Raw genomic sequence first — 144179 nt, 5'->3', positions numbered from 1 at the left:
TTGGTGAGAGAGCTTTTCCTTGTTTCCATGAATGCGTAGCAAGAGGCTGTTGCTTCAGGACCCTTGCCTTCTGCCTTCCCGTTCTTCCAGTGGGTTTGGCAAGGAAGGCACCGTTCCCATTGCTCCGCTTATGGAAGTGATGCCTCTGTGTCTCTATGCCTCTTAGAGAGTTTCAGGCCATGCCGTTGGGAGAAACGGCTGATATGTGAGCCGCTGGACTAGGCAGACCACTGCCACAACAAGTACTTTGGAAAAGCAAAGCATGTGAAGGCCTCCAAGGAGAGAAGGGATGCAGAGGAAGGTGATGAAGGTGAGTGAGAAGGGAAATTGAAACCTGAGGCAGTGAAGGGGAAGAAGAGGAGGTAGTGGGGAGGAGACAGCATGGTGTATGTGTTAGTGACTGGAAATTCAGCCCTAAAAATGCCTCTATTCACTGTGGGACTAGGCAGCACGCCTCTGAAGCTTCAAAGACGAGCAGGAGCGTGAAGCCTTGTGTTGATGAGTGGAGGATGCAGCACAGTTTGTGCAGTGGCAGATGCAAGGGTTTTTTTCCCTAGTAAGTGGGAGTGTGACATCAAGTTCATACATGCACTATGTACATCAAGTTTGAAGCTAACAACCTCACAAGTTTTAAGTGTGATTTGATGCTTGTACCTTCATTACCAGGGAGCGCACAGGAGGTACCCACAGGGCACAGCTCAGTCATGCTGGTCTGCTGGCGCTGGAGGGGGTCACTGGCCTTCGTCCTACCCTGTGCAGGCGGGGAGGACTGCAGTTTCGAAGGGAGACGGCCAGAGATGCTTTCACAAACACCACAGCTGCGCAAGGCAGGTGCCAAAGCCGAATGCACTGTGCACGATGCTTTTGAATGTCTCATGTATCTGCCTTAGAGTCTTCCCTCTTCTGATTCTTATTGCTCTTGGTAAAAAGTACCTCTTGCAGGAAACCCCTGTATAGGATCCCCTACTTTCCTATTCCTTTTAGGTTTCTTCATGAGAGTATATTTTATAGTCTGAAGCACTGATTTTGAGCTTATTGATGCTGTCGTATCATTTTAAATACATCATCCAGGCACATAATATGCAATCTGAGGCTGTTATTCTCTATTCTCTGGAAGCGATCTTCCTTTTTAAAATGTTTTTCCTTTTTTTTTTTTCTTTTCTTTTTTTTTGGTACAGTCGGTACTGCAGTCTGAGTGCTTTTCCAATAGTAACTCATATTTAGTGACTTACTAAGGTTTATCTAAGTCGCAGATTCCCAGCGGATGTTCTAAGCTTGTTTCTTATTTAAAAACATCATCTGAATTCAAATCAGGAATTAACACAGTTTTGCAAATGACATTCACCCCTCTGCAGAAGGACCAGCGTTAATCCTATGCACTGCAGCAGCAGCATTTAAAGCCTTGTGTGAGGGCTATAGTGGAGCTTAAATGAGCCTTAGGCAAAGCACAGACCTCTGCACAGGGTTGAATTTAATAGTTAAGTAGGACTAACACTGTCTACTTTGGGCACCTGGCTTAAATGCAAGTTGGGAGCGGTGTTAGGACACAGGTTCCCTAAATAGCCAGGGGACAAGGTGTTCCACAAGGGCTTCCTGGGTTGCTTAGTACTGTAGTTAGTTGCTGCAAACAAAATCTTCGTATGATCCTGTTCATAAAGCATTGCCGCACTGCTGAAGTCACTGACTTTGCTGGGAGGAGGATCAGGTCCATGTTTGCTCCCCTTCACGGCTTTCGAGAAACCTACATCATGCTGGTGGGAACACGCAGGAGCTTTAGGCCGGGGCTTTCGACTCCCATTGAAGGTCTGTACCAGCTGCTGCAATTCCTGTGGAACTTTTCGGAAATCCCCATCCTTTTTTTTTTTTTTTTCCTTCCTTCTTCTCCTTGTTGTGTTTCAGCAGCAGCACTTGTTTGCGTTGCTGGAGTTCCTGACTCGCAGTGAACATCTCATTGCGCTAAGTGCAGCAAAAAGGACGGAGAACAGACCATCTCTCTGGTGTGTGTATAGTGTAGACAGTATACCCTACGTTTAGAAATTGTGAAATAGACTCCAGAGTAGAAAAGGAAGCTGCAATACTCACTTCTATAATGTCGCAGTGCTAGGAAAAATATAAATCCAAGCAGATGTGTTATTGGAAAAATTTGAATCATTGCAGACACTGCCATGAACTGTTAACTTTCTGAGACTTCAGCATAAGCATCTATAGCTTTAAGCCACCTCCACAAAGTGCTCCAAATCTTTGTTATAAATCTTGGATGAACTATATCCATAAATTGTCTTACTGTTAGTTTCTACCACCTACTTCTTAAAGTTGAGATTCACTGGGGGAAAGATGCACTTCTGTGCATTGTGAGAACTTAGAGTGAGGCTAACATGATTTCTTGTTCATTGTATAGCTTCTGCCCAACATGGGCAAATTTCTCCCTTTAATTCATAGACTAGGCAATGACTAGCTGTCTAGTATCTGAGGTTAAAGTAATTTAATAAATAAAATCATGTAATCACTGGTTAGTTAATGCTAACCAGCAAGTATTTTGCTAAATGAGCTCTAAAATGAATCTCCTAACGCAAGTCATGGAGCTACACTGATGAAATTAAGTGCAAAGTTTAGCCGTGCGGTTTTAAAGATAGGCTCGCTGGAATTACATCCAAGTGTTTGATCTAGGCCAGGAGCTGATGGCAGTCCTGCTGTTGAAATTATCAAGACAAAGTGTGTACAAAGGTTGAGGGGAGGAAGGCGCTCCAAGGGTTTCTTAACTCGTGTGTGTTATTTCTTGTGCTTCACAGTGTTTTTCCGCGGCACGTATATGTTCCCCTTTAATTGTAGGACTTGTTAGAACACCTTGACAGAAAAGGAGCCAAACAGTCTCATTTTTCTTAGCTATTTTCATTTCATCAGAATCATTACTTATCAAAGAACACTGCTAACATTTGAAATAAACATTTTTAAAAATTAATAAGAGACACTCTTTGCTGTGTGGGAAAATGTTAAATTATTCTTGCAGGAGAAAGAAGGTAGGAGCAAATGTCTTTACTTTGAGTGTTTCTTAATATCTCTCAATGTTTACTTTGGTAGTGGAAAAAAGAAATAGCTAAAATTGCTACAGTCAAATGCCTGTAATATTGCCTTAACAAAAGCTCAACTGAACTGACAAAATGCAAGCTGGTTCCCAATAGTAGCAATAGGAGAGGTTCACAAGGGCACCCCTGGGTCTGGGTTGAATGTGGCCAAAGGCACATTTTAAGGCTAGTGAGAGCCTTCTGAAATGGCCCTGAAATTCCAGTATCACTGAACCTCTTGGGTAGTGAAGTATCTGAAAGTTGTTGACCATCATGGGAAGCTGACTAAACACTAATTGCCAAGGTTACAAGGATGAAAACAGGAGAAAGTGTTGGAGAGGAATTGGGACCTCCTGAGACCGAGCCATGAAAAATTGCAGAAGGAAAGGCTGGCTGGGGGCTGCTGAGCAGGCAATATTTGGGGAGCAGCGAGATCCACAGGCTGGTGCAAGGAAGCAAAGAAGTGACTTGCTAGATGGCTACCACTCATCCTAATAGCAGTCATCTTGGGACAGTTGCTGCTAGAAAATAGATGTTGATTTCAAATGACCTAACACAAAGCAAGCTCTCTAAAAACCATCCAGAGAGATTTGTAAACCTCTGTGTACTAAGTTTTTTCCAAGTGAAGCAGTCAGGTAAGTGTCATTCTTGATATTTATAGCTCAGGATGGAAAAATATGAGTTCTGAGAAAAATGATTTGGCTGGAGAAAAGCCATCTTTGGTCCCTGGCTCATTAGTCAGTGAGTGGTTTGATGCGGGTCTGATTGATGTAAGAAATTTGGAGACTAGCTAGAGAAACTTTCCCATTCTTGTTATTGCACATGCTGAAATTTTGGCAGGGAAAGATACGATGGAGATTTTTTCCGAAATGGATCGTTAGGACAGTTAGTACATATTTGTCAATTATCTGCCCTAATTTTATCTACTTTGAAAGCCCGGAATGAAATCAATACCTAATGGCTCTGCCCGTATTCCAGATTTCTTAGAAACGGACCTTTGAAAAGAAGAGCTATTCAGTTTGTATATCCCTGAGTGTGTTCCAGTATGTATCATGCTACCAGCTATTCATGCAGGATTTCTGAATTTATTAACTTCACTTAGATTCAGAAAGTAAATCCAGAAGGGACCATTAAATCATTTTGTCTGTTCTCCCGTATTTCTTGGGCCACTCAGTTTCCATCCGTTTGCCTCTGCACAGGGCAGGCTATGTTTGACTAAGCCTTCTTATGCAGAAAGACATCCCGTCTTCATATGACATCCTCAAGAAATGAAGCATTCACTGCTTTATTTGATAGTCTGCTCTAGAGTTTACTGATTCTTAGTAGAAAAATACTTTCCTTATGGGCTTTTCCTTGCCTTCAGCTTCCAGCCATTGATTCTTTTTATTCCTTATTAGAGATAACAAAGCCCTTTTTCACGCTGTGTTTTCCTTTCTGAAAGGAGTTTTACACCATAATTAAGTTACTGCTCAGTCTTCCTTTAGATAAGCTGAACAGACTGAGCTCTCAGTGTCTCATTATTTGACATTTTTCTCTCACCATCAAATAATTTTTATGGCTGTCTTCTGTATCCTTTCCAGTTTTTCAACGTCCTTTTCCAAAGGATGGCCCCAAAAGCTGTCTGTGCTCTTCCAGGATCCATCTCATCGGTACTACACACAAGGGTGAAATGGTCTCCTGGTTTTTACGTGCTGTGCTTCCTGAGCCCAGGGAGCTCAGGAAATTGGTCCCGCTCCTAAGCACCAGGCGCCTCAGGGCTGCTCGGCTCCATGCCAGCCACTAGTGCCGTGAGAGCCCATTCCCCCACGCGTGCAAAACTGGAGTGCTCTTCTGCCCTCTGACTGCCCAAATCCCTGTGCCCCAACCCTGTGCGGTAACGGAGGAAAACATATTTCAAGGGCTCTTCCTGGGAAAGGCTCTGAGCAGGAGCCTCCTCCGTTACCAAATGGGCTCTCGCAGCACGGAGGCATTGCTCAGGTAGAGGTCAGCAGGTCCCTACCACTTCACACCAGCAGAAGGTGGGCCAACGTTCATCCGGTTGAGCAAACAGGTTTGGTTCTCTCTTTTCACCACTCTTCAATGGTTTAATAAAGAAAGTTTCACAGTGCAGAGCTGTTCCTGGAGAAAGATTGGTTGGTAACTTAATAAAAGCAGGTATTTTCAACACTTTCTCTTATTTGCTGGTTTGGCAGCCAAGCTAAAGTTCAATTAAGTCTCTCTAACCTTGCTGCAGGGAAAGTTTGAGGACCATTTGTTATTTTAAATCTCTTTACTTTTCAATTGTCAGATTCAATTAGAGGGGAGATTATAGTTTCATTGGAAAAGGGCAATGGTTATAGAAAAGCCCAGTGAAACAAGCTGTTCCAGAATCTGATGAATGATTTCAAGCTTTCAGTGCAGAGTAATCTTCAGTGTTTTTGGAGGTAATTGCAAGTAGATATTAGCTTATCTTAATATGCTGGGAGTTGCGTGTGTGCATTTTCATGCTTCACAGCTAAGCAGGAACCCCAGAGGATTTAGCCCATCCGCTTACACCTAAGCACTGCTTAGAAACTTTCTTTTACCCAGTTTTCAGAAACTTTAGTTTCCACAGCCTGGGCCTTGCCCAAAGCCTGTTGAAAGCAAAAGAGGCATTTGCAGAGAACCCAGAGGCTTTCTGGAAGCTTTTGGGTAAAAAATTTTAGTCCCAGCATTCAACCAAGGCTGTGTGGGAAGCAAAAGGGGCTCAGTGATGGGAGAATTTACCTAGGAGTGGGGAGAGCTGCATTCGGTTCCCTGCTTTATCAAAAACTTCTTGATCTTGGGTACATCGCTTCCTAGTTATTTTTCCGTTTGTAAATACGGGAATTGTTGTGTGCTCATATGTCAAAGGAGGTCAGATATAAAGATTATGGGGTGTTTTAATTCCGTGGGTCCTATAAAAGTGCCTCAGATAGACATTGTCATGGGCTTTGTCAGTCTCTGGTGCAAAAATGAATAACAATTGTTATTTGAATTAGTATTAAGCCACTTCCTAATCAGGAAGGTATTTGAGGCTCCGGCATCCAACTGCTGCGCAGCCCTTGTGTTGTCCTTCTGCACGGAAATGAATGTTAGCCTGGCTTCGCCGGAGGAGTCGTGTTGGGCAGAACATCGTTCTCAAGATGTCAGGGTTTTCTGATATATTACTTTGTTATGTTTGTTCTGCCCTTTTTTTCCATCGGGCTTTGCAAGAATCTCAGACCAGATGCTCTTTTTCCACCTGCTATTTCATGCGCTTTCCCCACCAGATAATGGTAAAAAGTATTTTCCAGTAACGTTTCATGTGAATCTGGGAGGCTCTGAGTGACCGAGAAGCCAGCTGGAAAGATGAATGTGTCATCGCTGGAATAAAGCATAGATTTGGGCAGGGTATTTTGTGGGTTTTCTTCTCAGTGTTGCCACTTCTAGTGGACCAGCAGGTGGAACTGCCCACATGGCCTTATTTATCCCTGTACAGCCAGCTGTTGCAAGATGCAGGGGGTGTGTGTTGTATGGACTCCTATGATTTGAAAAAGCTTATAACAGTGTGCATCTATTTTGCTTAACAATATTCTCCAAATTGGTATTTGTTCTTCAAGTTCGGTATAATTTCCAGTTAGTCAATTTAGGCCAAAGTAATTTTATAAGGTACAGCTGCAAGTTTCTGTTTGTTCCTCTTAAAGAACAAAAAAAATTGGTCAGAGCAATTTCTGGGTAAAACATGACTTTTAAGGTTGTATCTCGGTATAGGACATCTAGTGAAGTCCACTGGCCTTCCAGGAATTAGGCTCTGATGCTGCACCGTGTGCTCCTCACAAGTGCGCGCTTATGCAGACGTGGCCAGCAAAGTGAATGAACAGACTCCTTTCGGTACCTGTCACTTGGTGAATAAAATGTAAAGAATCAGGCATTTTTAGTCACTTTGAATCCAGCCGAAGGGTCTTGTGAAACGTGATGGGTCCACTGTTAGGAGCACAGCACCTATGGGCGCGTAGCCTGCGGAGCGACTCCTTGCACGCCGCGCAGGACCAGAGTTGTGTTGCTGGCAGTGGCTGCTTCTGTAACTCATCGTGTGGTCAGCAGTTTTATTTAACGCAGGTGGAGGAAGCCAAGTTTTAAAGCAGGATAACAAGATCTGAGGCATCCTGCATTATGTACCATACTGGCACATAAGAGGTGTTTTTAAAGAGGGCAAGAGAAAAGCGAAACACTAGAAAACAGCGCTGGAGACCAAAGAGCTACTTGCAGTTTTTGTTGTTTAAAAAATGCCTGGTAGCAGAGAGAGTCCCTAGACTGTGAGCGAGGACCAGAGCAAAAAGGCGGAGTGCTGGAAGCAAGGCATGTTATTAATCTTTGACAAAGCAAGAGGAGCTCAGCGAACAGGCAGCACCACCTTTCCTGAAGCTGGTAGTGCTCTCCTACTGCTAACATGCTGGTGAAGGAATTCCTCTTTTGCAACCCATTTTTATGCAAAAAATTAGCAAAGTCAAGCTTTCAGCACCCAGCTCTAATAAAGGACAGGTTCTCGTCTGTATGTATTTCACTGTTTAGAATGGCAAGGCTAGGTCAGATTAAACATCCAATATCCCATCTCTGAGCTCTGGCCCATAAGAAGAAATCATAAAAGGGTAAATAAGGAGCGAGTCCTTCGCTTATGCACCCTTTCGGATTCCCCAAAACAGAAACCGTGAGAAACCAAGGCTGCTTGCACTCTTACAGACTGATGTCAAACCCAGCAATGGTACATACTGGTATAAAAAGGCAAGAAGGCATAAAAAAAAAAAACACATGATGAATGCGGGTTTCAGAAAGCTCAAAGGGAGCAACTGGTTAAAACTGTGGAGATATTACAAAAAGTGCCTGTAGGGGTGTGAGTGTGTGGAGTGGAGGCATGCACTGGAGGAATAGGCAGTATCTTCTCCAAATACTAGAAAAGCTGTGCTAATTTTTTTTTTGTACCGAGAGGCCTTGGAAAGGCAGTAGCCAAGGCATATTGAGACAAGAGCACTGCAAGCTGTGAAACAGCCGAAACAACTCTAAAACTTTTGATACTTAGGTCGGAGAAATTGAGAATAGCGGCACCGAGGGGCTCATTGTGCAGTTAGAAGAAAGGCAAGCCTTTTTGATAGTAATCATAAGATTTCAAAGCCAAAGCGGGCAGCAGCAGGCTGAAATGGTTTGCAGGCTACCACGCAGTGCAGCTCTGCCCGACGACTTCCCAGCCCAGCCCAGCAGAGGAAGCTGCATCAGGAGGATGAGCAGGGCTGCAACAGCTCTTCTGGCAGTCTCCTATAAACCATTAACGTGCTGCTACCTGAAATTCAGCTTAAATAAAAGTAATAAAAGACGAGGCTGTCTTACCTGCCCCAGCGGAGATGATGCAATGCCCGCATCAGATGGGGACCTGAGTGGCCTCCAGGGGAGGCTTTATGCAACGTGACCACGAAGATGTCGTCCTCCTTGGGGTAGCTGTTGAGCCCTTGAGATTTCCCACCAACTTGATGACTGCAGCTTCCTACAACTGCGAGGCTAATACACTGTCTTAATCGTGAGAAGCTCTGAATGAAGCCAAATCCATATGTTTGTGAGCAGCCTGTTCTGTGAAATTACAGCAAACGGGAATGCTTGGGAAAGCAACAAATCTGCCGATAGGCTATAGTTACTCTGCACTGATTCTATAAATCTTTTGTGTGCTGGGAGATCCTTTGGAAATGAATATTGAATACAGAAATAAAATGAGTATATATACAGTAAATGCTGTATTTAACTACCTGCAGCCATATAAATGGCTGGTAGCTATCAGCCCATGAGGACTATAATAATTATTGCTTGACTGACTTTGCTAGTAAAAAATCAATTTCAGTAAGATAGTCCTTTTCTTAATGTGAGCTGTTAAAAGTGTTATCCCCATTTTAAGTACGCCCCTCCTGAGCAAATTGACTTGCCGAAGAGGGAAGCCTTTGGAGATGATGTCTGTCACCTGACAGCGGTGTCCCCAGGGCTCTGGAGGCCAGATTTGCCTGCTGTACTTTTGTGCCTGCTGGCCGCAGGGAGCCAAAGCTGGCCAAACCTCCCAGTTTGGTTTCCCAGACTTGGGAACTAGTGCCAGTGTTGCCCAATCTACTGCAGCGTGTTAGGCAAAATGCAGCAGCTGCTCCTGTAACAGAGGGACCTTTGCCTTTCCAAAGCGCTGAAATAGCTTAGGCCCCTTAAGTCCAACCAGCTTGCAGCAAGAGGTGGAAACTTTTGAAAATGGTGCTGTTTCCCAACCCTCACCGCCTCGGCTAGCATGTGCAGAGCTCTGCTTAGCAGCAGCCCCGTTCCCTGTGATCCAGCAGGCTTTTTCCCAACAGAAGGGTTTGGGGTTGGTTTGTTCTCTGAAGCTCTGAAACCGAAACTTCTTGCAGAACTTGCATCCATTCCATCAATATTTCACAAGAAAAAGTTTCCTGGAGCTCCTCATCAAAACCAGAGCAAAAGCAAGCCCGGTGCCTCTGCCCACAGCCAAACTGCCAGGGAGGTTCGTGGGATGCAGGAGCGCTCGGGGCCAAGACCCCTTCTCTGACCGCGTTTTACAGGATAACGGTTTACTTCATGCTCTATCCAGAGAGCTGTAATGCTCCTTCGGCTCCAATGTACGTCCTTAATTTTGCTCGTGGCTCCTCAGCGTCGTGTTCCCAGCTGTGCACCTAGCCCGTCCTGTTCCCGTAACACCCACACCAGTTCCTGCACTGGTTTCCCAGCCAGGCGGCTGCCCCATCCCTGCGGTTAGGGCTGTGGGTGCCCCGCAGCACACTGAGTTGGCTGCGTATCTCGGGGAGGGTGGCTGTCCCCGGGGTCGTGGATGCTGAAGCTTCAGGAAGGCGTTCACTGTGGTTTTGGTTTAACAGTGTGCCACAGGAAAGAGCAATGCCAGGGAGAACGGTTGGAGAGCTAAAATACAGGCAATATTTGTGCAGAAGCTGCCTAGTATCTGGGTTTCTAAGGCAGCAAAGATAACTTTTACAGATATTTCTGGAGATATTTCTGTAGCAAAATAAAATCTGGCAACTGCAAAATGAAGGCGATGCTGCACCGCAGTGATCTATGGTATACCATTGATTAAACTCATCTCCCGGGTGAGTCACACATGGCCAGTGAATCCTGCCAGTGTCTTTTGCATATCGGTCAGGTGGGGACCCTGGGGGGGTGGGTCTGGAAGGCTTGTTGACAGAAGAAGGGCATAAAAAGATCAAGATCTAAATCTGGGTGATTGCAGTTTAATGCAGGAAATGGAAATGGAGTAACTATACATGGATATATTTTAGGGTTTTTGTTTATCCCTTCCTCTGTGCTTTATGTAGCCTTTTGCACCAGAGCAAAAATGGTTGTAAAATATATCTGCGTTCTGAGAAAAGTTATGCATTTATGGAACAGAGCTAGGACTATTCAAAGCATGATTCATATATACAATAAAATTTCCTTACACAACACTGCCAATAGGATATAGTCTTTGCTGTGAGAGTTAATGTAACTAACTTCATGCTAGGGGCCTACAAAAGGAGATTGAACATATAAGGGAGCCTTACTTGCAAGGTTGCTTGATATCTTTTTAATTGCACGTGTGCAGTGTTGAAAATTCATGTGATCTTAATAGAAATGCCCCTTTATGCACTATATATATATATTTTTTTGCATATCCCCACCTCTTATAGTCATCAGGCTGCAAGAGAGGCAAAATTTTTGTGCTTGCTGAGGTTGCATGATGCTGATGCATGTCCTGGCTCAGTGCTCGAGCCCAGATCCCACAGAGTGGCCATGCCATGTCTACGCTGTGTAGATCCTGGGGCAAGGACAGGGAAGGAGATGACTGGGGCTCCAAGAAAAAGTTATCTTCTTGTCTTTTCCAGTTCAAAGTTTCAGAACTAACGTAGGAGCTGTGTTGCAGCCGGCTGAGGGCATGTGTTGTGTCCTGTGGGCAGCAAGTCAGAAGGCGGGTGGAGAGGGGTAGGAGACAGTGTAGGACGGAGGACGGTGTATGGACATGGATCATACAGACCCGGGTGGCCATGGAGTGAGCCGGCTCCAGAGCGGTGTCTGAGCTTTCCTTTGAGGGAAATGATATATTTGCTTTGAAGGACAACCGGGAAGCAAAACTAACATGTAGTGTTCATCATGTGGAAATTGGGATCTACGAGTGAAGCAGGGTGCTAAGTTGTTTGTCAGTATATAGACCCATCCTGAATCTTAGCGTTGGAACTGATGTCGTCATGTTGTGGCTAAATTTGTTTAAGTTGGTAAACTGACTTTTTAAATAAGTGCGGGTTTTTTTTATCAACTTTCCCTTTTACACAGAACTGTGTTGTGTTGTTTCCTAGGGGCGATGTATAATTTGTTTGCTAATAGAGTGTCCTATTTATACAAATTAAACCTTTTTAACAGCATTCTTATTAATTGATTTTGACTGCACTGCATTAATTACAGAAGGGATAGTGTAGTTTTAATTGCAGAGAATTAGTCTCTAATTTAAGGAAAACAGACAACACTCAATGCTCAGCTTCCAGTAAGAGTTTGTTATCTCTGTGTTTAAACATTGTACTTAAACCATTAAAATAATCTTGTGGTGGCAGTAATTATACGAATAACTGGGTGGGAAGGAATCATAAAATAACATGGTGTAAAAATAGCACCAGGGAACGCAAACTTGTTTTTATAGATGAAATAAAGGCAAGAGAGGATGAGTTCCCAGGTGGGAGGTGGTGATGGGATGTCAATGCTTCCTCATCGTGGTGGCCGTGTCAGGGCGAGCGTGGCCGCTTGTCACACGTGCGGGCTTTAGGGGTAGGACTAGTCTCTGGTTTTATAACTTTAGGGCTTCCTTAGCCCATGCCATTGGCACGCAGACCAAAGAGTTTATGAAGTGCCCTGTCCATACCGGCGCAGCAGATGAAATCAGGCAGGGCTTTGAAGGAGCACCGCCGAGGTTTGCCAGGCACCGCCTCTGGGACGGGTCCCCCAGGACGCTGCTCTGGACCCCCACGGGAGCGACTCACCTCCTCTCGCTTTGGTTTTCTCCCCTCTGCGCTGGCCTGGAGCAGAGAGCCCAGAGCCTCCAAGCCGTCGTGGACTCCAGTGGTGGACGAAGGCGTGAGCCTCCTTGTCGGCGCTTGGCTTCCGGCAGGGGCAGGAGAAATGCCTGTATTTTGCAAATCCGCCTCACTCTGTGACTGTGCTGTTATACAGCCTGACAGGTTTGACGTGAAGCGACGTACCCCTGGGAGAGGAGAAGTGGTTTGTTTTGCAGGGCATGGGAGTAGAGGAAACCATATTTTTGCACGTTGCGGCAGTTGTTATAAACCTGTCTCGGTTACGGTTCATCTCTGGGTGTGAAAATTAAGTGCAAATTCACCTGAAAGGATGAAACTTTCCACTGTCATTAAGACAGGCAGTGCAATAGTTGATGGTGTGTTCTTGAAGCTTGCTAAAGACCACACAGAGTGTAGCTGACTTTGGGGACTGAAGAGCCAATACTGAAGACACGGTGCACAAAATGCACTGTTCTGCTAGTTCTAGTTTGGGGAAGAAAGCTCTTTAAGTCCTAGTCATATGCCATAATGTTTTGGCAGCTATAACTCCTGCATATGTGCTAAGCCCCTGAGTTTGTGCAGCACTTAGCACAATTTCTGATGTGTGAGGAGCTCATGAGGATGATGCTGGTAAGAAATCCTACCAGACCTCTTGGAGAAATAACAAGCCCTAACAATAAAACTGGTATTAAATCTTTGTGGAGTGGCTGCTGGAAGTGACTCTACTATGCGTGCGTGTGCGGACTGGAGTAAATGGTGCGTATCAAGAAATATATTTGCCAGAGATGGTCTTTATTATGCTACATTTTTAAAACTCTCTGGAGGTGCTAAATTAATACCCTTACAATGCTTTAAGGATTCAAAATGCTAGCAGGGTAATAGCATTTATTGTTTATTATTAACAATTGTTAATTTATTATTATTAATCTTTATTGCAGGCTTTTGGAATCTCAGCATCTTCAACAAATTAAAAAAAAATGTTGATGATGCTTTTGAGATTCTTCTTGACCTGCAGTAGCTGTTTGGCTACAAAGTCACTGTTTCATTTTTTTAGAGGTAGACTTCTTCTGCCTTAATATTTGGCTGGCTTTAAACCTGCTTAATTTCGAGCAGATTTATTGTTGAAATCCCCTCCAGGCTTACAGGTTTCTCAACAGCTTACATTGTGCAATAACACAGAGTGTTTATTTGTTACTCTGTGCAAACGGAGCCTGTGATTCCCTTATTTAGACCGTGTCTGTTTTGAAACCATCTTAATATACTGTATCATTGCACTTTAGAAAGTCAAATCTCTTTTTAGCCTGATTTCCTAAGGAGGCTTATGCGCTCATGCTCTGTTTATATCTTCATCTGTCCGTTTGAGAACTTTTGAACCCACTGGCCAGGAGCAGCCAAATTTTCCAGGGCGCTCGAGGTGGCGATGACGTGAGTCTGCAAGCTGTAGGCGCAAGATGAAGCGGTTGTTCCTGGCGGTGCTGACGGCGAAGGAGAACGCGCCTGTGCCCGCTCACAGGGCTGTCGGGCATAGAAAGTCCACAGGGAAGGTTTGCAAACGGACAGCCACTAAAACTGCCATGGGGATTGCTTCGTGGCAGAGCTGGGGCGCAGTGGGGCGCAGCACGCAGCTCCCGCTGGGCACCCCCTCCGGAGCGCAAGGCTCCAAATACAAGGCCGCGAGTAACAGGCAGGAATGTGGCAGCAGCAAACTGAAGTGCTTTGTTCGGGAGAGTACCAAGGTATAATAAAATAATAAAATAGAGTTGGCAAACTCTACCACGCTCTACACACACACACTGCAATTTTGGCAAAATTTGGAAGAAAAAGAGCAAAATTTATATTCTAAATTTTTGTGTGGAGTTTTTCAAAAGTTCTCAATTAAATCATGAATGTCACTATATTAAATATTTTTTTTTCAAAGCTCCACATCTTGAAACCAAGTGACTGATCATCTAAGATTTCTGATTTTTTACAAAAAATTTTCCAGCCCTTATAATACAAAAGGAAGGAAGTGTTGAACAAAGCAGAGCCTACAGGTTCAGAAACAGGAAAGCTGATTAAAGCTACATCTAGTGATATAGTTATGTGTTTGTGTATGCATATGCATATGTGTGTGCATGTACATGCATCCACATGTCTATACAGGTGTATATATCTATGTATCTCTATGTGTATATATACAGATAGATACCTAGATATATACGCACCTGCTGTGAAATACTGTGTTTTTCAAGCCATTCTAATTACTGCTGGGAAGAGGCAGATTTATTGTTTTAATTCCTGAGCTTGAGAATGCTGTGCTAGGAGAAAACCAAAAAAAATAAGCTGCTTGGATCTTGCTCTGGATTGCAGTGATGTTGTATCCCAGGGAAGAGGCAGGGCCATAGTCCTGCAGAGTCTCTCCTTGGTGCGCTGTCCTCCCATCTGCGGGGTGAAATTCTTTCAGGTCTGTATGTTTTTGTTTCCCACCCACTTTTCACCATCTATATTTATTTAATCTGTCTTCAGGCTGGAGATGCGTTTACTCCAAGCAGGAGCGTGTCTGAGGCCAGCACATTTGGGGCTGCTTTTACAGCTAGGATAGACTTTATTCAAAACCCTGGACCAATGAGCTCGTTCAGGCTCTGTGCCTTTTTCCGACTGACACAGAAATGATTCCCTCCAGTCCTGCGTGACCCAAGTAAAACAAAAACCCACTGAGATATATCTCACAAGGAAAGGGCTTGTGTCAACTGAAGTCTCTCAGCAACAACCTCAATAAACTAAATCCTTCTCTGAGAGGAAAAGATAATCATATGAAGAGGCCAAATATCCCCCTGCTGTGCATCTGTCAGGCAGCTACTTGCTAAAGTAGCAGTGAGCATGTAAAGCAGTTCTTCTGTGCTCTGCTGCGATAACCCTGATGAAAAGGGAGAGAGGAACAGATGGGTGGGGGGAATTAAATCTGCATGGAAAATGGTGCATATTTGGAAAAGCTGTGCCGGCAGTCTCTTTGTCGCTGCTGTTTCAAGTAGAGATGCAGTGAGCTTGGAGGGGGATCCTTTCCCTCTTGCCTGCTCAGGAACGGCAGGAGATGTTTTGGGGCTGAAAAGCAGCAAGACCAATGTGAGCGTGTGCGTGTTGCCAGGTGTATTACAAGGGGGCTGCATTTTTTACACAGGGTTTGTGTTCGGAAGTGCTGGCTCTTTGGGGTGGTGGACCCATGGCACACGTGTGGGATCAGGTCCGCCTGCCCAGGGTGGGAATGGGGGCTTCTGCTGTGCAAAGGGGCACATTAGCCAGGGGGTAACACTGGGTCGGCACGGTGTGCTGGGGAGTAAGGATGGAGTATGTGGGCTGTGCCTTTCTCCAGCCGAGCATGACCCTGGGCGCAGGGAAGTGGTAGTGTGGAGTTTCTCCTGGAGACCTTCGTAACGCACATCTGGTTTTTTGCTTGTTTTTGCTTCATAAGGGCTGTGAGACAGATGCCTCAGAGATGCATGGAGAAGGAACAAATAACTGCTTCTGGAGTGAATTGAAATAAAGCCCTTTCATGCTTTTGGCAAAGGCAAGATGATGATTTGATTGTTTTGCTTGTTTTGAGTGACTTCAGTGTTTCCTAAATCTGGTCCCAGGCACTTGGGATCAGCATGATCATTCAAGATCAGCACAAGCAAATCCAAGCCTAGACTGCTGCCAAAAGGGGTGATTCCTGCCTACTGCCAACTGCCCGTTTCCACCCTTCTCTTTGTGCTGAGGCCAGCATTTCTCACACACCTGCACACATGTGCCTACAGCTGGTGCACGACACCCACCTCGTTCGTCCTGCCACCCCTGCCCTGCTCCTCTGCTGCTTTTTTGCAAGCTCAGCCCTTGATCCCTAGACTCCTGCTGGGCTATTCGGCCCCGTCGCATCCGCCACCCCCATTCTCCAGGTTCCCGTGCTCCTTCTCACTCTTCCTGGTTCTTCCTTATCTTCTGGCAGCTCAGCGCCTCCATCCCCAGCTCTGGGTAACTTCATTGAAGACCTTGCTAACTTCCCTCTGCCTGTACCCAGCTGCACTCCCCCTCCCTCTTTTCCCTGTTTCTCGGTTGCCTGAGGGCTGCAAGACTTCCCTCTGCCTAGCCATAAGAGCAGAGGTGGAGGAAAGCGCGTCTGCAGCAGCTCTCCCAGTTGCTTAGAGAAGGTGGTGCTACACCACCATTGCAGTCATGCCCAGAAGCTGCCCTTGTTTTACCTTTCCACATGAATTAGGCATCAATGGGAGAATTTATTTTTCCCGTCATACAAGCTGTTATAAGCCTGTTGATTTCAGTGCAGTTATCCCTAATGTGCAGAGCCAAGAAGAAAAAAAGAATGAAACTGTGGATGTCTTCAGGTACCTGATACAGGTACTTGTCTGGTTAAACAGAAGGGTTTTCTCCTTGTATTGAAGAAGAAGAAAAAAGCAAGTCTTTCTGACTTCAGAAATCAGTCTTCAAAGAACTTTCATAGTTTTTCAAAAGAATACTTTTTTGTGTTTAATAATTCTTTTTCTTGTTTGGGTATATCAAGGATTTTTCTGTTTTCTGTGGCTAAAGGAATTAGCCGTTCAGGAAATTAAACTTCACTTGTCATTGCCAAGCTGGCTTCAGCGAGGCATCCTCTGTAATCATTACTCCAGACAGCCCCTCTTGAGAGTTAGCTTTGATTCAATCTCTGTGCTGTATCAAGGCCCTCCTGAATGGAGATTTCAGACATGCATAATTATTCAGGGGAGGAGGTTATGATGTGGGCTGCTGAGGACACTAAGTCCTTTTCTACTAGAAAACTGATTGGATTTGAGACAGGAGGGCAGAAATGAAAATGTTTATGCCACTAATCTCAGATACATACTTATTTTGTCTTAACTTTTAATCTTAAATTTATACCCATGAATAAGCTATGAATGGGAGTAAGCTATGTTTGTGTTTTAAATCAGTGTTTGACATGACAAGAATTGTCTAATATCAGTCTAAAAAGCCTTTAAAAGGAGCCAGACTGGAGGCTAGAGAGGGAGCAATTTGAGATTTACCAACAATGTTCCTACATTCTCTCTCAAAGCAGATGGAGGCACAAGCTGACTGAGTCCAAGATCATGAAATGGGCATCAGAAAGCTAGTGTACCCCAAATTTCTCCCTGTCCTTTCTCACAAACTACTGCTTATCATCTAGTATCCTGTTGACCGAGACCATTAATTCATTACACATCCATCAGAAGATAACTTCTGGTCATTACAAACTTTGGTCCAATTCAAAATAAGGCTTAGATGTGAAAGGATTTGTACTCGTTGCTGATCTACTGAGCTGTCTAAGCTCTCATAGGAAGAATTTTTACAAGATCTCATCACTGGCTTAATTCTCCAGCTTTCTGGCCTGCAGATTTCCTATTTGCTCTGAAACGTGTGTGCTCGAATGGGTTGCAGGAAATGAATTGCAGACTCTGGAATCTATTATCTTTGCTCTGCCTGTAGATTTCAGTGTATCATCCCCTCCCAAATGTGTTGTCTCCTCATAAAACACCTATGTATTTTCTCCATTGCACACAATAAGCTGACTGTTCTTAAATTTCTGCTGGTTGGGGCTGTGAGTTTGGATCAAGCTAATGAAATCAGTTGGATTTTTGTGACCTCAGTGCAGGCAAGTTGTACTGTGTTTTAGAAGAGAAGGGGGAAAGTTGCTTTCGGAAGCTGAATGTGAAGGCTGGGATAGACAAATATATCTGGGCGCAGAGGCACTTTGCTCCCAAGGGAATTATCCCTGCTGCGTGAAACCGGTTACAGAGCAATCACAGGAGCAGCTGAGCCATCAGATTCAACGGGCCAGGAGGCTTGGGTGAAGAAGGAGCAAAAGCGGGTGTGATGAGCTGTGGGGCAGCAGCTGGCTCAGCCAGTGCAGTTGTAACTGGTGGAGGGAAGACAAGCAGAGCTTTGGTGCATGAAATGCCTCCTCAGGGAGGCATCTGCGAGTTAACCTCCTCCTGTGCTGGGTGGTGCATCAGCACCATGTGCGACAGAGGCAGCAGGGCTGGAGCTCTAGTGAAAATGGAACAGTGCTTTTTTTGATGTGGCAAAATAAGCATATGTTAATCGGCAGGTTGACTTTGAATGTTATACCATTAAAGCACAGCAAAGAGAAACAAAATAAATAGGTCATGTTAGCTGAGCTACAGACTTACTAGAAGTTCAGGATTAACAATTAAGTTATTTGCCTTTTTCATCTTTTGAATCTCCTTAGAGTTTAATGCTCCTCTGCATGACAGTTAACACTCAAAGGCATCTTTTGCTTATTTAGTTACAGCTTAATCTCACCCATTTCTGACCGCTCTGGTGCGACTGTTTGAGTCTGTTCATTTATGTGTGCAGACATATAAATATTTGCACCATTAGCTGGATGGAGATGAAGGACTGCAGCGATCCGCAGTGAGATACGCAGTAGCTACAACAGAAGAGGCTGTCCTGAGCGTGCCGTGCCGCTCTGCGGGGCTGCTGGTTGTCAGTTGGAGCAGGAGTGTGACACTGATGGGGCCAAAATGCAAGTGAGTTGTGGCCATAGGATCTGCAAGAAATGCAGTCACTTTATGGCACTGTCACACAGTTACCAGTGTTCGTGGTAGGGCAATTTGAGAAGTCACCACCTCTTGGTTGAGGCATCCAGAGGGACGATTGGGTTGTTCCCTTCTGAGTTGCAGTGAGAGGTAAAACAGGCTCAGTCAGACCAGCAGTTCCTGCATGGTCTGTAGCTGGGCATCAGGGGGGATCTCTGGCAGTTTTCCTTGCCTTGCTTGTTCACCTCCAGAAGTCAGGAAAGTTATCAGTCAGGAAATCAGGATGTAGGTGGAAAATCTTCAATGCCTTCCTTAGCATAGTATCGGGTAGAAGAAAGGATGGTCCCCAGAAAACCCAAATGTGTGGCTGTCTTGCCTGAAAGCACAAACAGACATGTGCAGTGGGTGTTTGAACGCGGGAGAAGCTGGGGTGATTTGGGGCAAGTGGGGGAGCGTGGTGCTGGCGTGTCCCTGCGCCGCATCCAAGCTGCTCGCCCACCATGCTGCCTTTCCCCTTGCTGCTTCTCACCAGCTTTGGCTTCTCCATGTGGACATCACTGTCTCATGTGCAACCGCTGCCACTTGGGGTGGGGGTAATTTTTTAGTGTAAACGTTGTCAATTTGTAGTTTGACTCTTCCGGAAAGGGAGGGTTGCCTAAGGTGGGCAGATGCCTCATCTGGGGTCAGCAGAGCCCATCTGGGCAGTGGCAGTGTGGCCATCCAGGAGAAGATGCTGCGTGAGTTTGGAGACGAGGGCAGACACCAGACGATCGGCTCATGTGCCACTTTGTTCATCTTGTGTGAGCACTCTCTGCACCAACAGGCTCTGGGCTGCATTTTCCAGCTTGGATTTGGGATATGGACAGACCGGCTGGACACATGCACGCTCTTAGCCTGTGTAGACATGGAAGAAAACCACTGAAAGATGAGTTTTCCTTCCCAGTTGCCAGGATCTCGTGCAGTCAGCCAGCGCAGCTCAGCTGATGAATGGCAACCCACTGAGTTGTGATTAACTCAGGAGACCGTTTCTCCCTACCTTTGGGGCAATCCACGCAGACCAGCATATCATATAAGACACACAGTGTTTCTCTGAGGCTTTGAAACAAGCTGTAAAGGTGGAAGGATTAGGAAGGTCTGGGCCTTGAGCAGGCTTTGGACTCTGGCGAAGGAGCACCCAACAGATACAAACTTGTTTAGCTTAAATGCAGAGGGCTGAGGATGTACAAGTATGTGTATATCAGATCACACACCTCCTGCTGTGCCGCACCAGGCCAGGCAGCAACACTGCTGGTAAGATCCACTCTAAATGTTTTGATGACATAGCAACCACAGCATCACTTGTTTGACTAATTCTGGCGCTGCTTTCCTGCTTGTGAAATCAAAAATGTTCCCACTGCCCTGAACTCAAGTGCTTGCATTTCTTCCTTGCTTATGCTAACTATTAAAATACCTTGATCAGTAAGACTGTTCATCCTGACATCATCTTTATAGTTATAAAGAAAGGCAAAAATCTAGCATTGGTGATTAAACAGGTCTACTTGCCAAATATCTTATGGACTGAAATAGTGTATTTGGATTTTGTAGGTATGAGACATGTAGCTGCTTCTCTGTGTGAGTTTGTAACAATAATGGGTCATGTGTCGGTCATCATAATCTTCAAGATAGTACAGAAAAGAATGCCAATTAACATTTAGTAAGTGGAGCTAAAGGTTTTTGTTCCTAGGATGTAGCCCTGAGCCCTCTGAAATCAAACAGAATCTTTCCTGGCAGTGTAAATCACCTGCTTTTGCAAGAGGGACTAACATACCCTAGAAGAAATGGCATATAACGTCAGTAAAAAGACAGCAAGGAAAATTGTATCAAGTGCCTTGATTCCTCTTAATCCCCTCTGTTCATTTTAGCCTCTTTTGTCTTTTGGGATACCTGAGGTAAGAGTTGTGACTCCTTCCATGCACTTCTCCGATGACTCCAAAGTGGCACTGAAGGAGCTGCATGCCCTGAGGAGCCACCGGGCGTCTTCTGCCGCCTCCTCACTGCTTTCCGTGTTGGCAGACAGCCCCGTGCAGCCCAGAGCCCAGTGGGTCCGGAGCTGATCCCAGTCTCCGAGATCTTGCTGCGCGTGGCACCTGCCCACTGGCACCGCCAGGGCACCTCCGGAGCCCTCCTTGCCTCTGCTCGGTCTTTGCCTGCTGCTGTCTCGTTCGCAGCCACAGGGCTTCCTTCTCCAGGCTTTCGTAGGAGCGGGGAGGCATGGGTCGTTCGGCCGCGAGGACGTGTCTGCCCAGGAATTGCTTTCTGCCAGAACTCCCAATGACCTGAAAAATGGACATTGCTGCCCATTAAACGTGTTCTTTGAAAACATGACACCTCTGGGTCAAAATTCAGAAATTCAGAAGGAAAAGATTTATTTAAAAGGTTCAGTTTTGCAGAAATGGAAAGGGAGTTTACATGTCGCACTGCTCTCCTTTTCAAAAGCTCAACTCAAACTTTATTTCCTCCATGCTCTTGGAAAGTTACTTTTGGAATTGCAGAACTATAGTTTTTATAATTTTTCTTTTCTCAGCAAGGCTATTAGAATTTTCCACAGCAACATTGCCCATTTCCCCAAGAAGGTTTATAGGGATTCTGAGAAGGGGGGTTTTTTTCTTCAGAAAATCATTCTGGCGGAAGCGTTTTGACCAGCTTCTCTGTATTGACACGTCATTGCAATAATCATCAGGGACATGCTGTGTGACTCTTCTGAATATAATTTATCATGAAGATTGCTCAAAAGATACTCCAGCAAAGTCTTTATCGTCTTTTTTATGCCTTTTGTTATGTGCACGTCATATTGTGCCCTTGGCTTCCTAAATATTTTCTTCCTTGCTGATTGAATCTTATTTTCAGACTTTTCAATCTTAGTGAAACTAATAAAAAAATAAAGATTTCTGAATTTAGATGCTTTTCTGGCTTGGAAAGTCGTTGAAGCTGGATGTTCTGTTGATTTTCCTGCTGTTTAGCCTTTTGCTTAGATGAATGTGAGCCTTCCAATAATCTTGTTTTCCTAGCTGGCAGGTATGCCAGATTTTAATATTTTTAACACTCTGTTATTGGCTCTAGGGCCTTTTGGACTGGTTTTCTCTTTCTTTTCCTATTGTTTATTATTTTTGACCTATTAACTCCGGAGGGCGTTAAATTTAATTATACTAAGTTGAACTTGATAATGTAACCTTAATTAAACCACTCTGGGTCTCCATTCTTCAACTCTCTTGAAACTGCATTACAGTATTCTATTTCCAGTATAACCTAAATTAGGAGTATCTGCTGAACTACTCAAAAATGAGAGAGTTGATGTTTCATTGCCTTCCTAAAGTGAATGTTATTAAGGGCTGATCTTAATTTGTAATTTCTGTGAGCTTTTTCCATCTGCAGAGAAGAAGTCCCCAGTTAAAGTTTTCAGAAGGGCCTCCCATTTTGTCTACCCTCATGATAAGAGTGTAAAATGTAAGATCCAAGTTGCATTTTCAGTGCTTTCAAGCTGCTTCCCCTGCCATTGGTGCCCTGTTCAGAACTTTTTTGGGAAGCATTAAGTGGTGAATGCAGAAAGCTTCGGCATCCGGGCTGCTGGTCTTCCTTGAATATTCCCTGTGACTCTTATTTGAAAACTGAGGGAACGTTGTAAGGGATCTGCAAGGTTAGTCTTGCACCCAGATTTCTTTCCTGCCTGTTGCAGGCATCATCGGGTGCAAGTCTGGCAGGGCAGCACCCTGCATTAAGGTAAATGCCTGGGTGCTCGTTTGGGCTGGTGTGCCGCTCTGCCGCAAGCTGTGCCGTTTGACGTGCCTGAGATGTCGCGAGGAGATGCCGGAGCGCTGCAGTTACTTTTTATAGTGTACCTCTAATTCGAGCACTCGTTTGCTCTAATGCCTTCTGCTGTTAGACAAGCGCTTAGCTCCACGGACAGCCCTGCCCTGTCTTCTACAACCAGGCAGTGCTGTGCCATAATAATTTTGAAAGAAGAAAAAGCTGATAAATAAGATTTTTTTTGGGGGGGGGGGAATAGCCTTCCCAGCAAAGTGAGCTAAAATGACTGCTAACGTTTGATAAAACTGGTAGTGTTTGAAGCTAGACAAAATTAACAGTAAAACCCACATCTGTTCTCAGCTGGCAAACGGCCCGCTGTCGGTTAGCTGCGGTTTGGTGTTGGGCCAGTGTTGGCGGGTCGCGTCCTCAGTTGCAAAAGACAACCTTGTCTTCCTTGCTTAACATAGTGTGAAACTGTCACCCTGTACGGGGATTGGGTTATTTTTTCAATGCTGTGAGCATGCCTCACGCTTCTGGTAAGTGCCAAGTCTCAGAATAGTGCATTGCCAATGTAAACAAAAGAGACGGTGGATGTTACTGTTTAATTGATTCTGAATTTGAGGGTCTGCTTATATCTCCTTCCAATCCTCTCGCATCAAATATGTGAGACCTTTTCCCTGAGTGTGGTATAAATTGCGGATTATATAACACAGGCTGTCTAAACCAATGTTTTTAAATTGCAGTCTCTCTTATTTGGACCAGGAGCTTTAAAGCTGACTATTGATAAATGTACTCAGACATATTTAATTAAGTATAAAATATAATGCAATCCTGGGATTATTTTTAAAGGATTAAATAGTTATGATACTTGGAGAGATTTTCATCTGTTTTTTATTTAATTTATGTGACTTCCTATGTGGCATATTGTAGACCGTCCTTATTAGATACTTCACCTCTTTAGTATAATTTGACTACCTTAAGTGAGTGATCAGTCTTTATCGGTTGAATGTGCTGTGCCTTGATGAAAGAAAGTGTTAATATGCGTATAAAGCTGTAGGACTGTTTGGGGTAGGGGGCTGAGGTGTGAAGATGTTGCATACTGTACTCTCAGGGCTCTGACACTGTGCCGTGGGAAGAGTGCTGCTCAGGACTGTACCATCCTGGTCAGCTGCGGATTTGTGACGCTATTGTCCGTGGTTGTTGAGAGCTCGTGTTGTTCGTTACTGGAACAGCGTAAAGCGGTGCCTTCAATAGCCTAATCTCTGAACAGAGACAAAATGCTTGCATCCTTTTTCGGCTTTGGTTTGGCATCTGCACCCCTTGCATTTTCATCTCCGGTCGTTCACAGCCGAGGGCTGTGCGTAGCAGAAGTTTCGCTCTGTCGTTTCGAATCTGTGTTTTCAAAAGAAAATTGCAGCGATGAGTTCCAGTGCCTAAGCTAAACCACGACTCTGCCCCAAGGCCTGCTGACGGATATAACCACTGCCCTTCTGGGGCTGTGTCCAGGAGGAAAGAAGATCCAAAAAATGTAAGCACCCCGATCCCCAGCCCCTAGAGGCAGTGCCAGCTCCGGCGCTGCGTTCACCTGCGTTGCCTCTGCAAACCCACCCGTCCGTCCTGTTCGGCGCCTCTAGCTGGGGAGAGCCTGCGGAGACCGACCGAGCAGCTCCTGCCAAGCACGGCTGCTCCTCTGCCCTGGCGGCGCTGAAATTGCCAAGCCCAGCTAGCAAGATGCGTGATCCTCCTGCAGCCCCGCAAAACGGCAAAATACAAATTATCTGGCAAAATAGGTTGAGCAGCAGATAATTATGAATTACTAGGATGCTTTGAAATAGGCTTATCCAGAGGTACATATTCTACTAGCTTTTGCAGCTTTGCTGCCATAAATTGTCTTGCTAAAGCATCCAAACGAATAGAAGGATTAAGTAGAGCTCCTGTACCTGGACAGATATTACAGAGACTGTGATTTTTTTTTTTGTTTCCCCAGCTTCAATACCTGCACCAATAATTGCCAAATACTTGTGGTTACTTGTGGTTACTTTTTTGAACATGTGTGCTTTTTGAATTTCAAATAATAGGACAAAACTGTCCCCCAAGTTTCTTTTCTTTTTTCTTTTTTCTTTTTTTTTGGTGGGGTTACATTTAGTCATTGGCACTTTGGAAGGTCAGTATTTATCCAACTGCAAATTGAATGCTTCAAAATAGCAGTCAGGTAGTGATGACAAAGAACAGAGAAATATGACTGTACACTTTTACAGAAAAGGAGCAGAGAGGGCAGTTTTATAATGGGAAGCAAATGCAGTGTAAGTGTTAGTGTTTGGGAGGTGGCCCATGTTAGAGAAATTTGGTAGTATTGCATTCTTTACAGCTCTTACCGTATCCCAGTCCACCCCGCATACATTTAACCTGATTATAAAATCTGTTGTAATGCTCCCTTGTGAACTAGTACTTCATATCTCAGGTATCACATTGGATTTATATTAGCATTTGGAGAGTATGTTATAAAGTTCTGCATTGTCTGAGTTATAAATGAAGCACAAGTACATGGAAAATTTTCCCGAAGTAGCACATCACTTTTAAGAAAATGAGGAAGTGATGTAAAATGCATGACTGGTTGGTTTATCAGCTGAGTAAAAAAAAAGGTTTCTAGAGGACGTGAATTATGCGTTAAGTCATTTTTAATATTAATTTTATTGGAGCTTTTTAAAGTGACTCTACCAATGGCATTCTGAAAATATTTAAAACAGTCAGAACCTTGGGCAAAGAGCAACCCCCAAAAAGACAATTAACTTCCCAAGTAAACCTGCTCCAAATTAAGCCAGTCCTTGCCTTAGAGAAGAAAATCAAGCCTTGATCCTGTGAACTTTGATACTTGCTTTGCTTTAAGCATAGGAGTAGTCTCATTAACTGCTGTAAGACCCAACAGTATGAATAAAGCTATACATATGTGTAGGATAAGACTTAAATTCCACTCAACATCAGGCCTGGTCTATACCTCCAAATTTGTAATTTCCCAATGAAACAGTGGGAGAAGAGAAAAATCTTGAAGAATGCACTAAAAGTTAATTCATACAGGCTCTGGTAGCAGCAGAGACAATATTTGGACCCCATCCCCCTCATTTCTTATGGAAATTTGGAGGGGTGAGAAGAAGGGAGGGTTATATCTCAAAGCACTTGTAGCCAGGTGAGATATTCAAGACCTGAAAAATGTACAAGAGGGCAGTTCACACCAGAAAAGATTTGCTGTGTATGCTCTCTGCATGAACCACTGCCCAGTACAGAGGCTCCTACCTTCCCCTGGCATCTTCAACTAGGCCAGAAGATTTGTCCTCAGCCTAAATACTAAAAGCACCACACCTGGTTGTATGAACCACCGTAAAGAATAGTCTCTTCTGCAAGATTGTATCTGTGCAGTGGGGTGATTTCTCCAGTAATCAGACAATGTCAGCATGACACACAACCTGGAGGGACATATTTATACATTTCCAGTTTTGGGGGTGATCTTCTTTCATTCAGACAGAAATACCTTATTTATAACGTATTCCTACTTTCCTCTTGACTCCTGCTGAACTGTACTCCAAAATGGAAATAACTGCATCTATACGGGTACTTCATAAACAGCCCAATTGCATATGAAGTGAGCACTGAGCCTTGAGGTAAATTCTCTGTGCTGGTCTTTTCATCTGCTTTGCATTACACCATGTCACGAAGCCCAAAATCTTGTTTTGTCAGTACCCTTCGCCCTTCAGTACCCTCGGGATGTGGAAATGAAACTTGGAAAGCTAGACTTTGGTATTTTGTCCACAGTCTTTTTCTGCCCTGCTTTCTTACAAGATCCCTGGAGGAGCCAAGCCTTGATTCCCTGCTATCCTATCTCCAGTCTCGCACAATGATCAGGAGAAGAGTCTGCAACTGAAGAGCGTTGAAGCACAGGGTCCCTAGGCAGGCTGCAGAGGCACACTACAGAAAGTGTCCAGCCCAGGCGTCAAGCTCAGCACCTACTCCTGGAAAAAAGAGGCCCTCTTCTTTCAAAATGTTTTCAAGACTTTTAATAAAGTTGGATGTAGGTGCTTCTTCCCCACTGTCTTCAGTGTACCAACCTTACAGTGGGACCGCTGCACAAACACCCCTGCAGGGGGCTTGTGTGGCTCCCCTCTCAAGGAGGATAGCTTCATTCAGATAGGTGTAGCTATAAAATGAAGGATCTATTTTTTTCCCCCAACAAAGTTAAAGAATCAAATGTATTCTTTGGTATGAGATGAGTTAGACTCATACTTGAAAATCAGAAAACAAAGTCAGGCTCCCTGTGAGATGCGGACAAATCACTTCACCATCCGGTCAAATGGGGCTTATCACACTTTCTTTCTCATGCTTGTCTGCCTTGTCTATTTGGGCAGTAAGCTCTTCCGGATAGGGACTGTATCATATGTGCAGCAAATATGGCTGTCCCCGATACTGTTACCAAAGCAGTCTTTATAACAACTGGGATGAGTTTTCTTCTTTGGTATCAATTAAACTAAGTTCAGACGAAGCCCCTCGGAAGAGTTAAATCGGCATAATTCCTTGTCGGAGCTGAGGGTGTTGGTGTTAAGATGTCTTTTTGTAAACGTGTAAAAAAAAAATCCCCTGCAATGCAAGCGCGTAACCACAGTAAAAGGTATTCTGGGCCAGATTTTACAGTTACTTGAGCTTCAGTGATGTGCAAAGCCTCGTGTCAACTTGAGATCTTTTCTCTGTCTGCACAGGCTGTATTTTTACTAAGCATTCAGAGTTTTCACCCATGAGTAAAAATACCATTGCTCATTGAATTTATTGTTACTATTCACTGATTGAATCATCTGTGTAACTCTTCTGGTAGCTGCTCAGAGGCAGAGGTGTAAGCAGATGGTGTCTCATCTTGCAAGGTGCATAAGGGCTCTCAGTGCCCATCAGCTGTGGTTGGCACCAGAACTTGAGTGTTGAGCCTTCTGTTGGCCGGCTTTGTAGGGCCTATCCGGTCAGGTTTTGCTGGAGATACAGAGATATCTAACCTTTCTGTTGACTTTGGCAGATGTGAAGGATACTTCACAGTTCCCAAGTTTAGGGGGACCAACAAATCTAGGAAAGAACATAAGAATACTGGAGTTGTGCTGGTGGCAGGTGGCTAACGAGGGTCCCAGCCTTGGTCTTTGTGCACATTTCAGTATTTTATTTGAGAAGACACTGAGAGACACTAATACCAGAACATTTAGAGATGGTGGTGAGGAGACTCCTTTTGAAGCTCCTCTGTTAAAAATCCCTGCTCTGAATAAGACCTTGAAGAGATCTGAACGTATTTCTCACATCCCGCCTGAGCTGTATAACCACATAGCCTTTCAGCATAAAAGCAGTGTCATCACCCTTTCCATCTCCTCAGTGGTTTTATGAATAGTGCCTACATTTCTAAGGAAGAAGAATACTCAGCTGAATCTGTTTGCTGAATTCAGCCTAAATTCACAAGTAACTTCAGATCCTCTGAAACAGCATTTTTGACAAATAAGCCACGTCCATTTAAAAAAAAATCTCTATTTCAATTTTTAACCTACACTTGGCTGATCTTTTCTGTTGGTCTTTCTTGACTTTTTCTCCATAACTGTTTTTTTCTGACAATCTGTTTAAATAATTTACAATTATATTTATTTTTCTAGAGGCTGATCTCCACCTAATTTGATGTTTATTTCTTTTATATGTCATCAGGAAGATGAGTGCTTTCTCCATCCTCTGCATCTCAGCAGTTGCTCTCCTACGAGACATTTCTTCAGCCTGCAGTTTCTGTGAGCCTGCAAGTCCTGAATGCCGCGAGGTGGGAGACCTCTGGGTCGGGGTCAGGCCCTGAGGGCAGCCAGCACTCGGGGTTTGCTGCTCGAGCTCCCCGGGGCCTTTCTCATGTGCGGCTTTGCTTTCAGCAGCCTTCTCCTGTGTCTCAGTGCGTGTTTTTCCTCCCAGGCATCCCAGCACAGGTCCCGATCACTGGGTATCTGCTGCAGTAGTTGGCGTTTCTGTTTTGAAAGGGAAAACATTTAGAGGCAAGGAAAACATTTACTCACGGAAAGCTCACAGGATCCACAATCCCTGGTTGTGTTTATGTTAGCAATTTCAGTAACTTTGCCATAATAACAATAATTTAAACAGGTGCTGTTGAGTAAGGGACAATTACAGATTGCTGAATTTTACATTTGCCTAATATTCTCCCCAAGCTGAACAGCGCCTCGCTTTGCTGGTATTTATAGTATTATGACTGAGTGGCTCCTTCTGAAGTCAGTGGTGGTAAAACTACATTGAAGCGGTGCAGAATTAGGTCTAGCGCCCAGAGCAGCTCCCTTGCCGATGGGTAATGATGCCGTAGGTGGTGGTAGCAGCAGTTGTTCCCTTCCTACGCTGATCCCTACATAACCGCTCTCACTGACAGCCTGATTCACGCACTGGGATCTATGGAGCTGAACAAATGATTAAAGAAAAGCTATACACTTAGTACACTTACACAAATTTTCCCAAGCCAAGGGGAAAATCCCCTCTTTTCTACCTGCCCTCTTGTTTTTGCAGCTGTCATGCGTCTTCTTAGATAGTCTGAAAGCCTTGGACTAGGGGATATTTCAAGGTGCCTAAAGAGTCATTTGTACTCCTTTGGAAGTTAGGCCCATAAATTGTGTAGGTGTTACTGCAGATTCCCACAGGCTGCGATTTTGCCAATATGATTTTAGGGATTGTGCAGACAGAGTATCGAGGCCAAATCCAACAGAGCACGTGGAAGCAAGCTCCCATTCCTGCATACCATTTTTTCAGATAAAACAGACAACTTCAGGGCATTCATACGCAGAACAGTTCCCTAACATTTTGGTATTACGGTCATCTGGTTAAAACTGTTGTATGCCAAAGATCACCTCTGAGCTTAGCCTCAGTCAGTGACTTCTCTGCCTCTGTTAAACTTGTTTGAGAGGACTCAGTGTGATATAATATGAATTAGTGTCCCTGCCACAAAGGGAAGTTACATCTCAGAATGGAGCCTTTGGGGGTTTTTTTTGTTACCCCAACTTCCCCGGATGGAAAGGTCAGCTCTGCCTGCTCTTTGGCTGACAAAATAATGGGTTCTTCAGACACAGACACACAGATCGGGTTAATAATAAAAATCATTATTTTCTTCAGATGAAAATTTGAGGGGAAGAAATGTTTCTTAATTTCGTTTAAATTTACTGGGTGTTTGGTGTCAAAGCTTGTTATTTCAGAATGAAAACTCTAAGCACTTAGTTTCATCTCCATTAATCATTCTGGTAATCCAGAAGCTACATTAATGCTGCACAAGTTAATGAAGCGTCCAAATCAAAAGTTCAGCCTCATTGCAGCCAGAGTCCCTCCGCTTTCTCCAGTGTAACCGAGGTCAGAACCAGCCCATTTGTCGACAGTAGGTTTGCACAGATGTTGCTAAGTGTAAAATTTGACCCACAGAAACTTCACTGGTGATGACAAACGAGCCAAAGGAGACCTGGCTTGACTCTCAGATCTCAGCCTGAGTTTTCAGCACTCTGCGATTAAGCAGTGCAGATTGCCATGTTTAAACTGAGCACATTGAATCTGGAACATCTCCAACAGCAAAGAGTTGCTGTTTCCATGGAGTCAGCTGTGAAAGCAGATCTTTACTTTAAAGAAAGGAAAAGCATAAGACAAAGCACATGTACTCCGAAGAGAGGAAAGTTCTTCACCCTGGCAGAAGTGTGCTGATACTGATAAATCTGTGCAGAAAGTGAGTCCCCTTTAGCCAGTCTTTTGTAAATGAATTTCCTAGAAATCAATTGCAAGTTCATTTTTGCAGACAGCCAAGGCACATAGAGGGTTATCCACATGTGCCAGGTGGTTTCTGGTGCTCCAGGAGCCAGATACAGAGATGGAAGGTTATTGATCTCAGAAAGACTTCCTTCAAGGGAGGAGAGAGAGAAAGGCTGAAGGGGTTTTATGGATCTATGAAGGCCTGCTGTTGAGGCAAAGGAACTGCTGAGACTTGCTGTATGTGTCTAATAAACTTAACTGAGTGGTCGGGTTACTTGGAGAAATATCCAAGACAGAACCGGCAGAGGAGACCCAACGCAGCCGTTGCGTGGCGCAGAGTTGCTCATGTTACTGTCACTTTGACTTGTATAAAACATAGTCGATCAAATCCTCTACTGTGCCTTGCAAGAACCGCTGCATTGGCTTTCCCCTTTGATATTGAATCAAGTCAAAGCTACTTGATTTATCTCTCTCTTTTTCTTCTGGCCTGTCCTCCCTTACTCAATTTGCTCTGGTATCTGTCCCCTTGGACGCAACGAGGGCCTCGGCAATCAACCTGGCGCACGAAAACCTCTGGGCTCCTTCTTCCCTGCTGTGCCTCGAGGCATAGCCACTTGCATCAGGGCTTTTTCTTAAATGCATGGTTCATACTTAAACGTAATCAATGTCACGGCAAGTACACGTGAATTCATGCTTTTGCAAGTTACATAGCACTGTAGCATTGTGTTGTTTTTTCACTTGTGTGATGGATGTTTGCACCCTGGAAATTTTCTAGAGTTTTGTGTTAGGACAAAAAAGCTTGATGGCATTTAGCACTGAAGAAAACTACACATTTATGGCTCTGGTACTAATAATGCTCTTCCTCCTATTTTCTGATTCAGCAGGATGGATAGTCTTCATGTTCAGAATGCCTTGCCATGAAGATCACTTAACAAACCACTGAGTAGATAAAACATGGGCTAACAGGAAAGGCATTAGCAGGAAGCAGATGGGTAGCACAGTATGCGGTTTGCCTGGCATTTGTTATTTTGCTATAGGAAGCTAAGAAATGAGTTACAGTGGGACCAAACAAAGAGAAAAAAAACATTTAAACCCATAAATATTCAGAAGGGCAGAAGAAACAAATGTATTGACCTAGATGACCATTGGTGACTAAAAAGCTTACAGGCAATATATTCAAATCATAACTGCACCATTAAGAACACGAAAAGATGCAGACCAAATGGGGTTGTGTGACGAAGGAAGAAATGGAGAACTGCTGGCTTTCTGAGGAAAATACAAAATAATAGAAATAATTTCTTTCATGGTCCACTCACTCTTTACTGCTCTGTCTACAGAGACCCTTTACAAACAAGACTTCTTGTAAGTTAATATTTTAACTTGTGCTGAAAATGATTCATGTCTGGTTACCTTCCCCTGAACAGAGTGTTTCATTAGACTAATTCTGTAAATAATTCAGTTTGAATCATCTTAATGTGATGCATCTCAATGAATTGCAGACTGATTGCGATTTTTTTGTGTATGTTTCTCCAAGCTGAAAGCAAGCTGACCTGTATGTTTTCACTCATTGTTGCATCCATATGGAAACTTTTGCTCTGCTGGCCATTACTAATTTTTTTCTAATTCTAGATTTTTTTTTAATAAAAAGAAGAGATTAACTTGATTAACTTGAATGGAAGGTTTAATTGACCTCTTTTAAACAAATCTGCTTCCTGGAGAAGCTTGAATTAAAAACCCACTTTTATTCCTGCAGTTTAATTGATCATTTTACAGATGAGATACCACCAGTGTGCAATGATTGATTAAGCCTTAATTTTTTAGACTTTTGAAAGCTGAGTCTGTAGAGACAAAAATGAATCACACCTGTCCTGAAACCCTGCCATATTAATAAGTAATATTTAGTACTGATTTTAGGCATCAACTGTTTTCTTTTTCTTTTTCATTTGTTTTTGTTTTTATTCAGTATCCTTGTAATCATAATTTGTGTGTATTTCCTACCTGGCCCCTGCAGTGCTGGAATTTGTCTCTTTGCATCTGCATTGCTTTGTTCTGTGTTTATTCATTGCAATGCATGATTACATTAAGGAAAATGGTTTTTTTTCAATCTGTTTCCATGAAAATCTAATCTGTCGAGGACATTTCCTTGAACTCTTACTATTTTGCAGGAAATGTGGGGAGTCCGAGGGTGGAGGCAGGAGACTCGGCTATTGATAACCTGAGGTGACGGCGAGGATAGGGGCAGAGTAATAGTTGGAGATGAAGTTGGGTTTAGAGGTCAGTTTAGCGAAGGAGGGCAAAGCCAGCCCCTGCCTGTACTGGAATCGGGGGCGGATGCAGCACGGGAAGGGCGATGGGAGGTGAGGAGCAGAGCGGAGCCAGCAGTCAGAGCTGCCCTGAGGAGGTGGCAGTGGGGAGCCCAGGCTTCGGCCAGTGGCCGGGAGAGGAGAGGGCTGGGAGGATTCAGAGGGTTATTCTGTATAAGATATTTATCAATCCATGTATATGTATATAAAATATATACACGCACATATGTATATACATATATACATATAAAATATGTATAAAATATTTATCGGTATCAAAATATCTAGTAACGGAGAAGCAGTGCTGAAAGGGAAGAGGGGCAGCGTCTGGGGTGGGCTTTGGCTGGTAGAAGTAGTCCTTTTGGAGCCAGCTCCGGGTCAGCTTGGATTTGGGTGGGAAGATGACAAAATTGAGAGTCCAAGAAAAAACGTGTGATGTCGCAGAACCACAGGGAATCCTATCTCTGTTCCAAAAAGTGAGGATGGAGAAGGAAGGTGCTATCAAGTTCCCTTTACAAACTCTTCAGGTTTTAAGTATGTTTTTAACCAAGAGAAAAAAATATCCTTCTCCTCCCCTTGATGCTTAATTTCCTTGCTCTGATTATTGCCAAGTGCGGAGAGCATTTGCCTCTGTAAATGTAATGGATGCTAAGGGCACTGGAAAGCTGTCATCAGACAGGAGAAAAAAGCTTTTCTTATGTTTCCCGGAGCAGAATTTAGTAGAGCATTGCAACTTCTTGCGTTCTGATTATTGCTGTTTCATGTGGCATCTTACTCCCCTCTTTCTCTAAATTAGAAAACTATCTATTAATAAGCTGGCATATGAGTAGTGTCTTTGCATGTTAAATAGTGTGATTGATTCATCCCAGTGGGAGTGTACTCTTTCTAGGTTAGAAAGCTGAAAAAAATGCATATATTGGTAAATATGTTAGACTCTATTTACAAATATTGACTCTGAGCATTTCCAAGTCAGACATTTCTTGCTTTCCTTTTTCTTTCTCTTTTCTGATGAACTTAAACTTTGAATTTTGACTACTGGGTTCGCAGCAAACAGTGTGCCGTTCAGCTTTTGTTCAGGTTTGCAAAACGTTGATTGAGGGAAACAGTTTAAATTGCTGAGACTTTGGTTTCCATTTAGACATGGGAGATAGTGGCAGCAAAAGGGAGGGAAGCAGACGACTGGTGTGTCGGCTGAGTGGGGTTTTTACAACTGGATATTCTCAGAACAATTATCTATTCCCCAGATAATTTCATTTTAGGTGACGACTCCACATCTGCTAAAGCGTGGTGTGTTAGCAGATTTGAGATGGCTCTGGCTTCAGAATAGATCAAATGCAAGGAGGAAAGACATCAAGCATGTCAGTTGTGCAAATAGATGATCAATGTTCACTTGCATGTTATCATCACTGTAAAGCTGTAAAATAAAGGGCTAGGTGCAAGCCTTGGTTGTTATATAAACCAGTGTACCACTGTATCTTTTTTTTTTTTTCATTTAGCTGTTACTTTTAAAGATTTATCACCATGGTTCTCACTGCAAGGTTTCCTCTAGCCTGTATTATGAAGAAAGGAAATATGAAATAAGCTTTCTCAGATGAAGTCAACCCACTCTTCGCCTCCCCCCTCCAGCTTTGAATGTGCCGTCACCACTTGGGGTTATTTTTCCCATCCTGCTATCAGTAGAGGGAAAGAGTAGAGCAGAAAATGGCTATTTCTGGGGTCAGAGCCCTCTCTCCCACTGAGAGCCAGGCGCCAATCGCTGCAAGGAAGCAGCTCCCTCCACTAGGCTGGGTGAACGGCGCCTGGGGCGCTCACGCTCCCGGAGCTGGTGGCGGTTTGGATTTGGAGGCGAGTGGCCAGGGAGGCAGGAAACACACAGCTGTGGGTACCCAGCTCTGCTCTCACCATGTAAGCAAGAGCAAAATTTTGCCCTGCAGAGACTAACAGAGATGCTTAGGATCAAATTTGTGAGAAAGAGGTTTTCGCCAGTAAGTCAAACTCTGTGTAAGAAACAGTCACTTCCCCATAGTCAATATATATATTTTTTTCATTTTTCCCTAAATGCCTCGCTGCGTATTTGGCACTTAAAAAAAAAAGAATCAAAATACTGAATTGATGGATTTTTTAATGGCACCGTGGACAGTTTAGGTCCACTTGGCAGCCTCATTCTAGATGCAGCTTTTCTAACCTGAGCCTCCGCGAGGGGGAAGGAAACGCTCACATGGATTTTACACTTACTTATTCATATCACATCTCATATGTGGGAGAACTGAGCCTTTACCTTTTGGCATCCTAAGAATTGGTTACTTTCAAGGGCAGGCCACAAGTTATAACCATGTGGGGAGGAGATTATGCTGTTTCCATTTAAAATATTCAGCCTATATATAATAAGGAGAATGGTAGTTATAATAACACAGTTCATTACCTTCAGAATAGTAAAGGGATGTGACTGGAAAAAGTATTATACACTGCAGTGTGCTTTGCATAATCTTTTTAAAAGCTTTTCAGGACTTCTTCCTGCTTTTATTATGAAGAAGATGGAAATGATTTAGCAGAACACGGCTGTCAGTATTGCTGAACTCAAGGCAGTGTACTGTACACAATTACAAAAGCCAGGGTGGGTGCACATGGTGTGACTGAAGGCTGAGTGAAGCCCCACTGTGTTTAGATTTAGCAATTTAATGAGCACTGACAAGCTGAGAGCATGCCGAGCACGTAACCGGGCTGGACGGGGAGCTGGGCGCGCAGTGGGTGATCTGCGGAGGACGATGCTGAGGTAGGGTGTCTCCTTAGATGACCAGGGACTGGTCCTCTCCCACCACGTGGAAATGTCTGAACCTCCATGCATGAGGTGCCCAAGGGGGAAAGCGTGCCGGAAGGAGCAGTCGCTTTAATGCTGGAAGGGCTCTCGACAGAAAACGTTGACGTAAAGACGTTTGTGGGCATGCTTGTGCACGTGCAAAACAAGAAGGGTGCAGGCTGCCATGCACAGCCCTAGCGGGAAACGAGACGCTGAAGGAGTTTGGGGAGGTTATAGAGGGTCTGGTGGGGAGGGAGCCGCCAGCCCCGTGCGGAGGGCTGCCTCCTGCGCGGAGGTGTGTGTGGCCTTGCGTCGGGCATGGCGGGCGGTTGCGTTGGCCCATGTCTGTGCAGGGTCGTGGTGCTAGCGGCAGGCTCTGGAGGAACCCAATCCCATGTCGGTGAATGCAAAACCTCCTGGCAACTGCAGTAGATGTTAGACAGGCTCAGTAAGGAGTGACCTTACTGCCTGGAAACATTGACGCCTGCTTTCTGGGAATGCGTAAACAGCCTAGCTACAAGAGACTTGTGGGAATAAGCCTGCTTTAAAGCAGTATTGGAGCTTAAAACTACCCTCTCAGCTCTTCTTAATAGCCCTTTTCAGCAGTAGGGATGAGCTGCTGTCGCTGCGCAGTGTGCTGTGTCTCCTTATGCAGATTGTTCCAGCAAGAAGACAACTAATTTCTCCCCAATTCGATCCTGACTGCTGATGAGGCACTTGATTTTCATGAGCTTTTGTGTTTGTTGGTGTGTAAACACACGAACATATATAGCCTTCAGTCTTTTCAGTCTGCATCTGTATTACTCTGTTCTACAAAAACACGTCTTAAAATGATGATCATGGACCTTGTTCAGAGGCTGTCAGCCAGCGAAGCACGTGGCTATGTCCTTACGGCTGTGAACATGCTTGCACCTTTCGGAGGTGATCTGGTGCATGCTTTGTGAGTGCTGTGCTCAGGTGTATGATAAAATAGGAATGTCTGCTGTATTTTTTAAAAGGCCTGATGATGATGATGATGGTTTTGGCACTTCTGTTCTTGTGATGATGTCTGTGAATGTTTTCCATGCATTGGGTCTTTACCAGGCAAAAAATGCTGCTCCGAGAGTTATCTTAAAAAAAACTCATTTGCAGTGTTTCCCCATGCAGATATTTGCATGTTTTTGTGTGGTCATGGATTTAGATGAGCAGACCCAGTGCTCAGAGTTCCCCCTGATGAGGGTCTAGTAGCGATCAGTTGTATCTTCTAAGTTTATTCATTGCTTTACTGTTAATTTAGTAGCCTGGGGTTTGTTGCTGACTAGCACTTGTGAATTACCTCTTCGTGTCCTACTGTAGCTGGACTGTGTTGCAGGTTGGGAGCGATGTATCTCTTGGTATGAACTTTATGCATGCTCCTAGCCAGCATAAAGAATGGGTACGTTCTGCCAAATATTGCAAGGATTTTGTCCAGGGGAATAACTACCACAGCACTCCGATTGATCATACAGTTAATCCATATGGCCTCATTTTGAAATGTGAACTATTTCCTGAAATCAAGAGTGCTTTCCTTCTTTTCCTGGTGCTAAATGATATCTCCTTTGCACACCAAGTCTTGCATCTTAACAAGAAACACACACTAACCCGTGGACTTGCCAAACTTGCAGATGATCCGAAGTTTTTTTCGGCAGCGTTGATTTAGTTGGATGTGTCGCATTCATAAAATTCATGTGCCTTGGAACCTTGTCAAATTCACTTGAGTCCTCTCTGATGAGCAGGCTACCTTAAAAATGAAACCAGCTGTATTCCAGTCCAACAAAGAGTAAAGTTTCTGACTACAAATTGAAAACGCGAAAGAAAGCCATAAATATGTTAAAGGCAGACCTTTCTTTCATGGTGCAATGCTACCCTTGGTTTCTCTCTTCTATTTGTTTGGGGAGTTTTCCAGTTACTCTTAAATATGAATGGTGTTTCAAAGCATATCTTAAGGATCTTTTTTATTCCTGTGCTAACTTCAGGGACTTCTTTGTGTTGCAACCTTGCACTTACACTTGCCTGGCATCTCCGAGGATGCAAGTGGCAGACTCTTAAGTCTGCTGGAGAATGAATCTTTTCAGAAAGAAGCAAAAGGCCTTAGCGCATTGATTCTTCTTGAATTTTTCTCTCAGAAAGACAGATGAATTGTGTTAGAAAGGTATATTGTAACATTTTGCAAACCACACACCATGAGCGTTCATTGCAGCAGAAGAAACGGCTGCCCTTCAACAGAATTTTGTCGTCTGGTTTGCCAGCACTTCACAGAGACTGTGTTTATCATGTTAATGCATATTAATATCAGCCTCGGGGGTCCTCAGGTCACAGCGATGGAAGATGAATTTGGTACTCAGGTAAAGGAACCAGGTGTCATAGTTGTTGAAAAGGCAACCTCTTAGTAATTATTTGAATATTCCTTACAAAATTATACAGGCTACCAAATATTTGGACTAGGTCTAGGCAGTGCTTCCCCTTGTGGCACCAGGTTCTTGGGAAACCTCAACCGTCCAATGTGAATAGCTGTCCTGTCCTACAGCTGTGCTGGCCCAGAAGCAAAAAAACCTCTAATCAGAAATATACAGTGCATAAAACACTATCATCTTGACTTATAAGGTCTGCAACATGAGCGGTGTTTTGTTTTGTTTTGTTTTTCCCAATCCAAAGGAAGTTTTCAGCTTGTCTGTAATGCAGCTTCGGTTTAGGAGCAACCTAACTGTTGAAGAATCAGACATCTTGGGTTGACAGCGTGCATCAATCTAGGGATCACTCCGCTGCGCAGAACAGTATCCCACTGATATCTGCAGTAATGTTCCCTCACATTGCTCTCTTTCCTGTGCCTCCTTGCGATTCGGAGGAGGATAGACAGGACAGATCAGCTTCCAATGGAAAACTGTCCGTTCTCTATTGCCGTGGGATTTCCATACAGGGACCTACTCTGGAGCTCTCTTCACCCCAGGTGCAGTAGGATCCTCCTTCCTTGAGCACACACCACTGCACACTGCTGAGGGGCATCCCTGCACACTTTCCTGGGCTAGGTGCTCTCACATGGACACACGCGTGCATGCACACAGGAGAATTTAAGAGACGGAATTAGGGACCAGCTGCCTGTTTACCCACAACCTGCTTAAATCTCTTCCCCACATATCCCTTCACTGCAGATGGAAATGGAGCCCTGTTCAGGCACAGCAACCTCTCCCCACTCCCTTGCCATTTCTGCTGTCCATCAGAGCCCCTGCAGTCTTTGGTGACAGGAGGAATATTTGGATTTTATCACTGAATTATTTTACCTGTACGCATCCCAGATCATCATCATCTTTAAAGAAGAGCTCTTTGCCTATTTTAACCTTCAAAATGAAACCTGAGGCCTTTGTTAGACAGTGTTCAGATCTGTGTTTAAGGTGCAATATTTGCCACCTAGAGGAGCTAAAGAAAAGCTTTATGTCAATGGAAGTGGGAGATTCTTGGCTTATATCCTTCCAGTCATGAAGAACTGTGCAACTCCATCTCCTAAAGCACTGCTGGTTTTAGATAGAAGAATCTATTACCAGTTCTTGGGGAGAGTTTTGCTGAACACTTTTCAGTGGACATGGTAATTGAATCATTTGAATTTCCAGGAGAATGGTTATGACGAGTAGTTGGAATAAAGAGTTTTAAAACTCAATAAAAAGGATAAAATAGCTTTTCAGTAGTATGCATGGAGCATAGACGTTAACTTAGAGGAGTATATTGTAAAGATTTTATTGTCATTCATTTGCAGTGTCTTGAATAATTTGAGTATCATGGACACCTTAAAAATCATCTTTCTAAAACTTTTATATTGCCCCATGAAGCACACAGTCTCTCATCTTGTCTGATACCTATCATCTCAAGCACAGAGAATTTTCAGATCAGCTGAAACAAAGACTGTCGGGGAATTTATCCAATTATATGCCCCAAAATTTGTGGAAAATACTAAGTTGACATTTTTGTGTTTTAGCTTTTTTAAAATAGCTCTTCAGTTTCACGTTTCTTAGTATTTAAGAAAAGGAAATAGTGAAAATGAAGTAGAAGATTTGGTTTTCCATTTTGTTTCCCAGAAACAGAATATAGATGGGCCCAGCAGTGTTTAGTGAGTCGCGTGTGAGCATCTTCCCTCCAAAGGAAGGGATCCAAGCAGCTTTCTGTGTTCCCACCTCACCTCTCAGAAGTGGCTGTCCGGCACCTGCCCATTCGTTTGAAACCTAACTACAGTCAACAATAATTTTTATTTTAGTCATTTAAAAGGTGTAAAACAATTAAAAAACAATTAAAAAAATTAGAGTGGCGTTAATCTTTTCTTTCTTTTTTTTTGCATTAATCATCCAGAGATGAAAATGTGTTTTTTACATTTGTCTCTGTGTAAAATTTGATGTCGTATTATTGTGCTCGTTTGCTGTCTGGTGGCTGGTCTCAGAACTATCCCATAGCTTTGAAAGGCACAGAATAAATTATCTCAATTTCTCCCTAAAAACATTTATCTCACAGTTGAATTGAGAACAGGTGAGACCTATCACTTCAAAATTGGCGTTTGGAGATGTAAAAATACAAAATCTCATTTTAGTTCTAAAAAAAAAATGGTATTGAGGAATTATTCAACTGCAATCATTGACTGTTGGGGATGATCCAAGTGGAAGTGGACTGAGTGGGCACCTCTTTATAAACCTTCAGTGTTCTGCATAAAAAATTTATGGTAAACTTTATGAAGTAAGTAGATTAAACAGTAAGCTCTAGAAAACCCTTCAAGAGATCAATTCTGATTTTTAATATGGAAACCAAGTATTGCATGACATCAATTCGATAGATATGATAAGATGAACTGACTCTCAGATCATTTTTTAAGCACAATCCAGAGTGAAAAAAGGACAAGCGAATATTCAAGAAATAAAAATTTAAAACAGAATATATTCATTTGCAGTTCATTGTAGATCATGCAAATATTTTTACTTCTGTTACACATTAGAGTGGTACAGAGCGAAACCTGATAGTAAGATAGGAAATCCACAGTGATAATAACAGAAGTGATTTTAACCTTCTGTGCATTTGCTGTGTATAAGCTAATCTATAGTCATGTTTTTTTGCATTTTAAAAATATTTTTAAATATTGAATAATCCAATTTTATTCCACTTCTTGCTAAATAATTACAGGCCAGAATATGTGTTTCATCCTTAAGAATATTCTTCCTGTCAAAGATTTTCTATTAATAATGCCTTAGGAACTATTCATTTCTGTTGATCATTTATTGCAAATCAATCTTTATTACAAACATTATGTTCATGGAAAGTGTTTTGCAAAAAAGGATAGAAAAAGGAAGGGGATTCCTGAGAGCCAGCATGGCCCATACTGTTCTAAAAGTAAAACAAGAAATACAGTTTGCAGCAAGTTGTTTTCCTCCTGGAAAGGTGAAAGTATAGTTTGCATGGGTAGAACATACAGCACAGCAAAGCTTTGCAAAGGTGTCAGTGGTTGCAATCAAAACTCGCTTTTGAGAGGGGCTCTGCACGCTAGGTGCTGTGTTACTTTAAAATTCTGGTTGCTTGTGATGTTCTTCAGTTTTTCTTGAGAAGAGGCATATATTATTATAGGAAAAAAACCAGTGTGTCAAGCGTGAACATAGCAGTGAGACTTGTGGCAGGAGCTAGGCTCCATAGCCCCCTGGCTCATTAACAACTGTGTGTTTTGCATATCCTATTGCTCAGTGTGTCTGGAGCAATAACGTGTGCCTGTGGAAGCGATCCCTCGAGAGAGCGCTTGGTCTCGGCAGGCGCGGGAGACCCGGGGTGAAGCTGTGACGCTTTGGTCCCAGGTCGCCGACCCTCAGCTGATGCTTATGTCGTATGTCCACAGACACAACCAGCAGGATAAACTTTTTTTGAGACCTAGAGACCATTTCACATCTTTTTTTGAAGGAAAAACTATTTTTTAAAAATTATTACAATACCAAAATGGTAAACGAAGGGCATTTGTGAGGAACAATGTGGCCTTGTGATCAGTGGTAGGTGCCAGCCCTTGGACACTGGTACGTTTGTAATGCTGTCTCCGTGGCCACCAGCAAGCATTGGGGAAGAAACTGAGTTTCAGGGGGTTGAAACTAAAGCTTTACATGTAGAAGAGTAATTTGATGGCCCAGATGCCACATTCGCTGTGCTGTAGATGAGTGACAACCCAGCCATTTCCCCGAAACTTTGCCAGCTTACATCACTGAGGATGTGGCCCAAAATGTGGAGAAAGCATAACCTGGTGCATAATCAATGAGAGCAATTTTCCAAGTGCTTTTCGAACACTTCTCTAGTTCTTTGCTCTTGACTGATTTATGATTTCATATCCCTGCAGTTCTTACACTGCAGTCACTTCAGCCTATAGAAGTGTCGAGGTTTACTAACACTAATATTCAGAATTAAGTAATACGGTTTCAGGAGTCTGGCTTTGATATTTCCTGCAGGCATTCCAGATGCGTTATCTCTCTGCTCTCCAGATAAATCATCATTTTTGTTCTTGACAGTGTTTCCATTTCCTGAATTTTTTTCCTAATTCAAAACATAGGAATAAAGAGTAGCTGCTTCAGGGTCCTCAACTATATTCTTTGTAGTATAAAAATATTGTATATTTTATACTTACAAAATTTAATGCTAATATAATAATATAAATGTGATAATAATAATAACAAATTAAGGAAACTATTACAACTGCTTTTAAGTTTCAGAAGGAACTCGAGATTAGGGGTGTCTCACTTTATGGGTGCCTTATTTAATACCCCCTCTCTGTGAGTGTCCAGCATTTCCTAAAAAGTTAACACCATTAAGCTATCTCAAGCCGAGCATCCAAAGGACGAGTTGCTTCTGAAAATCTGGAACCTTTTCATTTGCTAGGAATAGAAATGGTTTGAATTACCTCCAGAGTTTTTTTTCCCCTTTTAATCTGTCCTGAGCTATTGCAGACTAATTCATTGCAGGAAAATCTCTGTACTTGCTGTATGTGTGCGCGTGTGTATAAGATAATAGAGAGTGACTGAATACAATACGTGCATTTAAGCTACTCAGCTGAAAATTACTGAGCATTAAAATCCACTGGGAATCACAAGACTTCTAAATTAGGAAAGCACATGTCAGTCAGTATGTGCAAATGAATCCTTGTACAAGAGTAGCTTTCAATAAGAAGAATGAGTATTGTTCCCTGGAGTACATAAATCCTAGTTTGGCCACTCCGTACCAGCTTTTACTATTTCTCTAGAAGCATGCGTTGCCTCTTGTTGTTATTTTTTTCCTGTATCTTGTTCCATTGTGCATTTCTATTAGATATTTCTCATGGGCCAGCTATCAAGAGACACCCTACTGTGCTGTGGTGTGACGAATGAAGGCATTTTCCACCATAAACAAGGTATTGTGTGGTTTAAAAGAAACAATGACAATGACAAGTCCTGGATGGCTTCTAATTGTTTAAATGTATTTTTATTATATTGCACGGTGTCATGGTAACTCAAATAAATTGGCCAGTTTGACCTAAGGTTGAACTGAATGCTGTAGGGTAAATGAGGGTTTTTAGGAAGGGTGTCATTTATTTGCTTATTGGGTGTGGTCTAGATAACAGTCATTCAGTACCTATTTTTCCATTATTAAAATATGTATTTTAAAACTGTTTAAATGACTTAGGAGCGTATGCCCAATTTCAAAAAAAATTAGGAACCTTGAAAATCCATGGGATTTAGACAACTAAATTGAATCCTATTGACCATTAAGATTTTTCTGTGCCTAAAGCTCATTTGGACAGGCTTTGAAAATAGTATTTCTATACTTTCTTTGAATAAAAATAGATAGCGTTAGGCTGGAAAACCTTTATGGACACAAATGATTAATTTTTCATCGGTGACATTATTTATGGGCATAAGAGCTTAGCAGCATGGTGCAGGATTCTAACAATTTGGGCCATATTGACTGGCTAAGTTCATTCATTATTTGTACATAGTTTTTGTTACTACTGTATAGTCACTATTTAAAATCATCGGCTTGATTCATTGTTAGGGTACCTCAGAACCTTTCTAAGGCTTTATTTTATTGTTCCCGAGCGGAAATACTTAGATAGTAATAAGGAAGTATCCAGGATTAGAAAGGAAACAATATAATTAGGTGGATGAGCTAACGACTGCCGTAGCCCTTTTGGAGGCAGCAGCCCCTGGCGTTGGCGGGTGGCTCCCATGTCCCCGCAGTGGGGATGGCCTCGGTGGGGATGGCCTCCGCAGAGCTCTCCACCTGCTCATCTGGCTGCGTGGCGTGAGCACCGCTGACTCTGCCGCATCATGGGCTGTGGAAGAAAGGCAGGATTTGGCTCCGTGTAAATCCCATTGTTCTCGCGGGGAGGAGGTACACGGCAAGGAGAAGGGACCATTTTCGTCTCCGCGTTTGGTTGTCTGCAGAACACAGGCCCTAGAGCACCCTGTAGTGATTATGGATAGAAATCTCAGTGTGACGAGTGAGTTACAGCTGACTGTGTAGAAATAAATGATGGATAACATCTGGGTTTTAGGGAAAACAGGATGTCCAGGAAGCATTTCTTAACCAACTGAAGTCACCTAGAGAGTATCTTATCTGTGAGGTCAAACCAGATTGCTTTTCTGTCCCAACTCTTATGTTTGGTCTGTGTTATTTTGATCCTCATTTTTTCGTCAGAGTTCCTCATCTGCCTTACACATGGTGGCAAGAGGAGCCAGCTGCTGACATGTCTTCTAGTCCTGTGCTGTTCTGTCCTCTTGCAAACATTTTCCCTCTTTATGGTCCTCCGTCTAAGGGCTGAAGAGCAGCCCCTTCGTCCCTGCTTTTGTTGCAGGCTCCTGCTTCTTCCACGTGCTCCCCTCCTGTCTGCCTGGTATCGGTCCCTTTGCGCGCCGTCTGCAATAGCGAAACGCGAGATGAGGGAGCGACCAAGAGCCCTGCTCGCTGAGCTGCTGGAGGGCTCCTGAGCTATGCGCGGGAATCGTCTGCTTGAAAAATCCTGCATCCTAGGTATGATTTTTTAACGGAAAAACATACCAGCATTTTTTTTTTAAGGGAAGCGGATGTGCTTCAGTCTTCAACCTTTATCAGAAGAGCCTTTCTAAGGTCCCTATGAGCACCCGTAACATCAATGGCAGTGCGGCATGCGGGTGATCACTGTGCAGGGTCTCAGCGACGTGTCAGGCCTGATCTGAAACCCAGTGAGGCTTTTAAAAGCCTTTCCATTAGCTTTATTGGCTTCTCATTCAAACCCCTCTGCTTTCCCAGGAATTGCCTGGGAAATAGAAATAGAAAATTCAAGATATATTCTTTTTAAAATTTGTCTCCAATCACAACACACATTTTTTTCTAGCAAAAATCATCATCTGATTCCAGCCAGCTAAAGATCCCCACCAAGAAGCTTAGAGCAATTTTTAAAGGAAACAAGAAATACGGAATTATTCTTGCTGCTATTCCTTAATTTAGCAAAATATTTAACAGTCGCCTCGCTTATATATGCATATATGTGTGTGTGTGTGTTTATATATTTATATACACAAATATGTGTGTGTATGCATACGTGTACCTTGCAGCAATGCAAAATACTTAGAATGAGCCAGAATGAGTTTCTTCTGCAGGTTTCCTCCCTGCCCTTATCATGGCCCACAGACTTGGCTTTCATTCCTTAAAAAAGAAAGAAAAAAAGAAAGAAAAGAGCAGAAAAGCAGGTAAGCAAGTGGGTGAGAGCTGCTGGCCAAAATGCGAAGTCTGAGATTTAACAGTAGCCAGCCCAGCTCTGCATGTGTTGTGCTAAAATACAGTAGTAAAATACATTTAATTTAGTATCAAGGTAAGATTTTTCTGTCTCCTGTGTCAAAAACGAACTTTTGCTTTCCGTGCTGGTTGGGGCGCTACATCGCTGGCAATGCCCAGGGGGTGGCAGGCAGGGCTTGCTCTCCTGCGGCTCCCTTGTCTCCACCGTCCCCACAGCCCTTGCAGGGCCACCTCTCCGTGGCCTGGCCCCAGCAGCGGGTGCAATATCACAGGCTTTGCCTATCCGGACAGACTCCTGAATTTCAAATTTCCTGGGTTTTATACTTGGTCTCCTTTCACCTACCTCCCCTTGCAGAGGGGAGCTTCACCAGTGTAAGCTAAAGGAGAACTCATGTAATTTTTACCTCTCACTTACAGAGTATTTCTTAGCAATTTATGCTACCATAAGTCAATAAGCAGACATTAGCTTTCTCCTCAAGATTGAATACTTGCCCTGCTTACATTTATCTAAAGTCCTGGCTATGCAAGCTGGCTTGACATGTTAATTTAATTTATGCTTCACAATTCATACCCTTTCATTTATGAGCAAATATTGGAAAAGGTTACAATTAATCAGCGAATGTGAATGGAAGCCGGCAAAGCTAATGATGTATTATTGCATTTTGTTTGCGCTGTAAGAGAATAACTGAAGTCCCTGTGCTACGGAAAACTGTTATTAGTAATTAACAAATTATTAAAGGAAAGCTACTAGCACTCTTCTGCCATTTTGAAAGCACGCACATTTCTTTATGTTTTTAATGATGCCCCAGTTCTTAAAAGTGAAATGCTCCTGGCTGTGACCAGGTTTTGGGGTGGAAATGGCTGAGAGGAGGTCTGCGGGCAAGGGGACGCTGTGGATGTCAACCGTGCTTTGATATGATTTGGCCGTGTCCCCCGAACCCGAGGAAACACAGAAATAGATATATCCAGCAACGCTCTACCACATGGCCGTTCTGGTCTTGGGAGAGATGAATATTCAGCGAGCACGAAGCCAATTTTCAAATGTTAATAGCTTGCCCGTTTCAGTGCTGAAAGGGGTTGGTGCTGATTACGCAGTAAAAGAACCACAGGGAATCACGGAATAAAAAATAAAAACTGCCGAACTTAATGCAGTGTACTCTTAATAATTGAAAATGAACTAATTGTTAGTCGTTAAAAAGAAAATGTGTTGCTGGGCTGAGACAGATGATGAAAAATGCCCCCCTCCTGAGTGAATATTTACAACCCAGCCACATGCTTGCAAACCAGAAAGGTTTGCATAAGAAATACTTGCAGGCTTCCCGGGGCGGCTCGACATTATTAACAGGTGCTGATATAGAAGCAGAAACGATTTTGTTGGCTTAATAGGACACAACATTTGACTGCTGCATCACTGTAATAGAAAAAAAAACACAGGGCTCTATAGTTGTAGTACACAATCGTTAAAAGCACTGGTTTTTGAGGTAAAAATACATGGCTCACTTTATTATTATAGTTATTAGCTTTATAAGGTTAATGTATGTTTTTATGTATGTCAAAATTCCACAGTTGTTTGCTCTGATATTAGTCTACTGGGTCATTTCAGATGCTAATTGCTATCGTTAATTCTCATCAGATGCACTTGGAATTCCTTGGTAGTTTTGAAGCTACAAGACAAAATAAACCTTTCTTCTTTCCCTAGTTTTTAATATAAATGAGCAGCTATTGGGAGAGCAAAAAAAGAAGGCTCCCACTTTTTCATTGGGAGCAGGATCTGGCATATGGTCACTCCATAAGTCAACCAGAATTAAACAAGCTTCTCCTTTCCCATTTGATGGATTTACTGTATTACTTTTATTTAAAATATACAGAAAGCCATTAACGTTAGGATTCAAGGCATCCTTTTTTCCTTTTATTCCAACTGCCTCATATTTTACATGCTGTAAATGCAAAATACATTCTCTTGGGCCGTGTACATAAAACTGGACTTCAGCTTTTCATTTTGTCAGCCGCTCTGAGTATCCTCTGATCTTGCATAAAGGGGAGAGTCAGCCTGCCAAAGCCACGGGATGCAGTCAGAGCATGTGAGACTGGATAAACAGAGCAATCTGTCATCTCTGAACGTGAGCCAATGGGAAAAACTCGGGGATAAGAGCTGCACATGGCTTTAACTTTTTGTAGGAAATATATCGCTGCAAATCTTTAACAGTGTCCTAAGCATAGCTTTATCGTTCTTTACAACAGCACGCTGTTGCGTAAAGGCCATGCAAAATGTTGGAGCTTGCACAGGCCATATCTCTGTGCGCATTGTGGATGTAGGTAATTTTCAGTGGCCTGAAGACTGGAGAGTTCTTGTGTTTCTGTTCTAGCAGTAGCACTTGTGCTTCTTGTGTTGCGTCTGTAATGCAAGACTTCTTGCTATATCCGAACTTGCAGCTGGAGTCTGGTAGATCTGCTGGCCTAGAGGAGGCGTGTTTGCTCCGACCTGAGCAGACTCGTCCAACTCCGAGGCTGCGTGTCGCATTTTGAACTCGGATGGCGGGCGACCCGGAATGGAGATGCGCTGAAAGCGGTGGGACCGAGGGCTGCTCTAAGGAAAGTGTGGGCCACCCTGCAGCAGGCAGGAAGATTTCCCCTGCTCTCAGCAGGGCTGGCAGGGGTCCAAGGACCCCGATTTCCTCCGTGGAGACCCGATCCCTTGCCAGAGGTCATGCAGGAAATTTGTGGGAGCCCATTGCACTTTGGTCTTCAGTGGATCCCCCGTTTGAAATATGTTTGTTCATAGAAAGGAGTGAAATGCAAAGGAACCATTTATTCTAAGTCTGGTGTAGCTCTACTAGCCAGCGTGTGCTGATTAGCATGTAATTCGGTTTATTAGGAACTGCAGTAAATTAAGTGAAAGATGCGGTGCTCGCTCTTGATGGTACGCTCTCAGCCTCACCTCTGCTCCGGCAGCAGCTGGAGGGAGCTTTACTGCTGCTATTCAGTCGGGACCGGTGGAGCTGGCAACGTTCCTTTCTCCAACAGAAACTTCAAAACTGCAAAGACTGTGACATTAGGGGACAGCTTTTAGAAAACCTACAGCCTCATGAAAAAGCATTAACCCGTTGGGATGTGCTGTGGCTAAACCTCTAGCGCTTTCGCGCTGTGGTCGGAAAAGACCTGCGGGCTTGCCGTGCCTCCGTCTGCGCGCCGCCCCCCCCCCCCGAGCACGGTGCAGTGGAAGGGCAGGAGACCCCGACACCGCTCCTCGGGTCCTGGCATGGCCGTAGCCCACACAAGCACGGGCCCTGCCAAGCCTTGCGGTGGGGGCACTCTGGTGCCCTCCATGGGGACGAGGGGAGGCTGGGCAGGCAGGAAAACTTCCTTCCTCCTGCCCGCAGCCTCCAAAATGTTCCAGATGGCCACTGATATCCCGGGGAAAGCCGGGGTCGCGTTCATGTGCCTTTCTCCAAGCCGGTGTGCTGCTCCCCGCCGCTGCCGTCCCTCAGCCTCAGAGGGCATCTGCTGCCCCTGCCAGCCCCCAAGCCATGATAATAGAGGAAACTGGAGCCTCAGTAATGAAGTCGTTTGAGGGCTCCAAAATATGCAGTATTTGACATACATAGAATATGTGCTTTAAGGGTGCTCTCATAATGCCCCGTGCTATACAAATGCCCCCTGGGAGGGAACAACCGACCACGCTCAGAAGCCTTCTGCATTGCTGCTTGGGATCTGGAAGCTGGAGCAACCTACTTGCAGCACAAAACGTCTCATCAGGGAGCCTTTTTTTAGGGATTTTCCTCATGACTATACTAATGGCTGGTTCTCTTCAATGTTATTGGTGCAGCTCCACTGGCTTCCGGGAACTTGCACCAGTTTATGCTGGCAGAGACTTTGGCCTGCAGCTCCCGTAGGAAATGAGTGTGGTTCTTCTTGTATAGGGTATCCAATGAGGTAAATTTGGACTTCTTGATTATATCTAGAACAAAGGCCTATGATATAGAGGAGATATAGATTATAGCCCACAGATTTATCCTGTTTTTTTCTTCTACTCCCCCATTTGCCATCAGCATAGCTGGGGAAGGCAGTGCTTTGGGTTTCATGACCATCATCAGAAGGAGAGGCAGTGCTTAAGTTCAGTTTTCTCCATCACTGTGGTGTTTTCCTCCTGTGAATGTCACCACCATATTTTTTCCAGTGTGGCTTCGGTGAAGTCACAGCATATTTATACCTGTAGCAGTAACACTGCTTTCTTGTAAAGAAAAAGTGTGGCTTTTCTGGATTGTTATGTCATGGTTAGACTGCAGGTTAGAGGGACTCCTCAGCAGAGCAGTTTTAACGCAAACATGACTTTCTTTTCAAACTTTTCCAAGTCAGGAACAGACTTGCTTTTGGTCTTAGGACATCACACTTACTAAACTCTCTGGTTACTGTAATTGAAGGACTGCCTCCTCCGAAATTCCCATTTATAAACACAAAATGAATGCGCTGTTTGCCAGTACCTTTCAGCATAAAGATAAGTGAATTCCTCCTATAGAAATATCCCAGTGTAGCCACAGCAGTGAACTCGTTCAAGACCAATGCCGTCAGTAGTAGATGTGATTAGGATAGGCTCCACCAGACCCTCTTGCATTGATTATCACCTTGTATCAACCACGTATGTGTTGCTGAAATCAGCCAGATTATTCATTAGCAAAGCACATGCAAACAAAGAATAGAGGACAGGTATCCTGGTTGTGTTCATCTCAACAAATATAGTAACAAATTAGGAATATGACAGCTCTCATTTCCTCCCTTTCTGTAGGGGTGAGCACAGGAGGTGCCGGACATAAACACGGCATTTGCCAAGAGAACTGGCTTGTTCATGACTATGCTGGATGCTGTCAGGAAGAGTTAGGTTAACCATCAGCACTCCAACACAGAGAAGGATAGCAAGAGATCATCATGCCTCAGGCAGCCCTGCATAGCTTCCTTGCAGTCACTTTCCTCCCTTTGCCTCTGTTAAATGGAGGTGATTGCCCGGCTGTCTGTGGGATGTTTTCCTGTTGTCAAGAACTAACACTGTGCTCTGCCACAGCAGCAAAAGGGCTGCAGTTTTGCGTGACGGAATGTTGATGGGTACCTGAATTAACTTCTTTGGTAATAGGATGCATTTTGTGCTCTTGATAGGAATTTTGTCACGTTGGCCTTGCACATGTTATCTCCAGCATCCTGGGTGATTGGGGAGGTCAGTCATCTTTGTCGTCGGCATTTGGCCTGTAGCTACCTCTTATTCCCAAAACAATTTGTTTATAGACCTTGGAGAGCTTTTTCACTTATTCACTTGTCCAGAATGTTTTCTACTTCCTCACCTGATTAAATGAGTATAAAGAAGGGTATGACAAAAAGAATGAATCATCTCTCCTTTTTGAGGTTTGATGACAACCACCTTGTTGGGGATATATTGGGGAGTGAACCAGGGCTCTTAAGAGACAAGCAGGAGGTTTCACTAGCTTGGCTGGCCCCAGCTCACACCCTCAGATGCATTCCTGAGGCGGCTCTATTTCAGTATTCTGGTCTGAAAAGGAGGGAGAAGTCAAAATTGTTGTTCTTTTGATAAAATGTACTTTAAAAAAATTATTTGTGACTAATTCAGAAAATGCATTAAGAATATGTGTGTTGAATTATTCCAATATGGCCACACAACTATTGCTTGTACATCAGCAATTGTTTTACACTGGTGCAAATGTGGCTGGGATTTCATAGTCATGGAAACAGAGTGCTTCAGATTATCTGAGAAGTTTCTGGGAGTTGCAGCTGTAGCCCTTCTCCTGAAAACCTGTTCTGAACTGATATCCATCCACCCAGTAGAGACTGTTGCCCGGAATCAGTCTGTGTATAGAGCATACACAGCTGCAATCTGAGCTTTAATTGTCGCTTAACCTTCTGTTCACAAACCCCAATTTGAGCATAATATAAATCCAGCAAAATGTTTGCTTTCAGCAAAACAAAAACATGTACATGTGTGATATTATAACATTTTGTATCTGTGCCTACAGTTGCATAGAAGGCTCTATTTTTTGAGAGAAATCGGGGAAATTAAATTTCCTTAGAATTATTGTGTATGTTAATTTATAGTAATTTAAAGGAACCACGGTAAGGAAGAGTCAGTGTTGCTTTTCAGTGAAATGGAGAGACCCTGCTGGCTAGTGAAGTGAAAAGCCAGTACACAGCATTTATTATCCCTATCCTGCAGAGCCAACTGGGCTCTGATCGCTTCTGTAACGCCTAGTTGCTGCTCCTGAAGCTGGTGGGAAGGCTGCGCTGTCCAGAGCCATCCGCACCCACTGTGAGGGAACGTGGCCATCTTCAGCCAGGTTTCTTCAGCCGCCGGTCACAGCTAGGAGGCCCACAGGAGCTGTTCTCCAGCCATAGTGATACGTATCACTTGTGTCTTCACCCACATGGCTGAGCTGGGTTCTCGCAGAGAAGCGAGTCCGTCCTTCACGATGTGATGTGCCAGTACCTCCGTCCCTCCAGCTCTAGTTGCACAGTCAATTTAAGCTGATCTAAGCATGAGCTGCAGTCCAAAGGGAAGGCAAGTCCCATTTGCCTGTGCTTCATACCCAACTCCCCGTTGTGAAAGCGTGGCCTTGGCGTCAGAATCAAGACCAAAATATTCTCCTGAGAAAGTAACGGTGCTGCACGCTGATAGCTACCACTGGGCCAGATTTCACATTTACCTCTAGCTGCAATAGTATGAAAACAAAAGAGAGCAATTTAACAGAAAGCAATTTGAAACCAAGAGAGAGTAATGTCTGGTTGAATTAATTTGCTGTGTATTAAAATAAAATGGCGATGCTGCTGTATTGCCAGCTTACGTGGTTTTATCTAGGGTCTTTTGGGCTCTGGAGAACTTTAAGCATCTAACAGTTGCATTAGGGCCTACATGCTATTTTGAAACCATGCAAATACTGGCATTGATTATATAAAGAAGTACATTTCTAGAATCAATGGTTTAAAATGTGACTCCAATACACCTTGTAGATTCAAATCCCAGAAGGTAAACGAAATCAATCCACTCCTATTGATTTGAAGCCGGCTGTGATTTGTGGAGCCCAACTGATGAATGGTAAATGCCAGCTACTAACAAAATTGCAGGCTGCTTCTGTTCGAGTCTTAAAAATAATCTTTGAACTGAGACGAAACATGAAAACTTTGAGTTAGACTCGAAACACTTCTGCACCTATAATTGGGGTCCTGGTTTCTTAGATCCTGACTGAGACCAAATCCAGACTAGTGGCAGCAGGGTGGTTGAGCACTGAGAAACCACGAGGTACTGATGTGCCACTGAAAAGGGGGGAAAAAAGTGGCTCACAGTGTGGGAACTGGAAAACGGAGCAAGCAGCAAGGTGATAACACCTTTCAGGAAAGGAATTGAAAAAGGTGACTGAGTTAATAAGAGATGGAGAGAGACTATAGAACAGCCCATGTCAAACAGGATAGAATAACTGGGGAGAGTTCAGATTTGGGGAACAAAACCAATGAGAGGTTTGGAAGATAAGACCTGTGAAGAAAGGCTAACAGAAGCAGGTCTGCTCTGCCTAAAGAAATATGCGCAAGGGAGACAGTCATCTGCAAATACACAGAGGGAAGTTTTAAAGCAGTCAGGGATCAATTTCCAAATAATGGGCCTAAACTTTAAGTAAACTGATGAATGGAATGAGAATGGAATAAATATCTGATTTTCATCCCATCTCTTATGCAGCAGCAATGTGACCTTTTCTTCACTGGGCTTCTCCTCTCCAACAGTTGCACCTCCAGAATCAAAAAGTTAGATTGGCATCTTTACAGCTAAGTGTTTCTTGCGATACACATCCATTTTATAGAGCTGCTGGCCTCCCTGCCCAGCTGTTTCAGTCAGATGCTTCTTACTGCTCTAGGACTTACTAAGTCCCACTTGAAATGACGATGAGATAAAGATGGAGGGCTATTTTAAGACAACAGAAAGAAAACTGACAGGATTTTTCCAGGACAGGAAAGTATTTCATTGAAAAGCAATAGAACCTCTCTCCATGGAGCCAGGAATTTCTCCTTTCCTTAGGTAGCAGGTTTCTTAGGAAATGTCAATTCTGAACTTGCCTAGACAAAATATTAGACTCTACTTTGCTGTGAGATGGGGCCTGCCAAACCCAAGGATTAATTCAAATGGCAAGCGTATTGGCTATTTCCTATACTGATGTAGTGACTAAATACCTTCCTCTCTTTCAATATGCAGTTCATTCATCTTTCCCTATGCCTCTGATTTTTCTTTCCTCAGCTGTCGGCTTATGCCTTCTAAGTGCCATGCAAACACCTCTTGTTGCCTTCGTCAGCCAGAGGAGGAAGGCAGACCCAGACATTCATCCTAGGAATGATCAGAATGAAGCTGAACCATGTAACAATGAGAAGCATCTGAAATTGTCACAAAAGGCATGATAAGAACCAAGTGTGGAGCAAGTTCCCAAATTGACAAGTATTTCTCAATATTTCTGACTCAGACAGAATAAATATTCTGGGGACAAAATAATTCAAATTGAGTACATCTGACCAGCTGCTGGCCACTGCACACCAGCTAGGTGGGGTCTGTGCTGATGTTGGTAAACATGTAGTGCAAGTAGCTCCTCCTCCTTTCCATGGGGAAAGGCTCTCCCAGTCCTTGAAACGCAAACCTAAGTTCAGCTGAGCTCTCAGCTTCTAGGGATGGTGCCGTGCTGTGACACTGATTGCAAAAAATATCCGAGTTCACAACACAACAAGTAGTTTCTGGAGGATTTGCTTCACTAGAGATACCTATAGTTAAACCCTCCTAGGATGTTAACAGTAGGTTGAGAATAGGTTGAGTAGTTTAAGCAGAGTTTGAGACTAACAGATCTCCACTCGTCAGTACGTAATAACTAATATAGTCGACCAAAAATGCTCTCTGTCTGCTAAGCCAATGCTCTAAAGGATAGCTTCACTGGGGAGGCTAGATCCAACTAGACATCTGCCAGTGAGACATAAGCTGGGAAGGCCTCGCTTCCTTTGTGGGTCTCCAGTTGCTCACTGATGTGCATGCATCAGTGTACTCTGGCAGTCGGTGGCAGTGGAGGGCTGCTCTCTCTTTGCGCAGCCTGCGCAAGGACTGGACAGATTTCCCACACAATACATGTAGAGCAAAGAAGCTGCTCTCTACTCCTACCACCCTCCAAAATGAGCAGGGTCATTGCTGTAACTAATCCCACCTGAATTTGCTAGCCAGGAGCTAGCAAGCTGCACCCGCCAAAGGGCAGAAAACTAGGTGCTTCACACAAGGCTGATTCTCCCCCCCAGCAATGCTGTTGCACATCATCCTTTGCTGTGGGGATGTGGCTCTGTCTAGCTGTTGGTGCTCGACGCATGATTTGCTTCTCACAGCGAATCATTTCTCTCCAAAAGACAAGTCACACCACGTCAATGTGATTATTATATGAGCTGATATCATTGGTTAGCAGAGAACTCTTTGCAAAAAGAGATGAAAGTACTTAGGACAGGTTAGAATTAGATCCAAGCTCTTTGTCTATTTTGTATCACTGAGATGGTGTATGAATAAATCCTTCTTTCATTTCTGCTAGGTGAAATCTAAATATGAACAAGTAAGGACCAGATTCTCAGCCAGGATGAATTGTCTTTAGTCCAAGATCTGGTGTATAGTTTTAAGTTGCAAGTTCTTTGTGTGTTTGCTCTCCCACCATGTTAGGGTATGGCTAATCTGGATTTTGTCCCTAAGCAAAACTGTATGTTGCTGCAGCAGGTACAGAAAGCTCAGGGTTATGAACTTTGATGGACTGTATCCTGCAATGTGAGTAGGTCAGTGGACAGATCAGTAGAAAGTAGGATCTCAGACTTTCTCTCCTGGGGATAGTAGCATTTCCTTATTTCTTAAGGTAATATGAATATGCATATGTTAGAAAGCAGGTTAGTTAAAATCTCAGATCCTGTGATGGGAGATCAGACAAGTGCTTTCCTTACATAGACCTCAAAGAGAGTATTTGTGGAGTAAAGTTCATGCAAGTGTTTGTTAGGCTAGTAATGTATACTGAAATAATACAGTAGAGAGAATGGCTACAAACAGAAACAAAGCTTAAAGATTTTTTTCCTTTCTTTCCTGTTTCCTCATGACTTCCCCAGGTTTTTCCACCATGTTTGGAAAAAAAAAGAAAAGGCTTGAAATTTCTGGGCCTTCTAACTTTGAACATCGGGTTCACACTGGATTTGATCACCGAGAGCAGAAGTTCACTGGACTACCTCAACAGTGGCACAGCTTGTTAGCAGACACAGCGAACAGGCCAAAGCCTATGGTGGACCCATCATGTATCACTCCTATCCAGCTCGCTCCTATGAAGGTATTGTACAGAGTCTTTGTTTCTTGTCACCTTTGAATTTCCTAAGGCAGCTTTAAGTGTATTTAGCTTTGTAGAAATAATACTGCTGTGCCCTCCAAAGTGAAGCAAAAGTTGTGCTTGATCTCTGTCCAAAATCCCCAAATCTGTACTTGAAAGCAGATGGGTGGATGGTCATTTCTGGCTGGAGGCCCGATAACATTTTTATCACGCAGCCCAGGCAAAGCAGCTCACGTGGTTATAAGCCACAGAGTCTGGGCCATCATTTGCCACACAGTTTCCCCATTTCTATTTGCGACTAAGTCTTGGAGTTCTGAAGCTGGCAAAAGATTATCTGATTATTCTGATGTAACCACTTTTGTTTATTTATTGTTTGCATTGCTGGAAATACAGGGAAGGTTAGAGTTAGGTGAGAGGTAGTCAGGGGCCTGAGCTTATCTGAGTCCCAGATAGCTGTTTGCACAGGAAGTAGGCAAAGCCAGGATATGGATAGAGCTGCAAATCTAAATATTTAATACTGGGATTGAAAGGAAAAACTAGCTGTTATATTTATAAAACCTCTAAAAATGTCCCAGAAGAGCATGCATCATGGTGTCAGGGCTGGTAGGGACCATGCCTTGGTATGTTCTCGGACTGTAGAAGAAAAAGCCACAAGTCCCAGTGGAGGCCTGAGACAATACTCTTCTGCAGTGTGAAGCTCTGTGATAATTAATGTAAGAATGATGCTTTAGGCAAAGGCAGTTTGTAGCAGGAGAGAGAGGGGAAAAGTACATTGAGGAAAAAAATGAGAATGGCTACAGGACCTCTGATAGGAGCCTGGTCTTGAGAATAGGTTCAGGGAAGATGAGTTTGTGGGATGAGAGCAGGTCAGTCAATTAAAGGTCTTCAGTACCTACACATACAATGTGTTGGGGGAGATAGAAGCTGGCTGGACTGCCAGGCTCAAGTGGTGGCACCCCATGGTTCGACATCTGTCGGCAGCCACTGATGAGCAGAGCACCCGCATCAGTAGTGGGGCCAACATCACTCAGTATCTTCATCAGTGACAAAAGATAGAGCGCACCTTCAGTAAATTTGTGCACACTGCTGATTTGTTGACATAGCAGTCAATAAAGCTTCAGATCAGAGAGACCTTGTGAACCTTGAGGACTGGGCCAACAGAAACCTCACAGAGTTGAGCAAGGAGAAGGGCAGAGCTTGGCACCCGGGACAGAAAAACCCCATGCACCAGTGCAGACTGAGCAATAACCCTGCTGGAAAGGATCTGGGGATCACAGTGGACATCAGATGGAATATGAGCCAAGCACGTGCTCTCATGGCAAACTGCATGCTGGGCTGCGTTAGGAGGAGTGTGCCCAGGAAATTGTTGTGTCTACTCAGCATGGATGAGGCTATATCTGGAATGCTAGGTTTGGATGGACACACACACACACACGCACACACACTCCCTAGTTCAAGGAAGAATTCAAAAAGCTGCAGAGGGTCTAGCAGAGGGCTACCAAGACAACTGGCAGCAGGCAAGGAAAGGCTGAGGGAGGAGGCCTTGTTAAGTCTGGCAAAGAGAAGCTGAGGGAGGGATCTTGTGTCAACCTGCAGCTACTCCAAGGGGAGTTACGAAGGAGATTGAGCTGAGCTCTCCTCAGTGGTGGCAGATGGTAAAACAGGAGGAAATGGCCACAGGTTGTGGTGTGATTCAGATTGGACAGCTGGAAAAAATCTTCACTAGGCTGCTAGTACACCACTGGAACAGGTACCAGTGTGGCTATGGGATCCCCATCCTGGAGCTTCAAGATTCAGCTAGACAAATTTGACCTGATTTAGTGTTACCGGTAGTCCTGCTCCAAGCAGGAGGTTGGACTAGCTGGCATCCGGGAGTCCCTTCCCACCAGTGTTTCTGTGACTCTACATCCTAATGTCCCAGTAAATCACACCTGCCGTGCTGGCAGTTACTGTATACTTTGCCCACCACACATAATTTGCCTCTCGCTGTCATTAAACTGAAAAATAAATTTAGGATTTCAAATTCATGTGGATTTTTTGCCGTCAAGGGAAAATCAGATAATCCTGAGAGCACAGACCCTGTATTTATGTTTGATAAATGCTCTTTGCTAAATTTGCATTTGCTGCCTGCTCCTGAAGAACACTCATTGCTTACTGATTAGGATTTCCAGGCATTGCTACAGGACAAGGAGGATAAAAGAGAAGTCTTGATTTTTTGCTGTGATAGAATATCTTGCTATATAATAGATGTCCAGAATAATGAGGGGGAAAAAAAGGAGGGTAACCATTGCCTACTAGCAGAGAAAAGCAAGTGTATTGCATAGCACCAAAATATCCCTGGGTATTTTGACATGAGTGAATAAAAATGTTTTAAAGATGAAAAACTCATTTTATTATCTTGTGGCAGTGCCATCTCTTTTCTGCAATTCTGGAGTCATAAATCTGTAAGTTTAAAATGCTTTAAAATATATTAGCTTTATTAACACCCTGTAGGCAATATAAATCTGTGTCTGAGCCTACAAATGTACATATGCATATCCTGGTTGGTGTGTATCATTGTAGTGAAGCAGTATACTCAGAGGTATGGGAAGGATCAAGCCCTGAATGAGTAACTTGAGCATTTCAAGGCAGAAAAAATCACTGTCAGTTATTTCTAAGAAACTGTCCGTTCTTGCTAGTCTGTCTGTATATCCTAAACAGTCACTTTAATGAGGGTGCATCTGCCTTGGCATCGGGATCAGGATGTGGGATCGGGAGCGCACTTTTGACCACAACCTTTCAGTGGTCTCTGCCAGCGTCTCAGCGCCTAGGGTCCGAGACGAAGTGCAGCTCCCGACTCGAGCTCTTCCTTGGCCCACAGCGTCTCACTTGGCTCCCAACCCCAAGGCAGGCTCGCTGAAACCCGGTTGTGCTCGCCGAGGTGGTGGCTCACGCAAGCCCTCTTCATGAAGGGTCTTGCAGGAACATTAGTCTGAACAGTCAGAAGATGTGACTTTTGAAGCAGATTAATGAAATTCTGGTTAATTCCACTCTAAAGGTGTAGTTAAATGAGAAAATGTGATTAAGACTGCAGGATTCAAAAAATCGTGCCTTCACCCTCCAGTTACTTTCTCTAGCTGAGACTCAATTACAGCCTATTGAAATAGCCTCCATTATAATGCTGGGGAAAAAAAAATAGTTTTAATAGCAGCTAGGAGGCAGTGACTGTAATCTGCGAACTTGCTTTTAACTTTGTTGTAAGAAATCATTTTACTGTGTATTCATTAAAAATTAACATGCCTTGTTTTGATATATCTTAAGTTTTGGAGCTAAACTAAGTTGTGGCCACTTTACAACTGAAAGTATTTAATGTTGTTAAAGTAATTCAGGATGAACATTTCATTCAGATTAATTTCTGCATGTGTGCACATGCACTTCTACCTTTAGTTGTATTAGAAAGTGATTTAGGTGCTTATGATCTTAAAATTTCAGTGAGAACCGAAGATTTAAAATACCCTTGAAATAGGTGAAGATAGCTCCAAGCTCATGATATTCTTTGGTTTTTTTCTTTTCCACCCAGCAGTTAATATGGTTTAATTAAAGCAATGTACTGAGGTGTAGCAGAAACAGGTTCATAATTAAGCAGGTTCTGAGTCACCATATTAAGTCAGGCTGAAGCATTAGTCCAGAGTTAGTCCATATAGTGGTTTCAGGTCCTATGCAGCTCTGTAACTGCAATTCTGGGTTTCTAAATTTGCTCTCTTTTTAATTACTTCAGTTTTGACTATATGCACTGTGTGAGGCAGAAGTGTTCGTGCTAGTAGTTACTCCTTTGAGGCTAAACAGTCGTGCAGATTCTGGAGGCAGAGTTTAACAGAGTATTTTGGTGAGTTTTGGCTCAGGATTGATTCTGTTTGCTTTGGGCTTGATCCAAAGCCTAAGCAGAGGAAGGGAAAGACTTTTCTTGACTTCTGTGGGATTTGCAGCCTTCCCGGTCAGTACCATTTGCTTTTTTCTCAGTCTGTGAAGCAGATGGGACCTGATGATACACACTGTGCACTGAGAAATAAGGTATTCCTTTGGGTAAAACCAGTAAAAGATAATATACTCACCTCTCCAGCTAAATAACCTGCCATATGTTCAAAGGCAGCAGCCAGGACGAAGAGGCAGAGCCGTGGCCTCCAAACACCCTGGGGTGCCCCATTCGGCAGGGAGGCTCGTTGTGCTGCCTCTGCCTTTCAGAGACCAGAGGGTTGTAGTCCTTTCGCGTGGGGTGGCACTGCAGTGGCATGTGATAATATCAGAATTTGAATCCAAACCTGCAGAAATTCATGCATTTCAAACACAAGGAAAGACAATAATGGAATTCCCATTCGCAGTGTGGTTGACCCGGATACCAGTAAAATATTGTGTATGTCAAATTCTAACATGAGTCAGTAAAACATGGCAGAAAATACCATGAAGAATAGAAAGTGACAGTGATCTTGATAGGTTTTTGGTGGAGAGAGAGGTGGTTTTGAGAAAAGGCTGTTTTTTCACTGAAAACTTCTCCGCATGAAAAATGTGAATCACCTCCGTCTTCCTGTACTCAAAATAGATTTCATGAAATCTCGTATCCTAGTTTTAGGCCCTCAGTCCACTTGCTTCAGCCCTTTTCATTTATCCTCTGTGTACCTGGAGTTCATTGTTTGTGTGTTTGTCTTCAGCATCCAATATGCTTGGACTGTCCTCCATTATAAGAAGGAAAAAATTATTCCAGAACAGTCAATCTCCATTGCCATTATGCTGTCCAGGAGGCTCAATTTGTTGCCACCTTTTGATTTTGAAAGGCCTCAGAATCAATAACTAAGCAAACAAATGGGATTTAGGCAGCAAAAGTCTATCACTTCTTCATAATTTCTCCACTCTGCTCAAAATATTAAAAAACAAACTCCAGAACCCCAAAACATGCTGATTTTTCTTAAAAGAGCTTAGCATTGGCTTTGTAAAGATGCTTCATTAAGGTGCATGAATGTTCACTGACATCAGTGGAAGCAGGACAACACTGAATCCTTTAAAAAGTCCCTTCTCATGTTTCCTGGTGCAGCTAACGCAAAGCAGGAGATGATGTGACCTTATTACAGTATTATATCCATTTATATCTCTAACCAAAGGTGAGACCTAGTGTTTGCATTGCATCAGGTAAAATTTGTATTTCTGTTTTGCTTGCCTTAATGCAATTTCCCATCTGTTTCCTCCCTTTTTTTCTTATGAGTGTTTATGTGTTCTCTTAGCACATACTTGGAGGCTAATTCTTCTGGCCTTCCCCCTTCAAGAATACCACGTTCTTTTGGGAATGCATGACAGGATCTTTGTCACTGCTGTGTAAGTTACTGGAGAAAAAATGCCATTTGTTTCGGAAAAGCACTTCATGGAGGTTGTTCTTCAGATGTCTGTGCTAGTTTGCGCATAAAGCCTCCATCGCTTTTCTTTTGACAATATTTTGGGGTAATCTCACCCATCCATACTGTGGACAAGATCCCAACTTGAGGATAATGTAGTGATGGGATTGTGCCTGAGCAAGGAGAGAGGTGACTGAGTACCATACTACATGCAGGCCAGCTATGCATCTCTGCTTGAAGTAGTGGTGAGAGGAATAATGACCTCCCCGTTCAGACCTCCATGTGTCCTGCTCCCATGAATACATTTGTGATAAATCCCTTCATGGTCATGCAATGTAATTTCATGCATTTCCTGAATTTTTCTCCCCCATTCACCAGTCAGTAGTAGCCTGTCACCTGTCCTCTTCTGCTCATCTTTCACAGTATGACCCATTCCTGGCACATGGGCTGCAAGAATTTCCTCACGCTGTTTTGGAGATGCCTCAGAACCACGGGGTGGAAAGGGATGAGACTATTCACTGCCCCACGGTATCTAAAGTATTAAGATAAGTCATTCGGATAGCTGAGACATGGCAATGCAGTAGGGTTATTCAGCTGTTAGAGAGGTAGTGTTCAGCCAGCAAAGGCAGAGCAAGATCATGAGCTTGACCTGGGTGCTGTATTGTTGACGAAAGGAAAGTAGCCTGTTCTATGCTGTGTTGGTTTGAACCACATTAAAAGTGGAGAAAACAAGTGCTTTGCATCAGTTCACCAAAATACCCTTGAATGCCCATGTCTGGGCGAAGATACACATTAACTGTGCCAGTGACCTGTGCCCTGTGCTGAGGTAGTTCATTCACCTGGTGTTGTGCCACGTGCAGACTTTCCTGGCCAGAATTTCCGAATGGGACCGACCACAGTGTCACTGACCTGTCTCTCTTCCGTCCTCATGTTTCAGTGGTCTAATCTATATGGTTTGTCTTATCTGTAGTTTTAGTTTTCCTTGCTGCTGCCTCTCAAACGTTCACCCCAATGCTGCAAAATTAACCATCATCTTTAAAACCTTTTAAAGCTTCTACTGCTACATTTCAGCCTCTGTATTTTACTGTATTACACAGTAAAAAAATAGAAAATAAGTTACTGGTTGTAGCCCTTTTAATGGCTCTGACATGAAAACTAAAGCTTCTATTTACTGTATATTTTGGCAGAAGAAAAAGTGGATCTTTCCCTCCCCTTCCCCATTGTATTTGGCCTCTTAAAGTATTCTGAGCAGTGAAATCCGAACCTTGTTTAAGGTATCCTTTTTTCTACATGTATATGCATTTCCAGCTTGGGTGGAGGACTCTAGGCATTTGCACAGGACAGTGCACAGCAGTGGTGACTGGCCAAAGACAAAAAACAACATGAGAAAGGATCCTTGGCTGTGGCTGAGCAGGCAGAAATTTCCAGGTCTCATCTGATAACCCTTGGTCCTTTTCTCCTACATGAAATTGCACAAGTAAAATGTCCAACCAGGAAAAGGTTGATTTAGAAATAAAGAACTGTTCAGGAGCCTTGCATGCTGCCGAGCTCAGACTTACAAAATAGTAGTTACCCTGATCTCTCTTCCTCCTCCCTGCCCTCCCCAGTTCTTGCCTCTTCTTCTCAGTAGGTATTTCTTTCTACTTACGCCTCCCATGGTGCTGCTGTAGACTGGACAGTTAACGGTTCTTGCTTGAAGAGCTTCAGTTTTATGCCAGCCATGGGCATCTCCTCAGGCTGGGGATAACGCTGCCTGGCCAAGTCCTCCCTGCTATCTGGAGTGCCTTAAGCTCCTGCGGTTTTGCTTCCCCTTCCACATTTCCAGAACCTCATTCCCACTGGCTCACTTGTCTGTTTTGACTTGACTGCCTTATTCTAGACAACCCATGATGCCCAGTTCTGGTCTTTCTCTGCTTTTGCAGGGCATCTTCCCTTCAGTCCTCCTGTGCAGACCTGACTGCCAGTGGTGACTCCCGTGCAGGAGTGTCTAATACTCATGATCTGTGTTGCCACTCCAGGGGTTTCATTTGAGTTTTAAACACTGAAATAAACAGGAGCTATTCCAGGAAGATACTCCAGAACTTTCCTATGTTCATTTTGAACAGAAACCAAGCAGCAAAGGAAGATTATGTCAGTGTCTGCTCTTAATTCCTATCTTGTCTTCTCATTTCCACTTCTTCAGATGCTTCCTCTATCCATTTCCCTCCACAGACACTTGGTGCTTTCTGCCTCTGCTCTTCCCAGCCTGTCACAGAGGTGGGCTCCCATCCTCCAAGGATGCCAGTGGGCCAAATACCGGCTCTGCTGCTGTTAGGATGGGACTTGGAAAGCTGCTGACATCTCGTGGGCCCTCTTTGTAACCACACACTTAATAATTCATGCTTAACAATCGCGCTTTGTAATTACACGCTTTGTAAGGGCACCTTGGATAAAATCCCTCACCTTCCCTACCTCCTGCCCTGCTTTCTTCAAAACGAGAAAAGGCAAAGGAGAACAGGCAAATTCAAATGTGTGGTGCAGGTGTCTCCACATGCTGGCCCACTGCCCAGCAGGAGCACCCCATGCCTGTGGCACAGGGCCCGGTGGCAGCAACATGGCTTAGCTTTGCAGCAACCTGCCATGTGAAGGGAGGCTGCAGAGGAGGAAAAGCACACGGCAAAAGGGTGAGAGCCAGCGGGTTGCAATAGTGGAAATCTTGTGTCAGGAAAAGAGCTTCCCAGTGAGAATTGTTGAGCAGTGGGACAGCGGCCCAGAGGGACTGCGCGATCTCTACCCTTGGAGATGTCAAAATCTGATGGACAAACAAGGCCCTGAGCAGCCCAACTAGTCCTTGAGCTTTGAGCAGGAGGTGGGACTAGATGACCTCCAGAGGTCCCTCCCAACCTAAATTTTTCTAACCTTCCAGTAAGTATAGGCGTGTTTGCAGCCCCACTCTGACTTTACGTTGATCATTAAGCAGGAATGCATTTGATTCTACATGGTACCAGTAAAAACTACTGTAACGTTTAAGTAGAAGCTTTTTCTTACACAGGGATAATGCTTCACTCTTGAGGGCTATTTGATTTCCCATGTTTTTAAGTGACAGTGCAACTTCTGTTGATGACTGTGCTCCCCTCTCTCTCCTTCTATACAGATATGATACAAATATGCCACCTAGTGTCAATGAATGTGTTTTACTCTGACATTAACTTGGTGTGAGAAGAGCCAGGTCTCCAATTTCAAGTGATCTTGCAGCAAATCTATCACTATACAAATATAAGTCAGACACAGTATGAATAAATGTGAGAAATTCACAATTCAAAGTCTGTTGTATTTTATATCACTAGGTTAATATGTTCTCATATGTACTATGTTGTGTGGTGGGACCTTTCAGTTTTATTTTGGATAGTGCAATTTCAGAAAATTACAGCTATTTACATATGTTCATTAGAAGAATATTGCTTGTACCTGCAAAGATTAGTTCAACAAGGGAGAATATACCTGACTAATAGAATAGGAAGAATTTTTTCAGATGAGTGGTTCATTTTATGGAAAATGCAGTTTCAATGTAAATAATTTAAAATGGAAGAAAATACATTTTTGAAGACCAAAAATGCTTTGTTTCAGCTTTTTCTAAGAAAATCCTCCCCCATAGGTTCTTTCAGCTGACTAATGTATTCCCAGCTCTTCACAGTTTTGAGTTTATGACTTTCTGAATAGTGAGGTTCCTGATTAACTATTCAACCTGACATGAAATTGTTTTTCTAGAGCCTCCTTTGGACAAGAAAACAGAATCATTATTACTTCAGGTTGACTCAAAACACAAAATGTTCCTCAGTTTTTCAATTCAGCTAATGAACCAGAAAATCAATTATTCACATAGCTTTTCTGTCTATTTGTCCCTCATCACAAACTCCTCATGTTCAGCCACATATGTTTGGAGGGTCTATTTGAAGTTGACTTGTAGACACCAACATCTGTTTGCAGGGTTCATAAGCTGCACACTGAAGAAGCACTGGCGTTGTCTGTTTGAAAAATTCCAGCACCACACAAAATAAATATTGTAAGGAGCAAAGAAAGTTTTTCTCATTCTCTTTTACTATTTGTATCCTTTAAATGGACTCAAATGGCAGCAAGAGTAACACCCTGCTTGCAGAAATGTGGTTTTCAAGCCGACTGAGTCCCTTCATCTAATGCAGGTTGTATTAGGTAGGGAAGGATGCTTTGATACCCTGCTGAATCACACAGGGGCATCCAACACTGCACCAAGGGTTTAAGTAAATAAGTGGACTGTTTTGCCCCTCTGCCTTAGAGGGGTGATAATTGGTTACCTGGCTTTAGAGCTTAAGAAACATATTGTAGGTCTGCATGTAAAAGATACGAATCTCGGTATCAGAGTTTCAGAAGTGGAGTGTGATCCCCTGGGAACATTCAGTCAATGCTAAACCCCAAAATCCTTTCTCATAGTATCTTCAGGTAGCATTGTATAAGCTAAAAGAAGCCAGGAATTATTTTCTGAGCAAGGGCATTGCCTAATCATGTTCTTTTTTTAACATGGAAGTTAGTCCCTGGAGTCAGACTTATAGGAAATTGTTCCCATAACTCCTCTTTCTTGCTTGTCCAGCCTGATAAATGATCCAAGCTCCCAGCTTACTACCTGGAAGTTTTCCAGTGCTCTTCCAATTCTTTTCAACGTGTCTTTTTCTGGCTTCAGAGCTGTTAACAAGTACTTTCTTCCCATTTGTTTATCAACGCTTGTTTCTTCCAAATATTTCTCTACACTGACCTGTAAAAGCTCTGGTGACAGAAGCTAGGCTTGGGCACATGAACTCGTGAGAAGGACCTGGGAAGCAGAGATGGTGCTTCAGTGTGGCTGCTGCAGCAGTAGTGTCTCTCTGGTTTCTGAGAACGAAGTATAAAAGCAAACAGCCCCTGTAGAAAGGAATAGGAAGAACATATTTTACCAAGCTTCAGTCAGACAGCCCGGTGAGTCCTTGCTCGACTCAGCTGAGAAAGCTGATGGAGTAAAACAGGCTGTGAGGGTTTTTTTTCTCCTGTTTTGTCAGGGACCATATTGACTGGCTGAACTTAGAGCAGTACCCCTAAAGTCACTTAGATAAAATACCGTATCGACATTAGCAAACCTCTGCTCTTTTTGTCGGTGGTCATCAGTACTGAACACTAGGTGGCAGCAAGAAATCTTTGGAAATTCATCTACCTGCATGTCCCAATGCAGCACAAGTAATGAGAAATCTTCTTGGACATCCTGATGGAATTTGTTCATTTTATCCTTGTTCATAGTCGGTATCGTGTATCCTCTTTAATAAAAGGTCTGTGGAAGGGATTTCCATATAAAATTGTTCATACTGCATTTGCAGTCCACATCAGCAAAAGCATGCAATGACAGTAATAACCCAGGAACTACATATTCTGCAAGTCCCCATGTCATTCTCATGATATATTTCTTCCTAGCTCTGCTAAATGAAGTGCTTGTTTTGGTCCACTGTAGTTCAGAATAGAATCCATATTGGTTATAGTCCCATTACGTTATATTTTATTTTATATTATATTATAACCAGCCAGCCAAGTTTATTCAATCCCAGCAGAGTTCTGCTTACAAAGAGTGGTAGGGGTCAGGAGAAAAATAATGTTGCTAAGCAGCTCACTTCTGTGGAGCCAAAGCTCGAAATGTAAGTGCTTATTCTGTCTGCTTTTCTAACACGATTAGATATGAGCTTTGGTGCTCTCTAGAAATTTGAAACTGATTTGCTGCCGTTTATTTCTTTCTTGTTTTCTCCTTCACACAGGATCCACATACAGTAGACAGGCTCCCTATATTGTGAGAGGACAATGCTGCTTTGCCTGTAGAGACTTTTAAATACATTTTCTGTTGAAATGTCAGTTCCACAGGATGAACTGCGTGGGTCTGAAATAAAAGGGCATGTCAGATGCAGATCTTTGGAGGGAGAGAAAGGAGCAAAGGAGAAATATTCAGGATGAGAACTTTCTCTTTTTAATTGCAAAGATCAGATCCAACAGGCTTTAGTTAGCTATTGGAATCGCACAACTAAAAGAATAGCAAGAGATTGTGAATTTTACTGAAATGAACAGTTTTGTAGTCTGAACAAAACAATAATTGCTATCTGTGGCCTCATTTGCATTTAATAATTCCCTTAGAGCGCAGCATAAACTTCCAGCAAAAACGCTCACTAGTCAAATGTTCGCAGTCCAAAAAGCCTCAGATTTAACTCATTCCCTGTAGAAGTATGGCTCCATATGAAGTAACACTTTCCTATTAGTGTTGGAATATATAGGCAGAGAAAACTAGTTTAAATGTGTCCGCCTTTATGTGTCACCTGGGGAAAAAAATCAGTGCAGCTGCAGGAGGAGGATTGTGGTCCCTCCACTGCGCCCTGGGTCGCAGCACAGGGGGACCCGCATGCTGCGGACGGGCAGGTCTGCTGCAGTGGTCCGAAACGCAGCAGGATTAGTCCAGCCTGTTCGCCTGGGCTCCCTCTGCGGCAAAGGCACAGAGGGGAAGGAGAAGCGGCTGCTCCACAGGATTGCAGCGGTGCCACCCGAGAGCATCCCGCGCCGTCCAGCACCAGCAAGCTGGTTTGCTTCATTTCTACTTTCTTTGCTGTCCTAAGTGGTGTAGGAAGGGGAAGGAGCAGCAGCTTGCAGCGCTTTTTCAGACAGACAGATTAATTTATTAAGAGTGTCAGGGCCAATCTACTGCTGGGAACAGGATGCAGTTGGAGGTGGTGCGGTCTGGCAAATCAAATCAAATCAGAATTACCCTACAAATGTCTTAGCAGTTTCTTGTAAATGAGATTGTTTTATTGTCCCATGTATCATCACTGCAAGTTACTCTATTGCAGACCGTTCTCTGAAATCTTCCGTTTCTTTTTGGTTCCTTAGAGAGGGTATCCACTAAGGTGTTTGATTTGCAGTTTTCATTTACAAGACTGAGTAAATTAAATATCAGCTCAGGAAGTTCTTCCTGTCTTTCCTATCGCCCATCTTGTAAATTTGACTTAACTGTTTAGATTTCTGCACAGGGGATCTTTCTGCTAAATATCCACATTTTCAGTTGGAAATTATTCAGTGATGGTTAGCACCATTTACTTACATCACTCTTGTTGCTAACACTTCCTATTTAATAATAACTGTCCTTGAAAAGGAAAACTTCTATTTCCTTGGAAGAAAAAGATGATGCCATTTGCAGTGCGTATTAAATTATCCCATTTTGCTAATACAAAATCCTAAATTCTCTGAAGTCAGAGTGAGTTTTCAGGAGAAGATTACAGAGACCATAATACTGTGAGGCACCAATTAGGTTAAAAAAGACCCCCATATGTGGGTGGGACTGGGATTGCACAATTTTAATAAAGTGCTTTGAAACCTCCTCACCATTTTTAAGGCTGTGGGGCTTAGCTGTTTTTGTGCTGGTCAGCTGTGGTACGGGGCAGGCAGTAAGTGTGTCACCGGGTGCAGAGTCATTTCTCTTGCGGTGGCTTCCCAGCTGGGTGCCTGCCAGCGCGGTCAGTGCATTGCACACATTGTTCCATTGGTCCTCATTGTTTTAATCCCAGATACCCCGGGCTCTGATTGCGATAGCTGTCTCGACCCTGAACAGTGCTCTGCTGGGCTCCTGGGAAATGAGCCCCATCGATCTGTGAAATCCAGGCTTCACAGCGTTTGGGAAGAAGACGCTCGCTGGCTTCCTGTTCTGCTCGCTGCGTTTGCCTAATGATTTATGAAATGGGGATGTAATTCATAATGCAGTTTTATGGCTTTTAGAGCACAAGAAGCTTCCCAAACTGGCCTCCGTACATTGTAAAACAGAAACGTTGAATTTGTGTTCAAGTGTATGCCATTTATAAAAACTACTTCACTGTGGTAAATTGCATAAAAAAGTAATACAGCTTAAATTATTTCTTATATTATTAAGATTTCTTATAACTTATCAGACTGTCAAAATCCTCATTGTAATTAAGACCAGGGAGATGGCCACAGCTGCAGCAGTCTAAAGCAACTGGCTCAGGAGCCTCTGCCACCTAAACAAGTTCTCCGCTGCCAAAGCGGTCAGATAAAAGCAGTTATTTCCATAGCATAAAATATTATCACACTGGAATTCACTGAAGTATTTTAGAAGGTTCAATCAAACTGCAGCCAAAAACCTTTCACTGAGAAGAAGAGCCGGGATCATTAATTGGGTTAATGCTCTATCAACCTCACGTCTTTTAACATGCATGTTCAGGGCATGATAGGAAGCTGCTCTGGGGAAATGTCGTCCAAACAGGAAAGGAGGTTTACGCTGCAGGACCACTTTTTAAAGACTGTCCCTCTCTTTGGCCTTTTTTAATTGGTGCTGTTGGTTGAGGGTGGGCTATACTCTATGTTTGCCGTGGTGACAGTCAGCACCCCAGGACCATGGCGGTCCTGCTGTTATAAGTGTATTGGTGTTAAATGAGAGTGAAATGGCATGACGCTGTCTTTTACACCACCCACCCCTCCTGTGCACCTCTCCTCTCCCTGTGAAGCACCCAGACCAACACTTTACCGGGCCCTAGAATAAAATGTTTGATAGTATCATGTAGCTTGGTAGTAGAAAGACTTTTTTTTCCATATCGCCACTGGGAAAACTCGCACAATACTGCCTTCCACCAGTTCCCAGAACCAATCACATATAAACTTAAAATACTCCCTTTGTTATATAGAAGTAATGTCTAAATAGATTTTACTTTAGATCTACCTTGATTTAAGTGCTTGGTTCATGTCCTTTATTGTTTCGTGATTCAGAACTGAAGATCTGTGACTTCTGCTGTGACACAGGTTGTAGAGCATTACTCTGTAATTGCTATGTACAAACTACAGGAGCTCATCTGTGGCACAAAACTGCACAGTGTTAAAGACATGTTGATCGACAGGATGCGGTACATGGCTAATCGTTGTTTAATGGCCTGTCACTTGGTTGCAGTTAGTCATGGAACTGGCCAGGCAATGTTGAGCTCCCATTTTATTCAGCAATAAACTCAAAATGGAAATATTTTTGTTCAAAAGTATTGTCTCAGGACTAGCATCTCCTGCTCTGTTATCTAGTAGTCATCAGTCTCCCTGCCCAGCTCACGCTGCCTGTGATGCAGGGTGCTGTTATTTGTTAGTGCCGGGAGAGGGAAAATGGTGTTGTGGCAGGAGCATGAAGGCTGCTTTGGGAGCCTTGGGGCTAGCAGAGCGCAGGAGACCCGCAACTCCTTTGAAGCCTCCTGGTAGTTTATTAAAACTGAAATATTTTGGGAGATGGTGGTTGAGTGTTTGTTTACTTCTTGCAATTTCTTATGGCTTTTCTGAGAAAAGCAAATTTTTTTCACAAGCCTCCCCCAAATAAAAACCCAAAACAAGCGTAGGCTGCAGATTTTAGATTTAATGACAACTGGCTGATAAATCACAGAATCACAGAATGGTCGAGGTTGGAAGGGACCTCTGGAAATCATCTAGTCCAACCCCCCTGCTCAAGCAGCGTCACCTAGAGCCCGTTGCATAGGATCGTGTCCAGGAGGGTTTTGAATATCTCCAGAGAAGGAGACTCCACAACCTCTCTGGGCAACCTGTTCCAGTGCTCTGTCACCCTCACAGGGAAGAAGTTTTCCTCTCAGATGGAACTCTCTGTGTTTCAGTTTGTGCCCGTTGCCTCACATCCTGTCACTGGGCACCACTGAGAAGAGTCTGGCCCCATCCTCTTGACACTTCCCCCTTTAGTTATTTGTATACATTGATAAGATCCCCCCCTCAGTCTTCTCTTCTCCAGGCTGAACAGGCCCAGCTCTCTCAGTCTTTCCTCATAAGAGAGATGCTCCAGTCCCCTAATCATCTTTGTAGCCCTCTGCTGGATTCGCTCCAGTAGTGTCATGTCTCTCCTGTATTGGGGAGTCCAGAACTGGACACAGTACTGCAGATGTGGCCTCACCAGGGCTGAGTAGAGGGGGAGAATCACCTCCCTCGACCTGCTGGCAACACTCTTCCTAATGCACCCCAGGATCCCATTGGCCTTCTTGGCCCCAAGGGCACATTGCTGGCTCATGGTTAACCAGCACTCCCAGGTCCTTCTCAGCAGAGCTGCTTTCCAGCAGGTCAACCCCCAACCTGTACTGGTGCATGGGGTTATTCCTCCCCAGGTGCAGGACTCTGCACTTGCCTTTGTTGAACTTCATGAGGTTCCTCTCCGCCCACCTCTCCAGCCTGTCCAGGTCTCTGAAAGGCAGCACAGCCCTCTGGTGTATCGGCCACTCCTCCCAGTTTTGTATCGTCAGCAAACTTGCTGAGGGTGCACTCTGTCCCTTCATCCAGGTCACTGATGAAKAAGYTGARCAAGACTKGACCCAGTACTGACCCCTGGGGGACACTGCTAGCTACAGGCCTCCAACTAGACTCTGTGCCACTGATCACAACTCTCTGAGCTCTGCCATTCAGCCAGTTCTCAATCCACCTCACTGKCCACTCATCTAACCCACGCTTCCTGAACTTCCCCATGAGGATGTTATGGGAGACAGTGTCAAAAGCCTTGCTGAAGTCAAGGGAGACAACATCCACTGCTCTCCCCTCATCTACCCAGCCAGTCATTCCATCATAGAAGGCTGTCAGATTGGTTAGGCATGATTTCCCCTTGGTGAAGCCATGCTGACTACTCCTGATCACCTTCTTGTCCTCCACATGCGTGCAGATGGCTTCCAGGATGAGCTGCTCCATCACCTTTCCAGGGATGCAGGTGAAGCTGACTGGCCTGTAGTTCCCTGGGTCCTCCTTCTTGCCCTTTTGGAAGACTGCGGTGACATTTGCTTTCTTCCAGGTCTCAGGCACCTCTCTTGTTCTCCTTGACCTTTCCAAGATGATGGAGAGTGGCTTAGCAATAACGTCCACCAGCTCCCTCAGCACTCGTGGGTGCATCCCATCGGGACCCATGGATTTGTGGGTGTCAAGTTTGCTTAAATGATCTTTAACCCAATCCTCCTCAACCAAGGGAAAGTTTTCCTTTCTCCAGACTTTCTCTCTTACCTCCATGGTCTGGGATTCCTGAGGGCAGGCCTGAACAGTAAAGACTGAAGCAAAGAAGGCATTCAGTAAGTCTTCTTTCTCTGCATCCTTCATCACCAGGGCACCCACCCCATTCAGCAGCGGGCCCACATTCTCTCTAGTCTTCCTTTTGCTACTGATGTATTTGAAGAAGCCCTTCCTGTTGTCCTAGACATCTCTTGCCATATTTAATTCCAAACAGGCCTTAGCCTTCCTTGTCACATCCCTACATACTCTGACAACATTCCTATATTCCTCCCAAGTGGCCTGTCCCCCTTTCCACCTTCTGTATACTTCCTTCTTCTGGTTGAGTTTTGCCAGGAGCTCCTGGCTTGTCCAGGCAGGTCTCCTGCCCCCTTTGCTTGACTTCTTACTCATAGGGGTGCACTGCTCTTGAGCTTGGATGCTTGAATATTAACCAGCTCTCTTGGACCCCCCTTCCTTCTAGGGCCCTAACCCATGGGATTCCTCCAAGTAAGTCCCTGAAGAGGCCAAAGTTTGCTCTCCTGAAGTCCAGGGTTGCGATGCTACTTCTTGCCCTGCTTCCTCCTCGCAGGATCTTGAACTCCACCATCTCATGGTCACTGCAGCCAAGGCTGCCCCCGACCTTCACATCTCCAACCAGTCCTTCTTTGTTTGTTAGTACGAGGTCCAGCAGCACACCTCTCCTTGTTGGCTCCTCCACCACCTGTGTCAAGAAGTTATCATCAATGCTCTGCAGGAACCTCCAGGACTGTTTGTGCCTAGTTGTGTTGTCTGTCCAGCAGATATCAGGGTGGTTGAAGTCCCTCATGAGAACCAGGGCCTGTGATCATGAGACTTCTTCCAGCTGTTTGTAGAAGGCTTCATCGACTTCCTCCTCCTGATCAGGTGGCCTGTAGTAAACATGCACAACAGTGTCACCCATGCTAGCCTGCCCTTTAATCCCTACCCATAAGCTCTTGCCTCGCTCTTCATCCACCCCTAGGCACAGCTCGTTACATTCCAGTTGCTCTCTCACATAAAAAGCAACTCCACCACCTCGCCTTCCTGGCCTGTCTTTCCTAAAAAGCAYGTAGCCATCCATGACAGCAYTCCAGTCATGCGAGCTATCCCACCATGTCTCTGTAATGGCAATGAGATCATGGCCCTGCGACTGCACACAGATCTCTAATTCTTCCTGTTTATTCCCCATGCTGCATGCATTGGTGTACAGGCATTTCAGAAGCATGAAAAAAGGCATGATCATGAAGTATGATCACCCTTCGGCTGCAGAGAGGGCTTCCAGAAAACTCTGTGCGGCCATTTGCACTAGCCCTAAGTGTATATAGAGTGCTGTTACACTAATTTCAGTGCCAGTTTTCCACTATGTGAACAGTTATACCAAGTTCAAAGCAGTGGGCAGCTTAGTCAGCACTGTTGAATATATGCCAGTTAACACCTGTTCTAAAGTGCAATTTTGCAATACATTTTGCTTACCAAACTTTGATGCCTCTGACCAGAAACTGCATTCATCTGTGAACTCTGTGAATCACACTTTTGGATTTCAAACTGGTTTGTGTAGGCCTGCAGACCATGACTTACTACTTTCAATGGCCTGTCACCTTCAGGAGACGGAGGGGCAAGTGAGCTGCTTATTTAGTCACAATTACCTATGCCCTACAGTTTATTTCTTTGCATAAATTTCTGAATCTGAAGAGATGCAAAAAAGGAAAGAAACAAGTGACCAAGTATTTGACTTGGATTAGGAACTGAACAGGAATTAGAAGAAAAAACAGAATTGTCATCCCCTGCTTCATCTCCTATTCCAGGCATCTGCAATCCTATCTTAGTACAAAGAACTGTAATGCAGAATGCTTTTTTCACATCTCTTTCTTGTAGCATATGATTAATCCAGGCAAGTATCAGATCCCAAGACCAGATTTTTGAAGTACCAGTTAGTAAGTACACTAGAGACAGTGGACCTTCATTGCTTTATATTAACTGGTGATCCCCAGCCCTTAATTCTGTAATTTTTACTTGGACATAAACCTGTTCAAGTCAAACACAGCTTTACCTGAGGAAGGCATGCAAAATTGGACCCTAGAAGAGAATCAACTGGAATGTTTCAAAGGAAAAATGCAAAGGAATTAACAAGGAGTATTCTTCTATTGTGAAGAGTGTTCTGAGCCTTACTTTCTTCTGTCTTGTCCCAGACAATAAGATGTTTCCACAGAGGGATTCCTTCAAGTGTGATATGTTTTTCATAAATATACCATTGACGTCTATATTGTCCATACAATCAAAACCCGCAAATGTGCTGTGAAGCATTTGTGCTAGAAAAATATAAGCAGCTCGGGTACCTTGATCACAGTTCACCTACCATGCAGGCCCAGCACACTGCTTCCTAATCCACTTTAATCCTTTTTCAAGACTGTCCTTAGCCAGCCAGTCTTCCCATGGTTGCAAGAGTGGAAAACCTGAGAAATGTCTAAGGTGACCCTTCTTCCATCCATCGCCTACCTCTCCTCTTTCACAGACTAGATCCTGGCCAGATCTGATGCTCTAGTTTTTAGGGGTTCTTGGAGTCCTCTCTCTGGGGCAAAGATTGCATGCATCTGTGCAGATATAGCAGAACTGGCATGACATTTGGTGCTAGGAGCCTATAAATCCTTTGTGATCCACTGGAGAGCCCTTGGACCCATCTTCCTCCATGAAAAGGATCCATGTATAACCACAGAAATTCTGGGATGCAAAGAAGAAGAAATCGCTTATCCTGTTTCCTTGCACTAAATCGGCCTCAACTTGCCCGTCCCAGCCCAAAGGAGAAGCACTGCTGGCAAATACCAGACCAGTAAGCATGAGGAGATGGAAATCCCCATTCAGACAAAGGAGAAAAACTCCTTCTGGTTGCCTCCAAGCACTCATGGCCTCTGCAGCTGGCCCATGTGGTGGATCCAAGTCCCTGCAGATCATGTCAAGTGGCTGCCACCAGAGCGAGAGAGCACCTTGGAAAGGCGGTGTCAGCACCATCCAAATCCTACAGCTAGAGCCAAAAGCCTGCTCAGCAGCTTTTGCACACAGTTCCTTGCAGATTTCTTTTGGAGACCCACTTGGTTTTGTCACGCTCCTCGTACCCTGCAGGGATCACTGTTTCTAGGCATTTGAGGAGCACTTGAAATGTCAGCGTTGCAAATGTCTTCCTCAGCTAATGTGAAAGGTGTGCTGGGATGAAACTCTGTTGACAAATTCTGTGTCTTTAAGTGAAAACAAAACAAAATAGTTAAAAACAGTCAGTGTGGCAAAGAATAAATTGTGCCTAGCTCAAACCTACGCACGCTAATTACACATAATGCCATACAGTTGAAGACACTGCAGGCACACACATCTTCCTTTAGGATTTTACAACTGCTGATGATGCAGAAGGGGCAAAATTCGGTCCTGGAACAATGACATGTCATGAGTTTGCAGTCTGCTTCTGTCTTAGTCTTACAAGACTAAAAAGCAGAGTTGCATTTCTTGGAGCAAAGAAGTTCTCTAATCTTGGACCTTGCCCTTTTTTTGGGACCAGAATGTTTCCTGACGAAATGAGTGCTTTGAGTTTTGGGGCTTTTAGCTACTTCTGAATTCTGCACAGGTCGAAGACTGTTAGGTGCTACCTCTGCATGGCATCCCGTTCACCTTAGTGGGACACTGTGGGTGCTTTGATCAGACCATGAGTTGCAGGGTCAGAGCTGTAACACCAATGGTATGGAGATTTACAGCATGAGGACAGGACCACATTCTCAATAAATCTTTTTGAAATTGCTTTACACCTTCCTTGGGAAAAAAAAGAAATATTTCCTTAGCAGGGAAATACTGGCAGATTTGGGGGTACTTTAGGGGTAGAGAAACAAGATACCCAGGTACTCTTGGTGTTCTTCAGCAGAGCTGGCTGTGTGCTGTCCAAATGAGTTTTTTTTTCTTTCAAATAATTTTGTTTTGACAAAATATGAAAGTTTTACATTGATGGTCAGATTTTATACAAAATGTGGCCAAAAAGCTACAATCTGTGGAATGATTTCATACGGCTTTTTGGCTTAGCTGTTCCACTCTTAACACTACTGAAATGAACTACATTAGCCTTACAAAAATGCAATGTTATTAAGAGGGCAGTTGAAATTCCTACAATTAATGTTTTTCAGGAATTTCATCTTGTGGGACATTTTGCTCTTTCATTCCATCTCGGAATAAAAGAAAATTTTGATATATCAGAAGTCCTATGAAATAGAAGTTCTGAGCTGTTGAGAATCTGAGAATTCTCTGTTCTTCTCCATGCGGAATGGTTATATAACTCATCAGTAATACATACAGTAATTTTCTCAGTCACGGTAAACTTTTAAATCACATTTCACTCTCATTTGTTGTGTGTCTAAGAGATCTGCGTATACATATTATATATAAAATTGCATATACTTGATGTATTATAAGTATAGCCAGAATAATTATTTTTGGCATTTCATAGTTTCCTAATAACATTTCAAATGATATATAATGACCATGTTTGTGTATTTTAAAACAGAAAGAAGGAAAAGTTACTAGAAGGTAGATATTCAAGTGAAATTTTAAAACTAAATGTTTTGTTAAAGTTACTATATTTTAAAATGTCAGAAGAATTACCAGTGAATGTGATTATAATGAAGTGTTGCTCTTGTTGTTATGGCAACTAACTTTTAAAACTGCTGTGAAGGTTGACAAATTACACAGTGCAGTTTTGGTTAGTCTTCTTTTATAGTTTTCCATCATTTTACTTTTTAAGAATTTTAAACATCTGGCAGTAACATTGTTGTTAAGAATATCATTCTTGTCTCAAATGTTTAGATATACATTTATTTTGATCCATCAAATAATACATATTTTTCAGGTTGAGTAAATGTCATTTCTCCATTATCAACTCTTTCAATAATTAATGTTGATATGCAGACGTTTTCCCAGCTTCTTACCTATTCTGTGTTGTTGCCCGTATCAGGTGTGATAGTATTGCATGTACGTATTGGAGGCTGTTTATTAGGAAGCTCAGCTCACTGCACTGGCCAAACTCTGCTCTTCCTGAAGTGACTTCGTTGGGTGGCAGCAGAAAATTCAGGCTGTGCCTCCGTGCACTCAAACCCATGACTCCAGCATAGATGGGGATGCTTCAGCCAGTCTTGGGTAGTCAGGAGAGCACCAGCTCCAACCCAGGGCACCTGGTGGATAGCGTACCTGCAGCCCCCAGGGTCACCCTTGCTGGAGCCCCTGAGCTGTGGCCGCCCTCCCCGGTGGTACCATGCTGCACGGGGGAAAGCCAGCTGGAGGGTTGTCACATTGGCCACTGCTGCTTCACACTGCCGTATTGTAAACATGCCCTCGGTTTGCTAGCTTGGAGACACCAGCTCATCTGGCCCAGTTAGTTCAGCCCCTATTGAGGAGTCCCACCAAAATGCACTGCAGAGCTCAGCCTGGGCTAATTCTCTCTTTTTTTGAAGAACCTGCAGAACCAAGAACCAATTTGTGAATTTTCCTGAAGAACCAAGCAGGAAAATTTTTTTTTTTCTTTTTTTTTGGTGAGGTGTTTGGTAGGTGGATGCATAGGAGGGAGTCTCTTGAACAGAAGACTCTCTCTAGCATCTGCCCTTCCTCAAAGGGAGGAATTCTGAGAAAATTACTTTAATTTTTTCTGTAGTCTGTGTAGTTTTGTATTTATTACATGCATTATAAAATAAATACAGTATCAAAGTGCTGCAGAGTTGCTTTGCCTTTACTCTGATGAAATTAGTAGAGAGACAAGGGCTTAATACCAGAGTAGTACAGTGGTGAGACCAGCCTGCCTATCTAAAATGCAGGTGGCCAGCCCAGCTGCACAGCATGACGGTCCTCCAAACTCAGGGTCTCTAGTACAATGGTAAGGAGAGTGGAATGATCTGGGAGTCTTCATACAGGAATGGTGACTCAGCCTCTATGAAGGAAGTATTTTTTAACTGACATAATCTGTAGTGACCTTTCTCGCCGTAGAAAATGCAGCGTGTTATCTGCAGCAATGTGTCATTACAGGTATCAGTTGCCTCTTCTGTCATAACGCAAAAAAGAATCCACACGCTCTACCATTATTAGCATCTGTCATGAGTTGAGTAACATGCCAATTGATAGTAGGTGGACAGAGTAAAAGCTGCTTTTTTACATCCAGTGATGTTGAGTCAGATCTCGATGATGAGCACATCACAAACATGGCATGCGCTGCAGCATCGGTGGTGAAGCAATGGTCCATGCTTGGGTGCTTCTGCCCTCCCAGCTAGTGAAAAACCTGGAGGTGGACTTTGCTGAGTTTTAATTTGGTTTTTTTTTTTTTTAAGTCCTTCTTTGTTTAGGGAAGGTCCTCTCTGACAGTTGTCCCAGAATGGGAATTTCTAGATCTGCTCAGAGCACAGGAACCATAGCAATATGTTGGAGGAAGGGAATGAAAGTAGAGAGGAGGAGGAGACAGGGATAAGATTTTCTGTGTTCCTCTGTCTTGCTTTACAGGTGAGGTAGGACCAGCAGGTAGGATGGTGCCAGTAGCAGATTGTGAAGAATGACAAGCTGTTGCGAGATCCGTCAGCTTCAGCTTTAATGGCTAACTTCTTTAAAGGCGTCTTGGTGCCTAAAGATGTATCCTGATACACTGTGGGACTTAAAGAAGCAAATACAGAGTGACTAAAAAGTCTGAGACTCTTCTGTTTGGAGAGGGCAGGGTTGTGATGAAGGTTTGCAAAATGATGAATACAGTGGGTAAGTTGAATGAAGAACCGTTGACCGCCAAACCCTGCAGTACTAGAACTAGTCACTGCAGTTGGAAGGAGATGGGCCAAAGACAGATAAGGTACCAGTGTATCCAGCATGAAGTTAAATTGCAGATCCTGTTGCCACAGGAGGTTGTGGCATCAGACAGTATCAGCAGGTTCAGAAAAGGATTAGACGAATTCACAAACAGGCCTATAAACAGACGCTAAAGGGAATAGGGAGAGATGTATCTTCTAACATCCTAATTCAATGATTTTGGTTCCTGGAGGAGCACACAGGGAAAGGACTGCAGATCGTGACGAGGCTCGTGTTTTCCCTCAGTAGCGTCTCCTGTTGCCACTACAGGAGGCCACATTCAGGTCTGTGTAGGCAGGTCTGACCCAGGAGGGCATTTCTGTGTTGTGATACCAACCGAAGCAAGCCCCATCGACCCTGAATCTGAAATGGCCAGAAAGTGGTCAGCCCCTAACCCAGAACTTCCAGCACAGACTGGAGAAGACTGATATGCTACATCCCAGTGACACCGTAGGGTGGAGGTACCTAGCATGATTGGCAGGCATTCATTAAAGCAGATATGTGTCTAATATGTCATGTAGGTGAAATTTGGGAGCTTGTAAGCAGGAGAGAAATCCCAAAAGTTACAGCTTGCATGCTAGGCACTGTGCTACACTGCAAGGAGCAAGTGATAAGGTTTTGTCTGGTGGCTCTCTGATGTAAAATGCATGAATCCCCCAGTTGTTCTGTCTGAGCTGAGCGACCTAACCACTGGAGCTATAGCTGTCACAGTCGTCAAAGAACATTAAATTAGACTAAAGGCAGCAAATGCATAACCAGTGTGAAAATTAAATCATTTTTTCTTTGCATCCAATATATGTGTAACCTCCAGAACTCCTTGCCACAAGAGCAATTTATGGGATACCAAAAAGGAATAATTTTTTTTGTAGGGAGAATGAGAATATATATCATTGGGAAGGAATTTTTAAGAACAGAAAAGATACTGACTCTGGGGCTTTCCAGGTGTAAGACAACCTTTAAATTACAGGCTTTAGGAAGAAATGTTCTCATATACATTCCTAGTCGTTGTATATTCCTTGTGACTAACTCTGAGTAATAGCCATTTTATAGACAGGCTGTAGATCAAAATCGGAATAGGTCCAGTAGGACACTACTAGAGTGCGCAGAGTGATAAATCATGTTTCTTCCCTTCCAGCACAGTTTCTAGACATATATCTGATTAGTTTCTGTGGCAAAACGCATGTTCCCAGGATAATACTGTATGTCACAAGCTCACTAAACTTCACGCATACTTTAATGATTTTTATTACCATTGGAAAATGAGGCGTTCAGTTAGTGCAGATCTCTGGTGCCTGCACATCCGTCTGTATAGCTGTATCTGCTCCATGCCTGTCTAGGGTGGGAGCCAGCTGTTCAAATGCATCACTTGTTTTTCACTTGGACAATTCGTAGCATCTCGGATTCTCACTAAGGATGAGGGTTGCTGGTCCCACAGCCAGAATTTTTTTTGGCATTGGTCCAGGTCTTGAAGTTCAGAGAGGCAAACGTGTCTGTCCAATTCCCTCCTTAGCTGTACCACCAGTCTAGACATAGCATAGACATGTGGTTACACAAGGGCAAATTAAAAGCAAGTTTTACCTGGTTGCAGGAGGAGGACTGGCTTCGGTGTACAAAGCTGTTAGGGGGCTGCCAAAGAGGAGGGGACCAAGAGATATGATGGGGGCATGGGAGCTTGAATTTTCTGATAGAAAACAGGCTGGAGAAAGCTGTGTGTGAGGAGTTTGGAGGCTCTACCTTGCCCTGGTAGCTAAAGCAGTGAAAGCCAAAGGGAGAGCCCGTGGAGCGGCTGCTGACGAGGCATGAGGTCCGCATGCTAGGTAGAAAGGTAACGAATGGGTGGCCACCAGGCTGACGATGTAGGAGACAAGTTGCTGAGTTCCTTACCCTGGGAACGTGGATAAATCAGTCAGGCTTGTACCCATAAAGGGAGCTTGTCCTCAGGGCCTAACTCCCTGTGAACGGACACTGTAAAAATCATAACCTCTGAGCTGGGCAACAGCAACTTTTGGGAGGAGCGATGTATGAGCAAGTTCCCCAAGAGAGTTCCTCCAGCTTTACATGGGAGAAAATGCTGGGGAAAGAAATGTGATTTAAGCCACTGAACCTAATCCTTAATTTAGTCTACAAACCCCTTTTGTTCTAAAAACAGACAGGTATTCTGTGCTTCCTTTTAAGCATAGTCTTTTATCTAATGTCTAAGAGTCTAAGACTGACACACAAGCTCATCTTCTGCAGATAGGAGTGCAGCGCTGATTACGTACTTCTGCAGTGAGCGCTGTCATCACAAATCTGCCTGGCATTAGGTGGGGTAAAGAGGGGATGGATGTATAGAAATGTATAGGATGTATAGGATTTCAGTCCTTTCTTGTGAAGCTTCCCCATTTGGGCATAATGAAGCATTCATTGGACCACACTGAGATCTCAAGGATGGCTCTGAGACGGCAATTCAGAATTTAGGCTGCTTGTTGTTGGAAAGGCAACTCAGAGGTTGTAATTCTTCCTCTACTGAATATTCAGTGTAAAAAAGCGTTAAGTGAAATAGTGGGCCCACTTACTTGAAAATAGTAAGCAGTCCTTTCCCTGTGTGCTCCTCCAGGAACCAAAATCATTGAATTAGGATGTTAGAAGATACATCTCTCCCTATTCCCTTTAGCGTCTGTTTATTTCCTAAATCCGAGTTGAGCTCCCCAGTCACTGGCCTTCCAGCTCCCTTGCTTTTTCTCCCTGGTAGCGTATTTAATTATCCAGGTAAAGTCAAGCATTTAAGAACATGGGTAGGTCTTTCTCCCATCTCCCTCCTGCCCCTACAAGCCTTGTGGTTATGTGACAGTACAAGACAGGAGCTCAGGGTTCAAGCTCAGCCATGCAGACACCTCACGCTGGTCTGAGGCTGTCGGACACAGCCGCTGCCGTTGAAGTACCAGGAAAAAGAGGGAGTTAAACTCTTCAGGTTAAAGAGGATTTAAATCCCATGCCAGGCCAGGGTTAACTGCTGTCTTCTCCGGGATAGTGACTCCTCAGTGCCCCCGCTATGCTGAGGGCTTTTGGCTGCCACGGGGCAGCAGATGTGGCCCAGAGTCAGATCTCAGTAAAACCACAGTGTCCAGCCTTGCTGTCCATTTTGTACTAAGAAAGCTAATGCTGCTCGCAGCCCTGTCCTGTCCGGTTTGGGCTATTTCCCACCGTTTCGAATTTCTCCAGGGGCGTGCTCTGTTCGGCAGTCCCACAACCTCTCCTGCCCAGGAGAAGCAGCCAAATGTGGGCCCCGACACCTCTTACACCCGGGGCTGCCAGTGTAAAACTCTGTTAACTCCAGGGAAAGCCAGTGCTTGCTTTCTGAACTGGTAACAGGGATAATTTCTTCTTCCGAGGCAGCACTGTTCAAATATGCTCACACTGAGGAGTAACGTGTGGTATCACGAACATAGTTTCCAATACTTCAGATGCTTGCTTCTTGCAATGCAAGAAGATAAATTATTAGCACTTCCATTGTTTGTTCTTACATTACTTTTAATGGCTTTGCTCTATGTCCCTTTTCTTAAGAAAAACTGAGATGTCTGTAGACTGTGCTTTTATTTTATGTATAATAAAAGCGAGGGGATGAGCTAGCTAGAAACAAAATCAGAATTTAGATTGGCTGTTTATAAGATGACATTTCCTAAAAGGACATTTGTTTGCTCTGCACGTCACAGATTTTAAATCCACACAGACTTCTGAGAACAGAGCTCTAGAAGGACAAAAGATGATATATTCTTAACGAGTGCATAAAGTATAGTAGTTTTAAAGACAATAAACACAAGGTCATATTAGGGCAAAACAGTTAATTACCCACTTCATTACTGTCAAGGTTAATACAGTATTTGAGAGCAGAAGCTGTTTTTCATCTCCTTTTTGAAACAAGGCAAGACAGCTGTTCTTACAGACAGATCCATTATAGCTTATCACTGGAGGACAGACCACTAAAGAAACGCCGTGAAATATGTCTACTGTCACTGGGATCCAGAACAAACGCCAAACCTGTTCAGAAAGCAATGGAAATGAAATGAAAGCTACGGCTTCAGAGTACCGCACTTTAATTCATATAGATTGGATTTCATTGATTTTAATGTATGACAGTAACGGTAGCATAAAATTCACTGGCACTCCTTAATCTATTGTAATATTGATCTGTCCTAAATTGCTCAATGTTTTGTGTTGAAAAATGTTCTTTAATAAACATTGGATATCGACTATAACAAATCACATGCTCCCCTTGTGGAACCTAGTTAAACAAAGTTGTACATACCGTAGGTTTTGATTTCTATTATTCATGCCTGCCTGGTTATTATACAAGTTTCCATTAGATGATCTTAACAGACAGAAACAAAACCTTCATAAATCTTAGCTGATCAACCTGAGCAAATCATGCTTTGTTTTTAACTGTCGACTGTATCTGTAGCAACCTCAGAAATTCTTTTAGTTTATAAATATGTAAACCAATGGGTGGTAGAAGAAAAGCATTTTCTTTATAAATACAGATGAGGGAAAATAATATTCCTTCTTTATATGGAAATATGAGTTGTTTCTTTTAGTTTGTAAAGCATAGAGAATTAAGATTGCAAAAATCAGTCACTAGTTACTCTCAAATTAATTGCTAGTAAAACTATGTTTATATCATTTCTGATGTAGCCTGCTTTTTCTGTTAATTTTCTTTTTTTTGTTCTGCCTTTTAAGACAGAGCTAGAATTTTCCATCTTTTTTAATTTCTGCTGTTGTATCTCAATCTCATGAGGTTTTCTGTCTGCTCCCTAACACAACAAACAGACAGTTGATGCAGTAGTAGGAATCCAAATTCCTGAACTGGGAACCTTTGCATAATCCCCTAAACGAAGCGAGCTTGATTTTCAGAAGCCTTGAGTACCTTCGTCCCTCTGTATTTCTGTGAGTTCTGTGGATTCTCCACCCCTCTAATACTCAGGCAGCTTCTAGGGAATGTTTGGTTTAAAGCCAGAGTCCTCCAAAGTGCACTGACCTCTGTGGGCTTTCGGTCGGTCTCTTGGACCCAGATCCCCACAGGTGCTGAAATTAGACCTTTGAACCTGTGTGCCTCTGGCCCTGGCGCTAGCAGTAGGCTTTCAGTCTGGGAGATTTTGGCCATGGCTCTGGCCATGTTCCATCTCGGGCTTATTTCTGCAAATACCACGCTTCTCAGGAAAGCTGCAGGACGTTCACAAGCCCGCCACACGCTCTGTAATAAATCCCTTCAGGACAAGTTAGCATGTTCCAACATAAATTTTGCTCTGTAGAACATCTTCTTTGATTTTATTTTTTAATTTTTGATACACTGTGGGCATTCTTACAGAGTAATTACTCTTATTACTCTTCTAGAATAATACCTGCTTTGGGATTTTAATTTGGTTTTTAGGCTTAATAAATTGTGATGAATTAACTCTACCCACAGGGGAGGCACTGTACTTTAGACTTGTATATAAACATCTTAAGTTCTCTTCAAATAGCCAGATACTGGAGATATATAATATTTCACTGGGTCTCAGTGAAATCCTTTCTAAATTATCTACTGTGTGGACATTACCATATATTTGATAAGAACAACGCTAGATGTTTCCTTTAAAAAAACTGCTGCTGCTAAAAACCAGCTCTAGTAGGCTGTCTGATTTAGCCATAGGTGAATCTCACCAAGATACATTTCCTTCCATTTAAGGGAAGTGCTAAATTTAAAAACAAATCAAAGCAAAACAAAACAAAAAAAAGCACTGACAGTTCTGTGGAAAGCTTTCATTGTCATGAAATCATGCTTTCTTTATTCTTTTACACCAAATTACTTTTGCATACTAATTTATTGTAATAATTTCAGTGATGTGTCTTTGACGTCAGTAGTGGCTGTACTTCACTTACATGGTTGCAGATTTCGGACAGAACTCCTATGGTATTGTAATTTAGATTTGCAACAAGCTTGTGGGATAGGTAGGTTTTATCCTCCCTTTACACTTAAAGCCTATGTTTATAGTAATAAATTAAGTAGTCCTAGGGCTTGTAATCAGGGACTGTAATTAAATAATCTATACTGTTCAATTGTTAAGACAGTCCCTAGCATGGCTGGTGTCTGGGCCAAGCAGCATTCACCTAAACGAATCCTGGGCACTGTTTAGGCATTAGCACCCGTCAGAGACTTTTCCCAGTAACCACAGGCATTGCTTTGGAGGCTGAGAGCATTTAACAGTGTGGACACAGCCCTTTCCCCACAGACCAGCTCAGTCCTGGAGAATGATCCCGGGCACTTCTAATTCACTAGTCTGGAAGAGTCTGGAGCAAGCAGATGTTTTGCACAGTTTTGGCAAAAGAGGGTTGGAGAAGAACTTGTAAAGACGCTAGTTTGATCGCCTCCAGTCTGGTTGCTCTCATGGGCTTTCCCAAAGGCTAGATGTGTTTATTTCTCCCAAACATACCCATGTATTTCTTCTCCTGAGGGAGCTGATCTGTTGCAAGTTGTCTCACGCTGGACGGGCACAAGGACAACTGGGTTGTCTCTTGCAGAACCAGCGTGTAAAACAGAGGAAACGTCCTACAAAGTTTCTCTGCAGACTTTATTTCTTTGGTTGGGGAACTTATGAATGAATGGGAATGAGGCTCAAGAGCTTTTAAAATCTTAATTCCCCTTAATTTCATCAATCTGGATAAGAAGGCACTGCAGTCACAAAGCTAATCAAGAATGCTTCATATGACTGGCTTTTCAATGGCAAATGCTCTTTTTAGAAAACTGAAATTTCTTACAAGACAATTTTCCTGTTTGTGAAAAAAAAAACACTTTTTTTAATCCACATAATCAAAATGGTCACTCCCAGGCAGGCACCTGTCTGCAGAAAATTCCTAAATTGTGGTTTTTTGTTATTGATGAATTCCCTAACACGCAAACCTGCATTTTTATTTGTTTTTCTAAAATGCCTTAGATTTGTGTTTTACGAATCCCTTAAGGAGGAGCTGATTGATGTCAAAACCTTGCAGCAGAGCCCCCGCCGGCCACTGCCCAAATCTCACACAGCCACTCCACTGCCGCAGCAGCAGCCGTTCCCTTTTCCATCGGATGTGTGCTTGGATACCTGCATGTGCTTCTTCTAGTCCCAAAATCCCATAGGCATCTCTGTTTCAAATAACTGCTTGGAAAGAACATCTGTTTGAAGGAAAGGAGGGACAATTGCTGTTTTCTATAAACTAAGAGCTGTTACGCTCCCAAAGGTTCCCTTCTGCTCCGAGACCCTTTTGTGCATGCACAATGCAGATTACTTCAGGAAACTTCTCCTTTGTGAAGGATGGTCCCAGAGAGATTATTAAATTGGCATTTTACTCTTTGGCATGCATTTACACAGGGGAAGTGGGATGGCAGTTGGGTATTTCAATCTTGTATTCAATTATAAGCATTTCATTGTCGAATGTGCTGTTTTATTATGTGATAATTAAATATGAATGATCACACAGTCATCCTGCCAAAGAGAGGCTGTAGCTTAACGAAACCAATTCCTCTCATCCTCCTGAATGACTTCCAAGTCAAAAGGAGTGATCTATTTGCTATTTCTTATTTTTTCTGTCCTATTGTTTCAGTAATGCCGGCTTCAAAATAGCAAACTAGGCAGGTAATTATGGACATAAATCAGAGCAGGGATCAATGTGAGGTCAGGTTTGCTTTGCTTTTAGCCTGGCTTTACTGAGCTGTCTTTCTCTGAATAAGGGAGAAATACATTGCTGTTAATTTTGTGGAGATTCAGCAAAACAACAGCTGAAGTGGTGTGAGGAAGAAAGGCAGACACTGCAGAAGACAAAACAGGCCTTTCTTTGTCATGTCTCCTGACTGCATTGTGAACCTTTCATGTGCAAAAAATGAGCAACGGCTTCAGGATTTAGCACAAATATGGGAGTATTTTCTAGTCATGCAATGGGCCCTTTTTGGAGGACCATTTATATTCATCTCCTGCCTCTGCTGAAGATACCCATTTCTTTTTCTGACATACTGAATGGTGGAGCTGAGGGAAGTTTTTGTCAAGACTGCTTCCTAAATGGGAATTTCGACTTAGGTGCTTGTTTTTACATGTACATCTTTGCCGAGGGGTTTTCTTTTTCACTTCAAGCTAGTTATCTTAAAACCCAAAGTTGTCAGTCACATCCCAGCTTTTTGCCAGAAAGTGCTAGACTGCTTCACTGGACATGGTGAGAGCCTTGTCCAACAGTGCACAGCTGCCCCTTCCCAGGCTGGACACCAGGGTTGCCCAATGGAGCAACATAGGAGAACCTGTGACCCTTATTAGAACTAAAGACCCATGATTTACATGAGAGTTCCCATGAAACCTGCTGTGCCATTTCTTAATCCCATACTTTTTGAAAGTTCCAGCCATTTCTAAGAAGAAAGCTATAGAACAAATATTTTATTAGTGATAGGTAACCATTGTATAACCGTTCTGTTGACAAAGTTTTAGCCCCAGCATGCTTTTGAGCAGGGATTTGAGCAGCCACATCATGCTGATGCCTGGAATGTGATCCCCCCCCGTTCACGTGAAATTCAGTGAAGCTGGGCGAAGTTATAACTTCTGTTTTGTATGTATCTGGTGGGATTTGGTAGCTAAAATCCTCAGAAATTCCTGCTAGACCAAGAATGCTCAAGCCTGTGTGTGAACAGGCTGTTCATGCTCCATCCCAAGAGAGCCACTGAGCATCTCCCAGCCCAGGACTGTAGATGCCAAAACACATTTTTGCGACTCTTGCTCCTCCTGCCAGCTCATGAGGGCAGCTGCAGAGTCAGGCCCTGGAACTGAAGTGGTGTGTTTGCAGGTCAGCCCGGGACTTGGCTGTGGGAATACGGAGCTGGCAATTTTAGAGCTTGCAGAGTAAATGAGGCCGAGGGGTGCGAATTTTGGTGCAGTGCACCAGTTTGTTGTTTGAGCAAATGCAGTGTTATTTGACGTATAAAAGAGGGGGGACAGTCTTCCCTGTTCTTGCACGTCTCAGCAAGTGTCCAGAGCCCACGGCCAACATGGAGCCGTGACTCACAAGCAGAAGGGAAGAAACAGGGGAAGGCAGGAGCAGTAGAAGTAAGAAAGGAGATAGAGGGCAGGAGTACATAAGCAAAAAGCAGAAGGAGAGGAGTTGGGAGATTAAATACAAAGGGAGGCAGGCAGGGACACAGGGAGACAGGCCATTAAACAGGCAGCAGGGTTCAAGAGCCAGGAGGGTGGCTCAGTCACGCCACGAGCAAGACCTGAAGTGCGCATGTATGAAAGCAAGACCGTAAAGGCGACGTTAGGATTCACCATCCGAGCCCTTCTTTGGCCTGTACGCTGCGTGACGCCGCATCACAGCAAGTGACAGATTAGAGCACTGCACCAAAAGTGCAGTAACACTCAACTTCATTTACTTGCAGGCTCTAAAAAAATAAGCTGTAGTTCTAGCAATAAGTCTCCTGGCTAAAATGCAAATACTTCGATCAGACCAAACACAGAATGATTAAAAACATAAATAACGCTGTGTTTGCCTATCTGGACATCAACATATTCTCTGCTTCATCAGCTTTCTGGAGGAGCACCTTTGAATTGTGACCTGATTAAAGCAGTTATCACGTAGATGTTGTTTTGTTCCTGGAACACTTTTCCGAATGCCTACAGCGTTCCCAGCGTAGAAATGGCTGTTCCACAGTCCCAGCATGACTGACTTCTTGCAAAATCCCTTATTTTGTCATTCCTGTACTGCATTTGCCAGCTCTACGGGATAACTATTTTGTGCACAGACTTGACAGATCAAAAATAAAGGCAGATCCTGCTGCTTTCAAACTGAGCAGTACCTTATCTCTTTTACAGCCCCTTGCACGCAAAGGGAGCTTGCTCACTCCTGATCCCCCTCTGGGCTGTGTGCGAGCTCAGTATGGGCTGGTAGGGGGTAAATGTGGAGCAATATGTCCCCTGCTCACTGTTTCCTGACAAGTTCTCCTTGAGAAGCAGAGACAGAGCAGCCCGTCGTGTCTCTTGGCTGGATGCAAAACATTATCCTCTCTGCACGTTGCAGCCCAATCTCTGTGATCTTGGCAAGTCAGGATACTTGGGAAAGGACTGCGAGTCCCATATTTGAAAGTACCTATGTCAGCTAGGAGCCTGTGTATCATCAAATGTCAATGAGGTTTATATTCCTCTCTGACACAGGGGCCGCTGAAAATTTTAACCTGTATCTTCTTTTGGTTTTCTGCAGATGGGTGGTAGTCATTTCCAGTTCCCTCCTCGCGCTGGTCGCTGAATCCCAGGCCCCCCAAAGGGCCCGCGGGCATCGCTGGTCCAGCCACCCGCTCCCAGCCAGGTCCCGCTGAGTGCAGGGCAGGAAGCTCAGGGCTTTGTCCCCTCAGGTCTTGAAAACCTCAGGGACAGAGCAACCTGTTCTAGTGCTTAATTATTCTTAGAGTGAGGGGTTTTTTTACTTTTTGGCCAGTGATCACTGCAGCCACTGGCCGGCACTCAGCAGTGGGTCTCCGACCCAGGCCCGCTGCATGCTCGTGTGGGCCACTGCCGCCAGGCTGTGCTCTGGAAGGCGCACAGAGCTCAGCTGCTGGCAACGAGTGGCCCCAAAATGCCTGAATCTGTTTAAAAACTTGGCAAGTTAAATAAGATATAACCCCAGATATTTAGTTGCAGTGAATCAGCAAAGCAAATGTGTTTTCGCTCGAGCTGCGCTGATTTATGACCCTGGCCCTTAATCTGTACATTTTATTCTTACAGGATGTTTATAAACATGAAGCAGCGCTCAATGGAAGTCAACTGCTGAAAAATGGATGTAATCACATGTTACAATCTTTAGATGATACTAGCTAAAATAGTCAATCTCCCGTGAACGAGAGCAGAAATCAAGCATTGCTCACTTCACATCCTGCCAGGAGGAGCGGTTTTGGACAGAAATGAGCAGGGATGGTCTGAGGGTGTGAGGCAGTTGGTGAGAGAGCTCACTTTTTTTTGCGCTCCTAAGCCCTCCTTCATCTAGAGCCGTGACATCTAAAGAGGAGGAAGGATTTGATGACTTTGCAGTATTAGGATACAAGTAGGGCCCCCCACAGCTGCCACCACCTGGCATCCATGATGTGGATGTCCCAAAGCCATGGTTGTGTGCGGTGGTTTGCTGGATGCTGTCTGTTGTAGGAAAGAGAAGTTGTTAGGCATTACTCTTTCCCTCTCCCTCAACTGTCTGTAATCTTAAGTTAACTAAGAGGCAATTCTTGGTGGTAATTCTGTTACATGTGAACCTACTGTTTTGTAAAAAAACAGCACCTGATAATCTATATGCTGCTTTCCAAAATGTAGAAATAAGTAAAGACCACTGAATAATTTTCTTTTAGCTTATCCGTACTCTGTAAATCAGACTCAGCCTACCAGCTTCACTTGGTGCAGACAAGTGAATAATAGCAAATTTAATCATACCGAGTTTTTAAAAAACAACCGGTGATTTTAGATGCCTCCATTTTTGACTGCTGAACACCCACCTCTTGAATCAGGCTTTGTAAAAGTGTCTCGAGGGTGCATGCCAAAGCTCAGCTTATGGTGTACATAAAATTTAACCCATGCTTATTTCTTTATTTCGGCGAACCCTACTGTAAGTATTTCTTGATATTTTCTGTTTTCTGGCAATAAATTTTTGGTAGGTATGTGACTGAAGAATGTAACACATCACTACATATGTTTATGGGTGAATCATAGTGTTTTCCTTTTCACTGGTTTTATTGGACAGATATTAAATGAAAGTCAGTATTTAATCGAAGCAATTTTTTATTCCCAGACTATTGTTAGAGGAAATAAACCTCGAAAGGATACTTCAATCAATGGCCTGCTAGAAGAATTTGACAATATCTCAGTGACACGATCTAATTCCCTACGGAAGGAAAGTCCTCCCACCCACCATCAAGGAAATTCAAACCATGTGCAGAGGCACCAGGAGGAAAATGGTTATATCACGTATTCTCAGTATTCCAGTGAGTCAGATACTACTACAGACTATGTCACGGAAAAATATAGAGACAAGACCCTTTATGGGGAAGAGCTAGACAGATACTACAAAGGTAGTTATGCCACAAAGCAAAATGGACACATGATGAAAATGACTTCCAGAGACATCTATTATTCAGAAGTTAAGCCCCTGAAATCAGACATCTCAAGGTTCCTTCCAGATTATCATACACACATGGAAGCAAAAACAAAACCGATTGAATACAGTGGCCTAAAGCTGGAATATCAAAGGATTCCTAGTGGATCCTCACTAGACTATGGAGATCCCTTTCCTTATGCTCCCTCTCGAACGTCAGTGCAAAGTGAGTGCTCTAAGGAGAGACTCGACTACAGTGACAGCGACTGGGGAAACGGATCGGGCAAGGACGATTATGACAAAAGGCCAAAGTCGTCATACGTAAACCCGGCAAGTCCGCAGCCAGCAATGAGACAGAGATCCAGGTCGGGCTCTGGTCTGCAGGAGCCAGCCATGCCCTACGGAGCAAGTGCTTTTAAAGCAAACCAACAAGGACACTCGTACAGCTCCTACACCTACCCTCGCTTGTCCGAAACAGCAGCAGGCATCCCAAAGGTAACGTTAATGCTCCAGATCGCAGCCCTCCCAGGGCGGGGACTGATCCCTGCAAAGCGGAAGCGCAGAAAACTGCGCGCAAGGATCCATGCTTGGGCACATAAGTCAACGTGACCTGAAGCGTGCTGCCTGAAGCTCCCAGTAACTTCACTGGGAGCAACAAGTCCATGGCTCAAAGGGTGTGAAAATGTATCTGCTTTTACTTTTGTGTCTGAAAATGGATTTAGGGGACTAGTGGGTTTAGGATGTCTATTTAGAGACAGATTATGAAATGCCTGATTTCCACTGATTTTCCTTGGGATTTCCAAATACCCCAAGCTCTGCAAAACTTTTTGCAGTGCTAGAAATTTGTATGCCAATGTAGATCTTGGTAGGAGCTGAGAAGTTTGCCTAGTTTGAATACCAGATTCTTCTATATTTGAATTTTTATTATTCATATCTCTCTGTTACTTAGAAAAGTGTTCCTGTTCTGCCACGGAAACACAGTCACAAATTCAGTGCATCTGTTAGGTAGAAGAGCCTTCTGTAGTTAATTCAACACGTATCAAGTCATATAACTACTGATGAAAGGCTGTCTAGCCTCGAGGCTGATATGTCTGCATTTTAAAGCTGTATTTGTATTGCAAGTTTTATTAACCCTTTGCCACTAATGAGAACAGATATTTACGCCTCTCTGCTTCTTTTCTTAAACACTGAAATAAAATCAAAGAAGTTTATCTCACCCAAGACATTCTTTATATAGTTAAAAAAAGGTCAAGATGGTAAAAAGCAGTTCTCCCGTGATATCTGTAAGCAGCACCTCTGCAGAAATTTTGGCCTGCTCCACTTTTTCTAAGTCACCTGAGGGATATTCTCATACAAGCTATCCAGCTCTTGGGAAGCTGGCCTGTCATAATTCTAACTGTTTGCCATTTTGTTCAGCTAAGGGAAGAACTCTTTTCTTACATAGCTAGTCGCATAGCTATAGTGATGACCTGCTTAAACGTACAATGTTCTGCAAGAGATGCTTTTTTCTTCAGTGTAAATTGTATTGAACATTACCGAGTTCCCCTAGCAACAGCAGCACAGACTGCTCCTGCCCTGTGCAGGCACAGAGATTATAGTTCGTTTTTCTAGGGCTGAAATGTTCCTGGGTTGTCTTGACTTACTGAATGTTTTGAAATAGGCAGCTTGTCAAGTGGTGAGAGCTATTCTGCAGTTTAATAATGGTATGAACAGTACCTTTTATTACTCTGGGTAGACTGGGCTCAGTGCATTGGGAACCTGGTGCTGTCCAACTGCAGAACCAGAATAAGTTGTCCAAATACGTGATAACCATATTCCAGAGTCATGTGACCATCTTGCTTGCTTTGGTTTTGGCTGCTTTGCTTGTTCTGTGGTGCAGAGTTATCATTAGTGCCCTGTGGTCAAGGGAGAGTGATGCGTCTGTTCCAGATTGCATTCAATCACAGGTCTGGGCTTTTGAGTTTGGGGACAAATCTTGCCGTGGGGGTAGAAGAATATTATCATTACTAAATCTCTTCCCTTGCCTTTCCTGAGCTCAGAGTTCATGAAGCGATGCATGCGTTTAGTTGGGGGGAGCTGATCCCAACAGGCTGATTGAGCAGCGCCAGCCCCAGCCACTTGCACAGAAGAAGAAGAAAGTTAACACCGTCTCGGTGATGTTAGCGAGGCTTTGGAGGTGTCGAGTGGAAGAAAACCCCTTAAGGCTGCTTGAGAAGTAACATTGGTTTCTGAGCCTCCCTTGTGATGTGAGTGGTGGTAGCTTGAGCTCGTGCTTTAGGAGCATTCCAGCACATGTTATGTTCTCCCTCTGTCCAGGACGGATGTGAGACAACGTGGGAAGGTCAAATGGGTGGATGTGTCAGTGGATGGATACCTTCATGTGAGAGGAGAGCTCCCTCCAGAATGTTTCCCCGCAGGCTGAGTGCTTTGCAAAAATAAAGTGGGGTGGGATTCAGCTGACTAAACGCAGGTGTCCCTATCCATTGCTGCTCCCTGGGGTGTCCCTCCTGTTCCCTGGCTGCCCTGCTGATGGGCAGAGGCCTCCCTGAGGTCTTGCCTTAGATTTGCCAACTTTTAGGTGACTGAACGGTGTCGTGGCCAATAGGTTAGCCAACATGTACAAAATGAAAGGGACTTCTCAAAAAGCGAGCTATCACCATGAGTAGATCCCAAGTTTCCAGGAGAGCAGGCCAATGCCCTGTGCATTAGGCTGCCCATCTGCTTCTGTAGCAGATACCGTGTGGCCGCACACCCCTCGGCCAGGACAAGTCTGGGGCAAAGGCTTTCAGATGCCATGCTCAAGACTTTGAAGAGAGATCGAGTTCTCCAGTGGCAAATGCTAAGCGTTTTCTGAAAAACAGACTCACTGAAGGTCTCTGAAACCAGGCACCCAGACCATCATCCACTTTGGAAGCCTCAAGCACTATATATACACAACAGCTTTTGCTGTTTTTCTCAGTCCTCAGACAGCAAAAGTGAACTTGAGAATTAAAACAATCCGGGGGGGAAATGTATATTCTTTGATAACATATCAAATAAAGGAATTTATTTTGAAAAATCCATCTTTTGTGCATTAAAAAACAACTACTGTGATGTGAATTCTGGAAGTTATGAGGAAAGCTTTGGACAGGCTATCTATCGTTTCCTTCATTTAAAACAATCATTTTGTCAGAGTTTAGTTTGGATAGAAAGTAGAAGGACAAATCCACTGATAATTCATAGACTTCCTTGTGCCTGATCCTGCAAGTTTTACAACATTAAGTAGGACTGAAGATTGAGGTGTATTTTATGGGACTCAAAGCACTACAGACACTTTGAAAAATATCCTATTAAAATGCAGTAACAACTTTAGAGAAAAATGCCTCCATGCAAGATTCATTGTTAGCTGTTTCTCTCCCTAGAACGTCAAAAACACTCCTACACCCCCAGTATATTGAAACTTGATGATTCACTGTTATATGCAGCAGTTTCAATTCCCAAACCCATCCACAGCTCCTGGAAGTGAATAGCAGTTTCTTGTCTTGAATGATTGCTAAAGAAGCTTCTTTTCAAGGAGGCATTAGTAAGATAATGTTTCCTTCAATGAGCTTACTAAATGAGAATCAGGTCTCAAATCAGATATTTTACAAATGAGATTGGCTTTAAAGTATAATTAAAAGAGGAAAAAGTAAGCATTGAAAAAGTCTGCAGACAATTACATGGCTTAAAAATACATTTAACAAAGATGTACATTTCAGCTTGTAAGTCTGAAGAGTATGCTTAGTTCAGTATTGTTTGTAGCTGATGTATCAGATAAATCAAATTTATACCCTATTTCATCATAAGTGGCTTCAGTGGTATTACATCAGAAGACTTCTGACCCCGTTGGATTTAATGGCAGCAGCGTTGCGGTGGGATCTTTGAGGGTGTAGCATTGCACCTAGAAGGCTGAGGGCGACCAACCCAGGTTCAGATTTGGTTCCCTCTCGGTTCTCCCCCCATGTTACTTACCTGTTCTTCTGTTCCTGCAGAATAACTCCTTTAACACCTGCGTAGCGTTGTAGCATGTGCTTGTGTCCAGACAGAGCCTACTACGGTACCCTTTCGACACAGAGATCATATTCCATTTTGTTCAAAGCAATCTTGTCAGTATTGTCACACCTCTTTGACTTAACCTGCCTTTCTGCCTATTTTAAACCCATGCCACCACGTTCCAGGTCTGCATATTGTAGTAAGGTTTCCTTCTGTTGTTGGACAATTTGTACTGCATGTTTTTTCTTTTCTCCTCCTCCTCGCCACAGGCAGTCCTCTTAACTTTTTGCATTTGATCATGTGATTTCAAAGCTCAGGGGTCTCTGTCTAACCTGACTGCTCCTCATACCTCCTTGCTTTCCCATTTTAAACAAGGTCCCATGCAATTTGCAGGTACTCTGTACCAGGAGGATATTTCCAGGCTGGCACAGGCAGATCCAAGCCCTTACTATAAGAATCTCTCTCTTTTTTTGCTGTTTTCTCATCCACATACCAAAAGCTGTCAATGAATGCTGTCCAGTATCACTGCACATGAATCTGGGAGCTTTTCTGAGATTTCTACTGGCAAAGCACTAGAGAATAGCCTTTTCCCTTGCAATCTATGTGTAATTTATGGGCTATCTCTACTACACGTCCATATGTCGCTGGTTTTAACATGCACCATGGACACAGATTTTTTTCCTAGTACACTGCAGAAGTCTCTTCCACCTCCTCCCTTACAACCCACTTCCCATCTGGTAGGCAGGTCGTCCCCAGTGCCGTCTACCCAGCTCTTGTCATGCTGAGAAAGCATCCCTTGCAAGCACCAAATATCCCCAGTTTCTCCTGACCGGTGGGTTAACTCTGCAAATTGAGAGCTCAGCAAACTGAAACCTCCTTTGTGTTTATTGAAGGGTGACCCCACTGTGCAAGGGGTTTGTTGTTCCCTTACAGGGACCTGTGCTCCTGGTGCTATCAGCTCTCAAAGGGCTGCAACTACCATTTCTAAAGCTAGCGCTCTCAGCGGCTGCAGCTCATCTGGTGACACCCTGCACGGATAAAAGATTTGCCCAAGCAAACTGCGTTATTGGATAAGATATCCCTTACGAATAAGCAGGTGTTTCCACCTAATGTAATACAAAATGGACATCGCCGCCATCAGAGTGGAAACTGAAATGAGTTTGAACGCTGTGTTATATCCACCTTTTAACAACAAAAAGCCCTGACTGCTGAAGTGGCCATGTGTGGATTTGAGTAATGCTGTGAGTCAGTGAAGCAACCCACACAGCAGCGGAAGTGTATTCCATTGGCACTGCAGTGCCGTGATGGATTTCGTGTCAGAACTTAATCTACTCTGTTGACCTCATCTTGAATGAGAGCAGGGTTGTTTTTTCTTTCCTTTGTAGTATTTAAAGAATTTCCTTTCAGTAGTTAGTTGCATACAATAATAGAATTATTTGTGGAGTAATGTGTGTTTGATTTTGCAATGATGTGAAGAACTGCATTAGAATACAACTTAGGAGGAGAGGTTAAGCTGTTTTAATCATTTTAGCTCCTATATTTCTGTAATATTTCTTGTTTTTCAAGAGGTGAATGGTTTTAAATTTTACTGCAAATCAGTTACAAAATGCTAACTGCAAAAAGCTTTTAGAAATTCTTGACAAGGACCCTGGGGTCAGTGAACAGGGGTTCAGTGTATTTTGAACCCCTGAATTTTCATTCTAAAATTTCACGGTGGAATTTGCTTTTGCCAACATATTAAGCATAGGAGGTGCTCAGATACTTCAGGCATGGGTGAAACTCAGTCTCAAGCAGTTAATTAGTGTGGATTTATTTAGCTGAAACTTCTAGACTGGGCTTCCCCCCTCTCAACGTGAAAAAATATTGTTGTATGTGGATCTATGTAAATAGGTATATAGGACAGAACTAAACTGAGTTCCCCTCCCTCCCCTGAACCGTCTGAGCACTTTTCCATGTTAATTAGATTGGCAAATGTAATGTCCTTTATGAAATTCATAATGTCTCTGACCCCTTTTTATTTTATGGGTACCTCTGCTTGAAGGATTAAGTGAAATTATGACTATAATTATTGGTGTCTTTTGCTCATATAAAAATAATGATGTCTGAGGAGGTTGCTATGCAATATTATTATGTGTTGGATGCATGCACCATATGGCCAATAGCTGTCACTTTGCAAGTCTCACACTGGAGCAGGATCCGCTTTCGGAGAGGAGTCTGTAAGCAGCCTTCCGCAGAGGCATTCCCTCGTCCCTTTCAAACTTCGTCTCAAGCGAAAAGACGGGCATGTCCAGCTCACACGTGATGTCGGAAAACACTGATATAATATCGCACTTGGACGTTTTTCTCCCCCCCCACTGACTAGACTTCAGCTAGAAACTCCTCCTTACTGTGCAGCAGGCTACAGTGATAAATTGATGCTGCGGCAGATTTTTTTTTTTTTTTTGCAGTCTTAGCATAAAATGGTCAAATGATGTTCCACTGCAGAATTCAATTTCACAGTTCAGTTGGGTCCTTGATTACACTGCCAAATTCAGATTAATGTGCATTTAACTAACATGGATCAGGGACTCCTGGCTGGCAGCCAGCAGCAATAGTAGCAACTGTGAGCTGTGTAGAGTTTTGTGCTCTGTCCACCCCTGTGCACCGCCACTGAAATTGATTGATTAAATGAATTCATTGCCATAATTATTTGTAATTGTGCTACATCATGAGCCTGTGTCTAACCATCCCCCCGCCATGTCCCCCCCTGGGATATTCCACACATTGTCAGGAGCTACATACGTTATATCATAAATGTGGAGATGTTCTTTTTTGGAAATTTTTGGGGGGGGGGGGATTTTTTACCTTTCACCCTTTTTTTTTTAGTTTGGATAAAGGCAAACTATTGAGCAAGTATCTTGTTTGAGAATGTAACATATTCATTTGCTTTCAATGTAAAAAGCCTAGAAAAGCTTGAGAAAATAAAAAGAAGAAAGGAACCTGTAAATGAAAAAAGCCTCCCATCGAGATAATTTCCTCTGCAATTGTCTCTGATTTCAGATGAAAATTAGTGGTTTCGTGACACTGCAGTTAAGTAGTTTGTCACTCTGGAAAATGATTTAAGAAATGGTAAATTGAATTAGTCTCCTCATTATGCATTACTTGAAGGAAGTCCCTTTGAAAACTCCAAAACCCAACTCTCATTTCAAATAGGTTACATGCTCACCTAATCATAACTCTCCATGTTATACCCCTTTGCAGGTAAAACTCTAGCTTGAATTTCCATTGCCTCTGTGCTGGTGTTTGCTTCATCGCTTGCAGCGCTCTGCCCGTATTGCGGTAGTAATGCAGTTGGTAAGGATTATGCTGGTATCGTTCCGGGTTGTAGAGATAGAGGGGAGGCCCCCCTGAGGAGGCTGAGCACGTGAGTGAATGTGCTGTAGTCATTTTAAGCTGTATAAGGCTAGGGAGAAAAAAGGGAGGAGGACAGAAAGGAGTGCTGCGTCTGTTGTGCAGTACTCCATAAAGCACATTATGGTACGGACCAGTACAGGCCTGCACCAGTGCAGGCTGGGGACTGGCCTGCTGGAAAGCAGCTCTGCAGAGAAGGACCTGGGAGTGCTGGTGGACAACAAGTTGACCATGAGCCAGCAACATGCCCTGCGGCAAATGTGGCTGATGGTGTCCTGGGGTGCATTAGGAGGAGCATTGCCAGCAGGTCAAGGGAGGTGATCCTCCCCCTCTACTCAGCCCTGCTGAGGCCACACCTGGAGTACTGTGTCCAGTTCTGGCTCCCCAGTCCAACAGAGACATGGAACTACTAAAGCGAGTCCAGCGAAGGGCTACGAAGATGATTAGGGGACTGGAGCATCTCTCTTATGAGGAAAGGCTGAGAGAGCTGGGCCTGTTCATCCTGGAGAAGAAAAGGCTGAGAGGGGATCTTATCAACGTGTACAAGTATCTGAAGGGAGGGTGTCAAGGGGATGGGGCCAGACTCTGTTCAGTGGTGCCCAGTGACAGGATGTGAGGCAACGGGCACAAACAGAAACACAGGAAGTTCAGTCTGAACATAAGGAAAGACTTCTTTCCTGTGAGGGTGACGGAACACTGGCACAGGTTGCCCAGTGAGGTTGTGGCGTCTCCATCCTTGGAGATATTCAAAAGCTGCCTGGACAGGGTCCTGTGCAACATGCTCTAGGTGACCCTGCTTGAGCAGTGGGTTTGGACTTAGATGATCTCCAGAGGTCCCTTCCAACCTCAACCATTCTGTGATTCTGTGGCGGTACCATCCTGCAGGCGGTAGGAAAGGCAGGTAAGTCCCAGGTGCATCTGTGCCAGGGCATGAGTTTTGAGTCTGGTAGCTAATGAGAGGGATCAGCCTGTCTTGGATGAGGTTGGGATCTGCCTCATGCAAATGTGTCTGTCTGTGATGCCAGGCTGAGGAAGGCTCGCCTGTGTCCCTGCATCAGGATCTGGGAGATAAGTGCCAACAAGTGACACGAGGACTGTGTGCCATGCTGCCAGGGATGTCTCCAGCCCATGCAGTTTCTTGGGCTCTACAAGTAGCTTCTGCATCAGCTCTTTACCCCTGCTGCCTCCTGCAGGGCTGCTGGTGATGCCTAGGCAGTGCGTTTGCAATGGTGCAAAACAGCAGCAGCCAGATAGTGGTGTTTGGCAGCTACGTCGGGTCTGCCCGGCAGCTCTGAACACAGTAGTCACCTTGCAAGATGCAGTATATTCCTGGCCTACCCTCGATAATACCTTGCTGGTTTCCTCTAGGACCCTGGTTTTGCACCCTTTTCAAGCTTCTCTTTGTGCGGCTCTTCCCTTCGCTATGCCTCGTCGGCACTTGCAAAAGTGGAAAGACAATCAAGCTAAATAGCTCTTTCTGATGGAAAATACCACAATCTAATGGTCTAAAAATTTATTTTCAGATACAGGGTAAAAATGTCACTTCGAAAAGAATGAGTACTTTGAAGAAGAAGTACGTTGTGCCAGGACCCAGCTGAGGACCCCGTTTCGGGGTACCAAAAATGAAGTGGTGAGGGTTGGCTGGACAGATAGAAACCATTTGACTTTAACCAAGTGACCCAAAAGGAAGGTTAGGAGACTGATTAGGGAAACGGAAAAATGAGCAATCTCTGTGAGGGCAGTTTGTACTGTGATACTGAAGGACTGATGTCCGGCATGATGAGTAACTCGCATTTTTTAAATGCTAGTAACTGACACTCTTCAGTGCTTGGCCAATGTGTTAACTTGCCTATTTTTGTTTTGCAGGTGGATTATGATCGAGCACAGATGGTAGTTAGCCCACCACTCTCCGGATCGGACACCTACCCTAGGGGCCCAGTAAAGCTACCTCAAAGTCAAAGCAAAGTCAGCTATTCAAGCAGTAGCTACCAGTATCCTTTAGTCTATCACAAAGCGTCTCTCTATCACCAGCCATCTCTCCAGCCAAGCTCTCCCTATATTTCCACGGCTTCCTACCCAAGCTCCCCAAGTATCACATCAAGTGCTTATCCTCCACCGAGCTGGGGTTCCTCCTCAGACCAGCAGCCATCCCGGGTGTCCCACGAACAATTCAGAGCTGCTCTGCAGCTTGTCGTCAGCCCGGGGGACCCCAGGGAATACTTGGACAACTTTATCAAGATAGGAGAAGGCTCCACGGGGATTGTGTGCATTGCCACTGAGAAACACACAGGAAAGCAAGTTGCAGTGAAGAAAATGGACCTCAGGAAACAGCAGAGAAGAGAATTACTCTTTAATGAGGTAAGTTATTTTGGATAGTGAGACCAATTTTACAGGTGATAGGTTGAACATGAAACATAAACAAAATGGCAACCCGAGTGAACGTCTTTCTAAAAGAGGTGGTGAGTTCTAAGTACATCTGTAGTGTAGAAATATTGTAGAACCAGACAAGTTTCAAATTGTCCTCGTGGCTTTAAATCTTTAACTCCGTGAAAATTCATAGCAAGCACCTAAGAAATCTCTCAGCTGATCCATATAGGCTATAAGGCAGGACAAATAACAGACTTTCAGGAGAAGAGGGACAAGTAGAAATAAACCACCCCTTTATGGTTCCTTTCAGGGTACTTTTGTAGTATTCACTCCGTCTTGTATTAAACATTAAATTATTTGTTCTCAAATGTAAATGCTTTGTTTCTATTGTGAGAAGGGGTAAAGGGAGTTGGTAAGCAAGTCTGGAAAGTATGTCATGAAGGAACTCAGTATTTCAGCTATGTAACGTAGAGATGAGGTCAGTCTGGGAAGCCTGAGTGCAGCCTCAAGCCTGCATTTAAGGGAACTTCAGGGTCCCTACGTCCCAAGTAGCAAAGGTCAGTAAGCTCTCCCTCCAGCACACCATGCCCTATAGCAGTGCCTATGGAGAAATTCACATCATCTGGATCAGACTGAGGATCAGAATCATGTGGGTTTGGCTGATCATGTCAGCTGCTAACCTGGCCTTGTGCTGGACCTGAGGGTGTACGCTGAAATGCCCCGAGAGCTGACCTGCAGGTCAGTTTTGTTCATGGTATTCACTAACAAAGTTTTACCCCCATCAGTTTTTTATGGAATATTATGTTCCTTTATGGAATGGTATGTTGACACAACTTTCTGTCCCATGCAGTTGAGACACTGCAGCCCTTACGTTCAGGCAGCTCCCATTGTTTTAGAGTTTTGTATTCAGGAAGAATGAAGTACCCTGTGGGGAGAGGTGGATTTAGATCTTGTCTCCACATGAGTAAAATCTTAAATGATTAAGAGTGTGTGCAATTATGTGTTTAGCGAAAAATACTGGGAAAAGGTCTCGGGGCTTAAAATTAGTTCATTTCTATCATCTCCTAAATACTGCAAGTACAGAAGACTAGTCAGACAGAACAATCTAGTATTCTGTCCTAAATATAGACCAGCCTGACCACTAAACTGTCCCAAATACTGACCAGTGCTGGATGCTTAGGGAAGAGCAGAAGGCAGGCAGGCAGGGAAAGCACTGTTGTGATTTCTACCTTTTCCACCTTCCAGGTATACATGGCTCAGGGACATCTTGAGCCCAGTGTTATGTCTTTGTTTAATAGTTCTTGATGGATTTTTATTCCACTACCTTGACAATTTGTATTTTTAAACCTTTGTTTACTTTGAACCTACACCTAATCATTTCATTTATCATCACCTATTCATCTTCTTCTCCAAGTGGCTTATTGTGTTACATACCTGTCATAGTACTCCTCAAACGTGTCATTTCCATACTGAAGAATCAGGGACTCACAGAAATACTGGTTGGAAGGTGCCTGTGAGGTCCTCTAGTCCAACCTCTTGCTCAAAGCAAGACTATCACCAACTCTAGGCCAAGTCAGCCATGGCCTTGGCTAGGTGAATCTTGAAAACCTCCAAGGATGGGATCCTGCAGCCTCTCTGGGTACCTGTTCCAAGTGCTGTACTGCCCTCCCAGTGAAGGTTTGCTTTCCTAAATTCCAGTCTGAAGCTTCCAAGCTGCAACCTGCAGCTGTTGCAACTTGTGATCTAGTCTGTTTACTGGTTTCTCAGGCAGAAGTCATTCCATACACCTGGTTATCCTTGGGTGCATCTATATTAGCATCTTATTAAGGACCCCGTTTGCACTTTCAAAATGAATCTCTTGATCATCCCCATTTACTGCACTTTGTTTTATACTTGGAGCAACCTTGGAGCACAGAAACTGGTTCCTTTGGGGAACCTAAACCAACACAGGCATGCCAGGAGCTCACCTGGTGTGCTCCAGCTGCTGACAGGTATTCAGTCCACAAACCAGACTGGAGAAAGTCCAAAGTAAAAACCCCTGAAAAATGTATGCCATGCACATAGGATGCTTAAAACCAGCTGTTTCACTCTACAGAGCTCCTTCTGGTCTGTATTATTTGCAAATGTAGATATAGCCCTTGCTGGCTTTTTCTGAACCTTTTCTGGTATTAGTATATCCTTCTGAGGTGGAGAATCCAAATTAAGCTCAAGAAGCAAGTGCACCAGACTGTTGTCTGGCATATATGTAGGGTGGTTTTTTTTTTTTTTTCTCCTCCCTTTCACTCCTAACCATTAGCAGTCTGTTTGCTTCCTCAGTGGCTACTGAACACTGAGCTGACAGTCCCTTTTTCATGGAGCCATCTATTATAATTCCAAGATCTCTTTTACCAAGTGATAATAGCAGTTCAGAGCCCACTACTGTATAGGTAAAATTAAGATTATTTTCTTCATATGCTTTGCTGTAGGTTTAAGACATTGAATTTAATTTGCCATTTTATCATGCAGTTGTTTGGTGTTGTGAGTTCCTTTTGCAACTTGAAGCATCAGTTTTCCTTTTTACTCCTCTAAATAAGTTAGTATTCTGTATTCTCCACTTCCTTTTTAGATCTCTTATAAATATGCTGATCAACACCAAAAATATTGCAGGTCCCCAGGAACACCTCCTATGAAAACTATTTAATCTTATCATTTGTTTCCTGTGTTTTAACTGTAAGAGTACCTTCCCTCAGTATATGGCTCTGGTTTCTTTAAAACCTTTAAAATCTTAACATTTTTAATTAAAATATTAATTTTGAAAAAAAAAAATCCTTAAAGGCTTTTGATCTGGGACCTTCTTGAAATCCAAGTAGACTGGCCTTTAGTTGGATTGCTCTGGCTCACTCACTCCTTAAAAGAGCTGTAACAATTTTGTAAAGCATGCTTTTCCTAGACTCTTCCCTGTTGTAACCTATTTGTCCCAGTAACTAATTAAAATAATCACATGATAATATTACCATTTCTACTAGTTTGCCTAGTACAGACATTAGACTGCTCTGCAGTTATTTAGATCCCTGTGGAACCCTCTTTGAAAGCTGGGATGACATTCACCACTTTCCATACTTTGGATACCAAGTTTACAAGAACAGGTTAGACACACTGTTAACAGTTTTGTAGTTTCATACTTGACGTCCTTTAAGATTTTAAGTGAATACCATCCAATCTGGGGCATTTGTTGCTGTTCATTGTACTGATTCCTTCAAAATCCTCCTTTACTGCTGAAAGCGGTTTGAGACAGATCCTGTGACTGGCACACTATCAAGCACAGTCCTAACATGGGGGTCTCCACAAGCCCCACCATGGACAAGGGCTCCAGGCACCCACCTATCTTTTCTGCAGTGGCCTTATCCTTAAGTGTTCCTTTTACAAACTTATCGTTTACTGGCCATCCAGATTATCTGGCAGGCTTCCTACCTCTGCTCTGTTTCTGATTCATTTACAGTTAGTTTTTATGCTTGGAGCAAGTTGCTCTTCAGAATCATTTTGGCCTGTCTGACAAGTTTTTATATTTATGTCCAGATTTCATATTGTTTTCTTTTTCCTCATTTGGACAAGGCAATGTTTTGATGGACAGCTTTCTTATTCCTAATACACTCATTTACTTTACTGTCAACCATGCCAGTCTTTTTCTGGCATTTCTAAGATCTTTAGGATAGATTGTTTTTATTTGCTGTATAATGCTTTTTAACAAGCTTTCTCATTTTCACAAAGTTCTTTTTGAAAGCTATGACTGTGCTGGGTACTCTGGCTTTATTTTGCCTCTGCTCTAACACTGCATTTATTTGCATTGCGGTAACTCTAACAGAGCATTTCTTGAATGGCGACGTCTTGAAGCAGGCCCTACGTGCTGTTCAGGACCAAGTAAAGAGTTGTTTCTCTGACATGCTCCAGTCATTCATGTTACCTAAAAATTTCTTTGCAGTATCGCTGAGATTCCTCCATTGCCTACATTGCTGTTGTGCTTTCTATCCCTATCGCTTTTCTGACGTTCTGCAGCATGTTGCAGTCATTGTCACTGTCTCGGCTGGGCTGATGTTAGCATAGTCTCAATTCTGTACATTCTCTTTTAGATGTGATGTTTCAGTTCACAGGGATTCATGTACCATTGGAGGATGCGTCAGCTGGTTTATCTGCTGGACTCCACATGTTCTCAAGCACGTAGCAGTATTCCTTGGCCTGCCCAGCTTGTTTGGCCTATCATTTGTGCCCCGGTATTACAGCATCCCACTGACTATCTTGCTTCCACTCCGTTAGGAACAACTAATGTGTTTATTGTGTCAATGTCGTTATTTAAATCGAGGCATTCAGGTTATCCCACCATATTTGTCATGCTTACACACTTGTGTAAAAGCATGTATACATTTGGCCCAGTGTCTTTTTTACTGTAGTGTTTAAATGAAATCACTCATTTGAGTAAATTTGTTCTACTTGGGTTTTGTCAGTTTGTGTCTTAGTCTTACTTGAGGACACAGAGTTTTTTGTGATTGCACGTCTGGAGGAGCCTTCATCCCAAACTGTCAACTCTCCTCCAGGCTTTTGTTTAAAAACTTCTGTATTACTAAGTGTTAGAAGACAAAATGATCAGAAATGCAATTGTTCATATAGATAAGCAAATCCAGCAAATTTCACATGTATCGAAATTCTTGCTGACTTCAAGGGATTATGTATGTGCACAGGTCTTCCCTAATTAAGGGCTATAGACACCTAGATTAGGCATCGCGTGACTCAGCCTAAGTGCAAGGAGTTGCAGAACCAGGCTGGTACTAGGTACAGATGTGCAGAGCTGTTTTGGCACCTGTGTAGCAGATTCACCTGTATATATTAAGATATTAATTATTCCAGCACTTAACCTAAGACTAACACCTACTTAGCATTTTTAAAAGCATAACTCTGTCTACCCCATATTAGTGATCATTCTTTCCTCACCAACAAATCACTCAGATTTAAGTGAAGAATTATTCCATTTCCAGGCAAATTATTGTAAGGAGTGAGAAAAACTTTATCTTTGTAGGGGGTTTTAATTATAAATGGGCAATAAAAAAACATGGAAGTAAATCAGTTTGGAATATTCCCTTTCTCGCTTGGATATCAGAATTATTTATGTGTAATCACAAAACTCCATGCCAGCCAGTGAGCGCAAGCTTCTCCAGAGAGTCGGCAAAATCACCGAGGAATTTCAAAGAGCAGCTCAAGCGTTAACACTCGGATTTAGACCAAGCCTTAGGGGTTTATTTTTCAAAGTGTCAGTTGTAGCTCTCTGTTCTTGGACCACACAGAGACGCTGAAGAGCAACTCCTTGTACAGGATACGTGATCCTGTGAGGATCCGTGAGCGAAGCAGAACTGAGCTTTGTCCTTTCCAGTCACTTATACTGTAACACATAGAGACAATTTGCTCCTTAGCCCTCTAGGGATACCCATGCCCGAATCCTGATTCCCTTCTTATTTTACTGCCTATGATGTGGTCAGTGGCACAGGGGTCTCAGAGTCCATTAACTGAGTCACATTATTAATATTCCCTATATTATCAACTTTTTGTTAAACTTTTTGTTAAAATTCCTTGCAAAGTACCTGATGCTACATTGCTACGTGATGGAGAAGACTTTGATGGGTTCACTGATTGATTGAGTGAAAAAAAATCTTTGTTGTACTGAAAGCAGGTGGCAAAAAAAAAGCAATGAAATGAATAGTCCTATCCCTGCATTCAGAAAAAAATAATAATTGTTTACCACTTACAATTTAGCAGCTGAAGAGTCTTCCTCTTTCCTATTGTATTTGTGATGAGTGTCATTTTTATGTAAATACATTGATTTTGTTTATGTGTTGGTGTAACGATTAGCAGGAATGTGATTCATAGCAGGACATTTACTAAGTACAAAGAGGAAAGTACAGTGAAAAAAGTCAAAAGAAGCGTCAGATAATGCTTGTAGTAATTCACATACAGTCTTTTTCCTTTCTCGCAGGTTGTAATCATGCGAGATTACCATCACGAAAATGTGGTCGACATGTACAACAGTTACCTGGTTGGGGATGAGTTGTGGGTTGTGATGGAGTTCCTGGAGGGCGGTGCCTTGACAGACATAGTGACTCACACAAGGTAGGTTGGAGGAGCACCCTGTCAGTGCCTTGTGTCAGACGGGCAGGATAAAGCCCATGACGTAGCCGAGGCATGAGGGTGGCTTTCCCTTGCATCTCCATCCACACTGTGCCATGTGAGGACTTCAAGAAGAAAGAGGAGCTGGCTGAGGTTGGAGGAGCCCACCTCTCCATCACTTCAGGTTAAGCATGAGACAGCTGAAGTGTGCCTGAGCCACAGCCAAGCCAGTAAAGTCCAGGAAGTCGTTCTGCTGAGAAACCTGCAAAAAGTTCTTGGAACTTTGCTGTAGGCTTAGTCTTTAATTCTTTTTGTAGCAGAAGCGGGTTTTGATATCTGAAAATACCCAGCTGTGCTCAATAGCCAGTAGGTTTATTTTTCTCTGATTGCACCATCGAGGCGAATGACAAGTTTCATCTGCGAAGACCTGAGTTTAGGGTTTTGTGTTTCTCGCACAGGAACTGTGGAACATAACAGTGCTTTATGGGATTCATTCCCAGGGAGGTACTGAAATCTTAGCTCCTGTTGTAGCAGAAGAAAAGAGGGAGGGAAGCATTCACAATACTAATGAATACAAATGCAGATACCCCTTAAGCTGGGAATCAAGCCAGTTTCTCCTTCTCCTGTGTTTCTTGTCTCAGGCCCATCTTCCCATTTTTCATTGCTCCTTGATGTCATTGGCACAACTTCCACTGACTCCGGGGAAGGCAAACCCTCCCCTTGCAGTTAGTGATGCTAAGTGGTTGCTGACGTCTGTCAAGGGCGGGGATAAGCGAAACCCTTGGCCATGCTAGGGGAGCATATATGCCTTGGCAGCCGACCGTTGCATCTTTGCAAAGGCCAGCGTGAGCTCTCACCAGGCCCGGCCTTCCTCCCCAGCCACACCTCGCTTGCCCACACGTTTACATCCCCATCAGCACTGGTGTCCCTTCATACCTCACCTTGTGGTGAGAAAAGCTGGACACATCCTGGCTATGTATATGTGGGTATATATATTGCATGTGCATATATGTATGTATAGCTGTATGTGTGTGTATGTATATATATATACATAAACACACGCACACACTGTAGCATACTCACTTTATTAGCATAAATAAACCACTGCAGATGAATTCCTAGCAGTATAGCCGTTCCTTAAGTGAAAGGGAAATAAATATTTTAGAGGGCTTCTTGGTAGAAGGAGGCTTGCTGGGAAAGCTTTAGTAGCTAATCTCCTAGCAGAGACATGACTTTTATCCACCGATTACTGAAATGGCAAAAGGGCTTTGCTTCCCTGCATAGTGATCTCTATACAGTTGTTTTTGCTGTCCTAACTATGTCGGTTGTAGGGGTGATTTCTTTGCACACTCATAACCCATATAAGCATGCTGTCAAAAATGTTAACTGTGACCCAGGCCTAAGACATAATGGGATAAGTGTTTTTATAGCAGTATATTTGTGTTTAGAGTAGAGGTCATTCCTGTGTTTCAGTTAATATCGTGACTTTCAACAAGGTGATTAGCCAGTACAAAAGCTGTAGTGTACTAAACCTCACTGCCAATTTCTCTTGAGTGGAGACAGATTTTACAACCCACTTTACATCTACTCTTCACTCTTCTTCTGATAACCAGGATGAAATGAGATAGGAAAGAAGAATTATTTATTTAATTTCTTCCCCTTGAATAAAAAAAATAGTTTACACACTAATCCATTGGAAGGATATTTAGGTGAGCAAGAAGAAAAGCAACGAATAGTAAACAAGACACCAAAATTTGTCTTCTCTCATAGTTTAATGACATTCTTAGGTCCTACCAAAATAATTTTAAAGTATGTATTTTATTTTTAAGTGTTGCCTTAGCTGACATGCTGAAATAAATCACATTATTGCAAGTTGTTTGTTAACTTCTGCTCCCCAAAACATTAAAATCACTATATCTTGACTATTTCTGACAGGAGCTTAATGGCAAACAGATGTTCCCAGGATACCACTTCATAAGAGCTGTCATCATTTTTTACTCACACTAGTCATTCCTTAATCTTCTGGGCTTTTTGCATTTTATGACCTTCCCTCAAAGATTGTGTTGAAATACTTCCAATTGCGTCACAAAGTTAAAGCAGAAATCTCCCTGAGTATTTTCCTGCTAGTGTAATAGAGAGGATTTGGGCTGGCAGTTTCTGGGAACTGTGCTGGTTTGAGTCGAGCACAAGGTGAGTGATAATGCGCAGAGGAAATACGGCTCGTTGCTTCCCCCATCATTTCCTGGCAGCCGCGGGATGCCCGACGGACGGGGCTGCTGTGCCAGGACACACGGCTGCCTGCCGTACCACTCATCAGCTCCCCTCCCTTGCACTGCCATTGCCAGCCTCTAACCATGGGACAGACCTCTTTTTGAAGAATGGGGTTTCGCACATGTGCACATACACGATGACTAGATAACTCATATATTTTTCTTCTGAAATACAGTTATTATTTTTATAATATACATACAAGCAAAAGAAATACTCTCCAAGAGTTACACCCAGGGCATGACATTTTTCCTCCAAAATGAGAGTATTGTTTCTCTTATTTATTCCATGTGTGATTCTATCTCAGTAGTGATTTATCCTTCTCGGCAAGTTATTGTAAAGAAGGCATTTCAGTTATTTCCCAGAGGGAAACAGATTCACTTTAACACAGTGCATCACGTAATATACTACACGTGTTTAGTGCTATAGGGTAACTTATCCAGACCTTGTTTCCAAGTTCTTCCTCACATATAATCTTCCCTTTTTCTACAGAAATACACCTGGAGGGTTGCTCCGTAATGGTCTCCTGGCTGTGCATGTTCCCCATGCCGTGTGTCAGGAACTGGCAGATAGGACAGATGCGTGTACCAGCACGTGGAAGGGGTCTGGAGCAGCCCCGTTGCCACTATCTGTGGCCTGGGGCTAATAGCAGTAAAAAGAGACCATTTCATGGCACAGCCCAGTCCTACCAGGGAGATGCTGCCCAGGAAAAGGCTCTGTTGGGCCACACAGTACTATTTCCGTATGGTTGCTTTTCAGACAAGAACATCCTCTAAAGGCAAAAAGCCCTGTTTCTTCAAGCAAGCTTCTCAGTGTGTTGTAGGACAGTCGTGGCTCGTAAAATCGGGACCTGGAAAAGGGAAGGGAGAAGGCTTGGCCAGATCCACAGCTTCCCATGCTGCAGCTGCTGTTTTCCAGTTTGAATCACTGCTGGCCAAAACCTCTAGTTTTGTCAAGCTCAAGAGTGCCAGAGCTGCAGGGCAGCCCACAGCTATTGGGGCAGGTAGCAGCTGAAATAAATCTGAGACAGCTGAAGGTTTTTGAAGTATTACTTAATTTACTGTCACTATACCGCTGGAGCACAGACCTCTGGCTAGAGGAGGAAGTGGCCGTTATATTCTGTGGTTCTGCCTTTCGTGTCTTTGCAATTCATGTCTTTGCATCAGATGTGTAGAGGCATTAAACTGCATGTAGAAATAGTAATGCTTCTCACACACTATCAGTTTCTTCATAGCAATTCATAACAACTGTGGAGCGGTACAAAGTGGCTCTCGTGGACTTATGTGTTGGATATCCTTAAGGAAGCATAATCTATTCAGGTTTCATAAGCAGATCTCCTAAACTGATGTCCCCAGTAGGAGCTGACCCAGAGAAAGCACTCCTGCCACCGTGTTACACCAGCTGGCGCTTTGGGGAACAAGCCCAGGACATTTTCCCCAGTGCAACTCCCATGCAGCCCCAGGTCCCATGTGTGGGTGACTTTCATCTGGGTCACAGCCTGTGACTTAAACCCTGCCAAACACAGAGAGACTTGAGCAGCAGCAAGACCAACCACCTCCCAGAGTGAGGAGAAGCTGGGAACACAGATCTGGGCTTTGTGGTTTTCTTACGGGGTCCCAGTTATTACAATTGTTTTAACTGCCTTGAATGGGGGAGTTGTTCTCTTTACTCCAGCTCTGCTGGTTTCACAGTCTCCTTCCCTTTCCTTGTTTCTTCATTAATGTTCAGCTTGTTTTCGCACCTTGTTGTTTTAGAATGAACGAAGAGCAGATAGCTACTGTCTGTTTATCTGTCCTGAGAGCACTGTCCTACCTGCACAATCAAGGGGTTATTCACCGCGACATCAAAAGTGACTCCATCCTTCTCACAAGCGACGGGAGGGTGAGTCTTCAGTGCTTTCACTTTGATCTCTCACTGGAACGCAAAGGAAATGGGTTAATTCCAAGCAAAGAGTCTGTCATGGGAACAGCTTCATTAAACCCACGGAGAGAGTTGTGAGCTCCCCGTGGGCAGGCAGTCGGTGTCTCCTGCGACTGCCACCCCTCATCACCTTTCCTTGAAGAAACCTAGGAGCTGCGATGCCATCTCAGAGCAGTGATTTTCTTAAAATAGCAAATGGTAGCACGACGTAGCCCACACTTGCCGGGGATAACATATACTCAAAGGTGTACAATGAGTGAAGGTAATTCTGCATGTTGTGTGGCTGTTCAACGTGACACTATCTAAAAAAATTAAAGGAAAAAAAAAAAAACAGAAGAAGCTGAGTCAACGAGCAGCTATTCTGCTCCACGCTGGGAATTGCAGTACGTAAGAGCTAGGCTCTTGATCCCAGTCCTAATGCAGCTGAACAGCCTCTAGACTGACCTGGCCGCAAGACGCTCCCCCTCCAACATGTAGGTGCCTCCGCCTAGGTAAGCCCAGCATCCCCAGCAGTTGCGGACATGGGGTCTGTGCTCCTCACCAGCAGAGGCAGAGCGGCTTCGTTAGGCTGAGGAGGCCCCTCCAGTTGAAGCCGCTCCAGGAATGCAAAAGTGATAGAGCTAAAACGGGAGAAAACTGCCCAGAAGGGAAAGTGCAGCTCAGCATTTAAGCTCCCCACCAGGGAGGAAGACGAGCAGTTTTCATCCCTCGATTCTTCCCGTTTCTAATCCGATGACTGTGTAATACAAGATGCATAAACAGGTCTGGGGAACAGTAGCCTAATCTGTTGGGTTTTTATTGATTATATTAAGAAATTAATTACTTAGAACTGTGTATGTGGTGGTTCAGCTCCAGATTAGGCTCTACAGCACAGCTGCTACCAGACTGTTGAGCCCAACTAGTGAAAACACATATTCAGTAGTAAGTTTTGTGAATAGCTTGTTACAGAGCTAAGTCAGAAAAAGGCAGGCATGGCCTGGCAGACGGTTAACGTCGCCGTTGCGTATGCAGCCCCCTGTGGGGGACCTGAGCAGGCAGGATGCAGTGGCAGTGGAAGGTATCCCACAGGGATAATGCTTATGTAACAGGAGACCTTCTTTTATGCTGTACTACGCCTACCCTACCGCCTCTCAGAAATATTTTCTTTTTACTGTATTTAGTTATGTAACCTTTTATACTCTGTTTGCTCTGTTCTCCTAAGCTGATTAGAAGACTAACTTCAGTCTGTACTAATAGGAGATATTATAAATTACTACTGAAATACTTACCTTATTATAATTGTACCTTTTATCATGCATAAGCTTGTGAGACTGTTGATATTACCTGATTTTTCACACTGTCTCACCTGACAGCTCCCCATTACTCAAACTGCAGCGATGACACTTTGAGACGTGATAATTTAGTCATCTTCCTCGTGACCTCATGGGCGCCTGTTAGACACTTACACTAAAGCCTACCTTCGATCCTCAAGCCTCGTAAATGCCTATCTGCAGGGCAGCAAAGCAGCAGCCACAGAGCTGGTTGTGGACTGAACTGAATCCCCATCCCAAAGAAGTTGCTATTTCCCTACAAGGAGAAAGATGGGTCTGGGCCGTGATACTTCTGGGCGTACGCACCACTAAAACTTTAGGTGCCTAAAACTTGGGGCGCCTAAAGGATTAGGCAGAGGGAGGCAGATCACGCTTAATTATAAGAGCCTAATTTCTGCTTAAGTTAGGCCCTTGACTGCTAGTTTGGATCTCATCTTATGGCCCATTAGGGTAATCAGTGAAAACTAACATACTCGTGGGGCCTGTAATCAGGGTTTTAAGGATTGCTCTACCGGAGTTACACATCAGACTAAAGCAAAACTTAGTAAGTAAGTTGGACTTAGCCCAAGACCACCCAGTACCTCTGGAAACAAATCCAGATCATCTGTTTCAGAAGGTAAAATCTTGGTCCCACCTGGAGGCAAAGACAAACTCCTCCAGCTTCAGGGACAGCCCCTTTCCAGGCCTGATCTGATTCCCTAATCAAAGCTGTCCTTTATAATTTAATTCCTGCTTCACCAAGTGAGAGGGCTGTTTGTCCTGCAGCAGATGCAGGGCACTCCTGTTAATTCTGTCTGGGGAAGAAAATTCCAGGTATAGAAGAGTTTTTCAGTTGCATTTCAGTCCATGTTGCTGAAATAGCATCTGATCTGCTTTCAGGATCTGCATACAGTGCCTCATTATACTCATTACTCCAGTACTTATTATCTGCATTGCAGATTTCTTCATGGCTGTATTGTGCAATTATCTTTTTTTAGAAGATCGTCTTCTTTTATGTACTCCAATGAGCAATAGATATGCAAAAGCTCTTGTGCTCCTACAAAAGAAGATTGGACTCTGCTTCCAAAATACTCATTATTTCATCTATTCTTCATCCTGTAAACTGAAAAATACGTTTAGCATGGAGAACTTGGCTATTACTGGCTTTGTTTTAGAAATGCCAACAATTATTTTGTAATTCTGTTAAAAATAATACCCTCAGTTTAAAAAAAAAGTAATGTCTGTATTGAATCCAAAAGAAAACAAATCAGTGCTGATAATAAAATGCTGGTCTACACAATGCAGCAATTTATGGAACTTCCCACTTAACTTGTCATGGAGCTGTTTGGGTTTACTTCATATCCCCAAAGGCTGAATACACAATCTGATTTGGACTTGATATGTTCATTTTTTTTTCATCTTCTGTGAATATAAAATGATTAATAAGCTTGTTTCTTAAAGCTAAAGGAGTTGTTTTTTTTCATGTATTTATTTGGAGGCCTCGAAGCAATCACCAGGGTTTTTCTGGAGGCTATTCCACATTAAGATAACCCCTGTTACTGTACACCACCCAGTGCAATGGTGACCCAGGCCTGGCTAAGCTAAGGTCAACCCCCTTAAGCTTCAATGTCCAAGGTACAAAAGCCATAATAGGAGTGATATATATCATTTGCAATATGGTTTTGAATATCAGTATACATACATACACGTTACAAACATAGCTTTTATATGTATGCAATGATACATTCTTTACAAAATACTGTTATTTTGGAGCTGTTTGCTTTTCTTCTCAGTTATATTTTTAAAATACTGTAAGCCATTTATCACCTCTGCATCTTTTGTTGGTAGAGAGACAGTAAGATATGATGGGCAAACTTAATAATGAGCACCACTGACAGTCTCTCCTACTTCTTTTCCTAACAAAGCTTCACTTTAATTAGCCGCATGTTTTGCAGGTTGTATTACCTACTCTAGCCACACTTCCAAAATTGGCTTGCTGCTGTCCTGTCCCAGGCAAATGTTGCAGTTCAGTCCCCGTTCATCCCTGCTGCAGCTGGCATCCATGCTTGTCTCTTGGAGACATGTTTCTCTTGGAGGCAAGTCATCCTTAGGAATGTTTTCTTTGGTATTCAAGAAGGGCTCTTTTTTTTTCTTCCCTTTTTTTTTTTAGATAAAATTGTCAGACTTCGGATTCTGTGCCCAAGTTTCTAAGGAAGTCCCCAAGAGGAAATCGCTGGTTGGAACACCCTACTGGATGGCACCAGAGGTGATATCTCGGCTGCCTTACGGCACTGAAGTAAGTATAACAGGGTATCTAAAGCCCGCTGGAACCCAGGGTGGCTTTTCTCTCTTCTTGAGAAAGCACAGGGTGCCTTAATTGAACACATCTATCCCTGTGAGAAATGTACAGTTGAAATCCATTTACATATACGTGCTAAATAACAGCAGTTGTTTGCCATGGCGTATTATATCATGCCTTGTTTTAAAGCATTTCTCCACGAAATGTGGTTAAATAACTAACTATTCTGTTCTGAGCACTAGCCAATGTAGTCCCCTTATATTTTAGCTTAGGGTGTTATATTAAAGGAAATAATTGGTATTGTTTTCACATTATTGAATACCTTTTGATGACCTTCAGACGGCGCTTACAAGCCTACTTTGCAGATATGGGCATGTACACCCACGATGCATGGCCAAGTCCCATCAGGGAGCCGGGACACCAGACATTTGCTTGCAAGAGCACCAGCTCACATCTGCCCCCAGGTGCAGCATGCACTGACAGGGCAAGGGCCAGTCCACCTGCAGGCTAAAATGTAGCCGTGGAAGGGGAGGTCATGCCAGCCTCTCCGGTGGAGAGGGCCGGGTACTCGTGCAGCCCTCCAGGCAGAGATCCTCGCCGCTTACATCCAACTAAGTCTACCTTTGGCCAAGATCACCTTCCTCTAGAGGCTGGCCTGCGAAGGCGCGGGTGTATTTCGTTAGGGAAAAACAGCCTCCCTAGGTGTCCCAAATGTACGAGCAAGTCATGTGGGTTGGATTGCCCCCCACTGTGTAGCACTCATCTCTGCACCCTCTCATTCCTTTTTGTTTGGTTGGGGGGTTTTTTTGTTTCTCAGAGAGAGAAATCTCTTCACAGGGTTTTCTGAACTCAGGATTGCAGTAATGAAATAGCGTGGGAAGACCAACGTGCCTGCTGTGATCTGTCCCTTAGCCAGCAACTGCACACTCTCCACTCGGAATTTCTAAGTCTGATATTTTATTTTCCTTGAATCTTTGTATTTCAGTCTTTGGAAATAAAATGTGCATGGGTTCTGAGTGTGTGCAGTTGTGGGTTAGCTGTGACTGCTCTCCATGTGTCCTGCAGCTACTGGCTGACAAATCAGCATTCTTCCTGGGGGTACCCAGTGCAGGCAGCCTTTTAGAGTCACAGATGATCTCTTTTCCCCCAAAAAAGGTGTGTATGGGGGCTGGGGGATGGTTGCAAGAAACGTGGAACTGGTTGTGGAACTTCTTGTGGTTTTAAAGCCTGCTTCAAGTCTAGGCTCATTAATGCATCTGAGATATTTTAAAAGTGAGGTGTTCTCCGAGATAATGCATAATATTTATTTTCCCAGATGGAATTTTGTGTAGAAATATTTAACAACTTCAGCAGGTTTCTACTGAAGCTGAAATTGTCTGTCACCGGGAGCAATGGTGCATAGCTTTGTCAAGTTACACACCACAAGGACATTGGTTAAAAGAGGCAGTAATTCATCCCAAACTGCAGTCAACTAACTCATTAGCTGCGTAATAGTAAAAAAAAAAAAAAAAAAAATCGCACGTATCTCTGGGAACTATTTTAAGCAGTGCCAAACTGTCTGAAAAAAGAGGCAATTCACGTGGTTTATTGGAGACCTTCAGATGAGCTGAGAAAGGGCTCGTCTGTGGGGACCATGGGCTCTGGAGCGCTGTAGCCCAGCTGTTACTCAGCTCTGAGTCACAGCACTTCTGCACCACGGGCTTACGGAGGAGCAATCCCCTCGCTCCCTCAGTAATGGCCATGATTCACTGTTCCCCAGCCCGAGACGCAGCTGCTAATCTTCATTTGCTGTTCTCCAAGGTAACAGGAGTCATCTTTTACTTTGTGTTACCTATAGCAGCAGCTGCGGAGAGCAGCTCTGCACTCTGTACAGCAAGGGAAATGAGCTGTGCAGCAAGGTCCGGGAAGGAAGCTGTAACTTCCCACCACGCAGCCAGGAACGGGCTGGCCCGGAGCGGGTCAAGCACCTGACCCACAGCGAGCCCTCAGCAATTGCACCCGGCTGATGTCCCAGTATATGTAGTATTATAGGAGATATTTCAGGGACAACATCAATCCTGAGATCCCCTTCCACTGAAAGGATTGTAAAGTGGCTAAATGTACAGCTACAACTTTAACTTGCCTACCAGAAGAGAAAGAAAATATATATATATATTTAAGCAGGAGGATAGAGTTGGCACAAGAGCAAAATAGGTATGAACTGGCCTTGACTATATTTGGGCTGGCAAATTATAGGAATTATAATCATCAGAGGAAGAGGATTTGGGACTAGCTTTGCAGCAGGCCAGAACAAAAAAAGATGGTGCTTTTTTTAGACAGAGCTGAATTGTTTTCCAAAGGGATTATGTAATGTGGTTACCTATGATAGCTGCAAGTGGACTCAGGTAGAGTACGTGCTTGCATTGGCCTTTGGGTCTCAAATGGTGTCCGGGTAGTCTTTAGTATTCAGTAGAAAGAGTAACCGATTTCACAGCAGCTGAATTATACTTAACTCTTCCGCTAGCTGCACAATTCTGTAGCATTACAGAGCCCACATGGGGTAACTCCTCAGTGGGTGTAAATGTGTGTAGCTGAAATGAAATGCAGGAGTGATTAGTCAGTTTATCAAACTAGCATAATTTAGCAGTGATTCCAGTGGACTACAGTCACTTAAGCCAGCTGTGGATCTGATCTGTAAGTTGTTTCTAATTTATTTCTTGAATGAACTTACAACTCAGAAGCAAAAATTGTTATCGCTGTTAAAAAAAAAAATTACTAGATGGCTCACCAGACTGTTGGCTTAAAACAGGTGCAAACACCAGATACAGTAGTGTGAGCTAGCTTTGAGGTTTACAGGAACCCAAATGTTTAGCCCATTGCCAGCAGTGTTTCTGAACGGATTGTATGTTACAGGTGGATATCTGGTCTCTTGGTATCATGGTAATAGAGATGATAGATGGAGAACCTCCCTATTTCAACGAGCCACCACTCCAGGCAATGCGCAGGATCCGGGATAACTTACCGCCCCGGGTGAAGGACATACACAAGGTTGGAGTTTTCATATGTGATATGGGTCTTAATGTATTAAGGTGTAGTAAATTCATAGCCTAACACTGACATAGCCTGAAGGATAAATTGTGCCTTTAGGTACCACACGGAGCAGTGGGTCCTGCACAGAAGTCATGCTGGGAGGAAGGGAGGTCTAGGCCACCCATAAACGGCCTTTCTGTGCCAGCTGCTGGCTTCTTGTTCCAGCCAGTGACTGAGACAAGAGCTGGGCAAAGACTGCTGCGCCCTGCACTTCCCACCCTGGTTGAAGATTAGACCAAGTCAGCAAGTGACCCCCTACTACATGTCAGTTGGTGCATCAACACTCGATGCCAAAACATGTGGTTACCTCCCATTTCAGTCGTGCTTCCAGGTGATTTCAGAGCTGAGCCCTCAGTGGTAACATAGAGCATGTTGTGGCTTTTCTCACATGCCACACACAAAGCTACACATACCTCATGTGCTGGTCTATGTCCCACTGATAGCCCAATAGTTTTAACAGTAACGGCCTATAGGAGATGTGTGGCCCTTCAGATCAGTCCATCTTATAGCTGTATAAGGGCTCAGTGTGCATTTTGCCTCACCGCAAAAAGTAGTTTGCAGAGAACAGCATAGGAAGGAAATGAATATCTCCGCTCCTAATGCCAGTGCCGTGTTGCAGGTCTCCTCGGTCCTCCGGGGCTTCTTAGACTTGATGCTGGTGCGGGAGCCCTCGCAGAGAGCCACAGCGCAGGAACTGCTGAGACACCCCTTTCTGAAGCTGGCAGGGCCACCTTCTTGTATCGTGCCCCTCATGCGGCAACACAGGCACCGCTGACCCCAGCGAGCTTGCAGGAGGAGGCCAGTACAGAGGCCGGGTGAAGCCTTGCAGGAATCCTAGAGGGCTTTTTGGAAACCGTGGGAAGGGACAGCCAAAACCTCGTGAAGGAAGAACAGCTCTGTGAAAATAATGCAGTGTACAAAAAAATCCCGAGGTGCTCTCTGGAGCTGTGAAGGACCGGTGAACTCTCTTCGCTGCTGATGGGACAGCCACACGGTGACATTAAGCACTGTCCCACGGAAGGACTCTTCCACGGGCAGTTGTCTGTTCAGCTTTCCGCCATCAAAGCAGAAGGCTTCAGATACGAACATGGTTGGAAAGATAATAGAGGATAGCACAACCAGAGTGAAACACCTGAATTTTATTGCAAAAGTAAAGGATATGGCACTTCTATTTCAGAAGAACACTTTTCTGGCAAAAAGCACTTTTTATCTCAGTCATAGCAGTGTAATGTATTTTGAAATGAATTTGTAATTTTCTGTACAGTACTTTTTGATAATTTGCAGTACTTTGTCATGTAACCATCGTGCTAGTTGAAGTAATAAGTGTAACTTAGCAAGAGTTTGGGGAAAAAAAAACTTTCCTACTTTTTTTAACCCTTTTGAAAATAGAAAAAAAAAAAAACCTTAGGAACCTAGAATGTTTGGCAGATTTTCCATCGGGTTCAGTAGAGTTCACTTCTTACCTTTACAGCAGTTTAAAGAGCAATGAGAACTAACAATACTAATACAGTAAGGATTTTTCCAATCAGAGCACTGAAAGTATTGTTTTGAAACGTTACTCGGCGTTACTAGATCTGAGGGAATTCTCATTGCTCAGTGGAAATCAATACTTCTGTTGAATGTCACAAATTGTTTGGTTCTCTTTCATTTCCTTGTTTCTAGAGCCGAGGGAGCTAACACATCAAACGTACCTCTGTTCAAGGGTCGTCTTCTGATGACATGGTGGGTTCTTCATTTCATGCTGTACCGACCTTGCTATCACAAGGTCAAGCGTGTCACCACAGAGTCTCCATTTATTATATCACACTTTGAAAGTCAAAATGGACTACAGAAGTCTAATTACCAAGCGGGTATTCTCCAGATTTCAAACAGACTGCTGTAATATGTTGCGAGATGTTTGCCATAGAGAAAAAGTTGTGCTGCTGTCTAGACCTTTCTGAATGTTGATACAACAGTTGACTACTACGATACATTTTTGTGTTATTTGTTGGATGAACTTGCATGTTAACTGTAGGCCTAAATAGATTTGCCTTTAAAATTTTTAGAAGTGCTTCATAATTATTTCAATGATACATGAATTTTATTTATTAATGATTAGTTATTTTTAATTATGTATAATACAAAAGCCATGTTTTCCCAATTTTTTTTCTTACTGACCTCATTTTACAATACCATTATGAAATACAAACCCAATTTTGTGAAACACAATTAGTTTATTTCTTATTATGGAATTTCAGAGTGACTAAATTAATTGCTATTTATTGTTGTAAATTATAACGGAACTTGTAAAACTGGCATGAGCTGTTTCTTAATGATCTTCCTCCTGGACAAAAGATTTGCCAGTAGTAAAGAGCTCCTTTAGTACTGCCCCTAAAAAAAGTTAAACATTTGAAGGAAGAGGAAGAATGAAGAAGTTACAAAAGGGAAGATAAAACCAAATAAGAATTCGAACACTGAATAAATGTCCTTAAATATGCATATTGTATTCCCTGCTCCTTTCTCCTCTCAACCTTATTTGCACATTTTAACTTTACATCAGTGCCCTCTCCTAGAAAGTCCTCAATGCGATTTAACAGCTCTTTGACGTTGGAGGGAGCCAATGTCACTAGCTAACCCCAGGGTCTCAGTTCACGGGGTGAGGCCCAGTGTCACCGTGGTCCGTGCGGGACCACCACCAGAGCAGCCCCTTCTCCTGGGTCTCCGCAGCGCCCACAGCGGGTCGTCCCCACTAATGAAAATGTGGTTCCTTCGTTCCCCGCAATTCCTACAAACCCATCATCCCGGGACGGACCCGCAGAAACCTTGTAGAGGAAACGAAGGTAGCTACAGGATTTTAAAACTTGTTTGTATTTTGTAGTCTTGGCAACTCAGGAAAAAGGCTGCACCAAGAAAGACAATGACCTACAAGTGGAACCAGAATATTAGCCACAAAATTGAACTTTTTTAACCATCTTTGAATAAAAAAAGGGGGGGGGGGTGGATTTTTTTAATATTCAGCACATTTTAAATGGTACAAGTGGAGAATTTTCTGCAACTTTCTTAGCATTCAATATTTTAAACAGTATTCATCAAGTTTACTGAAAGTTTTGTCAGCTTAAAAGTTTTTTTCTTTTGTGAACACCAACTACTGGTGAAAAAAAAATGCACATGCAAATGAAAAAAATAAATAAATGTTTTCATTTTCAGTGTGGTTTTCTGTGCCTTTTTTGTATTTTCTAAGTTTCAGTCAGTTACACAGTACATGGCCAAACAACAAAAAGAGGTTCCTTGTAATCTATTTATGTAGCTGCCACTAGCAATTTTTACGTGTTAGTGGCCGCAGATGCTTGGACCGGGTCCCCTGGTGCTCACCCCAGCTGTGTACTGCCTCCCTGGGCAGGGAGTTGCTGGGCAAGCCCGGCCTTAGTGAAATTCAGAGATTTATCTCTGATCTCAGCATTAGGAAAAGCCACCGGATCCCAAATAAGACCCGTGCCCACCCATCAGCTGTGGGAAGTTAACGGTCAGGAGCCAGTGGCTGTCTGGTTTTAGTTAAAAATAGGCTGATTTGTGCTCTGCTGATTGTATTTATTAAACAGCTTAAGATATCTGAAGAGCAAAACAATGCTTTCCAGCTGTAATTTTCCAAAGTAAAAAGGAAGGTATGAGAAATCACCCCCCCAAAAAAATCTTAGGGTCAATGAATTATCCTCTTGGTTGATGTCACTCTCATTGCCTGACCGCCGATGCTGAATTAAGAGCCACGAGTAAGAAGACTATTAAGAGTCTGACCGTGCCCCTACCTGCAATTAAGAAAAACAGAACTAGTAGTTACTTCTAAGTGTGGGTCAGACTCAACAAACAAGAAACAAGAGCTTGGGAGAAGCATAAAGCTTATATAAAAACCCCTATAGGAGTGAAAAAAAAAAAAATTGCATTAAGGGGGGAAGTGCAAAGGCTTAGAGCATGGAGTGCAATGGCATGGAGCAAAACCATGCAGCCTTTTACACAAAAAGAGCAAGCGCAGGCTGGCTGCAAAGTCTCTGTGGCATCCCGTGATGATGAAAAGAAAAAATCAAAGAGGTGAAAATGGAGACTAGTGGGAAGAACCCATTTATGAATATGATTTAAATACTAATGAGCCAAATACACTAAATACATCACCCGAAAAGGAAAACGAGGGGGGGGGGGGAAAAAGGCGTGAAACAAGCGTGCAATTTAATGCCGCTGCAATAGTAAATATTGCCAGGGTGAGGCGCAGACATTGCAAGCTGACAGCTAAATTACACAGATTACACTGCTGGCGTCACAGCACGAGAGTGGCTATTCCCAGATCCCCAGGGCTTGAGGGAATCTGGGGCAGGCACAGGCCACGGGCACAGCGCTTGCAACGTGCAGAAGAACTAGAAAAAGGGCTGCAGGCCTTGGACCCCAGTATGGCCGGGGACGTTTTTGCCACCCCGTGTTTCCTGCGGCAGAAAGCCAAGCTTCCCTGCGATAGAAATCGCCGGTGTGGTGAGTCAGGCGAAGTGAAGAGCGTAGCTGGAGAGATGCCCATGGCAGCACAAAGCACCGGCTGCTTGAGGCTCTCTTTGGGCATTAAGGGCTTGTATTAGAGAGCCCCCGCCTTAGAAAACACACAGTTTCTTACACACACACACACACAGAAGCCCTTTCACTGATCAGCGTGCCTGCAGCTGGAGGAAGCATCCAGCCATACCCTTGCGGTCCGTCACGCAGCACCTAAAATCACGGGGCGGGCATTGGGACTACCGCGCAGCATTGCATGTGAAGCCCTCTGGAAAGGCGATCTCCTCTGAAACACATGCACGTGTTTCCCTACCCCGCCGGGCCTCGGCTGACAGGCTGAGCCCTGCTCACCCCCTCCAGCGCCAATTTGTCCATTTTGCTCTCGACCGAGCTCCGGGGGTGCCACCCTGTCCCCGTCACCCATGACGTTGCCAGCAGCTGTTCACCCCAAAGGCTTGGTCATCTGCTGCCCTGGCTGATGCCCAGCTCCACATATGTCCCACTACCCGATTGCGCTTATTCCCGCCTGTCACTAAGAAACTACAGCTTTTTCTGCGGTCGCCAGTTCTTAAAGTATTCACAGATACTCATAATTTTTACAGCAGAGCCCAGGGCATTCAATGGTTATAATCCCCCCCCCCCCCCCCGCAATATCTTCATAACTTATCATTAAAGTTCCATTCAAAAGTACTTTATAAGTCATTAACAGCTGCTTTATCAAGTGGTTAATTATTACAGGTCCTGTCAGAGCCTACCATGGCGATAGGTTTCTTGCATTTATCGACCTTCCACTGGTGTGTCCATAGACATCTATAAAGCAACTGGTCAAGTTTGCAGCTAGCTCACGATGACCCATATCTGAATGAAAGCTGAATAGAAAATCATCTCATAATAAAGTGCTGCCATCCTCAAGATGATGCAATAGTTTGGGGTGGTGGAGTTTGATTAGAGATGGATGGCCTCCCTTCCCCCTCCCAAATAATTTTTCAAAAATACAAGCTTGCAAAGCCTAAATTGATAGAAAATTCAGATCAAATTCAGCACATAATGTTTGGTGAAAAAAGTGGAAAGAACTGAAGGACTTGAAGAATATTCTTTCAACATTTTTAAACAACTTTTTTTTTTTAAACAAGCTATGTCACTCTGGGGTACAATGCATGCTACAGTTAAACTGAAATTATCGTTTCCATTTCCACCCTTCTCCCCCCAGAAAAGAGAAAAATCATTTCAGGCCGGCAAGAAATTATTTTTTATCTTAATTCAGAAAACCAAAAAATTAATTGCTGTATTGATCCAACTCTGTTCCTGACAGTTTATAGAGGCTTTCAACCTGAAGGCTGATGCTGAGCACCAGCTAGGAAAGCATATATCTCACAGGAAAAGCAGCAGTGGGTCTTAAGACTAATATTAGCCCATTTTTTGCTAGAGGATTTGTAATACACCATTATGGCACACTGAACATGGGATTGTGGGTTTTTTTTCTCTGTCCTAAGTCAACTTTGACTTTTCAATGAATTTTAAAAAGTAAAAGTCAGAACATTTCAGCTAGAAAATTTCTAAGACACTTTGTGTTTTAAAAAAAAAGTGCTTCATTCAGAAATGTTGCTGCGATGCCACATGTGCCAATACTCAGGAAGCAGCAGGATCATTCAGCATTCGAGGAAGGTTTCTTAGCAATGAACGGAGAAGACCACGTTTTCCTTGGGAGGCTGAATGACCTTAAATGAGAATTTTTGGCCTCACATACATTTTTGGAAAAAGAATCTCATTGTGGCAACATGACGAGCTCACTCACGTCCTGCAAATGGGGACACAACAAGACCTAGAAGGGGCCAGCACCTACCAGCAGTTTCCTTGCACGAGACACAGCAAACCCGATGATCTTCATGCAGCAGCTCCATCCGCCAGCCTCCATGTCACCTTCAAACAGAGCCAGGTAAGCCCTGAGCTGGTGTTTCCACCCGGGGCTAAGAAAGATTAATTGTAGTCTGTCAGATGCTGCAGACCGGTGGGTTTTGCCCCTTCCACTCCAGTTTGGTTAAGGAGCCGTCAAAACGGCTAAAGTCTCTGTCAGCCCCTCGTTGGCTATGGATCACCCTTCCTGCCACTGAACCAGCCCTGCAGTTTAATCACTGCGGGTTTGAAGGAACGGCAACGCAGACTGGAGTCCCACCAACAGCTACTGGAAGGACCCTCTTTATGTCACTGCTTTAGAGTTTAACCTGCAAACTGATATGCAACTAACCCAAGTTTTGCAAGGCAAAAAAAAAAAAAAAAAAAAGTGAGGAATGGGTCCTGATGAATGTGAAAAGAGAGCAGAAGCAAACCCTAATGGGCTCTCCTAGAGAAATAGATACCACAGAGGAAAAACAGGATCCTCCTCCTCATTTCCCGTTGCTAAACCCTTCTATTCCCCCATTTTTCACAGCCAACATCCGTACCCTTCAGGTCGTTCATGGCTGTGGTAAGAAACACTGGTCTGGTCGCACAGGGCTCGTTATATTCAACCAGATTTGCCGAAATTGCTCCTGCTGCCTCTGAAGGCTTTCAGCTCCTCGGGAGGAAGAGGCCACGTGGAGGCCACGACCTCACTGACTGGTGCTGGGCTTGCAGGCGGCCGCGGAGGCGAGCGCCCCGGAGGGCAGCAGGAAGGTTGCCAAAAGCCATCGCACCGAAACGCGCCATGAAGAACACAAATGACAACTGAGGGGCTCATTTGGCATCTGCCATTCATCTGTTTGCTTCCCCTTTTTTCATTTTTTTAAAGCTGGGACATCAAAAAAGGGAGCAGCTGCTCGCAGCCTGGCAGGAGCTGGCTCCCGGCAGCCTTTTTGGCTGGAAGGTGGACGAGAGTGAGGCCTCACCAAGCTCATGAGCGCCACTGTTATGGCTGCACCCTTTCATCCGTTTATGCGCAGGCTTTGCCCGGGTCCCCACCACCCCCTCCACCAGCTCCAGGCCACCGTCTGCCCGGTTCCTGCTCTGCTCGAGAAGCAACCCTGCTCTGCACCTAACAAGCAGCAACATTCACCAGTCCTCCCTCGGCGACGTACGCGCTTGTGCTGCCAGATTTAGGATGGTTCATCGCTGCTGGGTCGAACGCCACCTCTGGGTCAACTACCTCTGTGCATCAGTCAGACCCCGGCACTGCCTGGCAAACACATCCCATGGCGCCATCACAGATAACGCTTCCGGGGCCCTTTGCGCCAACGAAGGAAAACGGCCCCTTGTAGGGCACCTCTCATCTGACCTCACTTAGCTGCCTATATTACTTTTGCCCTAAAAACACCTGTTTTTTGGTTTTTGGGGTGGTTTTTTTTTTACTATTAATCAGTTTGCTGTAGGCCGTGACACTTGGTCAGCTAAAGCCCCTCCAGAACACCTACATTTGCGAGTTTTATAAGAAATGGACAACACCGCAAGCACTACTAATGCCATAACTTTGCTTCTAACATCCAAGAGAAAAACAAACAGGCGAGTTTGACATAGATCAGACACCATGAATAAGGCATGACTAAGGTAAGATGCCTGCTACGTCCACCTTCCTTTTGCCCTTCAACAAGCAAAAACTTGTGGAGGAGACTGCAGCATTAAAAAGCAGTTCATTTGCCCTCTTCCAGCTCCCAGCTCTGCATATTATCTGCTTACTGGTCTCCCTTATGTGCTGCAGCCTGTTTCTCCAGTTGTCACCTGCCTTTGCTGGCACCTGGTGAGAACTTGGTGAGTTTTATCACATTGACCATACATTAGCCATGAGTGCTGCTTATTGGTCCTGCTCTTTCTTTTTTCATTATTTTTAGAATATATCATTATTCAGTTTTCACTTGGCACACAAGCGGGTGAGGGAAAGGGATTTGCGGGGAGGGTGCTTGGGGGGGTTGTTGATGGGTTGTTGGGGTTTTTTTCCCTAAACTTTCAAACTGTCTTCTCTGATGCCATGAATCTTGATGAAAATCATCTACCATCCTGAAAAGACACCTTGGGCTTCTGCTCCCATTTGCCGCCAAAGGGGATGCCTTTTAGGAGTCCCCCACTTAGATCCAGTCAACATAAGACAAAAGTCTGGTTTACACTGGTGCTAGTGACTGCACGTTCGGCAGGCAGGCCAGTCAAGCCTTAAAGCTGCCAAAGTATCCAACAGATCTCACTTATCACAGGTCTAGGCTGTACTCCCACACCATTTTTTAATTTTACCAAGTGATCCTCTACAACCATGGCTGGCACCACTGAAATCCAGGTGGGAGTCAATACAGTCAAGAGCAACAGTCGCGCCTTCACTTCAGCATAGGGGTATTCCATCAGTGTAATTTACATCTGCTTTTAGGTTTCAGCTACATTGCCAAGTAGCTGAAAATCAAACCCTAAATTAGACACTTTTTCTGTAAATATGTGCAAGCACAGGTAATTGTTTCAACATTTAAATTAATATTTTTCTTGGCTTATTACCCTATTTTGAGCTGGAGGGGGACAGTTTGTATAAGTCACTGGTTGGATCAAATCAGTATGAGAAAAACATGGTATATTCCATACATTAACTTAACCCGAGGTCTGGATTAACTCTTGCTGAAGTAACACCAAAGCCAATGGAAGTCAACAGTTTCAGTGGAAACTGGATGGGACCTTAGCAAAATATGCCATTTCCCACAAAACACATAAGAAAGAAACAGTTAAGATATTAGAAGAATATTAGAAATAGCCAATAAATCACAGAATACTTAGCCACCATTATGTCTTCTCCAAACCATTTGCACCAAAAATACTGCTAGAATAAAATCTACATTTAACATCCATTCAGACTATGGACTCTTACACCAACCCCATTAGATATCATGGACCTTTCTGCTCTTGGGATCAGTAAAAAAACATGTTGTCATTTCAAAATGAGAAGGCAAATCAAGTATTAGATATGTACATATTTTAATTCATTTTAAAAATGGTCTACATTTAAGGAGAGATTTCAAGGGTTGCCTTGTATTTTTTCTGTTACATTAGATTATACCTGAATACTCTGCATAGTGACTTTAACATTTCTGTTTTCTTTTTTTGTTTCATCGTGAAAATAACAGTTGCAGGTAGCAATGTAACACCTCAAAGACAATCACAATACGTGCAGGATGTCCAGCCAGAAGCATTTCTCAGTTGACTTGCAGTAGCATGGCACTCTATAATTTGTGTATCAACACTTTTTTTTTAAAAAACTTTTAATTTAGATGTGTCTCAAGAAGCAAAAACAAACTTTCTTCACTGAGCCTCAAGTATCTGGTCAGTTCCTCAGCTGGCTGCAAGCTGCTTCCCTGGAGTTACTCCAGTTTATGCCAGCTTGAGGACCTGGCCTGTATTTTTTTCCAAAACACACTTGTATTCCCTTCATGCTTTCATTAACAGGAGTGCAAATTTCAGGAACGTGGTTCGGGTTCCCTAGTCGGGGGACCTTGAAGGAGTCTGTGCGATGGATCCTCCTCCCCAGTCCTGCTCCCTGCACATGCATGAGCAGAGAGGGCTGAACACGTGCAAAGAGCAAAATACTGGGGGTGAGAGTCCTAATTTGGGACTAAAAGAGGCTAATTTTGCCTCCAGTGTTTTGGCATGTGAAGTATTTCTGTTTCCATGTGACCGGCCCAGTTGCTCTAAGAAGGTATTCATACCACCCACTTTCATAGGCAATAGCCAGACTCCAGAAATTAGATGCTCTAAGTCACCTTGTGGAGACAGCTGGGTCTCTCCACTGACTATATTGCAGCCCAGCCGTAACTGGGTATGTCCATGAAATACCTAAGATTAGGTGTTGTGAATACCCTCTCTTGCTCCAATAACGTTTCCTCGCCCATAGAAAAAAGTGCTTTTGCTTTATCTACCTGATAAATATTTGGGCTGCTCAATCCTGTCATCTATCCCATGTGTTTGTACTGAGATCTGTCTCGAGGAATTTGTACTTGATTGGCTGTCAGTTTGTGGTGGATATGGTAAACGCAGAGGGTTATCACAATAACCAACCCCAGTATCAGACCCAAAATCAGAGGCAGAGTTTCTTCCAACTGCTCCCGCTGGTCCACTGGGCATTTATGTTCTGCAGTTAGAGAAAGAAAAGGAAATAGAAAGAGAGAGAGACAGAAGTGAATGATAAGACGTTTCAAATGTTAACTCCCACCGCAGTATGAAACGGCCTTCCCGAAGAAACAACCCGCGATGAATCATGGCACCACTCCAGGGGTCCCTGCAGAGCAAAATCTGCCTCTGCAGCAAGGGAGCAAAGCAGCCGTCTCGGGAGCCCCCGGGACAAAATCAGTTGCTTTGAAGGCAACTGCAGGCACCGTCCCAAGGCCAGGTTGGTGGGAGCAGGTGATACCTGTTACCGAGCCAGCTGCTGCCCTGGAAGGAAACGCTACCAGGCCCATGAGCTCCTCTTCAAGCCTGCCCTGCCACACTAACAGAACCATGACAGGGTTGAAGACGGGACAGCATAACTGCAAGCTTCCTGACCACGGCTAAAGATCTGCTCTGCTCATTTAGTTATAGTGACTAGAAATATGGTAAGGTGAGGCTTCAATGTCAGTAATTCATAATTCCACATCAGACTTACCCTGTTCATCATTAAAAGATAATTTTCTCTCCCTCATCTGCAAGATGACTGAGATCTAACAGTGCTTTTCCCACCTCTCCACCAAACCTGAGCCAAACCTTCAACAGAAGATTCAACTTTGAATCTGCATCAATTTACTCCTGCTGGTGGTCTGCCCTAGGGACCCCTGTCGTGGACAAAGCCTGCACGATTTCACTGAGACTGAGAGTGGCCGAAAAAGGCAGTTCTTTCTGAGCTCAGCCCTTCCATGGCCACGTGTTTTCAGCTGTAGCTTCCCAAGAAGATGAGCCAAAACAACGTATGTCTGCTCTGCGCGTCAGGCGAGACACAAAGCTTTCAGCTCAGTCCCGTAGGCGGTCTGTAAGTGCCGCGGGGGCTGGCTCGTCTCTCTGCAGTGATGGTGCCGTGCTTCGCAGCAGGGCAACGGGAACACCCCGCCAGCACTGCTGTAGAAAATAACAACAGCTACAAAGGGAAAATACTTTGACTGCTATTTAGCTTGCAAAGGCAAGGTCACCAAAGTCAGAAAATACTAGACAGCAAGTTACTCTGGTAATTTCAGTTTGGGATCCTTTGGCTTACACATTCTACTACAGGCATTAACGACACGATCATGTTTTACTTTTTTCCACAGGAATCCTGCTTGTCCATGACTAAGGACAGCAGAGCTGAGGGTGCCGAGGTGGGGCAGAAAGAAGAAAAATGCCAACCCTGAAAAAAAAAGTATGGGCTAAAGGAGGGACAGTGCCCTGGATTTTCTTCTTCACAGTACTCTAAATCCTGCTGAAAACAATGAAGACATTAATTACATTCAAAAAAAAAAAAAAAAAACACACAAAAACTCCCTGCGTGTTAGGCAACCACATACAAAAGGCAATGCTAATTCCCCCCATGGCTAAAGACGGTGCAGACAGGTGCCCTGGGCAGCTGATTGCAAGACGCAGAGATCTGGCACAACCGCTAGAAGAGGACGCTCTGCAGTCTAACTGCCTGCAGCAAAAAGCGGGCGAATCCCCAGGCCCGCAGGCACAGCCAGGAGGTGGCGGCAGGGACACCCTGCAGCAGCAGGGCACCGGCCTCCCACCGCCGTGCCGGCCTCCCATCACCGACCGTGGAGTGAGCGAGGGCTGCAGAGTGGCGCAACCGGCTCCCGCAACGGCTGCGGCTCATCAAAACGGGGCGGGAATTCTGTTATGAAGTGTTTTAAACCATAAATGAAGCGAAACAGAAACAGCGAACGGGAAATGCAGTCTAAAAAAATGTCCTTTTCAGTTCCAATTCCTTACTGTTTCACCAGAGGGGTGATTAATCACCAGGACTGTGCTACAGACAATTCAGCAATTGCTGCAATGCAGGCTTTTTGTTTGTTTGTGTTAAGGGGGGGAAAAAACCTCTCCTGGTTATTATTTAGCTCCCAAAATTTGGTTTCCAGAGCTTTATGAAATTCTTTCCAGTTTCGGCTATTAAGACCTACCAGCCTTGTAGCGCCAAGGCGCAGACACAGCAGCAGGTGGGCGCTCCTGGCCACCGCCTGCAGACGGGGCAGCCCAGGGCATCCGAGGTTACCTGGTCACAGTGACCTTAATGACCATGTAAAAAAATGGGTATAAGGAAGCAGCAGCCACTCTTGCAGGAAGGACTCGTGTCTGAGGAGCAACCCTACCCTCTCGGCCTGGCAGGGCAGGGCTTGCCAACGTGCCGCTTTGCACTGCCAACCCAACCACCGCCATCTCTTCCCGGGGATGCTTATTTTGCTCGGAAAGCGGTTTAGCTTAAATCCTACACAAAATTGAAATAAGCCTGGTTTAAACCCAAATGAAAATATCCACCTACGCTCAAACACCAGTTCAAGCGTTGAGAGTTTGCCCGTGCACCTTTCCTTAAACAAGAGCTAGCTAACCCAGCTCAGAGCCCCCTAACTCCAAAACACCTACTTGCATTAGTCGAAGTTTCATTGCTTTGCCCAACACACATGGGCTGCCGAGTGCAAAACGCGCTTTTTCAGAGGACGTGGCCAAAACTTCATCGTCCACAGAAAGCCACTGCTATACTTAAGTGTCCGAGGCACAACTCAAAAAGGTGTCAATTCTTGCAAGCAGCCAAGGAAGATATTTCATTATCCTGCCACTTCTTAAAGAGGATTAAAATGACGACAGCAAAAAAGCCAACAGGGAGACTCCAAAGCGAGGCCAGCAGTCCCCGGTAGCACAGGCACAAATCCTGTTGCTGTCCAGCGTGCCGCCAGGCAGAAAGCGCTCCGCTGCCAGCAGCAGAGGCCATCAGCACTGCAGGCACCTCCGACCCTCCGAGCACCATCCCCTCCTAGACGGACACATCTAAGTCCTCCTTGCGGAGTGGGCACCGCGGTCCGAACTCTCCCAAGGCCGCACTGGGAATCGGACAGCAGCCACGCTGGGCCCAGCAAGAAAACACGGATGAGCACCAAGCACAAACACATGCTGATTGCTCAGAGGGAAAAATGATATTTTTTAACGTTCGTACGGCATTTTCCATCCTAAGAGTTCAAAGCACTTTACAGGCACTGAGGTCTGCAGCACTGTGGCGCCGTGAGTATAACTGCGATTATTCCCTGTTGCTCAGCGAAGGAAAATCTGGAGGCGGGGAGGGGGAGGCAGGGGGGATAACGGTGTACATGAAGCCCGAGGCAGAGCCAAACTCAGAGACGCAGCCCGTTCAGCTACGACACCGACAGGCTGGAGGATGCACCACCTCCCTGGGATGCACTCAAACCCGTGCCCTCTGCGGGCAGAGTGCCCTTCCCATCGCCTCTTTCCGAGTGCTTTGCTCCAGGTCGCGGGGATCGCAGCACTTGCCTAAATTGCTAAGGGCGATGGCTAGTCCCCATTTCCCACACCCCGGTTATCCCAGCTGTCAAGCGCCCCCTCGCTTGCTGGGCCCGTGAGCCACCTCGCTCCTGCCTGCTCGCCACGACGGGGGGACCTGGCACCCACCCAGGAGGGGCTCGACTGCCCCAAGCCTGTGCCGGCAGCCACCGGGCGAGTTTCACCTCCATCCCACAACGCACAAGGGCCCCTGGTTAATGTTAACGTCGTGAAAAGATCCTGGGAGTTCTGGTGGGTCTTGAAGCTCCCCCTCTCCCAGGCTCAGCACCTTTCCCCAAGAGCAGCAGGGAGCCTCCGGCACGGCGCGGCACCCAGGCTCACGTCCCACCACGGTTCCTGTGGCGGGTGCTTGTGCCCTGCCAGCGCCAGGCTACACAACCCCAGAAACGGGCAGATTTTCTTGCTTCAGCACCCTTCCTCGGAACAAACGGATCAGTCAGACAAAAATCGGAAAGCGGTTTTCCGCACTAGCGGCAGCAGCTGCAGGTAGGAGGACCGATACAACAGCTATCCAAACAGACGGAAAAAAACCCATCGCCGCCTGGTGAACTTGTGCCTGGCATGACAGCACAGGGTTTGAGACAGGTCTTTATAAATGACCAGCTTAAAAAAAAAAGAAAGGAAAAAAATAAGATTGGGTGCTTTTTAAAACCTGGCCATGCACCTTGCAAAGAGGAGCTATTTGGTGTGGAGGACCCTTGAGAACATGCGGCCCTCCTTTGGGTGGCTCGGCGGGAGGTGAGACCTCCTAAGAGCCGGGTGGCTAATGCTCAGCCTTTCTGCCCCAAATTTGGTTTTGATTAGAATCAAGAGAACTGACAGTGTCTGTGGGGCTCTTCTTTCTGATTCATATGTTCTCTTGATTCAGCTCTCCTTTTACCAATCTTTTAAAGTGAAAAATGTGCACAAACATTTTTGCAAAAAGACAATTTTTCGCAAGCTTTGAATGAAAAAAAAAAAGTCCTGCTGCTCTCACATTGAAACAGGTAAAAAACATATTTTTGACAGTTGGAAGCAATGTCTTAACAAAAAGATGTTCTAGCACATGAGTTGAAACATTCAGAAAGAAAGCAATCATGCCCTGCAATTTTTTTTCAGTCTATTCCAGCCAGGAGAATGTCAGGTCTAATGATGAAACCTTTCCCTACCGTATCTTTGTGGCAAAAGAGCACCAGCTCTCCTGCCTCTCCCAGACTCTTTGATCTAGGAGGTTTCTTTGTCTATCCTAAAATATTTTAAAATGTTATGTAGCCTGTTCACAATTAATAGGAATTTCGCCTAATGGGAAATTAATGAACCACAAAGGAGAAGGCAAATTACTGTAATTTAGGGTTGGCAGGAACTCTCAACCCCCACAAGGATGGTGTGAAACACGTTTTGCTATGCATGTGCTGAGCACACGCCGGTCCGCGGACGGGGGGATGCTCCTGGGGGAAAAGCGACAGAGCCGCGCATGAAACTTCGCTATTCGATGACCTCCCTCAGGCGTTGCTGACCATCTTCTCTGTGTGCTCTCTGCTATTTAACGTCCAGCAGAATTAAATAAAAAAAAAAATCTGTCATTAAATAACAACATAAACGACTGCAAAGCTTGACAAGGAGATAACCCCCGCTTCCCTCAAAAGGAGGAATTCTCCACGTGCATCTCACAATCGCTAAGCCAACCTGGGCCTCATCACGTCCAGGATGAAAAAGAAAAAGCAAACAACAACAACGACGGAAAAATAGGCTTATGACCTGAAAGCAGAAGCAGATGAGTATATCATGAAAAACTCAGGTAGGCCCCTTTGGCAATGAAGTCTGAGTTTGGTTTGGTATCACACAGACACGATAGCTAAAACTGAGTCCAGATTCGCACACTTTAAATATTTAAATATTTTCCTCACTCTCCAAGGTCAGCACAGTCACACTCCCGAGTGTAGGAAGCCTGGATCCGCAGGAAGAGGGACAGGAAGAAGCGGTGCCAACCAAAATGGCAAGAAACCACGAAATTCTGCCTTTTTTCCCCCGTAGCCTATGCAAAATGCATGGTGCTACTTTGACGGAGAAAGGACTTATTTGTGCCCACTGATAAAACCTACGCCATTCAGTACGGGCTTTGCCGTGAGTAATTCAGCCGTCTAGAGCTCTGCCAGAGCCAGGGTACATAATAGCATATATTTACTACATCATTTAGAGGAATGTGAGTCATGAGAGTAAGTGCTCGGCTTTGTAGTAAGTGTTGTTTTTTTATTGCATTTTAAAGTATTTCCCACATGCAAAATAATAAAGCCCCATGTTTTTAATGCTAGGTTTGAAAATAACACTGCCATTTTCTAGTTTGTTATTGAAAGATTTGGCGATTACATATTTTATTTGCATCTTGTTTGGGTAATAATAATGGAGTTAATTAATCTACTAAAACTGCACTATGCAAAGGGGACTAGTCTTGAAGTCCTAATTCAGGTGAACACGCTCATACTGCTTCATTCAACCTGAGGAAAAATGCAGGCTGAAGTCAGGGAGGAACTCCAGGTATTCCACGGAATAAAAGAAAGCAAAATTTGGCTCAGTAGAAATTTTGCCTGGACTAGAGAGCGAGCTGGATCCAGCCACACAGAAATGCCATGGGTGAAATTCCTACTGCACCCAAACTCACAGCAACGTCGCCGCTGACTGCAGCGAGACCACGGCTTTACCCCTTTGACGAGGACAGCGAGGGTTAACTCATGCTTTCTTCTATCCGAAACGTTAAAGAAACCTTACAGGAGGCCTAACCTCCCGCGTGTGTGGTATCGGAGGCGCCCCGTGCACCCGGACAGGCGGAGGAGCCATCGGCAGCGCGGTGCCTGCTCGTCCCCGGCTTCTCCCGCCCTGCACATGCAGCACAGCCGCTCCTCGCAGCATCGCGGGCCATTTTCACTGCAGACCGTGATCCCTCTCTCTGCTCTCAGCAGGCCACGCGGCGGGGAGTGAGGGCGGCCCCCAGCCTGCCGCAGCCCCCGCCGAGACCTGCAGGGAGGCATCCTCACCCCGCTGCGCAGCTCGCCTCTCCCCCACGGCAGGGGAGAGAAAACCTTGGGGGCTGGGGGAGAGTGCGATGCGCCCCGGGCCACCGAGGACGCCCATGGCCAAGGGGCCCATTAGACTTTCCCGAGTCCCACTTGACTGCCTCACGTGTTTCCCCGGCAAGGCATGTCCATGATGCACCCTGTCCAGACTACGAGGCTCTTCCCAAGTGCTTATGACTCTTAAAAGTAAATTGCAAGGTGCGCAGCTCATCATTTCAGAGAAGACTCAAACCGGTGGGGCTCGAAGGCCTTCTCCTGCTGAGCTGCTGCCTCCATCCTTGTCTTGCCTCCCTCCTGCTCGTGCTCCCGCAAGCGGTTCCCCACACATATGTCCCCCACTACCCACGTACCTCCCGGCAACTTCTACACTGCCGTGAGGGGAGAGACGGGCCACGGTGGGGTATTTAGCTTTAACCTGCCTAGCACAAGGACAGAGACTAGAGCAGAAACTTCTCGCCTCAAGCAAGAAAATGCACAGAGTGCCTGAAGGTCCCTCGCTGAAGTCACCGTTACTGTGCCTTCACCCGTGCTACGTGCGTTAATCGCGTTAAAGCCAGCCTATGTGCACTGCGAGCGTTTTCTCCCGCAGCAGCCCCAGTCTGACCTAAACATGCAGCAGTGCCTAAAGGAGCCTTAGGAGCTGGGCCAAAAGCCCCTGCGCTGACGGCGAGGAGACCAGCAACGCTCTCCAGGTAGCAGGCAGCCCCAGGGTTTGCTAGCAACCCGGCTAGGCGAAGCCTTACAAAAGCCAACGCACACGCAAGGAGAACCAACGCACGTTAACAAAACCACAGCTGTTTAACCAACGGTTGTTTAACCTCATCCCCACTGTCCCCCTCCTGCCCCAGGGCAACGGGCTGAGCTCGTGAAGGCCTTTGGGGGACCACCAAGGCAGGCAACCGGTTGATGGGGCTGGAGTGAGAGCGCTAACAACACACCGGGAGGAGGAGGCGACACTTCAACAAGGCTGGGACCAAAGTGCCCCCAGGGCCGCTGAAGGCCCTGGGAACGTGAGCGCCCAGGGATGCAGGGGCAGGCCGTCACCTCGCGCCTCACCTTCACTGAAGACAAAATCCGCGCTGATGTCAAAGGGCTGAATGCGGACTTCGGACAGCAAGAGCTCCACTGACTTCTGGTGGTCACTTGAGACAAGGGAAATGGTCTGCTGCGCTTGGCACTCGTAGGACTTGCCAGCGGGGGTGACTAAGGCAGAGAGCCGGTGAGAGCTGGCTGTGTGCTTCCCAGCTGTCCAAAGAGCAGAAACAGGAGAAAAGTGAGGCCCTCCCCTCCTCTGGTGGACTGGCACGACTAATAAATTATTAGCAAAGCTAACAAATCGAACACCGGGCTGATGTGGCGGGTTTGCAGCACGGTGGCCGTACACTCTGCTGCTCTTAAAGCAGCAGCTCCTCGTGGAGCGGGAGGTGCTTTCTCGTGCTACCCCACCACGCCACCCGGCCTTGCTCACCCCGGGCACTTCCAGCAGCTCCAGGGAAATTCATCCGTAAGCGGAGAGAGCCGGGCCCACCGCACCGCGAGGGGCTGCCGCACATGCAGCTGTGCCGACTAGGGCGTGCAGAAAAGGGAGACGGGGCTCTACCGCTCCTCTAGGCTATGCAGTACCAGTTGTGCTGATTTAACAGGATTGCTCTAAAGCCCGCAAAGTCAATGGAATTCTTCCCGTGGATGTATACACCAATATAAGCTTCAGATCGGACTCATACTCTCCACATTTGAGAAATAACAATTCCTGCAGTTATGCACGGGCTCTGAATTCAGGTGGAAGGGAGCAGTGCAATTTGGGGACCTTACTACAGAGCGAAATAGGCCGTAACGTCTTGCCTGAAAATAAACTGTGACCATTTCGCCCAAGTATAGATTGCAAGAAAATATTTTCTCATTACATAAAGAGCATTTTTATAAACCAAGGCCGAAGCATGCTCGGCAAGGTGGAATGAGGGATGTCCTTCGCCGCGCTGCTCATCTGCAGCCCTTTGTTCCTCACCCTGCATCACATAAAGGCAATCGCCGTTTCCCATTTGCGGTGGGTGTACGATGCTCATACGCCATTGCGGGTTGGGGACATAAACACTAGGGCGCAAAACATTTCCATGTCCAATGTGTCTTATGCCATAAACTCGTAATGTAATAATAAACGCGTAATACGCTGAAGTTTGAAAATCTTGCTGAAGAACGACTTGCTGATGAGAGAATTTCAATTTTCAGCACAAGACAACTCATTTCTGAGGAGAAATGAGGTAGAAACAAAACAAAAGCCAAGAGCATGCAAAGCTAGCGAGAAAAGAAGAGCCTCTCTGGTGTAGAGGGGTGTAAGGATATAGCTGTGCATGTCGATCTCAGTGTTTTCTGGGGAAATGGCACGCTTTTTTCATTGAAACCAAGGAGAAAATTAACCTTAAAAAAATAATAAGGTGCCGATTCCGCAGGAAAGGCAACAAATCTTTTTCAAACCCTCAAAGTTCAACGCAAGCCACATGACGCTGCTGTGAAATAGCGAAGAGGCTGAGCCGGGGCTGCGGGTTAGGGAGGCAGGAGCATGAGGAAGAGGCGTGAGGGGGACGGGGAGGGGGTGTGTGTGTGCAAAAAGCAGCAATCCTCCTGCCCCAAAATCACAGAGGAAAAAAGAGGAGGGGGGAAGGGGGTAGAGATATACACGGATTTATCTCAGCAAGGCCGGCACAGCTGCCGCCTTGCACTTGCTCGCCGCAGCCCCGGCTGCCCCCGAACTCCTGGGCCCGCGGGCACAGGGGGCCGGGACGCCTGGCACACAGGCTGCGGGGGGGGGGGGGGCAGTTAAAAACAAGCCTCCAGGGCGGGCAATGCCTGCCGCCACCTCACCGCCGCCGGGATTTCGCTCCCCCCCCGCGCCGCCCCACCGAATCCCGCTGCCCGCCGCGGCCGCGCTTACGGCTGACGGCGTCCTTGAAGTAGGTGCGCTCGGCGGTGTCGTAGGCGAACTGGGTCCGCGCCAGCCTCCAGAGCGCCTCCGGCCCCCGCGACGTGTTGTGCCCCTCCTGCGAGACACGGGCCGCCGGGGGGGTCAGCCGCGGCGCCCGGCCCGGCCCGGCCCCCCCCCGCCCCGGGCAGCCGCCTTACCTTCACGAAGAAGAGCCGCAGGGTGTAAGCTCGGTCCAGCCAGGAGATCTCGAGCTCCGACTCGTTGGTGCCGCACTTGCCGCGCATCTCGGCTCCCCGGGACAGCGGTATCTCGGCCTGCTCCGTGATCAGCTGCAAAAGCGCCGCGGCTCGGGGGGCGCCCGGGCTGCGCGGCCGCCCCGGCCCGGCCCTCGCCGGGGAAGAGCTTTGCACGGGCTAAAAGCCTCCGGCGGTGCTAGAGGACTTTCCAAAACTGCCGGCGGATTCCMCCCCCCCCCCCCAGCCCGGCATTGCCGTGGCAACGTGCAGCGGCGCAGCCAGAGCGCCGGGATTGCCGGGCTGCAACCCCGAGCCGCGGCGGGCCGCCTGCCGCCGCCTCCGCATCTCCCCGGCCCGGTCCGGCCCCGGCCCCGGCCCCGGCCCCGGCCCCGGCCCCGGCCCCGACCCCGGCCCCGGCCCCCTCCACTCACATCCACGTAATTGCTGGCCCACACGTCGTAAGGGACGATGAACTTCGCGGCAAATTCCGCCATGAGACACGTCGTCCGGTTCTCCCGCACCACAAAAATGTCCTTTTCGGGGTTCGGGGAGAGCCCGGAGAGATTCTCAACTTCTTGCTCGGCGGCCAGGCGGGCGGCGGCGTCTGCGGGCAGAGCGGCGCTCAGCGGCACCGGCCCCGCGGACCTTTGCCCTGAGTTTCTGCCTTCCCTTTCTCGCCTTCCCCCCCCCCCCCSCCGAATTAATCGGCTTTATTTTAAGAGCAAGAAGATACCCGGTCGCGATGGGGCATCCCGGTCGCGACAAGATAGAAAGTCGCGATGAGGCAGCCGGCCGCGGTGCAATAGACCCGGCGCTAAGCAGCGGGGTCTGTTGCACCGCGACCGGCCGCCTCATCGCGACGGGGCTCCGTATCGCGACAGAGCGGGCTTGGCGGTACTCACGCAAGAGGAGGAGCAGTCCCGGGACGCGCGGGGCAGCGCGGCGCCCCCCGGCCATCCTCCCCGCTCGGCCGGCGGCTGCGCGGCCACGGGATCGGCTTCCTCCAAGCGGGTCCGCTCCGGAGGAAAAGAAGAGGAGAAAGAAAGAAAGAAGAAGAAGAAGAAGAAGAAAAAAAGGATTAAAATCACCGCTTTTCGTTGGGAGCTGCACAGGCTGCAAAACCACTCCGCTGCGGCGTGGCGGGGAGGAGGGATGGGGAAGAGTGCGTGGGTGTGTGGAGAGGAGGAGGGGGGAGACGTCGTGCCAGCGGGAGCTGATGAAGGCGCCCACGTCGAGGGACGGGGAGTACGCGGAGGCAGGGCGGAGAGGAGGGGGACCTTCCCCCCCCAGCTCCCTCTCTGCTCCGGGCGGTGCGGAAAGGAGCCCGCTGGAAACCCCACCGCTCTCGCCGCTCGGGGCAGCGGAGCGCCGACGGCCCCGTAAAGCGGCCGGGGGCCCCGCAGTGAAATGCACGGCTTGCCCTCCCTGCAATGCACCGGTGCCCTCCCTGCAATGCACCGGTGCCGCTTCCCGCGCCCGGCTCTGCCTGGCAAACGGGGCTGGCGGAGCCGCCGCGGCGGAGGTCGGAGCTGGGCTCCGGCGTTCAGCCCGCTCCCTGCCTGCCACCGGTCGGGGGCCGCCTGCCACCGCTGCCGATGCGCCTTCACCCCAAGAGAAAAGCCCCAGCCACTGCAGCGGGTTTCCGCAGGTGCAAGGCGGGGGGCGGCAGGGCCGGCGGCCGGCAGCGCCCGAGCCCCGAGGCGAGGTGATGGGCTGGGGTTGCGGCTGGGCACGGAGCTTCTCCGACCGCCTCCGCCGCTAAAGTCAGGAAGTGACGGGGGGGACACAAACACAAAGATACCCCCCACAACATCCAACCCCCCTGACCAGATATTCCCCGGGCGGGGAAGGGCTCAGTGGGGCCCGTGGCCCCCAGAGGAAACCGGCTCCGAGGGGGCGGCAGCAACTACAGCCCCAGTGGGCTCCGGGGGCGCTGAGCCAGTGCTGGCTGCACCGGGTCCCCCTGGATCCCCCCGGGTCCCCCCCCTTTCTTTGTATCCTTTAGGTCATCACGCCCAACCTTCCCTCTTAACCATCGTGTTGGACAGCTGCTTTTGCAAAACCATTGCAGTTCCCCCGGTAATGCCACTGCTGCCAGAGAAGGAGACAAGCCAATAAAACAGGACATTTTACGGCTGGGTCTGCTATGGAGGAGGGGTTATCTAGTCCAACGCTAGCTGCTCATGGATCGTTAGCAATTTCGTTGAAGACGAACAGCTGCTTAGTGTGTTAATTTAGGAGGAAACGCGCAGCTATTTTTATGTAGCAAGAAGGTCAGGAGCAAAACCTGCATCCTTTTGTAAAAGGCCATCAACACACTTGAGATCTTAAGATGTCATAACACAACAAGGCAAGCATGCTCCCGAAAGGGCTGACGAGCTGCTTTACCGCAATATAGGCCGCGTCTAGGTGGAGAGCTAAACCGGCTCCTCCACACTGCTCCGTAGCTGGGCACCGAGGGGAGCCGCAGGCCTCCGGGAAGACGTCAGGATTCAAGAGCCTCGGTAAATCGGGCTGCGGCAGCCCACGAGGGAGAGCTCACCGAGCTGCCTTGCGCGTGCCAGCAGCAGGGCCTGTGGGCAGGGGGCCGGAGCGCAAGGGACAGAACTGAGGCACCATGTTTAGGGCTAACCGGCACGTTTTCTGTGTGCCCATGTGACGCCCAGACCCTGTATGGCAGCTGCCACCCTGAGGGCACCCCGGGCACCCGGCTGGAGGCCACGCTACTGTGCAGAGCTTTGCGGGCTGCTGCGGCCAGGCGCCATGCCTGCGCTGGCTCAGGGGAGGCTGGCACCAAGCTCCCCTCCCAGCAAAGATTAAAAAAAAAAACATCCCCAAGCCCCAAACCAAAGCCAAGCTATTTTAAAAAGATTTCTAGAGGTGGTTGCAAGGCATATATCTCCAGTGACAGTCGGACTGGGGTCCCTAAGATGCCAGGTCCCCTTTGCTGCTGCTGGGGAGGGCCAGGTCTTGGGGTTGCACACCAGCAAGGCCTTTGGTGATGCCAGGTGAGCCCACACTGGGCGACCCATGCCGCGTGGCAGCACGGCACTGGAGACCTGGGCCCGGTACATAAGGAAGAGTTTGCCCCTACCAAGTACGGGGTGCTTGGTGCACAGGCACCACAGCCTGGCCTGACGCCAATGGCATTTCGGGTAGAAAGAGTGAGGTGTACAAAAGCTGCAAGCCCTCCTCGCTGCTCCTCTCCCTCTTGGCAAGGAGGGCTGCCCTGGCCCGGCCCTCTCCAGGGGTATCCTGCCCTGCAGCAGACCCGATTTGGGAAATCCCGTTTATTCTCGGTAAAACTGGCACCTGCATTTCCTCCCTCTCTGCTGGGGGCGGGGGGGGGGGTGTACAGGCCCCACAGATCCTCAGCAAGGGAGTCTCTAGGGAGGGAAGAAGCAGCCTGAAGCCCAGCCCTGCCGGCGGGAGCACCTCCAGGCCAGAGTGGCCGGGGCCGAACAGCCGGATTTCACGGCAGGGGTCTCGCGGCCGGGAGCGGTGACCACCTCCAGCAGGAGAGGAGCGCCCCAGGAGGGCACTGCACGTGTCGTGGCCCACACCGTGGCTCTCAACCCTGCGCCACAGCCCTGGACCCCGCGCTGTGCCACCCCCATCAAGACCCTTGGCACGGGCTGCTGCCTTCCTTGCCGCGGATACCCTCCGCGTCCACCAGGCAACGCAATGCTACAGTATTTTTTCCACCTCTCCTTGGGAACCCCTCCGAGCCTTTCATGGGATGCCGCCCTCGCCCGGGCATGTAGGAAGAGCACAGCTGATTACTCACAGGGCAGCCAGAGACACAAGTCCCAGGAGCAGCTAAGGAGCAGCAGGGAACTGAGCCTATTAAGGACATTTTTCTGCAAATGAGCCAAAACGACATCAGCTATTCGGAGCATGTGGCTTTACACGGACTTGCTAGTAATTCACATGTCTAGTTCAGGAAACGGAGTTTGGAAGAAATGGCCCAGGGCTTTGCTAAACAAGGTGTTAGAAGGTGAGTTGTGCTTGCAGTCCGCTGCCTTCAGAAAGCTGCCCTTCCTCAAGCAGGGCATGCCTGCAGAGCGGCATCTTGTCACCGGGAGATAGCTCTTTCAAAATAAAACCAGATATTGAAGGAACAAATTGGTTTTTCTAACTGTTCTGTTGAAATTCCTTTCCTGCTTGCTGTAGATCTTCCTTAACTATCTGATTATGGTCTTTTCCCCCCCTCTCGTGTCACAATAAGGAGTCATCCCTTCCCAAAAAAAGAGAGCCAGACCTATGTTAGTTGTGATACAGGACTGACCTACAAAAAATACTTGTAGGAGACACAACCGTCTACATGAAGCTCTCTGATTGTAACAGACCCCGTTTTTCTGGTGACTCTAACTTCTCCAGATCGTTCATGGACGACCTCAGTATTTAACCACCATTCATCCTCTAGCCTCTATGTCGTTTCCAAATCCTCTGGGGTTTCCAAGCGGCTGCGGAGCAGCAGCCTTGCGCCCAGGCTGTGCAGAAGTGTGCAGCCGCCCCATGGCGTAGTGCTGGGGGGGGGGGTTACTTTGGGGACGGAGGAGCGAGCTTGACCCCCAGCCCCCCGAGGCCCGACCCTGCCCGCCCAGCGCAACAGAGAAAGCCTTCAGCTCCAGCAGCCATCCCTGAACCGAACAGCAGTATTTATCCTTCCCTACCGAAAAAAAAAGGGAAAGGCCCGAGATTTCCCAACAGCAAAAAGCAGGGATCGACAGGAGAGCGCTTACCTGAGGAAAGGTGGCGCCGCGTTACCTCACGCAGAACGGCGCGGCTGGGCCGCCGCCGCCGCCGCCGCCGCCGCCGCCGCCGCCGCCGCTCCGCTCCCCGCGCCGCCGCCGCCGCCGCCGCCGCCGCCGCCGCCGCCGCTCCGCTCCCCCGCAGCCGGGGCAGCCTCTTCGCGACCTGCTCTCGCTCCCGCGTACCTCTGCGAGCCGAACCCCTGCCTCCCCCCGGCAGCGAAGAGCAATAGCTCTCCCCAGCCCCAGTCCTGAGCGCTGGGACCCACGGCCGGCGCAGCTCGACCGGCCGCCTTTGCTGGCCCAGCGCCTCCGGCACGCGGCCGCCCCTGGGAGCCGGTTTCGCAGGCGGCCCGCGGGCAGCAGTGTGCGGAGTCTGCAAGGAAATCAGCCTCCTAGGTGTATTTTGTGTCTCCGGCAGTAAAGCTTAATTGCATGGAAGTGGGACAGGGGTTAAACACACCCTCACTTGGAAAAAAACGAGTTAATGACAACCTGCCCCAAATTATTGGAAGCGAACGAATAGCAGGCTGCTTCTGAGGCCGGGGTGTCACGACCCTCCCTGTCAGAGCCACGCTGAATTTCTCTGAAGAGATGGATAATCTACCACTTCCCTCGGTGAAATTGCAGTGAAGTGGAATCCATCACCCCGGCTAAGAACGGCATCTTAAACGGCTTCAACTCAGTATTAATGCTCAAATTGATTAGCCTATTTCGTCTCAATGGAAATCCTCACCGCTTCTTATTAGCGGCCAGGCTTCAAACAATCTTTGAATCAAATACTACTTAAAAGGTATTTCAAAATACTTACTTGACAAAATTCATCACTTAATTTCAAATTACTGTCTGCATTTTGTGTTAAATCGTCAATGGACAAAGTAGGTAGCAGCCTGGGAGCTGAGCCTGGAAGCGGAGGCTGCCTGGCTCCACTGCTTCGCAGAAGCACGTTCTCTCCCTGACTCAATAAATCCCTAACTCTCGGCTGAGCCGTGAGCACACGCTCAAAAAGAGACTATGGATATTATTCCCTTCCCCTCCAAAACCTGCTTATGTCCCAATGTATAGCATACTCTCCAGGGAGGTAGTACAAGCAGATTTGATTTTCCTCCAAGAGGGAACCAGGCCTTCCATCTGCAGTTGATTCTTGCACAGGTAGGGCTCTGCTTTCCAACTAGGTGGCAACTGAGCCGAAGCAAATGAGTAACGTTCAACGCTTCAGCAAGCCCCCGTTCCCTCCGTATCCCAAAACTTACGCCATTGTACTGTCTCTTGTATTGGACAGGATTTAGTAGCTTGGTCTCTGTCATATACTTCTTACTAGGCTAGAAAACACCATGGAAGGCCATAATATAAAAGCACTGTCTCCAGCAGCTGTATTTTAAAGGATTATTTTTTAATTAAAACATTTTTTCTGAAAGAAAAAATCCCTGCTTTTTTGAAATGCCAGAGCTTGTCAAGCATGCTTCATAAATGCCGCTGCTACCAGCTCCAAGGCCTCTGGAAGAGGAAAAAACAAGCTTAGAGGGCAGGTGAGGTGGTTCAGTGCATGTACAGAAAGAGAACTTGCCTTTAAAATATTAAGGCTAATAAGGAGCTGGAGGTGCTTCCAAGGGCTAAGTGGCATCAGAGCGGGAGTCGTCTGTTTACAGCTTTGAGAATAGGTACCGCAAGCCTGTTTAAATCCCACGTTATACACCTAAATACTATACTGACTTCTGCCTTAGTTGGACTCTC

The 144179-nt window shown here is 45.0% G+C and overlaps 2 protein-coding genes across 2 annotated transcripts; one reads left to right on the top strand and one right to left on the bottom strand.

Moving 5' to 3' along the window:
* The first annotated feature begins 55250 nt into the window (after positions 1-55250).
* Positions 55251-118307, top strand: PAK5 (p21 (RAC1) activated kinase 5). Its single transcript, XM_026064172.1, has 8 exons — positions 55251-55457; positions 90488-91285; positions 100058-100549; positions 106557-106690; positions 110710-110836; positions 114335-114460; positions 117356-117490; positions 118152-118307. The coding sequence occupies exons 1-8, from the start codon at positions 55254-55256 to the stop codon at positions 118305-118307; spliced, it is 2172 nt and encodes a 723-aa protein (XP_025919957.1). The 5' UTR covers positions 55251-55253.
* A 9622-nt stretch (positions 118308-127929) lies between these two features.
* LAMP5 (lysosomal associated membrane protein family member 5) lies at positions 127930-138648 on the bottom strand. The gene is made up of 6 exons (XM_026064177.1): positions 138594-138648; positions 138123-138295; positions 137653-137784; positions 137465-137570; positions 135592-135780; positions 127930-128108 (listed from the first exon to the last, which is right to left on the bottom strand). Exons 1-6 carry the CDS (start codon positions 138646-138648, stop codon positions 127930-127932), a joined length of 834 nt encoding a protein of 277 aa, XP_025919962.1.
* Between the last annotated feature and the right edge of the window lie 5531 nt (positions 138649-144179).

The sequence above is a fragment of the Apteryx rowi genome, unplaced genomic scaffold, assembly GCF_003343035.1.
Source record: "Apteryx rowi isolate R43461 unplaced genomic scaffold, aptRow1 scaffold_21, whole genome shotgun sequence".
NCBI lineage: Eukaryota > Metazoa > Chordata > Aves > Apterygiformes > Apterygidae > Apteryx > Apteryx rowi.
The sequence above is the reverse complement of the archived record's forward strand: the minus strand, read 5'-3'. Positions and strand labels throughout refer to the sequence as shown.

Coding starts and splice junctions, on each gene's coding strand:
- LAMP5 (XM_026064177.1), bottom strand. CDS start 138,648: ATGGCCGGGGGGCGCCGCGCTGCCCCGCGCGTCCCGGGACTGCTCCTC. Junction 138,296..138,593: donor GGGACTGCTCCTCCTCTTGC/GTGAGTACCGCC, acceptor CTCTGCCCGCAG/ACGCCGCCGCCCGCCTGGCC. Junction 137,571..137,652: donor TGCGGCTCTTCTTCGTGAAG/GTAAGGCGGCTG, acceptor CGTGTCTCGCAG/GAGGGGCACAACACGTCGCG.
- PAK5 (XM_026064172.1), top strand. CDS start 55,254: ATGTTTGGAAAAAAAAAGAAAAGGCTTGAAATTTCTGGGCCTTCTAAC. Junction 110,837..114,334: donor TTCTCACAAGCGACGGGAGG/GTGAGTCTTCAG, acceptor TTTTTTTTTTAG/ATAAAATTGTCAGACTTCGG. Junction 114,461..117,355: donor GGCTGCCTTACGGCACTGAA/GTAAGTATAACA, acceptor TGTATGTTACAG/GTGGATATCTGGTCTCTTGG.